General features: G+C 51.1%; 2 protein-coding genes across 6 annotated transcripts; both read right to left on the bottom strand.

Moving 5' to 3' along the window:
• Window positions 1-43,933: 43,933 nt before the first annotated feature.
• On the bottom strand, window positions 43,934-57,237 carry LRRC32 (leucine rich repeat containing 32). Of its 5 annotated transcripts, XM_068555606.1 has the most exons (4): window positions 57,101-57,237; window positions 52,326-52,416; window positions 46,067-48,016; window positions 43,934-44,271 (listed from the first exon to the last, which is right to left on the bottom strand). In XM_068555606.1, the coding sequence occupies exons 2-3, from the start codon at window positions 52,410-52,412 to the stop codon at window positions 46,112-46,114; spliced, it is 1,992 nt and encodes a 663-aa protein (XP_068411707.1). In that variant the 5' UTR covers window positions 52,413-52,416; window positions 57,101-57,237; the 3' UTR covers window positions 43,934-44,271; window positions 46,067-46,111. The 5 variants fall into 5 exon arrangements, with proteins under 5 accessions (XP_068411707.1, XP_068411702.1, XP_068411706.1 ...); XM_068555601.1 differs by having other exon boundaries at window positions 43,934-48,016; XM_068555605.1 differs by lacking the exon at window positions 57,101-57,237 and adding an exon at window positions 56,624-57,094 and having other exon boundaries at window positions 43,934-48,016.
• Window positions 57,238-73,060: 15,823 nt separating this feature from the next.
• On the bottom strand, window positions 73,061-111,497 carry LOC137772200 (guanylate cyclase 2D-like). The gene is given in 17 exon segments (XM_068556080.1): window positions 73,061-73,169; window positions 77,689-77,783; window positions 79,380-79,474; window positions 80,332-80,435; window positions 81,434-81,597; window positions 83,195-83,200; window positions 87,542-87,734; window positions 88,159-88,322; window positions 91,100-91,248; window positions 94,712-94,855; window positions 95,158-95,190; window positions 95,193-95,313; window positions 95,551-95,727; window positions 98,063-98,143; window positions 104,455-104,795; window positions 109,215-109,848; window positions 111,480-111,497. Coding segments are annotated over 17 exon segments (2,628 nt in total).
• Between the last annotated feature and the right edge of the window lie 31,268 nt (window positions 111,498-142,765).

The following is a 142,765-nucleotide window of genomic DNA, read 5'->3' as shown; positions in this document are numbered from 1 at the left end:
TTGGATGTTGGTCTCTCTGCTGTCTCTGCCCCTCTCTGAGGTCCCTCTCTCGATGCCTTTCTCTCCCCTCTGGCTCTCTATCCCTGTCACACCACCTGACTCTGTTTCCTGCTGTCACTTCCACCTCCGTCGGTCCCCGTCTGCTTTAATGCATTCCCTGTCTTGCCCTGCTCTGTCTTGGTGCCTCCCTCTGTCTCTCTCTGTCGCCTCCAGTCTCTGATTTTCTCTCTGTCTGTGTCTCACGCTCCCCCTTTTCAAGTCACCAAAGGCTCTGCTGGCTGCTCTGGGCAGTGCCACGCCCTGCAACCCAGTCTTACCCACCTCTGGTAACAGTTACCCTGGCTGGAATGGAATCCTCCAGTGCCCCAGAAAGACCTACAGGCATCACATGGGGACCGGATGGTGACAGATTCCTCAAGAAACTAACCACTTTGAGTAAGGGATCAGGAGCCCCTGGGGAGGTCACACCAGCCCAAGAGCAAAGACCCAGAGTCCTGCAGCTGCCAAACCGCTTCTTCGAGGCATAGTGGGTGGTGCCAGGCACCCAGGGCATAGACACCAGGAGCAGCCAAAGGCAGAGGAGCAGGAGCTAGCATGAGAAAGGGTGTATTTTACCATATGTAAATTATGTGTTAATTTGAGAAATGGAACAAAAAGGCAAATCAGGTCATGTCACTGCTCTGCACAAACTTGTCCAGTGGCTCCCAGCTTACTCTTTACAATGTTCCGTAAGACCCAATATCAGTGTCTTGCAAACTGTGGGCTATGACCTTTTCAGTAAGTTGGGAAATCAATTTAAGGATCGTGACCAGCATTATTTTCTTAGATGAAATAGAATAAAATAAAATATATAAGAGTACATATATATAGTAAAGGTATATTTCATGAAATGTTTACTTCAGTGGTATTTTTGTATATGTATGTTTATACTGAATTGCAATATAAAATTTATTTCTTACTGTGGGTTATAATCAACAAAAAATGAAAGACTTCTCAGCGTGCTCTGCTCCCCAGCCCCTGTTATCCACTTACTTTCTCTCATCCCTTTCTCCCTTGCTCACTCTGCTGCAGCCTCGCTGACTTTCTCGTTGTTCCTGCATCACTCCTGGCACACTCCTGCCTCAGGGCCTTTGCACTGGCTGTTCTATCTGGAACATTCCTCCCCCAGAGTCCCCATGGCTCCCTCTCACTTCTTCCAGGTCTTAAGTGTCAACTTCCAGAGAGAGGCCTTCCAGACCAGCCTGTAGTCCCCTTGCCTCATTTTATTTGCCCTCATAGCACTTATTTCCACTTACCCAGAATATTATATATTTATTTGTCTACTTCCCTCCACTGGAATGTCAGTTGCATGAAGGCAGGGACTGTGTCAGTTTTACTCTCTGTTGTACCCCAGTGCCTCGAATAGTGCTTGGCACACAGTAGACATTTACTGAATAGATTCGATTGAATAATCACCCTCCTTGCCCTGGTGGGACATAGAGTCTGGTTTAGATGGCTTCTTACAGTTCTCTTTAAATGCTGAAGCTCTTGTAAGCTGCCTTCGTTCTCTACTGAAAGGAGAGTAGGCACACCTGAGAATTCATTGGGGTTCACCAACCTGGTGAGACCTAAACATCCTCTGGACTTCTCTTTGCCTCACTGGAATCCCAGCGAGAACTGGCTCCCTCGCTAAGTTCCGGAGCAGCTCTGCTGGGATTTCCTATTGTCCTGCCAGGATCCTGGTGGTCTGCACAGAACCCCTCGGCCTGTGCCCTGCTGAAGTAAACAACGTGGAAATGCTGTGTTTGGGACGTTTCATTCCAGTTGACAAGACTTGTGGGCTGAGTGCTCCAGCTGAGACAAAACAGAGAAAACTGAAACAGATGGATGGGGAGAGGGAGGTCTCCTGGCGTGGGAGGCTGCCTTGCCACCCGCCCCATCCCACTGGCGGCAGCCGGAGAAGCCCCCTCAGGAGCCCACACCTGGCCTTGTGGCGGAGGGTGAGGAGTGGGGAGGAGAAGACCACACCTCCAGCAGCTCGAGGGTCAGAGCGAGTTCTCTCCACCAAATTGATCTGATTCCCCCAGGTGGTGAATCACAGGCTCAGAATGCTGGGAGGGCCCTAGAGACCACGTAATACAACTTCAACATTTCACAAGTGGGGAAACTGAGGGCCAGACAGAGGAGCCACACCCCTAAAATCACACAGCAAGCTGGGGCTAGAACCTGCATCTTCCAACCATCAGTCTGGGGGTTTTGAACCAGGCAGAAGTTACAGGCCAGGCAGGCTGGGGGGAGCAGGGACGGAGAGCACTGAAGCGTAACCACTGCCCCTGAGCCCATCCGAGGGCACCGGGGGAAGCTTGAGGACGCAGGTGGCACTCGAACTGACTCTTCACAGACTGGATTTCACCAGGTAACGAAGGCGTTCCTGGGGGTGGGGTTGGACTGGGTTAAGCTGGGTTTCAGGGCTGGGGACCCATGAGGAACAGTGTGGCTAGTGTCCAGGTTGGGTGTGTAGGGGTGGGGGGCGAGTGGTGGGAAGCGAGCTCAAGGCCTGTCTTGGCTGTCAGCAGTTAGCTTTATGCCAAGGGGAAGAATTAGGGGCCGAGGACTTAGCACTTGGAAGAGATCAGGGAACACAGGATTGTGCGACCTGGGTGTCCCCCACCCCCAGTTCTCCGTTCTCTCTCACCCCACTTGGCCCTGCCCTTCCTCCCCTCCCCAAGGCAGCACTGTCCCTACAGGTGGCCATCTCTCCTTGCCAAGTGCTAATGCTATTTTGGGATACGGAACCTGCCAGTTGCTTGGGGACTGGACTTGAGGCCCCACCTCCTGCAGGGATGCTGAAGGCCTGGGAAGCAGGAGCAGGGCCTGGGAAAACAGGCCATCAAAGCTGCCTTGGTAATTCCCTCCGGCCATGGAGAAGAGAGGGCTGCAGGGTCACAGCACACAGCTAAATATAGGGACACTCGGAGGTGGAAGTGGTTCCTGCCGGCTGCAGGGGGCCATCCAGTTCCTTCTCCCAGAAGCTGGGAGGAGGCCCTCGGGAACAAGGTTTATGAGACAGTTCTGGGTGCCCGGCTCAGGCACTTGGAGGACCTCAGTCTGGATCTGGTGTCAGATCTCCGTCTATGGCAGGGGTCATGGCATTGATTACCCCCAGTCTTATTTGTTAATTCCAACCTTATCTATTGGGCCCCTACTCTGGGCTAGGACTTGTGCTCAAAGCTCAGGTTCAGAAGTCCCTGCTCTTAGGAATAGGTGCTTTCCTGGGGAGACAAACTTGCAAATGGCCAACGACCTGTGGGTAAATGGCATGCGGACTGAACCTCGAACTTCATCGTCTACCCCACTAGAATGTGAGTTCCCAGAGGGAGGGATTTTTGTCTGTTTGGTTCACTGCTATATGCCCAGCAGCCCCTAGATCAGTGCCTGGCATATAGTACGTGCCCAATAAATATTTGTTGAATAACTGAATGAATGACTCTGCCCAGAGAATCAGAATTGGCTTTATGGAGGGGTGGCCTGTGGCTCTTGAACGAAGGATAGAATTTTGAGCCAGTCCACTGACGATGGGCATATCAGGCAAAAGCCTTGCAAAAAATATATGATGTACTCAGGAGCATTGGACCTAGTTCTATGTGGGAGTCAAGGTGGGAGGAAGATTGGAATAGATCCCGAGAGGCTATGAACATGGCCAAGGACCCTGTTGTGCAGCCCAGAGGTGTCCAAAATGGTGTCCACAAGGTGACCCATTCACGTAGACAGAACATTCTAGAACTTTTATTTATATTTATTTTTACCTTTAAAAAAGAAGGAAGAAAAATTTAAGCTCTGCTAACATTAACCAAATAGACTGACATTGGTGCCCTCACGTTGTCCACACCCTGTTAGGTCACATGTCCCATATCCCAAGTCTCCTGAGTAAAGTAGTGTGTGGTCCACCGTGCAGGCTTGACTGACAATGGTGCCCCACCCCCCTGTGATGCCTTCAGTTAACCTGCCACAGGATTCATCCAGGCACTTAATTTTATAAAAACAAAGTCTTTAAATCATAGAATCCTTACAGAACATCTTATTGACAAAGGCAGGGGCCATAAAAATCTTTTGTACCATACAGAAATTTGCTGGTTGTCTCAGAGCAAAGTCATTAAAAGAGTTACCGCCTTAAAGATGAGTTTTTTTTCTTTTACAAAAAAAACAGACGATCCAAATGCGCCGGCTCTTTGAGGACAAGGGTATGCTATCCAGCAGATGCTAAAACAAATAAATAGATAAGATGTTGTTTTAAGATTTAGAAAGTAACCACTTTTGGAAAGGAACTCACGCTACAGAGAGAGCACTTTGCAGACGGACATTTTGGAATGATTTTGTTGCTGAGCATCGTCTGTCTGTTGCATCTACACATTTAAAATATAATAGAATTTTATAACCTACTTTAAATCTTCTAAGTGAGGAGTTTCAGTAGGTTTTGAACTCGTCTGTCAAAAAAATTTTTTTAAATAACACCTTCTATTTAGTTTCCAACAGCAACTGATTGACATTGTTTAAACAAAATTGCAAAAAAAAAAAAAAAAAAACCCCCCTGCACAGAATTTTAAAAATCACACCTTGTGATTTGGTAAGCACAGCCAGGAATGCTCTCCTTCCACGTGCAGCTTCTGCTCTTTGTGAGGTATGTATACTTTTCAACTACAACAGGCATTAAACCAAGTGACAATATAAATGGAGTTTAGTACCAGATTCTCAGTCAATGAGTGCACCACATCATTGAACCAAGATTTTATTTAAAATAAACCACACTTATTTATTTATGTTTTTAATTGAAGTATAGTTGATTTACAATGCTGGGTTAATTTCTGCCGTACAGCAAAGTGACACAATTATGCATATATATTCTTTTTTATATTCTTTTCCATTATGGTTTATCTCAGGACATTGAACATAGTTCCCTGTGCTATACAGTAGGACCTTGTTGTCCATCCATTCTATATGTAATAGTTTGCATCTACTAACCCCAAACTCCCAGTCCATCCCCCCCACCTCCTTTCCCCCTTGGCAACCACAAGTCTGTTCTCTATGAAAAATGAACCACACTTAAGCACAATTTTTAGTAATAATATATTTAATTAGAGAAAGAAGCTTTTTTTAGACCATTAAAGAAAAAAGAAAACAAAACATAAAATGACTGGTTTACTCTTTCATTCTTTTTTCAGTTTCTATTTTTTGGTATATATTTTATAACTTATCTAATATATTCGTATGGTGGCATATGTATATAATTTACAAATAAATGCATACGTATATTGGTTAGATTGCATGAACTTTGCTTTTACTGATGGGAGGGTGAGGTTCATCTGTGGCTGTGATGGGGAAGCTAGGGAGGAATTCTGGAGGTAAAGGCTGGATCCACTGAGGCCACTTTGGGAACGTGAGGCCTGGTGTCTAGACAGGAGGTTGGACTGTGATCTAGACTGGATTCAGGAGGGAGCCTGAGCTGGGCCTGGGGCTGAAGGCAGGGCGGATGGGGAGAGGAGAATGCCTGTGGTAATAGATGAGAAGAGGGGGTGACAGAGCTCCAGAGGCACCCATGCTGCTGCCTGGTCCATGTGATGAGGTGACCATGTGGGGTCCCTGCTGGAGAAATCAGAAGACCAAAGCCCTGGGAGAGAGAGAGACTCCACTTCCTTGCTGCTCTCCCCGCAGGCTGAGCCAGCCCCAAAGGCCCAGACAGGGCTTCCTCCTGCCTTGTCCTGTACAGCCCAGCTGACCCAGGGAGGCTGCACCAGAATTGCACATGCCAGCCGTGTGTGGGGTGGCCAGAGCCCCAGGTCCCAGGCTACCAGGTCTGGAGGTCGCTCTGGCAACAGACTCTGTTGTGATGCTACACAGAACCAGGGGCCTGTTAGTCAGAGCCATGCAGGAAGGTCCCCTCTGGCCCTGAAAGGCCTGGCAGGCCGAATCTGGACACGCCTGGGAGTGGTCCAACAACCAACCATTGTCTGGCTTGGCTCTGGCTGCCAGGCCAGGGGAAGAGCAGTCGGTCAAAGGGGAGAGCTGGGTCTAGCAGGGACTGGGGTTCAAAAGTCAGTCTGTCTATTCACAATCTGTGCTCAGATAGCAGGCAAATCAGGCCCTACCCTTGGTGTGGGGGGAAGGGTCCCTGTCTTTTGAGTGAGATGGAATATCAGAGGTGTCACCAGCACAACTAGCATGCATCCTTCCAAATGCACCTCACTCCCTGGAACAGTCCCCTTGGGAGGTCACTGTGCTTATGCCAGTGGTGAGGTTGGGATGCTCACATTTCAGGACCCCTCGTGGGATGGTTTCAGAGCCACAGGGGAGAGGCAGCTCTTTTCAGACCTGGGCTGGTATATTCTAATCTAGCCTGGGATACAGTCCCCTTTTTCCTGGACCTCAGTCTCCCCATGGAACACCCTCAGACTGCCCAGGAGACCTGCCCCCATCTCACCACTCAGAGCCCGCTTCCCTCATCTGGTCCCTGCGAACCCCGACTGCATCCACACCAAGCTTGGCCCACCCCATCCGGGTCTCACTGCCGTATTACTGGCTCGCCTGCGGCACGTTGTTCCAATTCGCTGCTCCTGCTGCGGGGAAGGCAGTGTGAGACCCTGGGCCCAGCAACACCCCTCTTCGCCCCTCCCAAGGCTGGGGGAACCCACTGTGTTACTGTCCCCAGGCAGGGGTCCTTTCCCTGCTGTGCCCAACCCCGCGTCCCCACGGTGCACACACAGATGCCCTTGGGGGTACGATTGGCCTCAGTGGAGCCACTTCCCTTCCCGAGTCTCAGTTTCCTCGTCTGTGTATGAAGGGTAATGAGAGTGACCTCACAGGGAGGAGGCCTGGGCAGCCTGAGCTCCCACACTTCTGATCACATTTAAGGAATTGTTATTTTTATTATTAACGTGGGCGTCTCTTGTTGGCTTTTTGGGGCTGTTTGATGGATAATTCAGGCGTGGGTCAGACCCCACTTCCCTTGACCCTCTTGTGGGTCGAGGGCCTGCGGGGGTGGAGGGTGGGAAGCCACGCCATCCAGGAACCTGCCCCTCAACGTGCGTGTCCAGAAGCTGTGTCAAGAGCAGAGCAGACCTGAATCACTCGGCCCTCCCTGTCCCTGGGGAGCTCTGAGAATAGACCCAGGAGCCCTTCCCAGAAGCAGCCCAGAGCCCCAGTTAGAATCCTGCCTGTGCGGGTGCCTCGGAGCCAGTCACCTGAGCTCCCCACAGTATCCTCACCCCCACCTTCCCCTGGCTCTTCCCTCTGTGAATCTTACCTCCCAGTTGCAACCATCTCTGCGGACCCTGTGGTTTCCCGCTGCCCTACTCTTGGGCAAGCTGTTCCCTCTACCTGGACTACCTTCTTTCTTCTGAGCCACCGCCTCCAAGAAGTCTGCCCAGGTTCCCCCGCCTGGAAGGGATCTTTTCCTCAGCTCCTTGTAGGCGCCACTTTAAAGGCCCGGATAGGAGCTCTAACTCAGCACTGCAGCGGGAGCAGGGGCTGGGCCCTTCACACACAGCCTCTCATTTTCCTCTGCTTTACAGATGAAGAAACGGAGGCTCAGAGAGGTTGAATAACTTGCCCTGGATAACTTGCAGAGCTAGGCTCCAAAGCGGGGTGACACAGCAGCAGCTCCTGCACATGACCCTTTCCAGGCCCTGCTTGTCTTCACTAGACAAATGCACATAATGTCCTGAAGGAAACCTGAGTTTAAAAAATTAAAAATTAACTCAAATCAACTCTCCAGTTAACCAGTGACTCTCCCAGATTCATTCCTCCAAACTACTGGCATTATAAACCTCTTTTTCCGGTAGAGATATGGTTCCTAAAACTAAACATTCTCAGCGAATTCAAAGAAATGGGAGGGATCTGAGAGTCAGTTGTCTCCTCCTTATGAGCCTGGGTCCGCCTCCTCACAGGGACTCCAGGCACCTCCTTTGGGGCCCGGCTTCCCTAGCACCAAGGGCAGTAATATCAACATGCACGCTGGGCTAAGAGGTCTTTCCCTCATTTTACGCTCACAACTACCCAGCTACGTGGGTGCTGTTATCCTCATGTCCTGGGGCCGGGGGAGACTGAGGCTCAGAGAGGTTGGAGGTAACCTGGACAGATCTGCCTGGCCCTTAAGTTCACGTTGGTACCCTACCAAGGTGGGACCTCCCCTCCTTATGTTTCCCAGGACAGCCCCTCCCACTGTGGCCAGGGGTCCTCTGCCTGGGGAAGCGTTCGGTCTCTTGCCAGAGGATCTGCCTTGCGGATCCACAGAGCCTGGCTAACCCCCAGCGCCTCCTGCTCTGGTCCTGCCCCTGTGGTCATGTGGACGGTGGTGCCCCCTTTGTGTATGGAAGGAAGAGTCCAGACTTGGAGTCAAGAGCCTGGGGTTCGAATCTTTGCTCTGCCACTTTTTTGCTGCGCCATGACCTTGGATGAGTCACTCGCTTCCCTAAGCCTCTGAGGGATTGTCTTCCAGGTGAAATGAGGGCATGGAGGTGACGTGGGGAGGAGCATAGTGGGCCTCCCTGGAAGTGAACTGGGTCTGAGGTCAGGGCGGAGGGGCAGGCAGGAGCAAGTTTGGTCCAGGAGACCAGGCCATCCCAGGTCTGGGTTGGGAAGCCAAGCAGGGAGGGAAGGAAGGTATGAGAGCGAGGACGTGCTTGTCCACAACTTCAGGGCTCATTGCTCCCCTCCGTGGGTAGAAGGCAGGAAGAGCTTTCTCCCTTGGAATGTGCCCCTCCACCTCCTGCATGCCGCAAGACACAGACCTCCAGCATTTGGGCTGAATTAAGAGCGTCAGACGTCAGCTGCCTCTGAATCACAGGCTGCTTGAGCCTGGGGAGAACATGGGATCGCATCTTCACACTGTCCGGCAGGCTCTGGGGGTCCTTGGGGGTGCCCAGGAGGAGCGGGCCTCTGGGCCCTACTCTGGCTTCTCTCACAGCAGCTCCCTTAACCTGAGTTATATATTGGGTTCCTCTTATTCAAGTGAAGAGAGAGTTCTGCGTCCTCATAGAGGAAGGGAGTGAACTGCGAGAGTATCCAAGGGTCTGGCTTTTGAGTTCTGAAGTCACACAGCCAGACAGTGTGAGGGTGGGATTAGAACTGTGTCTGCCAGGTTCATTCACTCAAGCACGCATGCTTTCTTCCACTAATTAATTCAATAAGCTGGTATTGAAGCCCTTCCCTGTGTGCTCTCAGTGATGACCATGAGGGTTTTGTGGAAGCCAGAATAGACAGGATTCCTGTCCTCAAGGAGTTTAAAGTCTAAGGAGATGACACTGATTAACAAGAGCTCATACATTCAACCTTATCACCACCTGCCATGTACTTTACACATATCAACTCTCATGACAACCCTATGAGGTAAGTATATCCCCTATTTATAGATGAGGAAATTGAGGTACAGGAGGTGAAACAATATACCAAGCCACCAGGAAGTGACAGAGCTGGGAGTTAAACCTCAGCTATCTGGCTACAGAGTGTGTACTCATGACTACAACATTAAACAGATAAATACAATTTATAACCTATGGTGTTTTCTCTGTGTTTTACACACACACACACACACATATATATATACAGGGAACCTGGCTAAGCTGAGGTTGGGTGGGAAGGGGTGTCAGCAAAGGCTTCTCTGAGGAAATGATGCTTGAGTTAAGATGAAGGGTGATATTTATAGGCAATCAATTTTTGCCAGTGGTGCCATGCGAGAAAGAATAGTCTTCTTAACAAATGGTGCTGGGACAACTGGATATCTACATGCAAAAGAATGAATTTGATCCCCTACCTCACACCACACACAAAAATGAACTCAAAATTGATCAAAATCTAAAACTAAAGCTATAAAACTCTTAGAAGAAAAAATAGTTATAAATCTTTGTGACCTTGAATTAAGTAGTGATTTCTTGGATATGACACCAAAAGCATAAGCAACTAAAAGAAAATTAGAAACATTGGATATCATCAAAATAAAAAAACGTGTATGCTCCAAAGAACACCATCAAGAATAGGAAAAAATTTTACAAAGCCTATATCTGATAAGGGACTTGTATCTAGAATATATAAAGAACTATTATAACTCAATCATAAAAAGACAAATAACCCAATTAAAAAATGGGCAAAGGACCTGGATAGACATTTCTCCAAAGAAGATGTACAAATGGCCAATAAGCCCATGAAAAGCTGCTCTGATATCATGAGCCATCAGAGAAATGCAACTCAAAGCCACAATGAGATACCACTTCACACTCACTACAATGGATATAAAAATATATATATATATATATATATATATATATATATATCTTCATATACATATATGACAATAAAAAGTGTTGATGAGGATGTGGAGAAATTGGAAATTGATGGAGCCTCTGAGGAAAATAGTCTGGCAGTTCCTCAAAAGGTTAAACATAGAGTTACCACATGATCCAGCAATTCCACTCCCAGGAATATATGCAAGAGAAATGAAAACATGTCCACACAAAATTTGTACAACAGTGGTCATAGTGGTATTACTCACAATAGCTAAAAAGTGGAAACAACCCAAATGTCCCTCAACTGATGAATGTTTATATAAAATGTGGCAAAATCCATATGATGAAATATTGTTTTGCAATAAAAAGGAACGAAGTACTAATATATGCACCAACATGGAAGAATCTTGAAAACATTATGCTAAGTGAAAGAAGCCAATCTCAAAAGACCACATATTAAATGATTCCACTTATATGAAATGTCCAGAATAGAAAAAGCCATCGATACAGAAATTAGATTAGTGGCTGCAAAATTTGGGGGAGGCAGGGCAGTAATGGCTAATGAATGAGTACAGGGTTTTTTGGGGGAGTGGTGCAAATGTTCTAAAATTGATTGTGATGATAGTTACCGAAATCTGTGGATATCCTGAAAACCATTGAATTTTATACATTAAATAGGTGAATTGTATGATATATGAATTATAGCTCAATAAAACTGTTATTTAAAAAGGATAGAAGGATGAGGAGGCATTACATGGACATGGAAGGGGCTGGGGCTTGGAGTATGCCTTCTAAGCTAAGGGAAGTGCATGTGCAAAGGCCCTGTGGCTGGGAGCCTGGTATGTTTAAGAAAGCAAAGAAAACCACATGTCAGGAGCTTATAGGGCAAAGGAGGAAGAGGGGAGAGAAGAGGCTGGAGGGCCAGGCTGCCCAGGGCCTTGAGGGCTGTGGCAAGGCCTCAAGTTCTCGTGGAGGCAGAGCTAGGAGGGTCAGGCTCTCACACAGTGCAGGTGATGGCACGCGGCTCACCACGCTCAGGCTGTCCTGCTCTTGCCTCTTCCTGACCTCTCTCATCTGCCTGGGGAAACCCTGGGATAGGATGTGAGTTATGGAGGATCTTCGGGAATCATTGGGGTCAGAAGTCTCTTCAGAAGCCGGGCTTTGTGGCAGAGCCAAGATTTAATTCCCAGCTCTGCAGCTTGCTGGGTGACTCTGGGCAAGTTACTTCATCTCTCTCAAAGCCTCAGTTTCTCCGTCTGTACAGTAATGGCTCTCCCTGTTCTACCTTCCTCAAAGGGCTAAGATGGGGCTGGGGGTGGGCGTGTGATGGAGTCCAGCACTTTTAAAGAAAGCTTAAAAACCCAGACGAAGGTCATTATCTATCCACCGCCAGCTGCCTTCTTTCTGAATTCCAGGGTCTGCTGAGAGCCGGCAGGGCTGCTGCACCCTGGCTCTGGAAACGGGGCTTTACTGAGGAGCTGGCCCTAATCCTGAGATTGGAGGGAAAGCCTCAGGCCTGCAGGCTGCTCCTCCCCAGCTCCAGGGCACTCGGGGGGTCAGGGAGTGGGAGAGCTGGGAGCAGACAGTCTGTGTCCGTAGCCTAAGAGCTGACTAATTGAGGGCAGTGGGGCAGGCCTACTGGCCGGGGAGGAAGGGCTGAGCGTGGACTCCTTGGAGAGGAGCAAAATCTGGGGTCTTGACAGCTGGAATCGGTTCGCTTGCTCTTTGAACAAACACCGAGGCCTTCTGTGCAAACTTAGAGATCATTTCAGCTTAATACAGGCTCTGGATTAGAGGAGGCAGCTGAGGCCCAGAGTGGGGGGAAGCCTTACATAAAGCCGCACGGTCAACAGGCGCAGAGGAAAACAAAGAAGTCGGGAAAAGTCAGAAAGGGAAGGGGCGTGGAGGTCTTCTGGTCCAGTCCTCACACCGCACACACAGAATAGCAGCCCATAAAGCTCAAATCATCCACAATTATAGGCACAGGCCAGCCTGCAGACAGAAGGATGGGCCAAGGGACCCATACTGCCCACGAGGATTCTGTTGTCCTGACCCCTGAAGCCTCCTCTCTGGACCCTCAAGAGGAAGACGCCATGGGCATCTTCCCGAAGTCCCATTCCTTGTCTTAGTCACCCCACCCTGCACTCCCCTGTAATGGCCTTCCCCCCACTCCCCTCCCCCCCTCCCCCGGCCTCCCATTTTGATGCCTGACTTGGACCTAGCATCCCCAGGTCAGAGCTGAGCCCAGGGTCCGGCCACCAGAAAACCGTGCTTTGTGAGTCCCAAGCAGAACCTGTCACTGGGCCCCGGTTCTACTGCCCACCCTCTAGTCTCTGTCAGTGATGGACACCATCGTCCACGCAAGTGCCCAAGCCACCCAGGCCCCTGGGGTCACCTGCCTCCCCTTCCTTCTGACTAGTACTCATGTCCCAGGGCCATCCCTTCATTTCTGAAATAGAGCTTCCCTGCCCACTGCCTTTGTCTGCATCCCCAGACTTGCATTCCAGTGGCCTCCCAGACTCCCACCCATCTCTCTGCTCCAGTTCAATCTCCTCACAGTAGCCAGAGACACATTTTGGACACACAGGTCAGATCACACCCCTCCTCTCCTCAAAACCCTTCCATGGCTCCCCAGAACCCTCAGGGGAAAGCCCAAGCGCCTCAGCCTTTGGTCCAGGCCCTTCTTCGTGCTCCACTTGTTCCTGCTTCCCTCAAGAACCCCTGTGCTCTGGCCATCCCCGCACAAGACAGCCTCTGGGGCTCCCCGCTCCAGGCTTTGATCCCAACTCCGTCTGCCCATGGCTCTTTCCTTCTTTTCCTTCTGGTCTGCCTGGCAAACACCCACCCATTCTTCAAGGATCACACCTCCCAAAGATTTCCCCACAAGGTGGCCCTTACCCTGCCCTCATCCTATGCCCCCTCCCCCATTGTACCCTGTACAAACCTTGAAAGCCCCGGTGACACCAAGCATACAACCCCCTGCTCAGCCTGGGAGCCCCTCAGCCCAGGGAAAAGGGTGGAAAGTAGGCAGGGAGGGAGGAGAAAAGAAGGAATTTATTTCAGGTGCTTGCTCAATGCCTCCTCCCCCAGGAAGGCCCCCAGACGGCAGCATCTCCCTGTCGTGGCCACCCAGGTCCCTTGCTTGCATCTCTGCAGATGCAGTCACAGTTACGCTCCTTCACACAGCATCTGGAATGTCAGTGGAGCCCGAGGCCCTGGAAGGTCCTTTAGGCTACACCTCATTTTACAGGTGTTGAAAATGAGGCCCAGGGATGCAGAGCCAGGATGTAAACTCTGTCCCATCCTAATCCCAGTGCTCTCTCCTTGCTCCCACTGCCTGATGTTGGCACCTCTGGATCCCAGCAGCATGTGGTTGTGAAGGGGCCTCACCAGGACTGGAAGCCCCCAGCCACAGGCCTCAGTGCAACAGGGCAGGCGGGGGCGGGGCTGTGGGCAGGGTGAGGGGGGAAGGGGCGTGAGAGGAGGGCAGGGGGCTGAGCCTTGAGGGGCACCCACTCTGTGCTGACCCCATCCCTGTCTCTTCTCAGCTCATGGGATCAGCCAGGAGAAACTATGTTTGGAGCCCCCATACAGCCCTCAACACACTGTCCACGGGGCCAGGCTTCTGCGGCTTGAATCCCAGCTCTGGGAACTTGGACACGTGCTGGCACCTCCCTGTGCCTCGGCTTCCTCCTCTGTGAAATAGAAATATTCACAATCTTATACTATAGGGTTGTGTGGGAATTAAAAAGTTCATACACGGACATCACTCAGAACAGTGCCTGGTGCATAGTAAGTGCTCAAAAACAAGCTTATTATTGTTATTTATCCATCTTGCCCATGAGGCAGTGAAGCAGAAGGGCTGTTTTCTGGGTCCCACTTCACCTCAGCACCCATTCCTGTGCCTGGCCCACATGTCTGTGTGTGCAGGAAAGCCCGGGTGGCGTGTGAAGGCACATCAGCCTGTATACCCTGCGTCTCCCGTTATCCCGGCCGGGTGGCACCATGCTGTGCCATTGGCCAGCATGACCTTAACAGAGAGTCTTCCTTGAGGCCCCTCCAAATCTGAGTGTGACTTGAAGGGAAAAGAATACATCCCTGGTTTTGGGAGTAGAGGACCCCTCAAGCTCTGCGTGAGGCTGGGGCTCCCCTCCCCGCCTGCTCGCAGGGCTACAGGGAGGGAATGGGGGGGACGGGGAGAGGGGGAGTCCCCCTGCTCTTCTGCTTTGGTCTGCTTTGTGTCTTCCCGGGCTGGCACATCAGGCGCGTTTACATTTCCAAGTATCCCAGACTGACAGCGCTGATAAGGATGTCTCTGATCTGGGAGCCCCCGCAGGGACTTTATCTCTAGATGGGGCCAGGCTGGCCCTGGCTGGGGGAGGGAGGGTGCCCCTGGCTTTCTGAGAAGCTTCAGAGTATGATGCTCAGGTGTGGCTGAGCCCACCTGGCTCCGGTGCAGGTTACCCGACCCTCACCCTTCCATCTTCCGTGGCTGCCTGCTGTGCCTCCCACTCTCCCACCCCATTCACCCACGACAGGATCCCGCCAGGGCCCGCACAGCACCGTCCCTCTTCCTCCCATATCTCGGTCAATCTGGGAGCAAGCTGAGGGCAGTGTCTCCTGGGACCCATCCTGCCTGCACAGAGCTGGGCTTCTCACACTGACTGTCTACCAGAACTCATCACTTTCCAGGCTCCCTGGACCCACTCCTCTTCTCTCCCTTGACTAAGTCAGAGGTTGGGGCTACATCTTTGACTGCTTCCTTTCTCCCCAGCCTCACATCCCTTCATCCACCTAAGGAGCACTCACTATGTGCCCGGGCACTTTATTTCGTTAATCCCCCAGACTCCGGAGAGGCGCTATCCTGATTCCCACTGGCACAGAAAACGGAGCGTCCTAGATGGTTGGTGACCTGCTCAAGGGCACACAACTGGAAGTGACAGAGCTGGGCTTTGAGCCAGGGCTGTCCAGCTCGGCTTGGAGGGGTCAGCAGTGGGCAGAGGACAGACTCCAAGTTATGCCTGCTTGAGTGGGAGTGGGACACAGGGAGGAGCTTACCTGTGTCTGGCTGGGGTGACTCAGAGGGCTGCAGGGGAAGGAGGAGGGCTGTTCCTGTTACCTAATGCTGTGTACTCAAAACTTGGTGCTTGAAACGGTGACATTTATTTTGTTCTAAAATCTGCATTTGGGCAGGGCCCAGAGGGGATAGTTCATCTCTGCTCCACTTGGCATTACCTGGGATTGCAGTCTGGAGCTGGAATCATTTGAAGAGTCATTCATGCCTAAGTCCAGTGGTTGAAGCTGGCCATTGGTCAAGACCTTAACTGGGGCTGTTAGCGAGAGCACCTATAGTGGTCTCCCCATGTGGCTTGGGCTTCCTCACAATATGGTTGCTGGATTCCAGAGAGAGAGAGAGAGAAACACAGAGACACAGAGATGTTCAGAGAGACAGGTGGAAGCTGAACTACCTTTACAGATTTTGGCCTGGGAACTTATGTAATGTCATGTCTGCCACATTCTCTGATACAGTCACAGAGTTCTGCTTAATTTCAAGGGGAGGGACAATGGACTCCATTTCTTGATGGAGAATGGCAAGTTTTCAGTATGTGGATGTGAAAATATTCCTGAGGCCATTTTTGGAAAATAAACCCTTCACAGGGACCTTCTCTCCCGACCTCTCATCAGTAGTCTCACTTCCCAACCTGGCAAGGCACTTCCAGAGGCTCAGTGGACACTGCCCCTCTCACCCCAACTTTGGAAACATGGTCCTCGGTGGTGGGAGGGGGGAGAGACAGTGAATGGCCATTTCCTGGGCACTTTCTGCATGCCAGGTCCTACCGCAGGCACTTCCATGCCTATTACATTCCATCTGAACCATGATCCTACATAACGGGCCATGCGGCCCCCCCATTCTGTGGGTGAGGAGACTGAGGCCGAGAGAGGTGAAGACTTACCAAGGCCACAGGGAGGCATCAGCGAGGCTGGGATCTGAAGCCGGGTCTGTGTGGCTCAAAAGGTCCTGCTCTTGCCCTGCACCAGCTGTCCCCAGGTTCAAGATAAGGAAGTGGTGATAGGGTGAGGGATTAAGAACATGGGCCTTGGATCAGAGCAACTCGGGTTCTCAACGAAGCTCCCTGACCTTGGGTGGATTGCTTCATCCCTCTGAGCCTCAATTTTCATATCTGTCCAATGGGACATCTCAGACTTTAAAAAAACAAACCAACGAAATAAAATAATCTCTGTTACAAGCTTGGCACACCCTCTGGCACATCATGCGTGGTACCCAGACCACCCAGCTCTCCCTCGACTGGACCTGCTCATCTGTGGGCAGAGCTAAGCTGTCTGGGGAATAAGCCTTCTGCCATTCACCAAGGGGGAGCCCCGGGCTCCTGTTGGCTATTTTTAGGCCTGTGTGGGCAACCACAGAACCACATGTGGGGTTTACCACTGCCTGGGCAAGCCCAGAAGAACAAGAAAACACTTCTGATGACGGGGGCGGGGCATCTGAGGTCAGGATGGAGCTCAGTCCTTCCCAGCATCTCCAGGCTGACTTTGGACAAAGAGTCTCTCCAGGTCTCAGTTTCCTCATCTGTAAAAGGAGGATATCACAAGCACAATTTTGGTGCTGCTTACCGGGTGCCAAATGTGGATCTCACGTGATTCTCGCTGTGAGGGGGCCGGGGGCACAGAAGTTGCTCAGATAGAAGAGGGACAGGAGGGGAACAAGGGCTTTTCATCGCTCTGCTCCCAGCCTCCCCAAACAGCTGGAAGAAGTTCACGAGGATTAGCTGAGATTATGGATATGGGTGTGTTTTTTAAACTGTAAACTGGACTCTACACTGTAAACCAACAGGCCCAGAGACAGCCTAGGCTCAGTTCCATGGGGACCTCTCCCCAGCCTCAGCCTTCAGCCACAGCATTCCCATTTACTCATCTGTTTTCCATGGGTGGGGATCCTTGTAAGATTTTATTTTGCCTCTACTACCCAATAAAAGGCTTTGAAAGCCACTGAGGGGTGAACTGAAAACGGGAGGTGGCAGTGACACTCCCCAGGGCTCAGAGTGAGGGCTGAGGCCCCAGGTGTCCCAACCCCTATCGCCTGCCTGGCGCACAGCTGTGGCCCTGGGGGCCGCCACCCAGTTCTCAGAGGAGCCCAAGCCTCGGGCCCACGCCCCTTCTTCACTCACATGGGACCTCTGACGATGTCACTTTTCAGGTCCTGGAAGAGTCACCAGCCATGGTTAGGGCTCAGAAGCTCTGTATTTCCCAGGAGGAAAAGAAAGAGCAACAGGCTATGTTCGTGTGTGCACATACCTGCAATCGTATGTACTCCTACGCACCACACAGATCACACAAGCCCGCTTCATGCACAGATTCACCTATGCACACACATTTGTAGATCTACACACACATGTTCACACAGGCACACACAAAACACTTATTCCCACAGGCACGCATACGCACACCCATCCATATTCTTACGTTAAGATGCACCTACAGAGTATACACAAACCTTACCCAAAACACACACGCACATCTCATACGCTCATATGGATTAACAGAAACGCACAAACATGTGTTTATGCAAAAAGCACAAATATGCACAAACAGATGCATATTCACACACACCCAATCGTCATACACTTCCATGGATAGACGGGTACCTAGACTCAATATACTCACACTGTGAAAGCTTGTATACAAATGGATGCTCACACAAACACCCGCAGTCCCATACAAACCTGGGTGTGCATATACATTTCATTGACACTTATTCATACACAGTAACAATAAACTTAGGGATATGAGCATCTGTGTATACAGAGCAAAACCACACATCACAGCCGTCCACACGTGCATGTGCAAACACAAACACCTACCCTTGCACGCACACACACAAGCTCAGCAGCACTACACACCAGTGTACACACTGACTTTGGCTCCCTTGCTGCTGAGCGATTCTGCAAAGGTGCAGAGACACAAGCACCTAGTTCCACCTCACCTGAAAACCCCCAGGCCCTGGGTGTGTGGGAGGGTGAACCAGCTGCCCTCCGTGCAGGGGGCACAGTGGAAAGTATGACCCAAGTTGACCTTTGCAGAGAGCAAAAGTGAGGGTTTTTCCCACCTTGTTACCTCACTGTGTCGGGGGTGACCAGGGCCACCATCACTAATCCTCCTCCCATGAGCCCCTCAACCCTTGAGGACGTTCAGGTCCAACATCAGAACCCCATATCCTTAGTTAACTCAGCAATTAACTCACCGGCACCTGCCCCCACTCTGTGCCAGGCGCTGGGCCGGGGGTTAAGGGCAGAGAAAGCAGCTGGACCTGGGCCCTGCCTACAGGGCTCACAGTCAGGAGGTGGGGTGATGGGTGTGATCAATGGGAGGCTCAAGATCAAGTCCTCTGAAGTGTATTCACTTGACGATCGATTTGCCAAGGGATCAATCTTTCAAAAGACTGGGGCTTCCCTGGTGGCGCAGTGGTTGAGAATCTGCCTGCCGATGAAGGGGACACGGGTTCGAGCCCTGGTCTGGGAAGATCCCACATGCCGCGGAGCAACTAGGCCCGTGAGCCACAACTACTGAGCCTGCGCGTCTGGAGCCTGTGCTCCGCAACAAGAGAGGCCGCGATAGTGAGAGGCCCGCGCACCGTGATGAAGAGTGGCCCCCGCTTGCCGCAACTGGAGAAAGCCCTCGCACAGAAACGAAGACCCAATACAGCCATAAATAAATAAATAAATAATTAATTTAAAAAAAAAAAAAAACCAAAAACGACTGATTTCCTGAACATACCAATTTATGTTTGTTAATTTCAGGGTTTTTTTTTTTCAGTTTAAAAGTATACAGCAATTTTATTGAATGGATTGGAATTTGTTTTCATCTTGTCTTCATAACAGCATTTTATTTTATTTTATTTTATTTTATTTATTTTTAAACATACTTTCTAGTAAATGTTTTTATTATTTATTATTTTTTTATTTTTGGCTGCGTTGGGTCTTCATTGCTGCATGGGGGCTTTTCTCTAGTTGCAGAGAGCAGGGGCTACTCTTCGTTGCGGTGCGTGGGCTTCTCATTGCAGCGGCTTCTTTTATTGCGGAGCACGGGCTCTAGGCGCGTGGGCTTCAGTAGTTGTGGCGCGTGGGCTCAGTAGTTGTGGCACACGGGCTTAGTTGTTCTGCAGCATGTGGGATCTTCCCGGACCAGGGCTCGAACCCAATGTCTCCTGCATTGGCAGGCGGATTCTTAACCACTGCACCACCAGGGAAGCCCATATAACAACATTTTAAAGAATGTTCAGATGGTCAAAAGCTTAGGGTCAGGAGTGGTATAGCTTAATGAAAGCACTTAATATTTGTAACTGGAGAAGGACTTTCTGGGGACATCCAGTTCTGCAGCATGACAGGCTTTCTGGGACCACCTGCCAGGTGCCATGTGACCTATACCTGGATTCTCGTCTGATTTGCTCTGTGATCTTGGCCATGTCCCTACTCCTCTCTGGGCCTCTACCTCCTCACGTACAAAGAGCTCATTGTTAGGGCCCTGCTGACATTTAATGAGACCCTGGAGCTTCCTGTGACCTCCATCTCCCAGTGTGGCCGGGATTTTGGCTGTGGGCACCAGAGAGGATGCTGATTCTGCTGGGGGTGACCCCGCTCTGCTTGGAAGTCAAAGTTGTAATAGTCAACACTCACCCATGTAGTATTGGTGCCTCTGTCTGAAGTGTGACATTTCTGGGTCCTGTTTCCAGCTTCAGGCAGAGGGGCCTAGCGTGCTCGGGGTGGGGAGGTGGGGAGCACGGGCTGCAGAAGGCGGGGCCCAACTAACTTTCCTTTCCTGGTAACACGCTTGCTAACCTCATTTCCTTTTTCTGAAGGGAAATGCCATTGACATCACACAACTGGATTTTCAGCAAGGCCAGATGAGAACTCGTGATCTCTTTGCAGGCAAGAAGGATGCACGCTTGGGCTGGGTGGGTTTGGAGAACCCCTGATCTGAGGCTTCAGAGATGGAGACCCCTGGGCCAGAAAGGGGCAGAGATATGCCCTGGGGTCCACAGCCGGACAGCAGAGCTAGGGCCAGGAACCAGCCCCTGCCTCCCAGCCAGGGCTCTAGAATGAGGCAACTAACCTGCTCCCTCCACCACCCCATTTTTTAAAAATTAATTAATTTATTTATTTATTTTTGGCTGCATTGGGTCTTCGTTGCTGTGCGTGGGCTTTCTCTAGTTGCGGCGAGCGGGGGCTACTCTTCATTGCGGTGTGTGGGCTTCTCATTGCGGTGGCTTCTCTTGTTGTGGAGCACAGGCTCTAGGCACACGGGCTTCAGTAGTTGTGGCACGCGGGCTCACTAGTTGTGGCTCGTGGGCTCCAGAGCGCAGGCTCAGTAGTTGTGGCACACAGGCTTAGTTGCTCTGCAGCATGTGCGATCTTCCCAGACCAGGGCTCGAACCCGTGTCTCCTGCATTTGCAGGCGGATTCTTAACCACTGCGCCGCCAGGGAAGTCCCTCCACCACCCCATTTTAATAATGGCACGAACATCCACCAAGCTGCCCAAGCCTGCTCAAGCACCTCCTCACTGCGCTATGTAGCTCCTCCAATCTGTCCCCAGGCCACGCCCCAGCTCAGGCCTCCTGGGCTCTGTGTAGGACCCCTGTCCAGCCTCTGCTCGGGTCTCCCCACACCTATTCAGGCCTCTTCTTCCAATCTGTCCAGTTGCTTGGGTGACATGGCTAAAACACAGCCCACGATGTTACTCCCCAGCTTAAACACTCCCGGGGCTTCCTGGCCCGGCATTCAAGGCTCTCCATGACTGTCCCCATCTTCCTCTTAGCCACTCTCCTGACATGCCCCTTTGCTCCCTCAGTGCAGAGATTACTTGCCCTCCCCAGATTATGGAAGCTTCTTGCACTTGCTCATGCTCTTGCCTCTACGGGAACTCCGCCATCTACATGCACATTCCTGCTTGTTCACTCCTGAGGGAGGTGCAGCACTCCAGGATCTGCTCCCATCATTGCCTCAGAGGAGACCGATCTCCTTGGTTGATGTGTCTGAGTCCTCCTCCCTACCTCCTTAAGGGAAGCAAAGACATTTTATTGTGGAAAATTTCAAGCATGCACAAAAATAGAATAGTACAAAGAACCCTGCGTACAAGGCCACTCTTGTTTCATTTCTATCCCCCAACACCTCCCCCACTGGATTATTCGGAGCAAATCCAAAATATCAAATCACTTTATCTATAAATACTGCAGTATGTATTTCTAAGCCATAAAGGCATGATCAGAATACCATTATCATATGTCTATTTTCATAATATTTTAACATTATCATCAAATATCCAGTCATGTTTAAAATTTCCCAATTGTCTTACAAATGGTCTTTTAAAGTTGGTTTGTTCAAGATCAGGATCCAACAAGGTCCACACATTTCACTTGTTTGTTGGGTCACTTATGTCTCTTTCAATCTGTAGATTTCTCCCCCTTCTCTTATATTTCTCCTGTTTATTTGTGGAATAAACCAGATTGTTTGTCCCCTGTCGTTTTCCACATTCTGTACTTTTCCTACTACTTCCCCCATAGTGTTGTTTAACATATTCTTCAGTCCCCTGACTTTTCTATAAATTGTCAGTTAGATCTAAAGACAATTAAATTCAGATTCAAAGTTTTGGCAAGAATACTTTATAGAAGGTGTGTGTACAGTAGTCCCCCTTTATCCACAGGGGTAAGTTCCAAGACCCCCGGTGGATGCCTGAAACCTTGGATAGTACCGAACCCTAGGTACACTGTGTTTCTTCCAATGCATACATACCTATGATAAAGTTTGATTTATAAATTAGGCACAGAAACTGAATATCCAAATTGCCAGCATCACTACTCTTGAGCTTTGGGGCCATTATTAAGTTAAGTAAAGATTAGTTGGACACAAGTACTGTGATACTCGTGACAGTCGGTCTGATAACATAACACAGACGGCTGCTAAGTGACAAATGGGCTGGATGATTCACATCCCGGGCAAAATGGAGAGGGATGATGTGAGATTTCATCATGCTACTTGGAACGGTGCACAATTTAAAACTTATGAATTGTTTATTTCTGGAATTTTCCATTTAATATATTTGACAGCAGGTAACTGAAGCTGTGGAAAGTGAAACCATGCATAAGAGGAGAGACTACTGTCCTTTCCTCAAAAGGCACATAATATTTCATTGTCTGTCTTTCTGCGTTGCTAAAAGACTTTGATGGTCATCGCCTAGATCCACTATTTTGTTAGAGATTTGCAAAACAATGATATTTTAATTTTACTTTCTTCTTCATTTATTAGCTGGAATACTTCTATGAAAGAAACTTCTCTCATCAACTCTGGTTTCTCTGAGGTACAATATACTTAGGAAAGGCAGGATAAATGCTTGATGCTTTCCTCTTATTTATCAGTTTTCAGAATAATGAGTTGATGCCCTAATATTCTCTAAAGGTGACCAACTGGGTTTTGCTTGTTTTGGTTTTGGTGTTTTTTTGTATCGTTATTATATCATAGTTTTAATGTATTTGATATGTTTTAATCTGTTACAGTTATTATCCTTGTTATCACTCAAATCGTCCCAACTTTGGCCAGTGGGGATCTCTTTAATTGGCTTCTGAGTCCTTTTGAACAGATCCTAAGTAGTGTTTAGTAGCTTCCTGACTTTCTGGTATGACAAGATGTCCAGGTTTGTCTTGTACATTTTCTGCCCAGATCTGGAGTCAGCTATTTATCCAAGAAGTTCTGGTTCTTTAAGTGAGAAGTAGTATTTAGAGACCACAAATCTGGATGTTAGGGGTGTAATGCTATTTGGCTGCTCATTATGTCTAGGTTATTCCAGGGTGCAGAGCTGGGAAATACTTTTTTTCTTAAGAAAATTCACACCAAGAGTTCATATTGATATTTTAAATAAAACCTAAGACTATAAGACTTTTACTTAAATTCTTTGATTTTACATTATTGTCTCTTTTCACTAATGCTGAAAATCTTGCTTCCTACGAACATTAACATGATTACTGATTCACTGTTTCCTACTTTCTCTATATATTATAAAAATGTCAGAGTAGCAATGTCATTACTTTTACAAACAATCTGATGACTGAAAACACCTTATGATTTGTTTGCAGTTCTTTTGTCCTTAGAACATATATCCTACTAGTGATGTGCAGTCAAATCACCACATTTCTAAGTCACTTGAACTATTTCAACTGTGCATGGAGAAGCCATCAACTCAAAACACAGATTCATTAATTTCGTTTTGCTTTTGATTTGGGGGGGATTGATTTTGACTTTTGTTTTGATTTAATTTTGTTTTATTTTTGTGTAAAGCATTTATCTGGTTCCAAAGGTAATCTGCAAAATGAGGTATATTCAGAGAAGTCTAGCTTCTACCTCCACTTCCTTTACCCTATTTCCTTCCTCCTCCAGTACACAACAGTTTAAATTTTTTATTTTTTATATTTTAACTGATTTTCTTAAATTAAAGAAAATATGTGTGTTTTCCCTTCACTTTCTTTGATAAGTGATAATGCACTATATACAATTTATTCCACTTTGCTTTTTTACTTAAGATTGTACCCTGGAGATTATGTCATCACAGCATCTAGAGACCCTCTTCATTCCCTTTTCTAGCTGCAGAGCCATATACTGTGTGGCCAACTAATCTCTATTGGTGCACATCTTAGTAGTTTCTATTACAAATGGTGCTTCTTCCATCAATAGCTTTATGCATACATCTTGTCTTATTTTTGCCAGTTTATCTTTGGGATAGTTTCCTAGCAGTGCGGTTGCTAGGTCAAAGAATAAACACATATGTAATTTTTCTAGAAATTACCAAATTCCCTCCATATAGGGCTTGCACCATTTTGTATTGCTTCCACACCATGTATGAGAAAGCCTCTTTTCCCACAGTCTTGCCAACAGAGTATATTGTCAAACTTCTGAGGTTTGTCAATCTGATAAATGAGATATGGCATCTTGGCTTAGTTTTAATTGGTATTTCTCTGATTATGAACAAGGTTAAATATCTTTTCATATGTCTAGGTTCTGATTCACTTTTGGGTCCCTAGTGACATTTGTGTCCCTGGCACAGATGAGGTCCTTTGGAGAGATTCCTAGAATGAAAGAAGGAAGGAACAGGTGAACAAACACATGAAGAAAAGTCTTGAAGAGGGTGGTTGACTTGCACAAAGTCACATGTCCAATTACCACCAGAATCGGAACTGGAATTGATCTCTATTTTTCCCTTGTCTAATTTATTTTTTCTGTCTATAAAATGAATAGAAGCTTATAGTATAAGTTTTCTGACTATAAAATGAATATGAGTTTATAGTAGAAAGTTTGGAAAGCACAAGAAAGTATAACCCAAGGAAAAATTTTAATCTTTCTACCCCAAGTCAACCATTTTTAGCATTTCAGTCTACTTCCTCCCAGCCTTTATGCATTTTTTCCATTTATGATCACACTACATATATGGTTTTGTATTCTGTTCTTTTTCACTTAACACTTTTCCATGTTAGTAACAACTCTTTGCAAACATAATTTTAATGGCTGTACAATATTTCACTCTCCGAGTATATGTTAATATATTTAACCTTTCTATTATTGCTAGACTTCTAGATAGTTTCCAGATTTTTGCTATTATAAATAAATTCTTCCATGTTCATCATTTTTTTCACATTCTGAATTTTTCCCCCTTAGGATTTGATTCCTGGAAGTGGAGCTCCTAGAATCCCAACACTGAGTTCCAAGTCCAAGGCTTTTCTTGGCTGTGCTCAGAGGACAGTCTTTGCTAAGTTTTGCCCCTGTGACTTCCTATAGCCCCAGGCTAGTGTCTAGTGTCTGTGCTCTGAAGCAGGGACACACTCATACCCAAGTCAGATCAGAGGATGGGCCAGGCTGGGAGGGATGGAGCCCACTCAGGATGAGGAATCAGAATCTCCTGCCATTCGCCCTTGAGCTCCTTGCCTTCCCAGGGCTATTGACAGATAACTTTAACCAATAAGAGGAAACCGCACACTGGCAAGGTCAAGCCTGATGGAGAGTGCAGGGCAGGCAAGGTCAAGTCTGGTGGAGAGTGCAAGCAGGTAGGGACGCTGAGCAGACGTGGTCTCTGCTTTGGAAGGACTCACCATCCAGGGAGCAGACATCTGGGGTCATACCTTCCCACCCTGAGAAGGGCTCCATGATAGACTCTAATACAGCACTGTTCACTACAGAGGGATCTGGGAAAGCTGCCTGGAGGAGGCATCAATTGAGTTTAGTAGTAGGGACTATAGGTCTTACCCTGACAGATGAGGTTGGGCAGTGACCAATCCTGATGGGCCCTGTAAGCCAGGTTACAGATCCTGGATCATGTCCTATGCAGTGAAGCAGGGGGATGAGGATCAGGTCTGTGTAAAGGACGATCCCTCTGGCTGCTGTGTGGAGGGCAGAACTGTAGACGGGAACTGGACAGACAGTTAAAGTGAGACCAATACCCAGGCAAGAGACCATGAAGCCCAAATCAGAGCAGTGGCCACAGGGACAGAAAAGGAGGGCCAAGATAAGAAACGCCAGGTATATAGTCAATACTCAAAAAAGAAAACGTTATGTCAATTTATGACCTTCTTGTAGCCTATGGGAAAGAGTGCTGGACTGGGAGTCGAGGTACCTAGGTTCCAGTCGCAGAGCCCTGTGATCCAGAGCAAGTCTCTTGCCTATATCTGGGCCCCAGTTTCCATTTTTGTACACCAAGGAGGTTGTAACAGGTCATCTCCAGGGGCCCTTATGTTCTGAAAACTCTTTGATCCTAAGTCTGCAAAGTAGCCGAGGTCCCTGGAGGGGAGAGGAGGGATAAAATCAGAGGCTGACCAGAAAGAGCAGCCGGGGCTGGGGTCTTGGGGTCCAGGCTCTCTGTCTCTCCGCCCCATCAATCTCGTAGGCTTAATGTCAGTGGGGCGGCTGGGCCGAAGCCAGAGGCCAGCTGCAGGGAGGGAGGAATTGTCTCTGGCTCGAGGAAGAGAGAGGAAAGAATGCAGAGTTTCCAAAGAGCTGTGAACAAGTCATCCGCTCCGGCAGGGTGCCCAGAAGTTTCGCAACTGTCCTGGGGCCTGAATAACAGAGCGAGCCAACACGGGAGGGCGGATCATTCCCCTTCTGTGCACCAGAACCTGCACGATGACGAGGGGCACTGAAGACGCCTCTGGCTGCAGGTAAGAGAAAACCCTGCCTCCAGAGCTTCTAAATATAGCAAGGAAATGTATCAGCTCTCACGCTGCAAGCCCAGAGTGGGTGGCTCCGCTCCAGCAGCAGCTCCTGGTACCATCCGGAACACAGGGTTTTCTATTTCCCTCTTGTCCTTGGCTGGCTCCCTTTGTGGCCCCATGACAGCTGCCAGTGACAACAGAGGCTACACGTTTCTGTGTGAATGTCCCGCGGGAAAGTGCAACAGAGGACTTCTCTCCCAACCCTGAACTAAAGTCCTTTTCTTTGGTTTGAATAGGACAACTTGGGTCATGTTTCCAATCAATAACAGTTTCTCAGGGAATGGCATGTGCTGATTGGCTTAGATTAATTGAGATCTAATGTTAAACCTGGGGGTTGAGAGAATGAGCAGAATTGCGGTCCTATAAGGAAGAAATTGGGGAGTAGTTGCAGGATAGGCAACTAACACTTCTACAGGATGATACACCTCTGTTCCCCATCAGCTCATCCAATCCCCACCCAGACTGGGGGTCAGCAGGATGGGTGCCCTCTCTAGGTGACCACTGAGGTCCCTGAGACATGGAAGGTGGAGTGGCTTGCTTGGGTCACACAGTGGGTAAGTGGCAGAGCCTGAATTGAGAAAAATAAACACATAGCAAACACAGAGCAGACCTCCAGCTGCCAGCCTCGAGTCAAGCTCCTCTGGGCTTCCACAGTGCCTGCCCCCAGCGGCTCTGTCTCAGAACCCACCTTGCAGTGTGGAAACGCACCTCCCTCTCCAGCCTGAGCGTGCACACACTCGCTCACGGTGTGAGGCTTCCCAAGAGCTCAGGGATCCGAGGCCAGGGGTGTGGGTTCGAATCTTGACTTTGAGCTTCTGTGTCCTCCTCTGTGAGATGGGAGTGTGAACCCCACCTTCTCCTCTTGGCATAATTGTTGGGGGAGTGAAATGAAATGAGGAGATGATGCTTTACTAATTCTGAACCATCAGGTTTTCCATCTCCTGGTGGAAAATGGTCATTCCATGGGCCTCATCTTCACTAAAAGACATCAGGAGACAGGGAGCCAGAGGGACCACCAATGAGACACCCAGACATGGATCCATTTGGTGAAATGCATAGTTCGAATCCATCAGTTGATAGATAAGGAGATCTGTCCAGAGAGGGGCAGTAACCAGCCCAAGGTCACACAGGACTAGAACCCAGGCCCCTGGTTCCCAGCCCTGTCCTCCTGCACCAGGTCCCACAGGTCAAGTGAGGTCTGGTGCCTGGCCTGAGGTGGCGACGGCACAGCTGCAATATGGTCTGTGCCCGCCAGCACGTCCCCAGGTTTCTCGGGGGCCATTCTTCAGGGGTTCACTGAGGCGAGGCCACACTTCCCCTCTGGCGGCTTCCTGTTTTGGCCAAACAATGACTCTTGCCGGGACCTGGTGCCAGCTGGCTGCAGCTGTTGCCAAAGCGTTGACTTCTTGCATGCAGAAAGGGGAGATCCTGGTGCCCCCAGCCGGGAACCCCACACTCAGACGTGGTCTTTGGGCCCCACTGAATTCAGTAATCCCTTCATGCACTGATCACACGCACATGTGCATGTGCGTTTGCCAGGTTCCATCTGGGTATCCAGAACACAGAGGTACATCAGACGAGAGTTTAGCAATTCTGCGAACATTTACCCTCTGCCCGTGAGGAGTAAGACATTGTACGAGGTACCAGTGATGCAGATATGAATAAGGTACACCCTATAAATTTGATGACTGATGCATCTATTTGTCCTCCCAGGGCCTTGCAAGAGCTCTGAGTTGGTTGTCAGTCATTTACACGCTTGTGTGAACTAGTGCAAACAGCTCTTTCCTGACGGAATGTCTCAGGGCACATGGGGAAGGGTGTGAGTAAAAATAATAAAGATGAAATGTTTATGATGGCTTTTCTCAGTAGGTGAGAAAATCAAGATTCAGACATGCAAAGGGACTTACTTAAGGTAGGGAACGGAGCCAGGACCTTCAGCCAGGCTTTCAGAGTCCAAGCCTGGCACACCAAGATACTTCAAAGAGCATCCAATCTAATGTGGAGATTCACAGGATTGGAGATGCAGTGGGAGCGCCCAGGTGCACATGGGGTAGGGGTGCTTGTTGCTGAATAAAATCTGTGGGGGAGACTGGACAACGGGAGGGAAATATTGAGTGCTCTCTATGTGGCAGGCACCTAGCCAGTTGTCACTCTACAGATGAGGAAAATGAAGTGGTGAAAAACCTCCCTGAACATCTGGAAAGCGGCGCAGCTGGCACTTTCACCCAGGACCCACACTGTGCTGGTCGTTCTCCAAATGCCCCAGATCTGTCCTCTGTCCTGCTCTGTGTCCCGGGAGGCTGACTTCTGTGGATGCTTCACCTTTCTGTTGGGTTCGGCCAATGGGAGGCTATGGCAGGTGGCCTGGGAGGGAGGAGAGCATCTGGTTTCCCCTCCTCCTCCCTGCGTGCCCACAGTGCTGGCACCACCGGCTCTGGGAACATCACTGCCACCCAGGAGGGTAACTGCTTCCCACTGTCGCTGGTCTGGGTGCTCCCCACCCTCTGTTGGTTCCCTTAGTCTGCCCATCCTTTCAGTCATCTCTCTTCAGCGCCTCACCTTGAGTGGTGCAATTTCCTGCTGGAATCCTGGCTGGGACTGAGCTGGACCCTTCTCCCACCTTCCTGCCTTGTTCCCCATCTCCACTGCGATGCCCCCCATGGCCCCATCCACACCCACCTGAGACAGAACAGCGACAGGGCAGGGTCTGCCTCTCCCTGGGCCTCCTGCATTGTTTCTGGGCTGGTGCTGTTGTGGAAACAATGAGACAGGGGTTTCCAAGGGCTGGAACTCGGTCCCTCCATGACCCCTACCTCCTGGGACAGGCTGGAACTCCCGGGCTCTCACCTAGAAGAAGCAGAGCGTCCCGCGAGTTGGGGGTGGTGCCTGAGCCCAGGCCTGCCTGCTGCTACCCTCTGGCTGGGGGTGGGGGGACGAGGGAGGAGAAGCAGCAGAGTCCCCTCCCGCTGAGCTGCAGGACCCTTAGGGGTCACCCAAGGCGACCCCTCTTGGTTGGGCAGCAGGAACAGACCCAGAGTAGGGGACACACCGAGACCACTAGGTGGATGACACCCACGTCTGCTTCAAGCCCAACCTCTCCCCTGAGTGCCACACACAGACCTCCACATGCTCCAGAGACCTTCCTAACCCACAATCACCAACACCCAACATGTCCCCCCCAACTCCTCTCCCCATGTCCCCTCCATCAGGGAAAGGCACCAGAAGCCTGGAGTCACCCCTGACCATCTCTCTCTACCCTCAGCCCCTGTCCTTATCCGGGTTTTCCAGCGGTTCGACTTGCTAAGCTACTCTTGACCCTGTGATCTTCTCTCCAGGCCATCGCCCCTCCCCTAGTCCGGGCCTCATCATCTGTACTCAGTTATGACAATGGCCTCCCGACTTGTCTCCCTGACCCCAGTCTTGTTCCTTCCCATCCATCCTCCGCTCAGCAGCCAGAGTAGTCTTTCAGAAGTACGAACCTAAGTGTGTCTCTTCTGCACTTAAATGGAGCCCAGGGTTTTAACCTGTGTGATACACCCAGGCCTCCCTCTCCAGCTTTGCCTCTAAAGCAAAACCCTATCAATGGGCCATGCTCCATTAGCTGTTGCTGGCTTCTCCATGCATGGCCACGAGTCCATTTCAGAGGGGGCCCCTTGGAAAGAGCTCCTCCTCATTCCCACCAGCACCAGCACTGCTGTCTCAGTTTGAGTTCCTCCAAAATCAGAGTATGACTCAAGGCTCTGGTGTAAGTAGTTTATAGGGGGTGATCATGAGACGCGAGAGTAAGGGAGTGGAGGGAGTGTGACAAGGAAGGAAGAAAAACCCACACTAGGTGTGTTCTATCCGTCTGCACAGTGGGCAACGGAACTGCATTCCACCAGGACCCTGCGAAGCCTACAGAACACCTCCCAGAATCGTCCACCTGCAGGATGGGGAGCTGGAAGTTGATCCTGACACTCACCCCATCTGGGGAGGGGCCTTTAGACCTCTTGGCTGTGTCATCTGCCCAAGCAAGCTCGGGTGGTGCTGAAGAAACTGCAGCCAATGTGGAGACTCACAGCTCAAGCATGGGGTAGGACACTGGCCTTGGGAGGTGATCTTTGCCTGTAATCAGAAGTGAGCCAAGGGATGTAACAACGGCTTCTGAGGCGACTGCACAGAAACATTCTTTAATCGTTTAGTACAGGTGCCTTGTTGGCGCTCGGTGTGCAGGAGGTGCCCCGAGTTGCTGAAGAAGAGCCTGTGGTCAGAGTGCACCTGAGCAGCTCTGGAAGGAGCCTGGACTTTGCTGTCAGACTTCCTGGGTTCAAACCCCACTTAGGTTGGCACCTGCTGTGGGTCCTCTAGCAGGCCACACCACTCTTGAGCCACCGTGTTGTCAGCCATAAAATAGGGACAATAAATTCTACCATATAAGGTGTTTATGAGAATCAAACGTGTCATCAGAAATGAATGCATATGGCAGAGTCTGATGCCAAATACAACTGGTTACGTCTATTTCTTTCTTCCCTCAAGAAGATGCTGCCCTAAACTCTTACTTACTCGGCTCCCTCCACCATGAGCACCCCATCTCCTCCATGCTGTAGGTTTAGCCTATGTTAGCAGGAGCCCTAGCCTCCTATGGGCAGTGCCAACGCATCTGCAGTCCCCTCCCTCACTCCAGGGTACAGAGCAGAAGTAGCTTTTGTGGAAGCACAGAAGAGTTGGCAGTGCATGCCACACAGCAATAAAATTTTTCTAAATCCCCATGAGCTGTTTCTGTCTTTCCCCCAAATCCCCCTTCTGACCCAGCTGCCTTTATCACATGGGCAAATTTAGCTTGAGCCGACACCTCTAGTTCTATTCCTCCATGCTTATCCCTCCACTCTGGGCTCTGGCCTCCACTCACCTATTATGGGTAGAATTGTGTCCCCCCACCAAGCCAGATTCATAAGTTGAAGCCCTAACCCTCAATATGTCAGAATGTGACCTTAATTGGAAATAGGGTCGATGCAGATGTTACTTTGTTAACATGAGATTATAATGGAGTGGGATGGGCCCCTAACCCAATATGACTGGTGTCCTAATAAAGAGGGGAAATTTGGACACAGAGACACACACATAGTGAGAATTCCATGTGAAGACTGCAATTGTGCCGCTCAAGCCAAGGAACTACCAGGAAGCCAGGAGAAGGCCCTGGAACAGATCTTTCCCTAGTGCCTTCAGAGGGCACGCAGCCTTGCCAACACCTTGATCTTGAACGTCCAGCCTCCAGAACCGAGAGACAATATATTTCTGTTGTTTTAACCCACCCAGTTTGTGGTACTTTGTTCCAGCAGCCCTAGCAAACTAACACACCACCTAAAAGGGGAACTTATTTTTCTGCTACCAATATCATGTTCCTATCCTTACCTTCTTTTTTAAATTATTTAATATTTATTTATAAATAAACAATATTTTTGTCCCAACCCTTGTAATCCCTTTGTTCCTCTGTTTATGTGTCTATCTTTCTTGACTCCCTGTTGGACTGTGAGCCCCTTGGAGGCGGGGCCTGTGTCATTCTCATTGTTGTATCTTCAGGACCCGGCAAAGAGCCTGGTCCACAGGATACATTAGCAAAGTTTTCCTGGAGATTTCTTGAAAGAGGTAACTCTGATGCTTGCCCTTGAAGTGTGGCCCCTTTGGACAGGCAGAGCTACCAAAGGAAGGCATTCCGGCGAGGAGAATGGCATGAGCAAAGGCAGAGAGGCAGGAAAATGCAGGGCACGAATGAGTGAGCAGCTCACCATTGGCTGGGGGCTAGGGTGTGGGACACGGGAAGGCGCAGAGGCAGGGTGGGACCAGAGGGTGGGGAGAGGTGGGCGTCAGGGTTTCAGGGTTTGGGAATGCATTTAATTGAGAATGCAGTGGGGGTGGTGGAGAACCACAGATAAGAGAGGGAACAACAGTGGGGCTCTGGGAACGGAGCTACAGAACAGACTGAAGACAGGGAGGCCACAGCCCAGGTGAGAGATGACAAAAGCCTGAACCCTCAGGGGCCTGAGGATGAAGAGAAGATGAAAGACATTTAGGAGGAAGAAATGTGGGCCTGATGACTGATTTAGAGATATTTTCCCCTTTGAGGTGCCTACGTCCAAGCTCCTCCTCCTTCTGAAGATGCCACACTGACAATTTCCATGATGTCGGCAGTGACATATAAATCACCCTGCCCCCGGTGCCCTCTGTGACAGCTGTCAGTCTTGGGGAGGCAGCAAAGGGATGAGCAGTCCCCACCTCAGGCTGCTGAGCTTTCTGGTCCACAGTTCAAAATGTCACGGAAGCGAGTAATTTTTCACCATTTTCTTAATAGCATTTCTTTCATAGCATTTTTTTCTTATCACTCATGACTAATGTAAGTTAACTGTATAAAGAAAATCTGAACGTACAGTGGCATTAGATCTTATAAGGTGAAAATTGCATTCAATAAAAATGACCCTGGATAATTCCTTAAGTGGAAGGACCTGGGATATTAGAAATTCAAAAGACAAAGATTACTTTGTATAATGACCTTTTTACTGTGACCTCTGTTTCCCTGGAGCATCAAAGACCAAGGTCTAGTTTGAAATGGGTGAAAGGGCAGAGTTTGGAGGTGGTGGGTAGGTAGATTAAATGCTTGCTGGGTATGAGTCCATTATATGGATAAATCAAAGAAGAAAATAAAAATCACCGGAAATCCTCCTCTTACTCTTAGTTTGTGGCGAATATTCTCTTTCCAGTTTTTTTTTTTTTTTCCCCCGAATGCACATTAAAAGCTATACTCAGTAGAGTATGAAGTGCCTCTTGATGTGGTGACCTGAGAAAGACACATCACCTCTGTGGTATTCCTGCCAAAAAGGCAGAACCTGACAGAGGAAACATCAGACAAACCCAAACTGAAAACCAGTCTATAAGATTATTGGCCCAGACTCATCAAAATGTCAATGTCATGAAACACAATGAAAGACTAACTGTTTCAGACTAATGGAGATGAAAGAGACATGGCAACCAAATAGAATGCATGATCCTGGATTTCATCCTAGATCAGAGGGGAAATTGCTATAAAGGACATTATTGGGGCATTTAGTGAAATTTGAATCTGGCCTGAGGGTTAGATAGCGGTGTTATAGCAATGTTAAACTTCCTGAATTTGATAACTGTACTGTAGTTATGTAAAAGAATGTCTTTTTTCCTAGGAAAAAAATATTGAAGTAGTTGGGGTAATGATGTATGCAACTTATTCTCAAATAGTTTGGGGAAAATGTGTATATAGAGATAGAAAATGACAAAGCAAAATGTTAACAATTGCTAACAGCTGGTGAAACTGAGTGAAGGATATTTGGAAGTTCAATTCTTCTGCAAGTTTAAATATGTTTCAAAACTAAAAGGTAAAAAAAAGTCCAGTCCAATTAAAATTAAAACTTCAATCTCTGGGAAAAAATATTTGAAAAGACATATCCGACAAAAGACTATTATCCAAAATATACAAAGAACACTTAAAACTCAATAATAAGAAAACAAACTGCACAATTTATTAAATGTGCAAAATACCTGAACAGACAACTCACCAAAGAAGATATACCAACTGCATGAAAATCATATGTTATCAAGGAATTACAAGTTAAAACAACAATGAGATATCACTACAGACCTATTTGAATATCCAAAATCCAAAACGCTGACAACACCAAATGCTGGTGAGGATGTGGAGCAACAGGAACTCTCATTCATTGCTGGTGGGAATGCAAAGTGGTACAGCCACTGTGGAAGAGAGTTTGACAGTTTCTTACAAAACTGAACATACTTTTACTACATGATCCATCAATTGCACTCCTTGGTATTTACCCAAATGAGCTGAAAATTTATGTCCACACAAAAACCTGCACACAGATGTTTATAGCAGCTTTATTCATAATTGCTAAAACTTGGAAGCAACCAAGATGTCCTTCAGTAGGTGAATAAACAAATAAACTATGGTACATCCAGACAATGGAATATTATTCAGAGCTAAAGAGAAATGAGCTAGCAAATCATGAAGACAGGGAGGAAATTTAAATGCATATCAGTGAGTGAAAGAAGCCAATCTGAAATGGCTACATACTGTATGATTCCAATTATATGACATTCTGGAAAAGGCAAAACCATGGGGACAGTCAAAAGATCAGTGGTTGCCAGAGGTTGCAGGAAGAAGGGGATGAATAGGCAGAGCATGGAGGAGTTTTGGGGAAGTGAAACTGTTCTGTATGATGTTACGATGGTGGATACATGTCTTTATACATTTGTCCAAACCCACAGAATGTCCAACACCAAGAGTGAACCCTAATGTAAACTATGGACTCTGGGTGATAATGATGTGTCAGTATAGGTTCATCAGTTATAACAAATGTACCGCTGTGGTGGCGACGTCAGTGGGGAGAGGTTGTGCCTTTTGGGGGACAGGGAATATGTGAGAACTCTCTGTACTCTCTGCTCAATTTTGCTGTGAACCTAAAACTGCTCGTTAAAAAGTCTGTTAAAACAAAACAAAATTTTAGTCTCCTACTACACTCCTATTAAATGGATTAAAAAGAATGACAACAATACCAAGTTGTTAGTGAAGATGAACAGCAACTGGAACTCTTATTCATGGCTGGCGGGAAGTGAAAACTGAACAGTCGCTTTGGAAAACAGTTTGTCAGCATCTTTGGAAGTTAAACACACACTTGCCATGGGACCCAACACTCCCACTCCTGGGCATTTACCCAAGAGAAAGGAAAACTTATGCTCACACAAAAACCTGTAGGTGAATGTTTATACCAGCTTTATTTATAATTCCAGCCCCAAACTGGAAACAACTCAAATGTTCTTCAGTAGGTGAATGGTTGGACAAACTGTCATACATCCACTCAGCAGAATACTACTCAGTAATGGCAAGGAACCTTGATACTTTCAGCAACGTGGATGACTCTCAAATGGGTTGTACTAAGTGAAAGAGCCCAGACTCAAAAGGCTACACACTGTGTGGTTTCATTTATATGGAAAAAGCAAAACTACAGCAGAAAACAGATCAGGGATTGCTAGAGACTGGGGATGGAGGAAGGAGTTGATGACAGAGGGGTGCCAGGGAACTTTTTGGGCTGATGGGAATGCTTTACATTGTGACTGTGCTGGTGGTTACATAACTGTTACGAGTTTGTCAAAACTCATAGAACTGTACATTAAGGGTGAATTTACCATATGTAAATTATATCTCAATTACACAAAAAGACAAACGAACAGAATTTCTCAAAACTTCTCTCCTCCCCTACAGCTCCCAGACAGATACACTTCAGAAACATGTGATGGGAAAAGGAAGGTTTGAGGCAAACAATTTTGGGATTGTGTGGAGCCCCCTTTGTGGTCCCTGCCAGCTGGTCCCTGGGCTTGGGGCACATACCCTTGGCTGACCACCTGTCCCTGCCCCCTCCATTCCTGCTGAGGGGTTCTTCTATAGCGTCCCCTTGTCCTGGAGGGCAGACTTCTTGGGTAGGGATATTTTGGGATGACTCAGGCCCAGCTACCGTGTACTGTGTCCAGTTGGTCCCCTAAGAAACATTCCTCTCTTTTGTTGCCAAACTCTGGAAGCACAGGCTGCTCCCACAGCAGTCCCCACTCCCGGTTTGGGCTACCACCAGGGGCAGCTCCCACCGTCTTCTTATCTTCAGACTTTTCCATGTGAGAGGTGGTCTTGGGTTCTGTGTCCTCTCAGCTCCAGGGAAGCCCCGGTGGCCAGGCTTGAGCCTTGTGTGGTGAAGCACAGCACTTGGACAACTCCTTCCATGGCAAGTCTCAGTCCCTTTCCTCCTCTCCCAGGTCGGAGGGAGTCTGGAGGCAGGTGATGGGATGAGGACATCTTAATCTCTGCCCGAGTCCTGCTGGTTGTGTCTGGTGCTGCTTTTGAGGTTCTGGGGGACAGCAGCAATTCTGAGACAGGAAGGTCCCATTTAGCACACAATTACACATAACTAGTATGTTATTTTAACAAAACTGGGACCTTACACATGTTTTATAATCTGCTTTTCCACTTCACACTATGTCTTGAGCATCTTTTCATGTCAATAAACCCACCTCTACATTCATACCCTTTTAAATGACTGATCAGTATTCCCTTGTATGGATGTATTGTAATTTACTATACTGAACCCTGATTGTTGGCTGTTTTAGGTTGTTTCTAATTTTAGGTTATTATTAACAATGCTATGATTGTCTATTTACATGTAGCTGATGGTGCTTTAGCTGCAGGGTCCTCACTTGCTCAGAACCTTTCCACATGCCCAGGAGAGGAGTCTGGCAATATTATATTCATGATTTTGTCTTCTTTTTGTAAGAAGGGCCCTCTAAATTGTATGACCTTCAGGCTCCACAAAAGCTGGATGTGCCCTTGGCTGTGATAAACATCCTCACAGTTGTTTTCCTTTGGCTACGTCTAGAAATGTAACCAGAATTGCTGGGTTAAAGCAAATGCACATTTTTAAGATTCCTGGAACATATTGCCCAGTAGCTCTCCAGAAACACTGATCTAATTTACACCCCATCCCTGCCCTGGGCAAGAATACCCAAGACTGTGGTGATTTCTATGGGATTGTAGTTCCCTGTTACTGTGGCTTGGTTGTAGCTGCCATTAGCATTTTCTCCCCAAAGCAGGGGTCTTGACCTGAGATCCATGAGACACAAGGGTAGAATTCCTGGGGCTGTGAACCTGGATGAGAAAAATGTACATCTTTCTTTTCATCATTAGCCTCTAGTTGAAATGTAATAGCTCTTTCCATCATGAATGTGGGCCACAAATCCCTGAAGCATTACTAGGACCTGTGATGTTAGCAGTTCCACTACCAACAGAAATCAGAGATGTTTTCATGTCTTGTTACAGCTGTTGAAGATCTCTCAAAATATTGCTCATGCCCAACAGTGCTTCAAAATTACAGTAATTATTAGATCTGCAACTAGGTTTTGGTATTTAACATGTTAATTAAAAAACATGTATTACCCAATTACAATTATTTTTTAATATTTTGAAAACTGCATTCAGTAGGATTGATTTCCTTTGTAATCATGCATTTTTTTTTTGTTTTATGAATTAAAAAACGTTTTTCTGAAAAGGGGTCCACAGGCTCATCAGACTGCCAAAGGGTTCACGCACAGTCAAGGTCAGAACACTTCCTGTATGGGACTCTTGACTCACATGTTCTTGAAACTTGTGCATGACACAAAAGGAAAGGAATTAAACTTTCATGTCTGCTGCCTGGAGCCAGGCTCTGTGTCAGGTGCTGGGGTACAGAGCGGGCAGGATGGCCCCCTGCCCTTGAGGAGCTCATAGTCTAGGTGGGAGATGCAATTTCACAGCTCCTGCCACTCACTGCCCTGTGGGCTGGGGATTCAGGTTCTCAGATTTTCCAGGATTTTAAGAAAATCAGATGTCCATGTTTTTATATGGTCCCATATAAAACAACTCTTTCAATTTTTAAATGTTGGCACCCAATCCAGATTTTTATAAACCACTGTGTGGGCCAAATAAAGCATGTCTGAGGGCTAAATCTGGCCCACAGGTCACCAGTTTTCAACCTTTGCTCTAGGAGGAGAACAGAATTCCAGTTAGGGTGGAAAAAATTCATTCTGTGGAACAAAGCAGCAAGGATTCTGAGCCCCCATACACACATCAACACTGCTCCTGCAAACCAGAGAGACAGGGAATTGGAGCCCTGGTCTTGGGAAGAGAAAACATGTGAGAAGGAGCTCTGTGGTGGGCAATGCGGGGGGCGGGGGGGTGGAAATCCCTGCAACCTGGTTGCAGTCCAGGTGAGGAGAGGCCTGGCTGGAGGCAGATGCTACTGTGGTGAGGGCATCAAGGGAGCTATGGGAACAATGGGGTCAATTAAGTGATCGTATACCCAGAAAACCCAAGAGCCTCTGGCAGAGAAACAAAAACCAAAAACAAATGCAAAAACAAAACAAAACAAACAACAATAAAAACAAAAAAAAGGGCTTCCCTGGTGGCGCAGTGGTTGAGAATCTGCCTGCCAATGCAGGGGACACGGGTTCGAGCCCTGGTCTGGGAGGATCCCACATGCCGCAGAGCAACTAGGCCCGTGAGCCACAATCACTGAGCCTGTGCGTCTGGAGTCTGTGCTCCGCAACAAGAGAGGCCGCGATATTGAGAGGCCTGCACACTGCGATGAAGAGCAGCCCCCACTTGCCGCAACTGGAGAAAGCCCTCGCACAGAAACGAAGACCCAGCACAGCCAAAAATAAATAAATAAATAAATAATAATTAAAAAGCTCTTTGCCTTAAAAAAAAAAAAAAAAAAGGTTATCTCACAGGTTGTTTGTGGAAATATGAAACATTATTGTCCTTTTGAAAAGTAGCTTTAATAAAATTAGGTATCATCTATATCTATATCTATCTATCTATCCACTGATGTAGAATCTCACTTATAAGCAGTTATCTGACAGAAATACAACTCCCAGGGACTATGGGCATAAGAACAAGGATGATTTTGCAGCATGTTTACATTTGCAGGATAACAAAGTGAATATCCACCAATTGTGAATGGTTGAATAAATTATGGAATATTCACGTAATGGAATATTGCGTACTGTCAAAAATGAATCAGAGCTTTTTGTTTGTTTGGTAGGATTTCCTTGAAGTATTGTTGAATAAAAACAGCAAGATGCAGGAACCCATATATGGTACGATCCCATTTTTACAAAACAGTGATACATGCATAAGTTTATTTGCATATAATTTAAATGTATCTGTCAACGGTGACTTTATTATGGAGAAGACATACAGAAGGTTAGATAGGAGAATGTTAGTAAGCTACCTAGGGTGAAAGAGTATGGTTGGTGCAAGCTGACATGGGTGGCTCAGGAATGGCGGAGGGAGCCAAGCCCATCCAACCGCCCCACCCCAAATAAAGCAGGGGCCTTTGGAACTTGACTTTCTTACCCTGTAGCCTAGCCAGTCCCTCACCCCCACAATGCTTGACTCCTGGCACCCATCCCTTGGCCATCCCTCCCACCACCCCTTATGGGTGACCTTCCATATTTTTCTCCATGATTCTAGAATGGGACAGCCAAGGTACTGAGGGGAGGGGAAGGCCAGGAGGGTCCCAGGGTAGGGGGATCTTTCAATGCATGAGAATGGACCTCAGGGTCTAGAGTGCAGCTCTTGCAAATTCATGGGAGTGAGGGGAAGAGGCTAGAAGGAATATTAATTCACTCACTCATCTTAAGTCTTCCTTCAGTCTCAGCTTACGGATTCCATCCTCAGAGAGGACTTCTCTGAGTCTGCCCATTTCATCCCGTCTCCCTATTATTTTCTCTCATAATACTCATCAAAGTTTGCCATCTTGCCTTTATTCTTGTGTGTGTGTGTGCGCACGCACGCGCACGAGCATCTATTTAATGCCTATTCCCCTCCCCGCCAAATAAACAGCACCACCAGCAACACCAGAGGAGGGAGCTTGTATGTACAGCACAGCATGTCAGTTGAATTCAATAATTTCCTACTCACTTATTCTCTTTTTCATTGACTCACTCTTTTATTCATTTATTCCCATATTCATTCCAGAAACGTGCTCTTGGCCAGTGACTTTTCCCCTGATCTGAGTCTTCCACTTTCTAGGGTGGCTTTTTGGGGGGAGGTGGGAGTGGGAACATGACTGCATAATTCTGGGAATGCATCCACAACCTGGGAGAGCTGGGTGAGTCTGAAGCTCTCCAGGGAAGGAGGGAAGATTCCAAAAAGCTAGAGGGTCAGAACGGAAGGTGCTGGAGGATCAGAGAGGACAAAGTTGGGAGTGATAGTGTGAAGGATGCACAGAGGGAGACTCTTCTTTGCCCCCACCCTCACATCTTCCCACTGCCCAGCTTTTGCTCTGGCAGTCTGCTCTGCCTGGAAGAGGCTCTCCCCATCTCCACATGCTGAAATGCTACCCTTCCCTGCAGGGCCAGCCCAGATGTCCTCGAGGTCTCCTCTGACTCCTCCAGCTGGAAGGGCCGCTCCCTGCTGCAAACAAACTCCCAGAACACAAAGTCTGGACCTCCCTCGTGGCGCTGACCACTTCCTGCTTGGGCTGTGGTGTGGCCCCTCCCTCCGCCCAATAGGCAGAGGCTCTGCCTGCCTGTTCCCAGGGATCCCGCACGGCCCAGGGCCCAGCATCAAGCAGACGCTCAAGCCTAACATGTGAACAGCACTGCGTGTTTGCGGGGGGTGGGGTGGGCAGTGATTATGAACCCATTTCACGGATGGGGAAATGGAGGCACAGACTAGGGGCGTGACTTGCTCCCAAAGCAAAGCGGCAGCACAGCCTAGACTCAGCCCTGCATTTCTGGTCCCAGAGGCAGGGCTCTTTCCAGGGCAGCTTGGTGGGAGGTGGGAGTAAGGTGGGGTGGGGTGGGAGCTGGGTCCTGAGAACCAGCAGGCCAGAGAAATTTGGAGTTCGAATGGCCAAGTTCAGGGAGAGCACAGCTGGGGAGGAGCCAAGGTATTTATTATGCTTGGTCTCCAGCTCCAAACAGAGCTGATGGATGGAGCTGCTCCAGTTCCTATAAACAGCTCGGGCCTCCCTCCCCTCCACCCCTCCACGTTCTCAGCACCACAGCTCCAACTCATCCCAGTGAGAGGGGGGTGGGGGAGAGATGACCAAGGGAGGAGAAGGAGAAGAGAAGAGGGGTTGGGGGGAGAGAGGGGGATGAAGAAGAGAAGCCAGGGTTCTAGAGGCAAGAGGAACTGAGGGGAATGAGAGTGGTGAGAGAAGATTCCTGTTCCCCTGGGCAGCTCACACCCTGAGGTCCCTCTGTGTCCTCTACGTTCCTGGGGTCTGCCTGAGAAGTTTATCACCCATTCTTGGTCTGAGGGCTGATGTTAATCCCCACAAGTGTTTAGGTCCTGGAGGGCAGGGCCATCCATTCAGGAAACCTTTTCTGAACTTGCCTCTGTGTTGGCTCGGGCACAGGGGACACAGAAGGGACTCTGGGTAAGACCTCCTTCCAGGAGCTCCTGGTCTGGTGGTGGATCAGGCAGACATCCCAATGTTGTGGCCCCGGGCAGCCCAGGGCTGATGGCAGCTGGAGGAGGGAAATCAGGGCAGTCTCCCCAGAGGAGGTGATGCAGGTAAGCATTGAAAAAGGAGGAGTTTGGCAGGGGGGTCAGGGTAGGTGAGACATTTCAAGTAGAGGAGGTGGGAGAGAGCCGGAATTGGGAGGGTCAGGAAGCAGTGCTGCCTAATGGTTAAGATTGCTGGCTCCAGAGAGGAGTAGGGCAAACCTGGGTTCAAGTCTCAGCTCTGGCACTTGACAGCTGTGGGATCTTGAGTCTCAGTTTCTCTAAAGTGAGGATGATAATAATAGAAATCTCTTCAAAGAGTGTTAGAATTATATACGACCATGTACATCAAGTATTCAGCGCAGGGCCCACCCGGAAGTGCTCAATAGCTGTCAGCTCTGAATAGGAGGTGGGAGGTGGCCTGAGAGAGATGAGGATGGAGGGCCGCAGGGACCCGGACTTGCAGGGCCTGTGAGCTGCTAAACAACAGGGGCACAGAAAGCAGACTGTGGATCCTGGATCCTGGGGGATTGTGCCAGCAATCCAGGGTGAGGCAGCTGGTGGGCCAGGGATGCTGGCTTCCTCTCCTCCCACCCGGCCTGCGAGCCCGGCTCCTGCTGGGCCTGGTCCTCGTGGATTGAGTGAGCCAGGTGACCTGACACCGCAGTCTGTCTGTGACAGGGGCTGTGCAAGGGCATCCTCTCGCCCTGGAACTTGCCGGATGCTCCGATGACCTAGTTGGCAGCTGTGTCCATGTTCGGCTGAAAACAGGAATTTCTGCCTTGCTGGGGGTCTTGGTCAGGTGAGCAAACTCCCCTGTTTGCCAGGAAAAGGGGTTAGGGGCCTGGTGGGCTCCCGGCTGAGTCAGAGGTTCCCAGAGTCCTGGGTTGAGCTCAGCCCACGCTACTGCCCTCCTGCAGGCCTTCACGGAGCGCCTACTGTGTGCCAGGGCGTTGAGTCACATACCCTGTCACCCCCTAGCCCCATCCATGAACTAGGCATTTCAATTTTTCCTTTGGAGAGTGGGAGCTGGGAGCAGGAACTGGGAGGTGAGAGGTCACAGCCCAGGGAGGAAGCTGGGCTGGAGAAATCTCCAGGATGCTTGCGGATGGGGGAGGTGGAGCTGGAGCCTGTGGGAGAGGAGGTGGAGAAGAGAAGGTTGGCACCTGCAAGGGGGGTGATGTCTGGGTGTCAGGCAGCTGAGAACGGGAGGCGGGACCACATGAAGATAAGCACAAGGGGCTGCAAAGTGGGAGAGCCAGGGGGACCACTCCCTGCCCTCTAGACTCTGCCTCAGCCCGTCGCCTGACTCCCACCCCCACCCCAGGTGAGGTGGCTCTTGTCCCCTCCCCCAGAGCCCACAGCCCACACCCTCACCCTCCAACCCCCTTCTAGGAACCACGAATGCTCTTCTTCTGGCCCCTCTTGGTTCTTCCAAGTTCAACCTTGAACTGCAGCCTGGCCGCTCACTGTCAATCCTCCAGCCCCTGGGAGACCTTTAACTCTCTAGGTGGGGAGGCCTCTGGGTGTCAGGGTGTCGGGGCTGGACGCTCAGGAGGGGCTGGGGCTGGAGACAGAGATGTGGGCATTGTCAGAGCGATGGGGTGGCTAGTCAGTGAGGGTGATGACATTCCTGAGAGAAGAGTCCTGCTGAGCACCATTCTGATGGCTCGAGGAAGGTGAGCGCGTAGCGGAGCCTGAAAAGGAGTGGCCTGAGAGGAAGGCACCTAGGGTCCTAGATGTCGGGAGAGTGTGCCGAGGGGAAGGTGTGGGTGATGGGGGGATAGAGGTGAGCGGCCCCGCAGCTGAAGGGTCAGAGGCGTGGTCTGAAAAGTACACGGCTGGAGGTGGCCTGGGATGGGTTAGGATGGAGGGGAGGGAGAGGAAGCTACTTTACCTAGAAGTTTACCCATGAAGTAGGGAAAGGAAAGGGGAAAGTGGCTTAAGGGTCTCCTTACTGTTCGTAAGATGGGCAAGACTTGAGCACAGCTGAAGTCTGAGAGGAAGAAGCAAACAGAAAGGAAAGGCTGAAGGAGAGGAAAGAGAGAAAATGGAGCTGCAGAGGAGGGAAAGGCGCTCAGCGGCTCCTGCTGGAAGTCACTGTTTTCTCAGGGGTGGGTGGGGAGTGGGGTCTGCTGAGTGTGAGGGGACAGAGGTGTGGCAGGGACACGATGGGGGCTGGGGCACCCAGGTCCAGGATGGTGATGACCCAGAGCCTCAGTCTCCCACCCAGTGGTCCTCAGCCTGTCTCCCCAGGGGTTTGCCATGAGGCTTCAAAGGCTGGAAGGGAAGTAGAGGAGGGCAGGATTCAAGTGGACGCAATGATTACCCGCAGCAAGGAGGAGGCCGGCAGGCTGCACTGTTTCTCCAAAATCATTTTTTAATACATTCACGTGGGTTACACAAAGAGCTGGCCCCGAGGCCTGGGTTGTAGCCTGGGTCCTGGGGGGTGAGAGCAGCATTGTGTAGTGTTCTCAAAGATCAGGCATGTAGGGGCCCACACCTTGCCCTCCAGGCCTGAGGAAGAGTGTTTGTGTGCAGTGAGCACCTGTGGTCATGATCCCAAACAGGACTGGACCCACCGGCTGCTCCACTCGCCACCGGGGCCCCGGGCTGGGGCCAAGCCACCAGGTTCTAGCCCCGGCTCTGCCGTTGACTCCCTGAGTCCTCGACCCGCTCTGGGCCTCGGTTTTCTCATCTGTAAAATGGGGTGGAGAGAGGGGCATTTTCATCATCTCACACTTCACCGAGCACCATCGTGAGCCTGAGTGCGGGCCAAGCACAGGTAAGAGGGTGAAGACAATGACACAGGGTCCCGGGCTGATGCCAGGGCTTCCTTTCTTCCCAGACAGCCCACGATTTCATGGGTATGAGAAACAGGCGGTTATGTCTGGATGGGATTTTTCTATCCATTTTTCTAGGGCGAAAAAAAAGTCCCTGCATGATGAGGACTAGTAAGAGAGTTTGGAGCCAGCATCATCTTGTGATGTCACAGCTGAGAGAGAAGGAAACCATTCAGGTCCAACCACCAAGCCCCCCCGCACACCCCCTCAATGAGGTCTGAATCCACCTTGTTTCACAGGCTCTGCCACTGACTTGTGCAGCTCTGAGCAAGTCCCATTCTCTTCCTCAGTCTTAGCCTCCCTATCTGTGCAACAGGGAGGTTGGACTCGATGGTTTCAAAGTCCAGGCTAGGCTCAAAGGAGGGAGAGGGAAGGAGGGCACGCAAGAGCAAGAAGAGAAAAAGGAGAGCCCGCCTAGTCTGCAAATGAGGGAATAAGGGAAAATGAGGCACAGGAGGAGGAGAGGGCCTGTGGCTGCGCATCTTCTCTCTGCCCGCCTGGGAGAGAGGAGAGAGAGGAGCGGGTGGGTGTGCACAGCACAGGATGCTCCCGGGCCTTGTTCCGGCCACGTGGGGCCAGTTCCTGTCCACCTAACAGCCTGCAGCCCCTGCAGTGGCCAAGCTCAGGCTCTGGACTCAGGAGGATGTGAGTCTGGAGCTCAGTTCTGGCATTTCTTAGCTGGAGGTCCCTGGAGGGAGACTTTTGGAGCCTCTTGTAAAATGGGATAAAATACCAACCTCACAGGGTTGTCATAAAGAGGCAGATGCAGGCTTGGGTTTGTCACCACTGCCAAGTGTGGTGCAAAACAGAACCAGATACCTAAGGTTCTTACTCCTGGCTCACCAGGCAGGGTGGGACTGGGATGGAGCAGGGGGCCTGGGCAGGGAGTAGGGGGGCTAGGGCAGTATCTTGGCCGGTGTGTGCAACACGAGAGTGCCAGGTAGGGGAAAGAGCCTGCCCGGAGCAGGAAACGGAATGGTCCAGTGCTGGGCTGGAGCCCAGGGAGACCGCCTCTTAACCAGGCCCTGCTGGAGCTGCCGCAGCCCGCCTGATAGCACTGGATCCAAGCCTTACTCAAGTGCCTCCAGCTCTCTTCCGGTCACAAGCTTTTTATGTTCCAGAGAAGCTGAAAGTCACTATCAGAAGACGTGACAAAGAGTCTGCTTGGAAACATCTCAGACAAATCCTCTTGGTCTTACCCCTCTCCTACCCTGGCCCAACAGGGGCAGGACGATCCACACTCAGCCAGCTGGGGCTGCAGAGCCCTGGCTTCCACACTCCGTGTGGTCACTGCATGCTCTGCAGCCACCTCCCCACCCAGCCTGGGCGATGCTGAGGGTAGGGATGTGTCTCATTCCCTGGTGTCCCCAGTGCCCAGGGCAGGGTGTGGCACAAAACAGATGCCTGGTGAAGATGTGTTGATCCGATGGGTCAACCTTACACTCTGTCACTCCTGCAACTGCCCATCTTCCAGCTTCCACAGCTGGACCACATGTGTGCCCTGTGAAGTGGGTCACCTACTGATGCAGCAGGATACAGTGAAAGGAGCCCAGGGCTGGGACTGAGAGACCAGGGTTCTTGGATCCTGGCTCACTGGGTAATCTTGGGTCAGTCCCCACCCTTCTTCGTGCCTCTGGCTCCCCCACTGACCTGGCAGGGTCCCCCGACAGAGGCGGTCTGTAGCCCCCAGCCTCTCTAGGCTTTGTACTGTTGGTTGAACTTCTGTCGGCGGACAAAGCAGCAGGTGGCCAGCGTGGTGAGAAGGACGGCACACACCAGTGCGAAGGTGAGGATGATGATGAGGTTGACGTTCTTGAGCCCCCCCTTCTCACAGTCCTCAGGACGCACGTGACTCAGGGACACCTCCTCCTGGGAGCCGAAGCGGCAGATCAGGTCCTGGGTGGCGTCCACGTCCACACGGCCCTGGTGCAGCTGGGCCGCCAGCCAGCCGTTGCCGCAGCAGCTGAGGGGGTTCCCCTGCAGGTAGAGGCGCCGCAGGCTGGTCTCCAGGCCGCCCATGGCACTGCCCGGCAGGAGGCTGAAGCTGTTGTTCCTTAGGTCCAGCACCTCCAAGGACACAGCCTGCGTCCAGGCAGGCAGGCGGCTCAGGCGGTTCTCTGCCAGATTGAGCCGCTTGAGGCAGCTGAAGCAGGGCAGGTCCACCTGCAGGATGGCCAGCCCGTTGCCCTGCAAGGCCAGGACCTCCAGGGAGCCCTCCAGGCCCGCCAAGGCCCCTGTGGCCACATCCAGCCCAGGGTTGGCAGAGAGGTCCAGCTCGGTCAGCGGAGTGTGGAGGAAGGCACCTGCCCGGAGCGTCTCCATCTCATTGTCCGCCAGGTTCAGGACGCGGAGGGAGGAGACGCCAGAGAAGGCCACACAGCCCGCGGGTCCAGGCTCACCTGGGCCCCCGCAGGGGCTGACCCGGTTCCCCTGCAGGTTGAGCCTCTGCAGGCTGGCCAGGCCGGCGAAGGTGTACGGGGGCAGGCCCCGCAGGGCGTTGTCCTGTAGAAGCAGCGTCTGCAGAGACCCCAGGGCCCTGGCACCCAGCTCCAGGGTCTCCAGCGCATTGTGGCTCATGTCCAGGAGTAGGAGGCAAGGCAGGGAGCCCACAGGCCGGGCCTCAAAGGCCCGCAAGCAGTTCCGGCTGAGGTTCAGGAAGCGCAGGGAAGTCAGGTGCTCAAGAAAGCCCTCCGGGATGAGCTCAATCTCATTGTAGCTCAAATCCAGATTCAAGAGCTGAGAGAGGGGCTGGGTGCTGGCGTTGCGGCCGGGGTTGGAGAAGGGCAAGGCGGACCAGCCCTCGGAAGGCGCGTGAAGGCCCTCGCCGCCCTGGGGCGGCCCCGCAGGGAGGCGGATGAGGTTGTTAGACACGTTCAGGTAAATGAGCCTCGGAAGTGCGGCCAGGTCGGGGAAGTGGAGCAGTTTGTTCTCCCGCAGGTCGAGCCAGGCGAGCTGATACTGGGCCCGGGGCTCCGGGGCCGTCTGAAAGGCCTCGATACTGTTGCAGCTCAGGTCTAGGACCCGCAGCTGCTGGAGGCTGAAGTCGGAGATGCAGGTGAGGGAGTTCCTGGAGAGGTTGAGGTGTGCCAGGTGGGGCAGGGCCTCGAAGGCTCCGTCCTCGATGTCCATCAGCACGTTGCTGTGAAGGTCCAGCCGCTCGAGCGCAGGCGTGCCCCAGAAGGTGTGGCGGCCCAGGCGCGTCAGGCTATTCTCCGCCAGCGAGAGGCTGCGCAGGGTGGGTGCCTCCGCCAGCAGCCGCTCCGCCAGGCCGCTGTACAGGCTGTTGCCAGACAGGTCCAGGGACGTCAGGTGTGGCAGGGGACCCAGACCCCCAGTGCTCAGCGCCGTGCCCACCGCCAGGCGGTTGTGGGCCAGGTTGAGGTGCTCCAGGTGGGGCAGGGCCTGGAAGACCCCTGGCTGGAGGAAGCTAATCTCGTTGGCGCTCAGGTCCAGGTGAAGAAGCGCTGTGTAGAAGCCCAGGGGTGAGGTCAGAATGCTCCGCAGCTGGTTCCCAGACAGGTCGAGGACCTCGATGTCCCGCGGGAGCACCGAGGGGACCTGGAGTAGGCCAAGGCCCCGGCACAAGACTTCCTTGTCCACCTGGGGAGGGGGAGGGCAGGGAGAGCAGCGGGCATTAGTGGGTGCTGTAGGAGGGGGAACCAGACACGCGCCTCTAGGAAGTATGACTGGAGCCGCCACCAGGCCTGGCCAGGCCTCTGCTCTGTCCTCCCAGCGTGCTCGACGTCCTCCCCCCGAGCCTAATCACCCCACGTCTGCGTGACCCCTACTCTGCTCCCTGCCCCTGTCTCTGGTACCCAGTACGGCAGTGCTGGCATCAGGGAGGGACTCAAGGAAGCTTTGATTGGTAGACAGAGAGAGAGAGATGATAGACAGATAGAAGGACAAATGCACTAACAAAATACTCTATACTGACTATTATCCGATTTTAGAAGACACTAAGCCATGTATCACCTAGAGTGCCCCAGAGCCAGTGAGGAGCAGGGCCAACTGGGACCCAGGCCTCCTGGTTCCACATCCCAGTTTCCTTCCATGGACCCAGAGAGTTAAACTTACCCAGCTGATGTTCTACAAAAAACCACTTTGGGAGAAATGTTTCCAAAAGGGGAAAATGCTATTTGCACTCCTGTCTTCGGTGTTAATTTTGGTCTCTCACCCTCAGATCTCATTCGAGCCCTCACTCCACGGGGCAGAGCTCGGGTCCCAGAGCCTGCCTTCCTTGCTGACACTCACCAGATGACCTCGTTCTGCTGCTGCCCCCACCCCCATCAGTGGCTTCACTTTGCATGGTCCAGTCCCAATGGGCCCCTGGAGATGGGGTAGGGGCAGGAAAAGATGACCAGAGTCTCAACCCACATTCTTTGATGACAAGACTGATGTTGCTGTGTCACATTACCACTCTGGTTTCTTATCCAGAATGTAACTCATCCTTCCCCGGCACCCATTCAGCATTTTATATCTTATTTAGCATTTTCAGACCCCTTGTCTCACTGGATCTTCACAATAGCCTGCCCATCAAATCTGATCACCCCTCTTTAAGAAACCCAAGCTTAGAGAGGGGAAGGGAGGCCCCAGAATCATCCAGCTGGTGAGGAACAGAGCTGGCTTTTGAACCCCAGTCTCTTAACAACCAAAGACCCCACTTTTGTCCCTCCATCACATGTGCCTTCAGGGGCCAGAATTCTTTCCATGGAAACGCAATCTCCCTCTGTCTTTTCCCACACACCAGGAACCCCAGCCTTTCCCAGCGAAGGCTCTGGCTTCCATAACCACCAAGCACAGGCCCACTCCGCCCTGGCCTCTCTGTCTCCACTGACCCCTTTCCGCCAGCCAAATGCATGGCAACTGCTCAAAAACTCCACTCTGACCGTGCTGCCCTCGGCTTAAACCCCTTCTGGGCAAAGTCCAGCACCCTCAGCAGAGTTCAAGGCTGTCTGTGGCCCTGCTGACCTGTCCCCTTTCCTCCCAACCCACTCCAGCCCAGCCCGCACCTGACCACTGCCCACTGTGCCCTCCCACACCCACCTCTGGGGCCTCCTCCTTGCTGTTCCCTGTGCTGGTTATGCTCTTCCCAACCAGATCAGCATGGTGAACTCTGTGTGCTGAGCTCCAAGGTCTCCTCCACCTGGAAGCCTTCCCTGACTGCCGGGCAGGTCGGGGCCTCCTCTGAGCTCTCACAGCCCCTATGCTTCCTCTCTCATAGCTTTGGCCCCCTGAATTGTGACTGTTTGTGTGCAGACCTGCTAGACAGTAAGCTCAGGGCAAACAGGGTTTGATTGAGTGACTATGGTGGACCTGGGCCATAGAAAGCGCTCAGTACATTTTTCAGTGAATGAAAGAGTCACAGACATCATCAGCTTAGTAAAAGTCTGAGGGATTGACTGAATCACTTTTCTGAAAGGAAAAGAAAAGAGATGATGCATATATTCAGACTAGAGTCAAAGACCGTTAGAGCAAAAGGGGTCCAGCCCACCCACTTCCCAGATGGGGAGACTGAGCCTAAAGATGGCAGTGACCTGCACGAGGTCACCGCGAGTCAGTGGCTGAGCCGACAGGGCAGGAACACCAGTCTGGGTGTTCCCTGCCTGGCCCAGCTCTCAGCTTCCTCCCAAGAGCTTCAAGGTGAAGTGGGGGGAGGAACGGACTGCCCTCCATCAGGCAATGTGACTCTTCCAGCTCCGTGAAGCTTCCAACTCCACAATACTGCCCTACTCAGAGGCCCGAGGCCACCCCAGCAGTTGGGCACCCATGCAAACTGGAATCCTACCCCGGCCACCTTGCCAGACCTGCTTGGCTCCTTGCCCCTTCCTCCCTCACAACAGTCTCTGCCAGCTGGGGCCACTGGGCACAGCCTCCCTATCCGTATCCTCAGCTCCCCAAACCATCCTGATTAAAGAAGAAACAGCAAAATGAACACGAACACAGCATGTGTTGGGGGACGGGGCTTATCCCACCTGCAAGCCCACACCCCGTTTCACCCCAGAGGCAATACTCAAAGGCTCCCTGGGGCACCGGCTCCTGAGAGTTGAGCCGGGACACAAAGCTGGCCAAGTCCAGCACCTAATCCTGCTTTCTGCCCAGTGCCTAGGACCCCTGTCACAGAGGCCCAGAGGGACTGTTACAAGGCAGGGCCTCCCAGCTCTCCAGTCCAGTCTAGGAAGGAGCTTAAAGGCGTGGGCAGCTCTCAGAACCCCATTTGTCGGGTACCCACCACTCCCTGAGCTCCAAGCTGCGTGACTTATTTGGGGAGGGGTCTTGGGGGCATCAGCCTTTAATCAAGTTCAGAGCTTCCCCTCATGACCCCCTATCCACTCTCTGGTATGCCAGGACTCCACTGCCCAGCTTTTTTTTTTTTTTTTAGAGGGAAGAGGGTGCCACTCATCACCATTTTACCACCTGCACATAGAAGGGAAGCAGGGTAGGGAGAGTTACCCGGCGGTGGACAGCATGAGTTCGGGAGAGATGGGTTCGAATCTTGGCTCTGTTACCTCCTATCAGTATGACCTTGTGGGTCACATCTCTTCTCTCAGCCTTGGTTTCCTCAGCTGAAAAGAAGAGTTTTCTCTCATTAAATGAGAGAAAGCCCTTAGCGTGGAGCAGGCCCCTTGTTAGCCCTCGGCATGTGGCAATTTGTTTTTACTACTTTGAAAAGCATCATAACCGCTTTCATGGGAGTTCAGAAATTGCTTTCCTGCCTGTTACCTCATTTGCCCCAAATCCAAAGCCCACCCAGTTCCCCTCTGCCTGTTGGGTGGCCCAGACCCTTTATCTCTCTGAGTCTATTGCCCCAGGTAGATGTGGGGCTGCATTTGGTGACGTCTGAGGCCTTCTCTGCCTGTTATTCTGGGTTCTGGGAATCCCAGAAGGGCTCCAAGGAGTAAGAAGTGAGGTGGCAACAGCAGGACACTGCAAACCCCGGGGAAGGGTTGCCGGGCCCTGGCTGCCAGCTCATCCAGCCTCCAAAAGCAGCTGCCCATCTTGTGTCATGAGCTTCCCGTCCCAGGTCCAGGTGGGGCTACTGGAGGGCCTGTCCCTTCCCCAGCCCAAGCTCTGGTCTTGACTTCAATGATTGCCCAGCCTTACGAGTGGACCTAGAGGGTTCCTTTTCTCTGTACCCCACAGGGTCACAGTAACCTCAGGGCTAGTCTCCCTGACTCCTGGCAGAAACATGGAACAAAGTGAATCAAACCTGGTCACTGCCCTTGAGAAGCTCTTGGTCTGGTAGCTGAGACAGGTGTGGACCATTCACCAACTACCCCATGTACTCAATATTGAGATGGAAGGAAGCTTAGGGCTGTGGGAGCCCCAAAAGGGATCAAACAGAACCAGGTCGGCCTGGAAGGGGTCAGGGGAAGCTTCCTGGAGAAGGCAGCATTTGACCCCGGCACTAATAAGTGACAGGCATCATAGCAGAGATGTGGCAGATGGGCTCGAGTTAAGGAGCCCAGTTAGGAAAGGGGATTTGTCCCCCGAAGGGGCCTAGTACAGAAGAGCCTTTCCCAGATGCCCACTCCAAATTCCCCACACACATATACATATTCCTCATCAGCCAGCTAGACCCACTGCCCTTTGGGGGCAGCTTGAAGGGATAGAGTCCAATATTGGCCCTAGTTGAATGACCTTGGACAAGTTACCTACCTTCTCCAAGCCTCAGTTTCCAACTCTATAAAATTGGAATTATGGTACTTACCCAGCAGGATTAACAGTAAACAAGGCATTTAAACATTCTAGTAGGTGCTCATTAAATGCAAGGTTTAAAGGCATTAAATGCATTCTCCTTCCTTTTCTGACCCCTCTAGCCTCTGGCTTCTGGGGCTGGGGCAGTAGGACACCCCCGGGCAGGGGGTAGGGGGAGACAGGGAGTTCTCCCTGCCTAGGCAGAGCTTCTCACCTTCTTACAGGGCACCTTGTCTCGGTGTTGGGAGGTAGCCAGGCCCAGGGTCAGCACGGCCAGAAGCAGCAGGATCCGGTGGCTCATGGCTCTGCATAGGGCAGGAGGAAAGGGGAAGGCTGTAAGACCACAGGCTCCTTCCCACCGCCAGCCCCCACCGCTCCTTCCTGTCTGCACCTGCCCTCAGGGAACCCCAGACCGCAGCTGTAGCTGGACCAAAGGTGCTGTGAATGGGGCATCTTGTGAAGGGGATGGGAAAAAGGGCTGCAGCCCATCACAAAGGGCCTTCAGTGCCGGGCCAAGGAGCTAGGCCATTACCCTGGACAAGAGTTTTTAAGCAGTGGGTGACATGGTCAGATTTGGGTTTCAAAAGACCCTACCTGGAAGACAGCCTGGAGGAGGTGAGCAGGAGGTAGAGGAGCCCTAAGGGGTGCCCTGGCCAAGCTCAGGGCTGGGGTGGGGTGAGGTGGGGAGCTGGGGCTCTGACTCCAGTTCCACCCAGGCCACAAGCAGGTCCCCCCATCCTAGCTCTTCAAGCCCCAAACGGAATTCCTCAATCCCCCAACCCGCAGACCTTTATTTTGCCCTTTCTCTTTTGATTTTCTGGTTCTCGAGTCCCTGCCATTGTTTGAAGGCTGGGCCTGGAGCCTTGACAGGAAGCCCCGCCAGGAGGCCTGCCCTGCCCCCAGCACTGCGGGCCGTGGACTTCCCCAGGAACAGGCTGCCAGGCCCTTAACTTTCACTGAAGCCACCGCCCACGCAGTGGGACACCCAGGCATGCTGGGCCAGCCCTTCTCGCTATGAGCAGCGGGGCTGAGGTTGAGGGGGACCACAAAGCCCTCAGGAGGGTCACATCCCAGTGCTGCTAGGGGCTCATTCACTGAGAACCTGGGCCAAGTGCTAGGAATACACAGCTCAATCCATCAATTTCATTCATTCATTCATTCATTCATTCACTCACACCTTTACTGAATGCCTCCTCTTGTCTGGCTCTGTCCTGGGAACTGGGGACACAAATAAAGGCACAGAAGAGACCATAATACATACAAAACATTAACAAGGAGAGACACATAATGCCCTCCAAGAGCACTGGACCCAGTCACCCACACCAGACTCCTCCCTCTGTCTCCTCCGCTTACCTGCTGTGTGACTTTGTACAAGTCACTTCACCTCTCTGAGCCTCAGTTTCCTCTTCTGAGGCTAATGCCAACCTCAAAGTTTTGTTAAAGATCAAATGAGACATATTCTATGAAAGTGCCACTTACAGAGCCCTCATTATGCACCAGGCACTCTTCTTGACACTTTACATGTATGAACTCATTTAATCCTTCCAATAATTCAACGACTTGGTTCCATGATCACCATTATCACTGTGCATACAGGAAAACTGAGGGTCAGAGAAATTAAGCAACATGCCCAAGGTCACACAGCTAACAAGTGGCAGGCAGGAAGTCGGGCTCCTGGGTCTGTGCCCTTAACCTCTACACTATAAGGTCTCCTGCAGGTGCTCAATAAATAGGTGCTGAATTGTGACTCTGAGGGATGTTTTGGAAGAGGCATTTATAGAAACTTTATGGCTGAGTCTTGACTGTTAGAACCCGTAAGCATCCTTGCTATGAATTTTAAATGAAGGTGGGTGCTCTGAGGTCCTTTCTTGTTCAAACATGCAAAGGCCCAAGCCGTGTCTTTTAAGCCCTGTTCCCTGGGTTCCCCCGGGGCCATGGACCCCCTGCCCCGCAGATGTCCTCCTCTCACCTGCATTACAGGTTGGGTTTTCACAGGAAATTTTGTTCTGCTGTTTAAAAAGCAGAACATCACCACCCTTTTGAATGCTAGTGTACTCAGAACTGAGTGGAAACCCCTCAGAGGGGCCTTCGAGGCCCTTGGGGAGTGCGCCCTGCCCAGCCAGCTCTTTTCTCCAGCTTCATTTCTCATTGTCCCTTCTCCCACTCTGTGTTCTGGAAGCCTCGTATTTTCTTCAGTTCTCTGAGCATCTTTTCACTGCCCCAAACCTTCACTTCCTCCCCTCTCTTGTGCTGAATACCTCCTCATCCTTTGGGTCTCAGCCTAGATGTCACCTCCTCCAAGAAGCCTTCTCTGGTTCCCCAAGTCTGGGCTATATATTGGCACCGAGCACTTCATCACTCCGTGGTTCCCTCCCCTTTACCCACCAACCCCCACCACCACCATGGGAAGTGCCCCCAGGGCAGAGGGGCCTCACTCTCCTCTGGGAACCATCTTACACTGTGCAGGCTGGGGAAGGCGCTGAGAATTGACATGAGGCGCCTCGGTGACATGGTGACGCTGGTGAGAGCAGTTTTTCTCCTGGAATCTCCCTTCACCTCCCCGCCACACTCCTTCCCCCCATCAGCGGGTCCTGTCTGCTTTCCCTAAAACACAGACTCTGGATCTGCCTACCTCCATCACTGCCACAGACTGAGGCACCACCACGACCCTGGGCCTCGACCCCAGCAACACCCTGACCTCTTTTAGTCCGTCCTAAGCATGGCAGCATGAGTGATGTCTTTAAATCATGTATCAGATCATGAATCTCACTGCTTGAAAACCTCCCATAAAATCCAAGCTTATACAATCTCCCCTCTGACTCCATCTACCATGTGCTCTTCCCTCACCAAATTCTAGCTTTCTCACCATCCCTCAAACACAGCAAGTGCATTCTTGCCTCAGGGCCTTTGCCCTTGCTGCTCCCTCCACCTGGAATGCTCTTGCCCAGATCTGCACGTATTTTATTGTTTTCCTCTCATTGATCATTTCCCGATCGTTTATTTCTTATTCTATGAGAACAGGGGTCTATTAAGCGGTGCTCACTAAAAGTCTACTGAACGAACAGCAAAGTGAGGGGTAGCAGTCCACGGCAAAGGGCTGAGCGGTGAGTGCGAGGTGAGGATAAGGAAGGACCTGGATTAGTTCTGAACCTGAGAGCACTGCTGCCCAAAGGGGCACTCGTTTCCCCCTCCCCTGCCTGCCAAATTCCACTCTATCCCTGAGGTGAGCATCTGAGCCTCCAGGAGGGGCCCTCCCTGCAGCACGTGGAACTCCACCCTGCCGTCTAACAGAAAGGGGCCCCTCGGCAGTGGACACCCTTGAGCAGTGCCCCAGACACAGTGTGGAGAATTTGAGGGTTACTCGCTCTCAAGAGGGAGGATTGGGATCATTGAGACCCAGGCTCCCAACCAGCCTCTACTGCTCACCAGCCCTGCTCCCTGGGGCAAGTCCCTTAAGCTTTCAGGGTCTCAGTGTCCCATCTGTAGGGCAAGCAGCCTGCTTCCTGTTTTGCCACTGTTTGACCCCAACGGTTGTGATGACCAAGCTGAGAATGGCTGTGAAGGCACCCTAGACACATATTGTCTTTCCCAGCTGGGACAAACCCACAGGGCTGAGCAGCCCAGGCGAGGTGAGGAGTGCTGAAGAGGGAGGCCCCAGGCCAGCAGACAAGTGGCCTAGGCAAGAGGAGGCAGGAGGCATCTTAGGACACTGACTGGGGAGAGAAGTGCCAAAGAATATCTGTGTGTGTGCGTGTGTGCGTGCACACAATGCAGGGAGAGAGAGAGAGAGAGAGAGAAATGGGGTGGAGGGCAACACCTACTACCATAATAAGCCCATCCCTAGTGTTTAAGGATGTTAGATACTCTTCTAAGCACTTGACCTATATCATTTCATTTAATTCTCACAACAAGCCAGTGAAGCAGTTACTATAATTTCCATTGTACAGATGAGAACGCTGAGGCTCAGAAAGGTGAAGTGACTTACCCCATAGTTACCCAGCTCATAAGTGTTTTGGGATTTAGCCCCAGGTCTGTATGACCCAAATGCTGTGTTTTCTCCAGCAGGTGCTGAGCTGCCTGCCCCCTGTAGAGTTTGCCCATGAGGGAAACGAGGCTCAGAGAGGTGACTTACTCAGAGTCACACAGGCAGTAAATGGCAGAATCAGGATCAGAATCCAGCCTGTCTGCCTCCAAAGCAAATGTTTCCACAACACCAGGCCAAGATCTCCCTCTCTAACCCCCTCCAACCAACCCCCAACCCCAGCAGACAGGCTCACAGTGCTGGGCTCTAGGGTGCTCCTCTCCCTCCTCTCAGCCTGGATCACTGGCAGAGTGGGGTCCTGGGAGAGCTGCTATGGACGTTCCCAGCGAGCAGTGAATCACTAAGGGCAAGCCCCATTCTGGAGACATGTGCATCCCACGGGGGAATTAGACCTTAACCCAAAGGAATGTGGCTGTGATGGCGGAATTTCAGGCAGCTGAGGGTGGGGGTGGGGGTCCCTCACGTCTTACCACCCATGAAGAAGGCTGGCTGCGGAGCTCCTTGGAGGGAGGTGGGTGCCACCACCACCCCCCATCTCCGCCCCTAGAGATGGGTAGGCTATCTGGTGCGGTGGGATGGGGAGACTCACGCCCAGCCAGGGTCAGAGGGCAGTAGCAGACCAGATTCAAATCCCGAACTGCCCTTGACTAGCTGTGTGTTCCCTGCTCAAGTGCTGGCCTTTTTGCGGTTGTTTTCCCATCTGTCAAATGGGAACGCCGGCCTCGCCCTTCGCGGGAAAGATCCGCTGAGCTAGGAGCCTTGGGGACTTCTGGAGTCAACCCTGGCTCCACACGCAAAGCAGGGGGCGGTGGCGGGTGGGGACTGTTGAAGATCCGCGTCTCGATGGACTAGTCCCAGCCCAGCTCCGCGCCGGGTGCCCGAGAGGGGCGCGGGACCGCCGGTTCCCCGAGGGGGCCGGCCAGCCTCGCCCGCTGGGCGGCTCCTACCTGGCTCAGCGCGGCCGCCGCTCCTCTCCCGGGCAGCCCCGGCACATTTTGCGCAAACCTGCCCTTCCCGTCCCACCCCGCGCCAGACCCTGGGGTCACGGCCCGAGGAGGCGCACGGCCGCTCCACAGCCCCACGGGAGCCAGACCCGCGAGAGGGCGGCTCGGGCTCCAATTTAAATACCTCTCCCGCCGACCCGCCCCACCACGCCCACCCCCTAGGCCCAGCCGCGGGGTCCTAGCGCCGGGCCGGCACGCCCCCGTGTGACTCGGTTTATCCGGAACCCGCGAGGGGGTGAAGCTTTTTCTTGACACTGAAACCCGGACTGGGAAGGGGCGGGTCGAAGAGGGCGGGGATGGAGAGGGGTCGCTAAGGAAGCGCTGTGCCAGCCAGGCCGCCCCGGGCCGCCGCACGTGCAGTTCGTGGCCCCGCGGGGTCCAGGGGGGCGGGTGGCTCTAGCAGCCGCGGGTCTGCAGAGGAAATCCGGCCTGGCCCCGATTTCCCCCGCTGTCGGCGCCGCCGCAATTAGCCGGGGAAACAGGAGAGGTGACGGCGGGGCTGAACGCGGAAGGAAATGACCCTTTGCTGGCCCTGGGGTGGCCACAGAGGGGGTTCCCCACACCGCAGCCATCCCATCTGGTGAGTCCAGGCAGGTCACTTCTCCTCTCTGGATTGTGGTCTAGTGTCCAGACTCTTCCTCCTTCATCATCTCCTGGACCCTTAAGCAGCCCTGTGAAAAGGTCCCATCAAAGCCCCCAGAATTCAGGTGGAGAAACAAGCTATGGACGGGGTCATTGAGTATAGATAAAAATCACTCGTCTGGGACTAGTAAGGTCTCCATTTATAGTTAGGGAAACCGAGTCTCAGAGAGGTTAAATAGCATATCCAAAGCCACACAGAATATAAGAGACAGGGATTTCCCCCCTGTCTGTCCACAAAGCTAAGCCCTGCCCAAACTGGGTACACTTTTCCAGCACTATGTTAGTCAGGTTGTCTTGGAGTGCTGTGCAAAAAGTAGCACGGTGCTATTATTGTCTTTTACGTGGGAGGTTGAGGCGCATCTTCCCAAAACCACCTCCTCTTCTAGATGCCTTGGCCCTACCAGATCACAGCTGCCCCGCCCTGCCCTGCTGGGTGTGGACCTGAGGAAGGGGAGCCTAGGAGAGGAGGGTCACAGCTGTCCTTCAGGCCCTGGTTCCAAGGGTAGAAGAGAATTCCTCCTCCAAAATTTTTCTCTTCCGTGATGGTCACCAGCCCTGAGAGGAGTACAGCCTGTCCCATTTTACCGGTGGGAAAGTGACCACCCAAAGCTTTGTGGTAAATCAGGGTGAAGCTAGACTTAGAAGCTGGGTTCCCTGAATTCTATATAGATGGCAGCTGCATTTCCTTCCTCCCATCTGGCTTACTGTGGGGACAGGCCTGGGGAGATGGAGACAGCTCAGAGAAGACAATCTGTGATAGCTAGGAGGGCAGGGTGGGGGTGGGGCAGGGCCTAACCTAAACTCAGAGGAGGAGATCGGGGAAAGCTTTCCTAAGGAGGGACCTGAGCTGCTATGAGGGCATAGGTAGGAAAGGTCACAGGACCTGGAAAGGGTGTCCACACCTTCCTCTCCCTCCCAGCCACTGGGAACCTCAGATCTATGCTGAGGGAGGGCCCAGCTGGTCAACCCCCTCTCCCCGCCTCGCCGGCTTTAGTCCTCATCTGGTCAAATGGAACCTCAGTTTCCCCATCTGTAAAATGGGAAAGATAGTAGCTTCTTCTCGGGTTGGTGCCAAAACAAAGAATAACGGGCTTAGCCTGGGGCCTGCACCCAGTGGGTGTTAGGCAACTTCTGGCTGTCTTTCTTGTGGCAATTAATGATGCCTCTGCCACACCCTGTGGGCTTCCTTTCCCAGATCCTTGTCCAAGGGGCCAAATGTCCAGGAAGTGCTTCGCAGCAGCCCTGCAACATGGGCAGAACATGGCTGAGTTGGACTCAGACAATTCCTGGGCTCTCCCACCTGACCTGCTCCCCCCACATCCAGCGCCACCTCACCCTTCTCTGAGCTGCTGCCAGCAGAAACCGCTGGGCTGGCGCAGAGCTTTGGCTGGGGCTGGGGTAGGGCGGGGCTGGGGCTATGGCGGGCTCGGGGGAGAGCGACCTGCCTCCCACACACCCCCAAACGCTGCGGTTGTGGTTAGTCAGTTCACAGGGGTCCACTTCACTCAGTGCCTGGATGGGGCTCCCCAAGAGTTGGAGACGGATGGGCAACCAAGCGTGCCTACCCGCTGCAGATGCCTCTTGGGACTAGGGGCTGAAATCGGGAACCCCACGTGCTCAACGCCCCTTCCTTCACCTTTTCACTTCTTCAGCATTCATGTTGCTGTGGGACTTTTGGCAGTTTGCTTGATCTTTCTGACCTCAGTTTGCTGATCTGCAAAGTGAGACTAATAATAACACCTGATGTTCTGGCTTGTTGTGAAGCCCAAATTGCAGCAACGTGTGTAAATACCTGGTCGGGGGCCTGGCCTGTGGTCCTTGCCCAGGAAACATGACCTCCCTTCCCTGGCAGGTCCCGGAATCAAAACATACAGGACCTACCCTTGTGGAGCTCCCAGACCAGATGGGAGGCAGATGAGAACACAGGATGATGGAGTCCAGAAAACTCAAAGGCCAAGTCCGGGAGTCGGAGCTGGATCTGAAGCGGGAGGAGAGGTGGGAACTGAGCAGGGTTGGATTTGCCTGGCAGCCATGTGGAGGGTGGCTTTCTTTTAAAGGCCACCAAGGCCAACTTTCCACCCAATGTTGCTTAGCGCCTGCTCGCACCCCTCCAGCAATGGGGCGTTCTGGACAGCTCAGCAATGGGAAGCTCATCTTCACTGTGTTGGTGTTTTTGCGGAAACGCTTCTATACCCTCATGCATCTGTCAGTGAAGATAGGAGACACATCTTTTCCTGTGTCTTCAGGACTACCATTCCGAGATGAGAAAACGCTCCCAGGCACGAAGACAGGCTCAAGGCTCCCTGGGGGGTTTCTTAGGCCTGGCTGATAACCAAAGGTCCCAAGTAGGAGTGAGTGCCCAGGAAAGCAATGATGTGCACATCCCATCTGACCTCGGACAAGTCGCTAAACCTCTCTGAGCCTTGCTGGCCTCGTCTAACTGTAGAAATGCGGTGGGAAGGACCATAGCACCCTGGACCCCTAACTTAGTTTCTGCTGCTCTTTTTACTGAACGCCCACTGTGGGCCAATCCTTTATCTCATGTGGCAAATCAGAATAAAGATAGCCACAGACAGCCTCAGGTGTCTTTAGTCTCAATTACTGCTAGGAAACTGAGGCTCAGCGAGGTTAAGTAACTGGCCCAAGTCACACAGCTTGGGAGTCAGGAATTGATCCTGGGTCTCCAGACACGCAGACTCCCAGACCAGATCGCAGTGCAAGGATGTGGCTCTCCTCACTCCCTGCCCCTGCCCAGCACCTCTGTGGGCCCCCAGGGAGTCAGGGAGTTTCCTCATCAGCCCCTTTTGGGGCCCTGCCTTCTGTGGCAAAACCCTGGGTTCCCCAGTTCTTCTCCTGCCCACCCTCCCATGCTCCCTAGGGCAGCTAGGTTTAGACCATACCAGCTATGGGCCACCTCCCAGAGGGACAGTAGGATAGGAGAGAAAATGCTTGGTGTCAGCTGTAGGGAGTTTGTGAGCCAAAAACCAACCTGGGGTGCTTGGGAAACAAACGCTGATAAAGAGACAGGTGGTGTTTCCTTTCTTCTGAGGACTAGCTTACGTGTTTAATGGGTATAATGAGGGCTGCAGGACCGGGCATGGTGCCAGGTACTTTACTTGCACTGTCTTCTCCTCACAGCCACCCGGCAAAAGGAGGCTATTGTTCCCCCCCTTTTACAGAAGAGGGACCGAGGCTCAGGGGTCCTGTGACTTGCCCACAGTCACACAGCTGATAGGGCGGGGCACAGCAGCCCTTCCCATCGAGTCCTCAGACTCCAAGGCCCTCGTGCATGTGGCCAGCGACTGGCTTGGCTGGTTTTCTGCTCTCAGTGGGGACACGAGACACCCCCTCCCTGGGCGCTCGAAGCCATCAATGCGGGGGGAGTGGGTGCTGTGTACCCCTTGGCCGCCACACGGGAGGCTCTTGGCTCTGAGTCTGGTTAGTGAGACCTGGGGCCGAGGAGTCTGGAGGCTCCCGGAGGCCCCAAGGGAGAGGGGGGGATGTTAGGTGAGAAACTTCGAGACTGGGTGAAGAAGGCAGGGCAGGATCAGAAGCGTCTCCACAGCTTGACTGTGCTGCTCCGTGGACCATGAAACCACAGCTCTCTGCAGGCCTCAGGCTGCTGGGAACCTGAGGGTTTGTCCCTTTGAGCCACACAACTTTTTCATCTGTTTTAACCATTTGAAGCTTAAACCCCATGAATCCTTTTCTTGATGATCCAGGGTTATCAGGATGGGCCTTGGTTAGGGTCTGTGATGTCATAAATGTCACGTCCAAATGAACACATGAGCAACAGAACTGAGCCTGGGGTGAGATAGCTGCACACACACGAGTGCCCCCGAAGGCAGCGTTAATTAGAGGCGAGGCTGCTGTGGGGCGGCTTCCCCCCACAGGGGAGCTGGGCGCCCTTGGGCAAGTCATTCTCCCTTGGCGGCCTTGATTTCTCATCTGTCAAATGGGGACAGTCATTCTGCCGACTTCAAGGGGGTGTTGAGAGGATGACATTGTAGAAAGCTGAATGGAATGGGGACTGGGTCAAGATGACTGACATGGCCTTCCTCACCTGAAAGCCTGTGACTTGGCGGTAGACTGAAGGGACCTGTGGGCAGAGGGAGCACCCAGTGATGGGAGGCAGTGACCGGGAGGGGCTGAGTCCGAGGGACCGTGGCGCTGTGGGCTCAGGACCCAGGGCAGAGGTGGGTCCCAGGCCCTTCGGGGGAAGGGCTGTGACCCAGATAGGACAACCCATGGTGGGGTGCCCCTGCCTCTAGGTGTCCCCTGGAGGTCCCTTCCCACATTCCCAACCCTTCCAGACTTTGGGATCCCCACTGTGCTGAGCTCCCGCAGGCTATCGGCTCCTGTCTCCCTCCAGGTGGTCAAAGCCCCAAGGCCTGGCAGAACTTCCAGAAACTGGCTCGCCTGTACCCAGACGATTCCCACAGATAACGGTCACTTGCTGAAGTTTCAGAGGCTCCTTCTTGCCTCCTCTACTTCTACTCCCGGAAGGACAGCAGATTCTAGGCCCAGAGAGCATGAGGTCACATGTGGGTGATTCCCACCCCCCGCCCCCACCACCCTACTTTCCTTCACTTGCCTCACGTGAGGGACTCCCGGTTCACAGAGCAATCTTTTCGGAGGCCTCACCCAGTTCCTCTCAAACTTGAGAGAGTATCAGAATCCCTGAGGGCTTGTGAAGGCATATTGCCGGGCCCTACCCCCGAGAGTCTGGTTCAGTAGGTCTGAGGCGAGGCCCGGGACCTGCATCCTGAGCACCTCCCAGCGGTACTGATGCTGCCTGCCCGTCCGCAGGCGCCCTTTGAAAAGCGCTGCGCCTGCGAGGGCGTGGGGCGGCCAGGCTCCGTGGTCCTTACGTGGCGAGATGGAGGTAACCCCAGTCCCTCCCCACTGAGCTGCCGAAATGAAGGGGTGAAACATGAAGGTTATGGTTAACGGGATTATGAATCTTTCTCACCATGAGTGAAATTCTGAGACCAGTGTGAGGCCCCTGTACTTTTAAGTTGAGAAGGGGATGGGCTGGCCCAGGCAGCTTTCTAATGCGACTTTCATGTTGTAACCCATTTAATCCTACAACACTCAGTGAGGTAGATATTATTATTATTATTACCTCTATTTTACAGACGACATATGAGGAAACCCAGAGAGGTTAGGTAATTAACTCAAGTTTGCACAGCCAGTATGGCTGAGTCCAGGCAGTGGGGCTCCAACGCCTACCCACTTGATATTCTACTGTATTGTCACATGATGGAGCACTAATTAGCCGAAAGAGCAAGTAATCTAGAATTTTTTAAATTTATCATGACATCCCCTGTGTGTAGAGTAGTATTTTCCCCCCTCTTGGGTGAGGTGAGGAGGGAACTGAGGAGGACAGAAGCGAGGAGGAGAAGCAGCCCAGGTTTCAGAGAGGGACTCACCTGGGTTCCCGTCCTCACTGCGCTGCCCACTGCTGTGGGACTTTGGGCTGGTGGCCTCACCTCTCTGAACTCATTCCGTCTCTAAAGTGGAGCAAAGATGGACGGACAACTGGGGCTGTTAAGAGAGTGAGCTCCTTGGTGTCAAGTGCCTGCTGCGGTTCTTACCCGGTCCATGGCGCTCACCCAGTCTGTGGCAGTGCTTGTGATTCCTGGCCAGGCGTTGTTTGCATTTGGGGGGCAGCAGCTCTATTTTCTTCATGCTCGTTTAGTTCAGGGCAGGAGTGAAGTGGTTCAGGAAGCATCCCTTATTGGTGCTGAAGGGATGTGGGGAGAGGACCTGCCTAAAATGTAGCTGTGGCTGCCCTTCAGGAGAGGGGGCAGCATTCCTATCCTGCAAGGGGACAGGTGGAGCCCCCAGAGGTTGGGCAGAGGCCTGGCCACACTCAGCTCTCACTGGGACGGTCCTCTTCAGTACAGTTCACAGTGGTCCCTTCTTGTTCTACTCACATTGCCTTCCTCCTCATGACCACAGGGCCCTCCTAGAATTCATCAAGTACTGACCCTTGGGGGGAATCTGAGGCTTGAGGGGGGCACTAACTAGCTCAGGTCACACAGCTGGGAGATGGTGAAGTTGGGGCTGGAACTCTGCCCCTTCTGCTGTGTTGGGCTCTCACACCTCCCTCCATGACATCCCTCCTCACACACACGCTCCCCCCACAGACACAGTCACCTGCAAAAGCACACTCTCCCGCCAACACACGCAGCACACACACATACACACAGCCTTCATGTACACCGTCAAAGACAACACAGGACACACAGGGCCGCAACTCAGGAAAACAGGAAGCATGCATCCACCTCACATGTCGCACAGGCACACACATTGTCCACAAACATTTCAATCATTTCAGAGACACCCTCAAAAGTCACCTAGCCACCACACACAGACACACCGCCCCCCCCAAATTCAACTCTCGAATATCCACTATGCATGCACACACCACAAGCGTGCACACTGAACACACATGTTGTGTACACAGTGCATATATCTCCCATGCAAACGCCAGTCACAAACACTCCATACGCATTGCCCACAGACACACTTCATAACCCAAATATACAGCGAAGACTTAAAATACCCAGGCTCCCAAAAGCAGTGCACACCCACAGGACACAGTGCACAGAGAAACACACCATCTGTGTGTGTACCATCTGTGTGTGTGGACACACTCGTGGGAGCAAAGCTGTGATCTCGAATTGCTCGTGAAGCTGATTTTCTCAGAAGCAGACCACACACGAGTCGAGTGGCTCCCACTAGAGCTAATTCCCTGGGGTGTGAAAGGGAAGAAGGGGAAAGGGCACAGTTAGACTGTCGTGGCTTCCCAGGGATTCCGTGATTCATCCCTATGGGTGCTGTGGGCTCAGAATCCCAGGAACTTGGAGGCTGGGCTGGGGCTCCAGAATGCAGAGGGCTGGATCCTGTCCCCTGGGGAGTGTACGCCCTGCCCTGTCCCCAAAGCCAGCCCCTCTCTCTAGGTCTGGAAACTTAGAGATGGGTATTCAGCCTTACAGACTCCTGCCCTCTGGCCTCTTCTGGGCTGTGTGACTTCTTCCTGTTTGCCTTCCCTACCCAGCGAATAGGAGACCTGGGTTTGAGGCCTGAACCAGACCCAAAAACCAACCTCACTTCTGCCTGCATCAGGGCCCACCTGGCCTCCCGGAGGACAGGCTGTGCTTTCTGCTGGCGGTGACCACCTCTTGGGAAGGCTTCTGGGCAGCTCCTCTCCCTGCAGGTTCTCCCATCAGCATAGACATGCCCCTATTTCACAACTCCCTTCCAGACCTCCCAGGTGCCCTGCCAGCCACTGCCCACCCACCCTCTTGTCTCCTCCTGGCCAGGCCTGTCAAGGCTGTTGCCTACTCCTGTGACCTCCATTTCCCAGCCCCATCGTTCCACCCAGCTCAGCCCCGGCCTCCACGTCCGGAGCTGCTATGGACAGACACTCTTCCGTCTCCAGCTCGTTTGGTCACTTGGTCACTTGACGGCTTTCTTCGCAGATGCCTGCTCCCGTGACTCCTTGCGACACCCACTCCTGGTCCTCTTCCCACCTCTCCATCACCTCCTCCTGCATCCTTTTCTGGCCCCTCATCTTCCTCTTCCTCCTCCTGACCTTTAAATGGGTCTCCCTCCCCCTTGGCCTTGCTCATTTCTCTCTTCACCTTCCTCTCAGGAGAGCTTCCTGCCCCGGGATCTCCCTTTCCTGTTCATCCATCCAGCCATTCATCCTCCACGTGGCGGCCAGATGGAGTCTCTCTAAAACACAGATTTGACCAGGTCACTCCCCTGGTTAAAACTCTTTGATGGCCTTGGGGGTCCAAGCACATGTCACATTTCCCATTTTCCTGTCTCTTTCACTCTCACAGGGGCCAGAGTCCCTATCAAGCGGCCACATGTATCCTCCATCGTCTCCTCTCTCCTTTCCGGACCTGTCCCAACTGTGCACAGTCATCTGTCAAGCTCCCTCTCCTCGCTTCTCTCTTCTTCCCTCTGCCTCTCCCTTCCCATCTCTCTGCTCTATCTCTGTCTCTGTCTCCGTTTAGAGTTGCCAGAGGGGAGGGCTGTAGGAACTAGCTTGTGGGGCTCGATACAAAAAGAAAAGACAAAAAAGCTAAGCCCTCTGACTGAAAAGGCTCTTCATGTCCATGCCACAGAAGTCCAGAGGCCAAGAGAGGGGAGACTGTGGCCGCAGAAATGAGAAACCCACCCTCCTTTGGGCTGCCCACAAGGGGAGCCTTGAAGACATCCTGCCCAGTGCCTTAACCAGCCCTTTAAAAGGCTCCTGGATGGTCAGAGTTAATTCACTCTCCCAGTGTCTCACTCACGCTGCAGGTTCCGACCTTGACCTCTGTCCACAGCACACTCGGACGTCTGCCCCATTCGGCTCTTCCATCCACCATCCGGACACCTGACTGTTGGCCTTGGCTTCACCCGGGGCCCCAGCCGCACCTGCCTGCCCCTCCGGACCTCACCCCAGAACTCACCGCATTTCCTTTGGCTGGTCTCACCCTGCGGCTGGTGACTGAGGCTGTCACTGTGCCTGCGTCACTTTTTTCCATGCGGTATGAGGCTGTGGCTGACAAGGCAGCCAGGATGGCGTGCGTGGTGGGGTCTTTGGAGTTGAGGTCCAGTTCTACCACTGGTTTACTGGGTGACCTTGGACTGAGTCGCAGTAGCTTCATTGAAAATACAGGGAGAATGTGTCTCCCTTGCCTGATTGTAGTGAGGACTAAAATGCAGATACTCCATCCACCTCAGGTCCTTCTTTTCAGTGAAATAAAGACCCTCCCATGGGCTGCCTGCAGAGGGAGCCTTGAAGACCTCCTGCCCAGTGCCTGGAAGGCCTGAATCAGCCCTTTGAAAGGCTCCTGGGCCTTTGATCAATCCTGTAGTAGTTGCTCTTTGGGTAACTACCAATGAAGCAGGAAGCTGAGGCTGGGTGCTGGTTGACTGGGGGCAACAGGGGGTGATGGAGAAGAGGAGGGGGAAGAGGGGGTAGCTGCTGGGGAGGGACCTGGGGTGGAGAACTGAGGTTCAGAGGGGTTCATGAAGCTTGGCTGCATGATGGGTGATGACGTACTCTCTTCTCTGGCTCCCAGGAAATCTCCAGCAAACTCCAAATTTCTTATTGCTGCACTGGGAGTTTGGACCTGGTTTTAGGGCTGTATCAAGTACTGAGTGTAGGCTCAAGGCAGACACACAGGGAGAACAAAGCCTGCACCCACGGCCTAGCTTCCCCCAGACCATGCGCCTAATGACAACTCTGGAAATGGGCCAACTGGATATTCTGGTGTTCCTCAGGCTGGAAGTGTTCTGCATCTGGACACAGTGGTGACAGGCCAAGGTTACATAGTCTCCAGACCACTGGTCCCAGGTCTTGGGGGGTTATTATAACTACTAATAGGAATGCTTTTACAATAAAAATCCTCTAGGTTGAAACTGGGGGCCTGAGCAATTTGAGAGGACAAGACAGAGCTGGGCATGGGGTTGGGAAAGGCTGGGTGTCAGGGGAGATGGTTGGCAGGAGCTCCGTGACGGGCCCTGGCCATCAGCAGCGGGGGAGTGCTAAGGAGGAAAGCAACACGGCAAGGGCGGTGCTGCAGGCAGACTCGGGCCGGCTCGGGCCGGAGGGAATAGAGGCCGGAGAGCGGCACAGAGGCCGGGCTGTTGCTGAGGACGCAGATGATGGGGCCTAGACCAAGGCAGAGACCATCATGGTGGGTGGGACAGACTCGGGGATTAATTATGGGGGTGAGGGAAAGGGTCATGGGAAGGACAGGAAAAAGAGGGTGGTCACCCCTGGTTCTGGCCAGGGGACAGGGCAGAGTACAGTCAGGGTGACCTGTGGCTCATTGGGGAGATGCGTGGCAGGCAGCCGGGTGCTGAGCTGGAGCCCAGAAGGAAGGTCTAAGTCAGCAGTGGAAGAGAACTGCCAGCCTCACTCTCATCTGTGTGTGGGGACCATCGCCCCTGCCTCCCCGGAGAGGGTGTGGTAGGCTGCGTGAGCCAGCGTCCAGGAGAGCCGTGGACAAGGTTAACATCACCTCTGTGTTATTTAATGGGAAATGCAAACGGCTGGAGACTGGACAGACCCCCGACAGATGCTGACTCGGGCCAGGCCTTTCCGATGGTGACAGACGCTGAGATCTGTCGTCCGCTCACTGCCCGTCGGTCGTCAGGGAGATTCCCCAGGCAAGGCTCCCCTGTGGGGTGGGGTCCCTGCCTATCGCTCTGCTCAGCACCATCCTCCCTCCCTGGCTGGACAGCTGAGCCCAGGGAGCCTGACAGCCTGGGGAGGGGCCCGGAATCTTGGGGTTCCTGGAGGGGCTCTGGTGCTTTCGGGAACAGCTTGCCTGCCCCCTGGTGGACTTCTGAAGAGTCTCAAGGACTCAGGGAAACCTCTTGGAAAGGAACCTCGGAGATTTATTTAATCACCACGCCCACCCCACCCTCCACCCCGGGTCCATGTCCTGATGGGGAGGCTGGAGCCCCAAGCAGGAGCGGCTTCTACAAGCAAGTCCAGGGGCAGAGCCGGGACAAGAAACAGCATGGCTGGCCCTCTGGAAAGCACCGGGCTTTTCATCCCACAGCCCCAGGTGAACTCAGCGGCAGTAGTGGTGAAGGCACCATTTCCTAGGGCTGCGAGGACCACTCCCTGAGACAGTGCACACACAACATGCTGAGTACAGGCGGGGCCCTTCCCTCCTGCTCTAGTCACTTCACCTCCCCTTGTAAGAGTGTAGACTTAGCTCTAAAGTCTTTGAGCAAATCTGGATTTTCACGCAGGTGCATTTCCTTAAAGCGAGATTCACCTGCCACCACGGTGGCCTTCCCCACCTCCCCTGCCCTGTTACATTTCTTCTCCCATCGAAGTCACAGAAAGAGGGCTTCGACTCAGCCCTGCCCTCAGGAAGCCCCCAGTCTGCAGGGACAGGGCTCAGTGCCCAGGGGTCTGAGAGGGCAGAGGAGGTGCCCCTCCTGCAATACGCAGGGGTGGAAGGGAGGGTTCCAGGGAAGGCTTCCTGGAGGAAGTGACAAAGGAGCAGAGGCATGGAGGGTGAGGAGGAGTTGGCCAGAAGGAGTGGGAAGCAGAGGGGCTGGGGAAGAGCACCCAGTCTTGTGCAGGGGTTGGAGGTGAGAGCATCCATAGCAGCAGGATGGGTGGTGGGGAGGAGAGACAGGGCAGCCATGGGAGCCACGGACAGACACACTGCCCACACCTACCTGGCATGCAGGATCCCAGCTAAGCATTAGACTAAGCAAGCCTAGATGCAGATACAGCAGAGGAGAAACTAGGCAGGAGACTCAGAAGCTGGCACTCATGCAGGAGGGGAGATGGTTCATCGAAACCTTTGGGTTAACTAGTTCATTAGCTTATTCATTCATCAATTCAACCTCCCAGTGCACGCCTCTTCCTGGGCATTGGACGAAAGGAATGAACTAGATAAGGTTCCTACCGACACGTGAGGGTCAGGCAAGGCAACTACTACTTACATACAGAGGGAGGTTGAGAAAGGGTTTTTGGAGGAGGTGGCTTTTTATTTATTTTTAAATTAAAAATTTATTTATTTATTTATTTTTTGGGCTGTGTTGGGTCTTCATTGCTGCACACAGGCTTTCTCTAGTTGCAGCGAGTTGGGGCTACTCTTGGTTGCGGTGCGTGGGCTTCTCATTGCAGTGGTTTCTCTTTGTTGTGGAGCACAGGCTCTAGGCACATGGGCTTCAGTAGTTGTGGCATGCAGGCTCAGTAGTTGTGGCGCACGGGCTCAGTTGCTCTGAGGCATGTGGGATCTTCCTGGACCAGGGCTGGAACCCGTGTCCCCTGCATTGGCAGGTGGATTCTTAACCACTGAAAGGAGGTGGCTTTTTAGATGGACATTGAAGGATGTGTAGGAGTTCACCGAATGTTGAAAAAGTTGAAAAGGTCATGTAGGTAGAGAAAACAACAAGAATAAGTTGTGGCATCATGAGTGGTATGGGGAATAATAAGCAGTCTGACAAGGCCGGAGAGTTGGGAGTACAGGGGACAGATGAGGTGAAGACAGCGTGAGTAGAGCCTTGAATGCCAGGCTAAAATGTTCATTGTTTCCAAGGAGACCATCCCAAATTGTGCCTGCCTGAAGGACCCGAACCAAACAACTCCAGATCACCAGGGCCTGCGAGGACCTTCCAGGGCCCCATGGCCCCATCTGCCATATCGAGAACCCCAGCCCCCAGAGATGCCAGGAGTGTCCCATTGCTGGGAACCGACCTCAAGGGACAGGAGGATAACCCCGGGTTGGTGGGGGGAGGGTAGGGGACTTCATGGGGACCAGCTGGCACTGATTCATCATGAAAGTCATGACTTGGGGCCCTGTCTCTGAGGTTCCACACGAGCATATGCACGGAAGCCCCATGCAAATGCTAGGCCGGCTCCTCACGAGGGAAGGGCCAGCCCCGAGAGCCTCCTCAGCCTCATGAGGAAGGTTCTGTCCTCACCTCGTTCACAGAAAAAAAAACAAATTGTGTGTTGCTGAGGCCACCCCCTCTGGGGTGCCGCTGTTTCTCTGGGCTTCTATAGCACTGTGCAGCCACCTCGGATCAGGAGCTAGACGGAGACCGGCGTGGACAGGTCACTTCGCCCCTCTGAGCCTCTGTTTTCTCTTCTAGAAAGTGGGCAAAGCCCTCCTGCCCCAGTGGTGGCTGTGGTTGAGATAGTGTCGTGGGAGCTCCAGGCACAGGGCCAGGCAGCGGGCAAATGTAAAATAAACGAACCCCAAAGCCTCTGGGGGCAGAGGAAACCGGCCCAACCCCAGGAGGGGACACAATGCAAGAGCCAGACAGGCACTGGCTGTCCTCCTGGGTCCTCAACTGATGAGGGAAGGTTGGAGAGAGGTGAAGACCCCAGTGTGTGGGGTCTGTTCATATGCAGTGTGTTGGCTTTGGCGTTAGAGTTTCTCCCTGGAGCCCCCAGCTTCTGCCCTGGGGGGTCTGAGCCGAGGCCTCTGAGAACAGAGCTGCCTCAGCCCTTCTCAGCATGGGCAGCTCAGTGCCAGGGGCTACTCTCCCCTCACTACTGTTCTGGAGGGCTCAAGAGCAAGGAGACCCAGGTCAGATCCAGGCACAGCATGACATATACCCACACGCGCACAAGGTATGCACTGCGACACACACCACACACACAGACCCACATTGTGGGCACAGACACGAATATCAGAAGATCTGCCGCTGCTCCCAGACTTCGGTGCCCAGACAGACACACCTGGACACATAACATACACAGTTAAGGCAGCAGACATGCAGACACACCAATGCACACACACATCAATGCACATATACACAGAGGCACGGCACATGCACAGACATCCACAGACAAGCACACACATGCAGATGGAGTCACGTGCACGGGAACACGGTCACCTGTCTGCTCAGGGTCCTTTGAACGCTGACATCCACACAACGTACACGAAGCCACCCAGGTCTGTTTACACACGTGTGCCCTCGGTCACGGCCGCTGCACACTCTCCTCGGGGACAGCGTGCTTTCAAAGCGTTGTCTCCTTTGACCTGACAGCATCCCTATAAGGCAGGCGGGGCAGGGCGCTGGTCCCCACTGTGCAGTGAGGAGCTGAGGGCTTAGAGCGGCCCACAGACCAGTTCCTGGGAGGAAAGCAGAATGGAATCCCGGTTTGAATTCTGGTCTTGTGTCTGCCTGCTGCTGGGTCTCCACCTACCACCTGTGTGCCCGTGGATATGCACGGAGCCTCACGCCCAGGGGGACTTCATGGCCATTAGACCAAAAGCTCCTTTTACAGATGAAGAGACTGAGGCCCAGAGAGAAAATCCACAGGCCCCATGTGGGCCACACAGAGTTCATTGGAGGAACCAGGGCCACGCTTCTGGCCTCCAGGCCACAGGGGCACCGCACGTGCAGACACCATCACGCACAGAGCCGTGGGCACGTCCCACAGATGGGCATGTGTGCACCCTCCCTTCTTAGCCCTCCTGCAGGCCTGCTTGGGGCCAGTTGTGGTGTTTCCAGTCCTTTCCATTAATTTTCGCAACAACATGGGAGGTAAGGGTGACCGGTCCCATTTTGCATTTGAGGAAATTGAGGAATAAAAAGATTAAGCCCAAAGTTGTGCAGGTCGGGATGGCAGGGGCATCTCCCAAAGTGGAGTCTAACACTTTCCACCACACAGCAGCTCATGGCTCCACACACATCGCCCGCATCCCTCTCACATCTACACACACACACACACACACACACACACACACACACGGCACAGCCCCCAGCAGAGCATTCTCCCCACGACACCCACTTCAGTTTTAGTGCCAGCTCCCCCCTCCCAAGGGGTCTTTTGAAGAAGGACGAGTTTGTTTAGGGCTTAACCTGCCCCCTGGCCCCCGCCCTCTCCGCTCAGTCAAGGAAATGAATTCCACGTGTGCCTGGTCTGTCTGCTCTGAAATCAGCCTCGGGGGCTTTGGAAAGTACACTTTGATGTTGGAAGCTAGTTTAATGAGTTGGATGTGGATTTTTTTTTTTTCCTGTAAGACAGAAGTCTCATTTTCCTAAGAACCCAGGAATTATGACTCCCCTCCTGACCCCTCCCCTTAGATTCTGGGAGCCCAAGACCCGGATTCCCAACACAGTGCTCACAGATGCCCAAGAGGTTAGGCCAGCTCAGGGAGGAGAGGCGGGGAAGGAGGCAGCTTGTGCTGAACGTTCGCTGTGCGCTGAAGCCCTCTGTCAGGAACAAGCCTCATGCGGGCCCACTCCACACCCATTTTAGAGATGACAAAACAGAGGCTCTGAGAAGTGGTGTAATGTGAGCAGGTGGTCCAGTGGCACCTGGAGCCCTCGACTGCCTGGCTCCAGCTCCTGGTCCCCGTCTTGCTTCTGCCCGGGGCAGCTGTGCCACTCAGGACAAATGACCTCCTCCCTTGGGGCCTGGGCACCTCGGCTATACGATGGGGACGGTGTTCTCAATGGAAGGAATAGTGAACTCTATAACAAGCTCTCAGAGTCAGAACCATTTGTCCAGAACAAAGCGCTCTGGGAAAGGAGAGAATATTTCTATTTTTATTGTTTCTGTGTCACGAGGCAAGTTTACCTGTAGGATTCACACAGGAACGCATCAATTACTATCACTCTAGGGCACATATTAACGAGTGCCCTGTTGGCGGCCAGGGAGCTCCCAAGGGAGTTCTTTGTGGGGAGTGCAGCAGGGAGAGGGCTTGGGGGTGTCCAGGCACAGGAGCCTCTGAGCTGGACATTGCTCCGTCCCTCTCCTCAGGGCCTGGCCAAGGCCCTCCCCGAGCTCCAGGGCCCGTCTCTGCTCTGGCGGGCTTTGGCAAAGGCCACCTTGATTTCTTGGTTTATGAGGTCCTGCCAGGTGTCCCTCGGGGAAAAGGACAAACAAGAATAGTAAACCCCACCCAGAACAACAGTGGTGGGCGTTTAGAGCCCACAGCTCCTTACAAGGAGCCCCTCACGCTCCTTGGCTTCTCCTGATCCCTGCAGCAGCCCTGTGACGGACATACCACTGCCCTCAGCACTTCGAACTTCAGGGCACCGAGGCCCAGGAAGGTGAAGTGCCACTCACTCATTTGCATTTGTGGCTTTGAATCCAGAGGCCTCCCAGGAGATGGGCAGCTAGCCCCAGCTCTGTCCCCTAACGCGCTGCAGTGAGGGGCTCTGTGATACAAATCAGGATAGGGAGACTGGCCCCCAAGCCTGCATACACTTTCATTTTCTCGTCTGCTTCCCACGCGTGCCCAGAGGCGCGTAGAATGGGGTTGTCGCCTTTGCACAGAGAAGAGAGCAAGGCTGTGAGTGACAGCCTGGGCCTCACAGCAACCTGGCAGGGATACTTCTGAGCCTGGTTGTCAGGGGCAGAGCGGAGAAAAGGGGCCCCTGTGTGGAGTGTCTCTGTGACACGTGATGGGAGGCCCATCTGCGGGCACTGCTGCCTGGGTCGTGGATATACCAAAACACGAAGGGGGGCGTGGGGTTTGGTCCCCTTCCCCTGATCTCCATCAGCTTCCCCAAACATCTCCAAATATAAAGATAAATAACTTCTGCAGATATGCCAAATACAGAAAGTGAGGATAAAAGCAACTTTAGCAAACTTGACTTAAAAATCAAGCTATAGCACACAGTTCAAGTAAAAATTTGGTAATTGCCTCATAAACACAAGTCCAAGACAAGTTCCCATCCAGCTGGCCCTTCCTGCAGAGATTCTGTGTGTCTGCCTGCATGTCTGTCGGTGTTTCTGTGGGTCTATCTGTGACCTCATCTCCAAGCAAATGGAGGGGCACGTGGTAGTGTTTCCACGTTTGTATGTATCTGATGCCCATGCCAGGCGGAGTGTGTGTGTGCGAATGCAGGGGCACTTGGGTGCTCGGGCCCCTGTGCGCCCACCTGCTGGATCTGAGCCCGTGGGCCTAGGTGGGTGTGGGATTCTTCCCTGCTGCCTAGAGGCCTGGGAGGCTCCCAGGTCAGGTGGAGCTCACTGGGGCTAATCTCCGCTCTCTTCCCTCCCTGAGTCAAGAAGATGAAAATGGAAAAGAAATGAAGCTTCTGAACCATCACAGAAGCTCTGAGTAAATAATAAAATGCTTCAGCCATGGCTTTTAAAAAAAAAAAAAAAAAAAAAAAAGATGAAAATGTTGCTGGCACTTTCTAAAGTTTCGGGCCTGGAGTGGAAACGTCATCAGCTGAGAGAGCTCAGGATGACGAATGGCTGCCAGACCTGCTGGTTCCCACTCCTAGGACGGGGTGGGTTGGAGCAGTGTTGGGAGCTCACCTCCCTGGGTGCCTGCCACTGGCAGACCCGCAGGCATATCGGCCAGCCAGACTCTCCTGGGGAAAGTTCCATAAATGCATCAGCAAGAAATATCAGGGAGAACCAAGTGCTGCAGTGACACAGTGTTGGGAGATGGGATGGCGGCTGCAGCGGGGCTCCGATTAGAGTGTGTGATGAGAGTCGCCTAGTGAAGGAAGCAGCAACAGAGCTGAGACCTGCAGGATAGGGAGGGACCAGGCCAGGGGACAGCGAGAACGATGGTGCTGAGGTGGGAAGCTCGGTGTGTCTTGAGGAGCAGCAGGGAGGCCCCGAGGAGGTGACTCATAGCAGAAGGTACTGGAAAGCTGAGCCCGAGGGGCAGGCCCAGGCCGGACAGAGCGCGACCTCAGAGGCAGCATGAAAGAGTTCAGGTAGGAAGCCCCCGAGGGTGTTAAACATGGAACTCCCACGTGAATCATGTTTGTGGGTTTTTTTTTTTTTTAATTATTTATTTATTTATTTACTTACTTATTTATGGCTGTGTTGGGTCTTCGTTTCTGTGCGAGGGCTTTCTCTAGCTGCGGCAAGTGGGGGCCACTCTTCATCGCGGTGCGCGGGCCTTTCGCTATCGTGGCCTCTCTTGTTGCGGAGCACAGGCACCAGACGCGCAGGCTCAGTAATTGTGGCTCACGGGCCCATTTGCTCCGTGGCATGTGGGATCTTCCCAGACCAGGGCTCGAACCCGTGTCCCCTGCATTGGCAGGCAGATTCTCAACCACTGCACCACCAGGGAAGCCCTCGTGTTTGTGTTTTATTGAAAGATTGCTCTGGCTGCCGGGCAGAGATGGATGAGGGGAAATGGCGAGAGCCCCCGCAGCGACCAGGAGAGCGGAGGTGATGGAGAAGTCGTCAGCTTCGGGCTGTGATGGAAGCAGAGCTCCAGGACTTGCTGAGGACTCCAGAACAGCGTCCAGCTTTCTGACTGAGGGTGGCGAGGCCACCCACAGGAAGAGAACTCTGGTGGAGGCCAGGCTGCCAGATGGACCTGGTGGGTCTGAGGTCCCATGAGAGCTCCAGAAAGAACTATTGAGGGGGTCTGGGACCGAGGCCCAGAAGGGGTGTCATCAGCATCAGGATAGGAAGGGATGCCCCGGGGAGGAGCCCTGTGCAGCCCCAGCAAGGAAGAGTTGGGGAGAGGAGAAGAGCTGCTGGGGAACCCAGCGGGGAGGAGTCGGAGACGGGGAAGCAAAGCCAGGGCGCCGAGGAGACCTTGGAGAAACTTTCTAGGAAGAGGGAGGCCGGGGAAATGTTACCATGCAATCAGGCTGGTAACTAAAACTGCCCACGGAGCTGGTGACATGGGTGGAGGGCACCGGTGACCTCACAGAGCCTTCTGGGTGAGTGGTGGTGGAAGTCAGGCTGCGAGGGCCGGCAGGAGAGGAAGATGAGGAAGTGAAGTCAGCGTCAGCAGACAGGCCTTCTGAGAAGCCTGGCTGCCCGTGGAGGCAGAAGTGGGGTGGAGGCCCGACGGCTGTGAGGTCAGAGGACGGCAGCTGGAGAAGAGGACCCAGAGGGACTGAACAGGGTGAGGGGTCCACAGATGCTCCCCTGGGGGTGGGTAAGCTGGGGCTGCTGTGGCCCACGGGAAGGCCAGGGAGGTCAGGGACCTGCCCCACGTCACACAGCCAGTCCCGGCAAACCGTCTGCAAAGTTGAAGGACCCAGGGCTGCCTGGGGGCCTTTCTGTGAACACAAGCTGGTTTTGCACCCAGGAATCTGGAGTGTCCTTATAAAAAGGGTGCATCTGTGTGTGTGCTGCACCCTGAGGGCTTCTCCATACGCCCATCCATCCCCCTCCTCCTCCCTACCTCGCCGGACCCCAGTGTGTGTCAGGGAGGGCACTCAGGGATGAAGATGAACAGGGCACTGCCTGCCCCCAGGCACTGCTCTGCCTGGGTTCCCTGGGGTCCTGAGGCCTGGGGGCAGCCTGATAGCTGGGGGGCAGGGATGCTCTAACGGCCCTCAGCTCCTGTCCATATCAATCCTTCCACTTGGAAGACGTGCAGCCTAGGCTGCTTTAGTGCTGGTCTTTTCCCAGGAAGCCCATGTGTGCCCCACACGTTTCTGGTCTTTGAGAGATGGGAGGGGGCCATCCTGGAACTGCTGCGAGGAGTCAGTTGGAAGTTCTAATGAAGGAAAGACCCTGGGCAGGAAGCTCTGATGTGGTTGTGCTGTGGGCCCCTGACGGGGCTCTGTCCATCCCCAGGCCAGCCGCCCACTGGTGGAATGAGCCCGTGGGCCCCTGTGGGCCCCTGGGCCGCCTCATTTCTAGGAAACTAATTCTCAGCTATGGGCAGCACCTGCGCCCTGTGGCCCTCTGTGGACCGCCTGGTGCTCGAGTGGAAGAGAGTGAGGCACAGCACGTTGCAGTAAAATGTTCTTGCTTCCCCTGCTCCCCCATTTCACCTGTGTTGCCCTCAGCAAGGGACATGGGGTCGCAAAGGACAGAGGACAAAGGAAAGAGCCCAACTGCAGGGCAGGCACCACCAGCTCTGAGAATCTGCTTCTTTTGGCCCCTAAAATATGAGGGCTTTTGATCTGTAAATTCCTCGTCTGCGGAAATAGTCTGCAGTCAAATGCTCTACCACTGAGCTATACCCCCTGCGGAAATAGTCTGAATGGTGACAAATGCCCAGTGACATTTATCAACGTATCACCTGTAATGGGCTCAGAATGGGAAGATTCTACATGCTGAGTGACAAGAGGGAGGTTGAGCTAATGACGGCCGCCACATGTTGCAATCCTGATGCTGTAACTACAAGTGTGAGTGAAGTGCTCTGAATGATACCCAGGGCGCTCAGGACGTTGAGCGGAGAGCACAGACCAGAATGAGAAGTTATGGAGGCAGCATGATCTCATCCACGACATAGACATCAGAAACAGGCTGGCAGGAACCGTGCTAAAGTGCTAACAGTGGCTGTCTCTCAGGAGTGGAAAGATGGTGATTATTTAATCATTAAAGAATTCTGTATTTTCCAAGTTTTCCCCGCTAGGCAGGTAATACCTTTATAATCAGAAAAATAACAAGTATCAAATTTCAAACAACAGAGGCCAAGCTTTGGGGGAAATTCCACTTACTCACCCGGGGTTTGATGTCCAGAGGTGTAGGGAGGGGTCTGGGGAACCCCGCCTTCCCCACCAGCCAGTAGGTCTCCTTGAAGCCCTTCCCCTGGAAGAGAGAAGAAAAGAGTTGAACAAACCTTCTCAAGCAGAGAGCCAGGGCAGAGGCAGGATTCCCACAGCTGGGAGGAAAGCAGCTTAGAGCCTGGAGGCAGATTGTCTGGGTCCAAATCCTGGCTCTGTCACTTCTAGCTGTGTGACTTTGGCCAACTTACTTCACCTCTCTGTGCCTCAGTTTCCTGAATACCTCATAGAGTTGTGAGGATTAAATGAATTAATATTTATCCGTTAGAGAAATAAATAAATAATGAATCATGAGTTCTATAACCAGCAGTCATGGAATGCTGAGATCCCAGGATTCTGCGATTTGTGATTCTCCCAAACCGTTGAAGGATACAGTGGTCTCCCCTGGGATGGGGGTGCAGCTAGCTGGGGGGTCAGGATGGGCTGTCCTAGAAGTTTCACACGCCACCTGGACCAGGGATGGGTATTGCCCCTTGGATCCCTCAGGTCAGCCCAAAGAACCTGAGGTTGGCATACTTCCCTCCCCACTCCCACTCTGCATCCCCTTCTGTCATCAGAATCCTCTGTTCCTTAGGACATCTAGTGCCTACTCCCCCAAACAAGACACACCTGCCCTTACTCCACTCACCCATAACCTCAGCCTCCAAAGCAAAGGATTTCGCTTATGCTGGCCCTCACAGGCTGTGAGACTTTGGACAAGTTACTGCTCCTCTCTGAGCTGCTGCTCTGACATTTCACCGTTTAATGAAGTGGGTCCCGTGGAGCCCCCACGGGAGTCCCCCAATTTCTGGGGCCCAGTCGCAACCCTGGGCCTTTAAATGCCCCAGCTGCTCCAGTCACTCCAGTAGGCCTGGCTCTAGCTGAGGAATTGGGGAAATGAAAGGGGGTGGGGTAGGAAGAAAAGTCATTCACAGGATGGTACCATTACCTTACTGAACGTTAACATTAAAAAAAGAATGCAGAGGTGACAGACCAATTTCTGCCTTTGAGGGCTGATGGGCGGGTACAACCCAACATCACACTGACAACATCAGAGGGCCAGCTGTGGGACTGGTGGGTGCACAGAGAAGGCATGACAGTTATTTCTGGGAGAAAGGAAGAAGAGGGATATTCCTGGGTCAGGGCAGGCTTCAGTGAGAGCTAAGGTCTATGCTAGGGTTCTGAAGGATGAGCAGGAGCCCAACAGTGCTATGGAGAAGGCACAGGCTTTGGAGCCACCAGACCTAGGAGTCAGCTTGTGACTTTGGATAAATCTCTTTGCCTCTCTAATTTAATTTCCTCAAATGTAAAATGGGGACATGGATCCTCCTTTCATTATTTCTGTGGTAATAAATATGTTACTATCTGTGGTGCATCAGCGTGCTGCCCAGGTAGGTCATCAAGAGAAGTAACTTCTCTGCCCCGGCCCTTCTCCTTTATGAGGAGCCAAATGAGGGAGGGGCTCCCTGGAAGAAATGTTTCCTGAGAATTTGGGGAGTGAGGAGGACATAAAAGGTGATCAGCTCCCAGGCCGGCATTTCCTTTAGCTATATCAGTCAGATGAGACTCTCTCCTGCTGCCCGCAGAAACTGGACCTCTGGAGACTGATTTCCCATCAATCCCAGGAAAGAAAGTCTCTCACCTTTAGCTCAGTCTGGCCTCTGATATCAATTTTGTAGCCTTCATCCAGGCTGAGCAGTGTCTGGGCGGTGCTTACGCAGACATGAATTCTGTATGCTGAGAAGAAAGGTAGTAGTCAAGTTACCACCTGGTGACAGCATACCTAGTGTTCGGTAAAATCATTAAGAGCCTGTAACAGCCCCAGTTCCAGCCAGTCAGGCACACAATTCTGATTCATGCAATACCTTTTGCCTGGCCCTCTTGTCCCCCTAGTAGATTGCTGGGCACTAAAGTGGAGGTCTCAAGGGAAAGGAAACTACATGGATTGATTGTGAAGGAGAACTCAAGATGAAGTCAGAACCTTAGGAACATAATCTCTACTTGTAGGAAAGTCTTTGAAGGCTGAGTCAGTGCAGATAAACGGTTATTTTTCTTTTAAGGGCAGGGCTCCCCTCTAGGGCCATACATCTGATTAAGCAGGATATGTACTGAGAGACATTAGGGAGCACACAACATGTGCAGCCAGGAGCAGAGGCTCAATTTTTTCAGTTGCTCTAGCCAGGCCATCAGAGAGGCTCCTGCTGCCAGCAAGGGTCTAAAGCGGCATATTTTTTTTTAATTGAAAGGTGTCTCCTCATTGGAAAGATGGGGAAACCAAGACCTAGAGGAAGAGCATTTTGCTCAAGGACACTAAGCACACCGGACCCAGTCAGGGTGAGGACCCAGGTTTCCTGCCTCTGGAGTCATTGTTTTCCCTGCTAATTCTCTCATGAGATCATCACAAAAGCCCTGTGCAAAGTTAAAAGAACCAGTGACATACATCATCTCCTTCTAGTTGTTTTCCTGATAACTAGGGTACGCTGCCACCAGGCGGTGATTTGGTTACTAAGCACTGTTTCAAACAGCCAGGCTGCAGGGGTCATTGAGAGAGTCCTTCCCTGGGCTTCCCTAGGATAGAAATATGAGACACTCATGTAGCCCTGTAGACTCCATCCGGGATGCGGTGTTAACTGTGTCCCCAAAGAGGCAGTACTGCGGCATGGTGAGACCCACAACCCCCGCCATGCAGGGCCCTGAAACTCAGATGTGCCCAGTGAGCTCCAGCAGGTCCTGGACCCAAGAGAAGTCTCTACAACACTCTTGTCCCCCCCCCCAGTTCCCCCCAAACTGCTGTCCCCACCCCACATCTTGGGCTCCAGCGGGGGGGTTAGGATGAAGCTGTATGGAATCTCCAAGAACACCCAGAGAGGAGATGACATCTATGCCAGGCTCTGGACTGGGGGTAGGGGGGCACAGATAAATTGGAGCCAGGCTCTGCTCTTAGGGTGCTCCCAGCCTGGTGGGGAGAGATGTATAAACGCTAATCAATGTTGTGAAGAGGGAAGCACCAGGGCTGTGCCAGCCCAGAAAGAAGACTCTGACCCAGCCCAGAGGACTTCCTGGAGGAGGCAGTACCTAAACTGTGTCTTGAAGGATGAGAGAATGAGTCGGCAGGGAACAGCAGGTGCAAAGGCACAGAGGCAGAGAGCCCACATGCCTGTGGGAAACTGCAAGTGGCTGGGTATAGACAGAGTACCAAGTGGAAAGTGGTGGGAGATGTGGCTGGAGAGATTAGCAAGGGCCTTGGAGGCTATGAGGGGGGTGGGGAGTTTGGACTTTATCCCGCAGGTGAAGTTATGGAGGGAGGAAGGGGTGAGGGCACGAGAAGGATATTCTACAGTAGAGACCCTGAGGTCTCTCCTAGTCCCCTCCCAGCAAATATTTAGTTGTTTGCATGACCACAGAAGGTCTCTGTCCTGCCTCTTCCATCAGACTATCAGCTCCCCAGCATGGACTTAGATGACCTTGACAGATGCTGAGATTAAAAAAACATATATGTGTGAATCTGAGCATCACAGATTCTTTGATTTATGACATCTTAGAACCTTAAAATAATAGAAGAAAAAAAGAATTGTAAAAATTTTCCATTATGGATTTTTAGAATCTCAGGATTCCAGAAGCACGCCATTGGGGTTGCCCCAGCCAGCGCCCCAGGCAGGGTTGGGAGACTCCCGCAGCCCCAAGTCCACATCTGACTGCGGGCCAACCCTGATGCGAATGGGCACAGTGGGCGCATGCCTCATCCGGAAGTTGCCCACAGAGCTGAGGATGTCCAAGGCCATGTTGGTGATCTCAGCTGCATGCTGGCTCCTGTTGCGCCGGGGCAGCCCCGCTGCCACCATTTAGGCATCCCCAATGGCCTCCACCAAGAAGTCACAGCCTTCATGGTCCAGGACAAGAACCCCCTCCTTGGACTGACCCACATCCCACACAAGGCCACCTCTCCGGAGCCCCTGACCCAGCCCTCAAGTCTCTGGCGAACAGTGCCATCTTTCCCAGGCCTCCCATCCCAGCCGCTCTGGCAATGATTAGACCTGCACATTTCAGATCACCTTTGTCTGAATTGCAGGTCTCACCTCTGACCCCAGACCATGAGCTCCTTGGCAGCAGCCCTGGGTGCCCCATCTGCACAATGCCGCAGCAGCAGATCAGGGCTTCATCTGGAGAGGAGTGCGTGTATATTGGATATATAGCCTATTTCCCAAACCCTTGGCCTTCCAAGGTGTACTAAAAAGAATGTAGTGTTTGAAATCCGAGAGATGTGGATACAAACCCCGGCTCTGCCATTTACCTTGGTCAGGCCACTTCGCCTGTGCAAGCCTCAGTTCCTCTTATATGAAATGCACATTAAAGATAAAGATTTAAGAGCCAGTTTTGTCATAGATGCTCAATAAACAGCGACTTCTCTCGTTACCATCATCATCATCATCATCATCACCATCATCATCCATCACCATCACCATCACCATCACGATCATCATCATCTTCTCCTGGGCTAATGCTTTTGGAGATGATAGACTCCCAGAGTCTCAGACTTAGGAGGGACTTTAAAGGCCACGCACTTGCCTCCCCGTGGCTGTCTGGTCCTACTCACGTCTCCTTCCTGAGGTGGCTGCTTCTCCCTCGGGGCAACTCTGATTTACAAAAGTTGAGTTGAATGGTAACCTGCCTTTCACCTGCTGGTTCCAGCTCTACCTCCTGAACTCAAGCCACAGTTCTTTCCTATTCTGAAGCTCATTCTCTATTCTGAAGGCCCTGTTTCAGGTGCTGGGGACACAGATGTATACCGTGGCCATCTCCCCTGCCACAGGCCAGGCCAGCCAAGGCCACTCCTACAGCAGGCACATGCAGGCATCCCTCGGACCTGTGGATCAGAGCTTTCCCTCTGGCCAGGCATAGCCACTCTCCCTCAGCACCTGGTAGACAGTAATAATAATGACGATGCTTCTCGTGCCCACAAGGGGTGCTATAATTCAATAAATTTCTTTCGCACACCATTATCTGTGGACTGTGCCCTACTACCTATGTCCCCCAGCTCTTTCCCTCACCCGGAATATCCCTGCCCCAATACCGGGAAGTGATCTGCCCTAATCATACCACATTCTGCTCATATACTTAAATTTGCTCCCTACAGCAAAAGGCTTAAAATTCACTCCCCAGGGAGCTAGCAATCAGGGACTCCCATGATTTGCAGAATTTCCTGACTTATTCCTAACACTTGCTCCTGGTTCCCCACGTTTCAGCCAAACGGGAAACTTCCTGCTTTCCACAGAGACACTCAGCACTTGCTCACCTCCGGGCCCTGATGGTCTAGTCGCTCTGCCTAAAATGGTCTCCCCGAGTCCCTATCTGTTGAGATCCAAGCCCTCCATCAGCCCAGTTTTCACTGCATCGAGTCCATTAAATCTCCCTGGTCACCAGCTGGGGAAAAGATGTTTCCTTCCTCAGGGCTGTGACCTCCATCTCCCTCCCTCCCCATCATCTGCACTTACTGTGGGCTGGCCTGCATGTGGCTGGGTCAGGGGCAGGGCTGCCCCCCACTGTGTATATTTCCACACAGGAGAGAGACCTCCCACCCCATGCCCCCGGGAAAAATATGAGCAAGCTCTGGCTTTCGCTCTGCCCACACCCTTCTTCCCCACAGGAGGACAAACACATTATCTGATTGGCAAGATTGGAAAAAGGACTAAGTAAGTGCTCCCTTATTACTCATATAACCAGACACTATTCCAAACCCTTTACAAGAATTAGATCTTCACAAGAATTCTGTGAGGTAGGTACTATCACTATTGCCATTTTGCAGACGGAAACTGGGCCAGAGAGGTTAAGTCACTCGCCGACTTCACACAGCACAGATTTGAACTTGTTCAGTCTAGCTCCAGAGCCCATATGCTTTGCTGCCTCTTGATGTACATGGCTTGGGCTCTTTCTTTCTCTCTGCTGGGGAGAATCTGCCTGCTATGTGGGGTTTCCCTCTGTTCCTGCCCTGCACATGGTCAGCACGTGGGTCTGGGCCAGGTCCTGCCTCCGAGACATAGCCTGGGAGATCTACTGCTTGCTAGCCTCTCTTCCAGCCCACCAGGTGTGCAGCTGCAATTCAGGAAGAGACACCAGCTCTGGGGACCCAGCACTGCCTCAGATGGGTGACCCAAGGTCCAAACTGGGGAGGAGGAGCAGTAGAAAGCCCCAAGGTGGCCACACATCCAGACCACATTCTCCAAGCGGCTAAGCTGACCTCTAACCCTCCACCTGCCTGCCACCTAAGCTGGAAGGGAGAGTTTGGTGTAATTAATAACCACCCTTACAACCCCAGCAGCAGAAAGATGACCAGGCACAGGCCCTGCCCTTTAGGAGCCCAGACTCACAAAGATGATCACTCAGAGACTCCTGTCGTAAGGGGCACTCAGCTACAAACGAGGGCTGCGCAGCTCCTTGAGCACAGGTGTGGTCCTTTTGCAGCTGGGAGAACACAGCCAGAGGAGAGGTGGGTGCAAAGGTTTCCATACTAACAAACACAGAGGTGAATTCTAACTCCACCACTGGCTTGCTGTGTGACCTTGGGCGAGTCACCCACCTCTCTGAGCCTGTATCCTCATCTGTACAGTAGGGACAATAATGCATCCCTCTGAGGGGCATTTCGAGGGTTAAATGAGATATCCTGTGACAATCCGTAGGCCAGGCCAGTCCTCTGTAGACATTAACTGGTACATCTATATCCCCCCGCAATTCTGTGCTTTCGGGGGGAGGCCTCAGCGCCTGCACAAGCTGGCGCTCATCATCGTGTTGGTATGAACGACAGCACTTCCTCTCACACTGCTTAATCTGCAGAACCACCCTAGGCCATAGGTACTTTCACCTCTGTTTTACAAGTGGAAACTTGAGGCTCAGAGAGGTGAAGTGATGTGCCCAGGGTGGCTCAGCAGTATGGCCGGGGCCAGGCCCACCCGCCGGGCGGAGCGGCTGAGGTAAACCCTCTCCTCCCCCGCAGCCCACTCGAGCCCTGCTCCAGAGTTATGTCCATGAAAGTGCTCACTCAGCGCGTGCTGGGAGGGAATCACAGACCCCTGTGGAACCAGGAAATGATCGCCTGGCTGCCTCCCAGCCCAGACCGGATTAAAGAGCAGTAACCAGATCCTGCTGGGATGGAGGGGAAACCAAGGCGGCTGCGTGAGCGATGAGAGATGCGCTTGCACATGGGGAGGACCCGGCCTCCTGTTTCCCCACATCTGGATGGGTGTGCAGGCCTTGTTTTATTTCATTTCACTCTGCCAGAAAGATGCAGACCTCTTGGCCAGAGTTCAGAGCAGATCAGAAAGCGTGATTCGGAGCTGGGAGGGACACATGTGTGAGAAAAGATTAGCAGGGGAGGAAGAGACAAGGTCAGGGGTGACTCAGGGCACATCAAAGCTGCAGGGCTCAGCAAGACGAGATGAGGAATCTTTTCCTGGGGCCCATGGTAGCTCTGGAGGCAAGAGGGAAACTCAGCCAGCATGACAGAGAATTCCTCAGACCACGGGCTGGGGCAGGAACGTGGGGTCCTGAACGGGGAATGGGAAGGAAGATGTGTGCTAGGAATGCCAGTGGCTCAGGTTTCCGCGGGTCAGTGTGGGGCAGTGGACAGAGCTGGGCGGTGGTGGTGGACATGGCACTTTCCTGTCCTGGCCCTGTCACCTACCAGCTGTGTGACCTCAGGCAAGGCACTTCCCTCTCTGGGCCTCAGTGAGCTCCTCATTTAGTCAGCACCTGTTTCCTGAGGACCTACCATGTACTGGACATTGCCAAGCACTGGGGACAGAGTCGTTTAGGTTGGAACCAACAGGTCCAGGGGTAGTTATGAGAGCATCACACAGGAGCTCCTAACCATGTCTGGGAGGGCAGGGAAGCTAACCTGAGACCAGGAGGGAGCAGAAGGGGAGAGAGAGCAGGGTTCCGGGAGGAGGGAACAGCATGTGCAAAGGCCTTGTGTTTAGAGAGAGAGCAAAGCATGTGTGAGGAATACAGAGGACTGCAGGGGCAGAGTGTGGAGATGCAGTGGGAGGGAGGTGGTGACAGCTCCTGGAGGGCCTTAGGGGCCGCTACGAACCTGTGGCTTTATCCTGAGGCTGTCCATGTCCCGGGATGGTGAGCCCTGATGAAGTGGGGCTACAGGACCAGAATGCCCAAGTTCAAGTCTCAGCTTCATATCCTGCTGGGACTATGTAATTAGACAAGCTGCTTAACCACCTGTTTCTTCATCTGTAAATTAGGGGTGCTATTATCTACCTCATACGTTGTTATGATGATCAAATGGGTTAATACATATAAGGCATCTAGACTGTGTACCAGTGTCTGGTATACAGTAAGCACTCAATAAGCACTGGCGATTACTGTTGTCGGGACACTGTGTGTAATGCTACCAGCAGACTTCCTGGCACCTCAAAGCGTTGGTTCTCTCCTCTGAAACTTCCTGCCCATGTATCCTTTCCATCCTGGCTTCAGCCCAGGGCCTGGCCCTCCCCAGTCCCGGCTTTCCTGGAGGGCGGTGGCAGGAAGGGGGCTGGCACGTCACAAACGAAGGCTAAGGCCAGGGGAGCCAGAGTATGGCTGTTTCCTGGCGCTTCCTCCCCACCTCATCCACTGTGTCTGAGGCTGACCTAGGACCCCCCAGCAACTGGATCAGAATAGGGGAAGGGGTGGGGTGGGAAGGTCCCCAAAGCAGGCGTAGAGGGCAGAAAGCTATTCACTTTCACAGGCTCACAGTTTACACAGCACTTCTACCAGGGGGAGAGTATCTGCCCATCATCTGTGAACCCCTGGAACTGAAGTCATTATTCCTGTTTTATAGATAAGGAAACAGAGGTCCAGACTGGGGAAGCCAAAGTGACACAGAAGCCGGTGGTCAGGGTGGGACTCAAACCCAGGATCGAGAGGTGCACAGGGACTAGATTGTGAAGGATCTTGACGGCTCTGCCAAGCCCCTGCTGCCCACTCCAGCGTCTCCCACCCACCACTCACTCCCACTGCTGGCCCACTTCATGTCTAGCCATCACAACCCATTCAGCATCCCTCCCAATTACTAGGTCCACCCTCTCAAGCCTCAAGCTTTAGCACTTTATTCCCCCATTGCTTGCCTGGAGCAACCACACCCAGGCTGGACAATGCTAGGAAGACAACACCTCCTCCAGGAAGCCTTCCTTGCTCTTTACACATCTACTCCTAGCTGGATTGGGGGCCCTCTCAGCCTCCAGCACTGAGAGTTCCCCGAGGGCAGGCACAGAAGCTGACTCACCTGTCGGCCCTTGCCTGGCACAGGCTGAATATCTTTCCCCACCTCTTAAATCTGGGCTGGCCTTTTGACTTGCTTTGACCAATAGAATATGTCAGAAACGGCAATGTGCCTGATCCCAGCTTAGATCTCAAGAGGCTTCTGGGCTTCTGCCTTCTCTCTCAGAACTTTGCCACACCATGTAAACCACACCAACTCACCTGCTAGAGGGTGAGATACCATGTGGACCAGAACCGAGTTATCTCAACAAAGGCTCCAGAGTCCAGCCAAGATCAGCAGAGTTTCCTCTCACCCACAACTGACCACAGATGTATGAGTGAGACCAGCTGAGTCCAGGGACATTTCCAGCTGGACCTACAGGCTTGTGAGCAATAATAAATGCTTATCATTTTACACCACTGGGTTTGGGGGGATATTTGTTACACAACAATAGCTTACTGATTTAAAAAATGCATAAATAAATGACTGGAAGTAAATGTATGATGCAAACACAACATAGAGGAGGGAGAGATGGAATGCCTGCCTCTTGGTCCTCTCACCTTATACACATCATGGTTGCCCAGAACAGCATCAAACAGTGTGTAGAGGTCATTGAGCAAGCCCACCACCTCAATGGGCTCACTCAGGGCTGAGATGGTGGTAAAGCCTACAGTGTCACTGAAGTATATGGTAACCCGGTCAAAGTACTCTGGCTCCACAGTCGCCCCCATTTTCAGAGCTTCAGCCACAGACCTGAAGGGATGGGAAGGGCCAGAGTCACAAGGTGGGAGGACCCTCTTTCCACAGTTGGAAGTGAGAGAGGGATATTTGGGGGAAAATCCTGGGTTGGGTGTCAGGGGATCTGGGATAGCTCTGTTGGTGTGCTGGCTCCCCTCCAGCAAATACCTGCGCCTCTCTGGACATTATTTCCTCTGAGGTCAGATGGGGGACCCTGTGCCTTGTCCTTGCTCCCTAGGGAAAGAGGCAGCAGAAGTTCAACACTCATGTGCCCCCAGCAGTGCCTAATACACGTAAGCGTTTTATTAAAATATGTTGGATAAATAAACAATGAATGAATTGAATGAATTCATGGAACCCAGATTTACTGAGCACCTACTATGTCCCAGGTCCCATGCTCAGAGCCACTGAGGCTAGAGGCACAATCAAGTCCACTCACGGCAGGAGCATCTGAGAGAGCAACCTTTCTATCTTCTGTCTCTCCAACCCCAGCTCCTCAGTCCACTCCTGGATCAGGTCCTCCAGGTTCTGGGAATACTTCTCCAGCATCCGCAGCACAGAGTCAGCAACACTGGTCTTCTTGCCTTGGTTGATGCTTTTGAACTGAAAATGGAATGAAAATCCCAATTTGTCCACGAAGGTCAGCACACTCGGCCCTCAGGTTGAGAATCTGGGCCACAGGAATGAACCAGACATAGTCCCTGCCTGGAAGAGCCAGATGGTGGGGAGCAGATATGTAATAGACCAGGGGTGGCAACTCTGACAAGCAAAAGCACAGATGGCTGGGAGGAAAAATGGGTTGGTTCTCTATGAGGTGAACAGGCAGGGAGAGGACTTTGCACAGGAAAGTTTGCCCAGCATTGCATCACCATTAACAAACACACTGGTTCTCACAAAAACACTGTGGAATAGGCATTCTTTGTTCTCAAAGATAAGTGGATGGATGGATGAAGAGATGGGTAAATAGATAAAAGCAATGTATGTAGATTATTTACGTATATAATCTATTTCTACCTCTTTATTTCTCTCCTTTTTCAAAAAATTGTTTACAAGATAAAAGAATAAATATGTACGGGCGCTGGGACCAAAGGAGAGTAAAGGTTAAAAAAAAAAAAGTTAATCCAGGAGTGAGGTCTATATGCAAAATGCATGCTAGAATTTGGTCACAATTTTGGATATGAGCTTCCTAGCAACAAAGCAAAGAGGGAAATAGAGATTACATAACTATGGAGTCCATGAGACAATGGAGTATTAAACTAGTTGCTCAAAAGGAACACAACTACTGCTGGTGCTGAGCAGAGAGAAGTACCTCTCTTAGGTCCTCATAAGAGGACATTCACATGTTGTTATAAATTGTACCTTCAACAACCTTATAGGAAATATGGCACCCCGTTTCCTAGGGAGACTTCCTAGAACCTTCCCCAGTGTGGTTTGCACGTTCCCAAAGTGCAGTCAGTAGGAGAAGCAAATTAATGATGGTCAAAGTGGAGGGGTTCATTCCTGTCTAAATCCAGCATCTCGACCTTTGTGTGTGTATAGGTGTGCATATCCAACCTTCATTAATACTGCTTCTCTCAGGCAAATGTCTGTAAGGTAGGGAGTAGCAGCAGCCCCTGAAGAGCACCTATTTTGTATTGCTCATCAAAAGCAGAGGCATAAGCTTTAGAGGTCAGTTGCCATGAGTGTGACAGCTGCTGACCTTGAGACAGCAATATGGACAAGAAGCTGACTGTAAGGTCATCTCTGCAAGGAAGGCCCCCATTTTATAAAGTAAGAAATAAACGATCTGAGAAATATAACTTATTATAGGACAATGTAATGGTGGAACAGAGTTTCAAACTGAGGTCTATTATATATTAATATTATCACCAGCCACCCCTCTGAATTATTTTATCATTTGGAATGTGTTTTCCATTGTTTCCCTTGCATTGCCCAGCAACAAAATCATAGGATCTACAAATAACAATCATTTTCTTCTTCCTTTACAACGTTCATTTTCTTGCTTAATTGCATTGGCTGGTACTCCCAGAACAATGTTATATGAATAGAGCCCAAGTCTTTTGACTTCAAGGTCAGTGCCCTTTCTCCTCATTCTCTCCTCAGAAAATTGCTTTTTTTTTTTTTTTTTGGCTTGGTTATTTCACTTGATGGTCACACCAACATGTCAAGTTAGACCAGAGTTAGTCTTTCTAGGCATCACCTAAGGAGATCTGAGGCTCAACAGTGCAATCAGTTTGGCCAAGATCAAGCAGTAGGTAAGTGGGAGCATAGATCTGAATGCAGGCCTTCTGACCCTTAGCCTCCCCACAATGTGATGTAATTCTCACCTTCTGCATGTGACGCATATCATGTGCCTGTCTCTGCCTTCTCTGCCACTGAGCCTTAGGCAGGCTCACCCCTCACTCAGGGCAAGAGCTTTCTCCCCCACCTCGCTAGCTATGGCAATCTCTGACCCCTGGAAAGATTCTAGGCTGGTGTTATAAGAACTGGTTGCTCGTCCTAGCTCTGCAACCCACCCTCACAGTGGCCACTGAGAGCTCACTCACTCTGAGTCCAGATTTCCCATAGGACACCTGTGTGCTTCTCCTGTCTTCCTGCCTCTCTCTCCCTCATCACCTGTCTGCAAGCCCTTCTCGCTCACTGAACCTCTCCTTGGCAACGTTCCACTGCGGCTTGGGAGTGGAGGGCAGGAACGGGAGGCACAAAGATGTCACCTCAGGCTTGATGGGTTGCTCTGTGGGAGCCATTAGCCAGCTCAGTCAGGCCCGCACACGCCACCACCGCCCTGCAAACTCGTACAGGCTTGCCTCCCCCCTCCCAGTGCAGTCCCCGAGGCAGGCCTGGGGGGCCCCAGTCCCCCTCACATCTCCCATCCCCTGATGCGGGGAACCAGCGCTGCCTACACAGCCACAAATGGCCCCTCTGCTCTGGTGCCAGGAGGCCCGGCACAGGGTTGGGTCCCCAGCATCAGCACTGCACAGACAAACCTGGGTTTGGGTTCCAGCCCCACCTTTCACTCCCTCACTTACCTTTGGCAAGTCCCCTCACCTCACTGTGCCTGGGTTTCTCTCTTGTAGAGCCCAGATAACAGCAATGCTTCCTTGGAGAGCTATCATTAGGGTTAAATGAAGTAAGCACAGCACTTAGCACGGGTCTTGGTGCTCAGGAAGGCAAATGTCCCTGAACCCAGAGTTCTGAGAAAGCTTTCCTCAGATGGTGGACCTCGGGCCTCACCCTCAGCAATGACGATGCTGGCCAATTGCCCCCTTTCTGCACAGTGGTTCCAGGCCCCGGGGAGAGTGCGGGGCCCCCACTGGGGAAGGTGAGGTGCACTGATCAGCCGTGTCTTGTGAGCAGCCAGCTCCTCTGGGGACACTGACCTGGGTACAGATCTGGTCCAGGTTGGGTCTGTCCTCCGAAGCCTCCTCCCAGCACTGCTCCATCAGCTGGATGCACTCAGGTGGCCCGTGGTCAGGAGACACCAGTGGCCGGCACAGGGGAGGGGGAGACACCACCTTCCTGATGATTTCTGCAACAAGCACGGGCCGGGCAGTGGGGCTGAGGTCCCCAGGAGGGCTGGTGGGAAGGGGTGGGCCTGGGATCCTGAGAGGGAGGGCAGGGTGGGCCCGTGGGGTGCAGACATCAGGCCCCGAGGGTATTCCTCAGCCCCTTGATCTGTGCCCCGGGACGTGCTGGCCAGAGCACCAGGATCGCTGTTTGCCTGGGTCCTCCCCAGAGTGTGGCCGGGGAAGGGGTCTCAGCCTGGGAGACGGGTGAACAGGGTTTGAATTCTGGATCCGCCACCACCTCTCTATGAGATGGTGAACAAGACAGCAATCTCTCTGAGCCCCGGTCTCCCCGTCTGTGAAATGAGCTTAATAAACTGCCTTCTTAAGAGGGGTGCTGAGGGAGGGGATGACAGATGCTAGATCTCGGGGTACTAGGTTCACTCCAAGCCCTGAACCCTGCACAACTTGTTACTGCTCTGTCACCAGCAATGACCACGAATGTGCTCGAGACCTGCGCAGTGCAGCTCTTTCTACCAGCCCTGCCACCTGGAGGCTGTCTGGTACCAACTCTCCACAAGTGTGAAGCAAGACTCTCTGCTTATCATTATCACCATCATGATGACTATTTTCCCAGGACCACCCCTGCTGTGGATCTTCCTGTCCCCGCTCCACATGATGAAGACCACAGACTAAGTCGAGATCAGATAGATCAACAATCCAGCTCCATCTCTGCCACTTGCCATCACTCTGTGCCTCGGTTTCCCCACCTAACAACCAATGGAAATAACCCCACCTCGGGAAGCTGTAGTGGGGCCTGTGGGAGCTGAGAGAGTCACGGGAGCACCGGGAGGAGGTGAGGCAGGGTACCAGGCTCAGGCTCTCAGCAGCACAGGAGAGGACTTCGAGATTATCCACTTATATTCTGTACAAGTTATGCCATCTCTCTGAGCCTCAGTTTCCTCACCTATCAAAAGGGCATAATAATAGTACAGACCACACAGGGCTGTTAGAGGTATAGCAGGTTAATCTCTGAGGAGGGCTGTGATCTTCCTCAGAGACGGTGAGGAGGTGGGTCCCTTGGAACCAGTGAGGAGAAGCTTCTTTCTGGATTTCCCTTGGCTGGCCTCCGTGTTGGGGGCAGCCCATGATTCACTGTCCCATTTTACAGACAGGGAAACTGAGGTTCCAGGGTGGTGAACTAGGTCACCCACAGCCACAGGGTCAGTAACAAGCAGACGCCGGAACTGAGCATGATCGCCTCCCAGCCTGCACGATTTTCTCTGCCCAGAGGTTCCCGGTCTGCAGGCGTCAGACCCTGAGGGCCTCTGAGTAAAGGGTCTGGGAAGCTGTATGTGCTTGCAAAGGAGTGTGTGCAGATGGAACCAATAATATCTCACACACACACACACACACACACACACACACACACACACACACGCCCAGCTCTTTTTCAAAAGTATTGGGATGGTGTTGTGATGTGTAAAATACAGATCCATTTCAAAGTGTTGCTGATTTCAGAGCAGATTTTTTTCTTTGGGCATTTCCTCAGTCAGCGGATATTAAAAGTCAAATAGTAGCATGCGAGGCTCCAAACTTTTTTGTCATTAAAGTGGAGTCGTCACAGGCAAGCATGTTGGGAACCCCTGGCCCAGGCCAGGCCGGGTCTCGTGTTCCCTCCCCATGCCAGGCCCGCTGTCCACACCCAATGCATCACTGTGATGGATCAGCCCTGCTGGCCGCTGACCGGGTAGGCTGCACAAGCAGCTCCGTGGAGAAGTTGCTCTGTGGATGACTCCAGGAGAGTTTAGGGCAAGAGCACTGAGCTCACCCAAATCCTAGACCCATGGCTTCCCGCTAGGGCGTCCCTTCCCCTCTCTGAGCCTCACTTCATTCATCTCCGAAAAGAGTGCACTAGCCCACCTCACAGGGTTGTCCAATGGAATAACGCATGTGAAAGTGCTTTGGAAACCACAAGTATCCCCGCCCAACCACGACAGGGATCTTAAAAAGATGCTATTTCGAAGAGCAAGGAGGTCTGCTTCCAACTGGGAGAGTCAGAAGAGAACATGGGATTCCCCACTAGCACACCCCTAAAACCGCCCAGGGCCCACCGTATGCCAGGCACTTTGTCTAAGGCATTTCACTGAATCCTCACAAATACTCTGGGAGGCAGGCATCATGGTCCCCATTTTACAGATGAGAAAACTGAGGCTCAGAGCCTGAAAGAGATTTACTCAGAGTCACAAGGTGAACTGGTGTGGAGCTGGTCTCAAGTTCGTGTCCCCCAAAGACTATGCTCTCGACATTTTCCCACCTGACACCAGGAAAACTGCAGCCAGGGAGTAGCAGGTCCAGGACTGACAGCCCAATCCAGGGGTGACCCTGGGGTTCCAGACCTCGTCCCTAAAGCATGAGAAGCCCCGGTCTGAAGGGCCCTGCATGGTGGCATGGCTGACAGACCCATCTGGCTGGTCCCCCCTCTCAGCAGGCAGATGTTGCCGGGGGTGGCGGAGCAGTTGAGGAGAGTTGAGCAAACGGCATGACCAAGCCCCTTCCCTTCCCACTCTTCCACCCCATAAACCTGGGGCCTGGAATGCTCATTATTCATGGAGCAATGCTCTGTGGAGAAAAGAAGCGAGGCCAGGCCTCCCCGTGAGTTAAAGATTATCCATCTGGGGTGGGAGGGGTGGTGGGTTCTGCTCCATCCCTGCCTGTACTGCAGGCCGAGATGCAGGGTATCTGTGAGACAGGTCCCTGGAACGGGGCAGAGGCAGCAGGGGGACAATTAGAAGAGCAGCCTAGAGTCCAGGGAGCCCTGACAGTGAACACAGAAGGGGAGGAAATATCTCTGAAGTTGGGCCCTGGCACTGGGGTCAGAAGAGAAAATGCCTAAGACCAGGTGATGATGAGGAAGGTGTGAGTGATTACACCCAAAAGCAGGGGGACAAAGATGCTCTTCAAGGAGCCCCATTCAGGCAGCGGACCAAGCCCCCAAATACTCAGCCGACTGGTGACATCAGGCATGGACCAGATGTCTGACACATTTTTAAATCTGATCCCCACTATAAAGATGGGAAAACTGAGGCTCAGAGAGGGTAAGTGATTTGTGTAAGGTCACGTAGTAAGTAAGTGATCCAGGGGGAGAACTGAGGTCTACATAGACTCAAAGTCCGTGCTGGGCAGCCCGGTGGTTAGGGCATGAGCACCTCTGGACACGGCAATGACATTGGGAGAGGAAGGAAGGGGTTGGGCTTATACCCAGAAACAACGTCTTTAGCCCTGGAGCTGGTCAGCTGCCATTTTGGCAGAGTTGCTGAAGGCTGCCTGGCTTAAGTCAAAGAAACCCAGTTCTTGCTGTCAAACCAGGCATGTGTGTCTGTGTGGTTATTTTCAGGCCCCAATTTCCTGATGCTCACAGAGCTCCTCAACTACGTGGGGTCTCCGCCCGGGACAGGCCAAGGAAGGAGGCGGAGGATACTGTGCCTTCCGCTGAGAGCCCTGGGGAGCCATAGGGCGGGCCCCAAGTCAGCACCCCCTGCAGGATGATGCTGAAGGTGTCTCCTCTGAGGGTGCCCCGCCCGGGTTCCCCGGGCCCCCGCAGCAGCTCCGGAGCCGTCCACAGCAGCTCTGCAATCACAGGATGAGGCCACACAGCCGTCACCCGCTGACCACCCAAGCTGGGCGGCACTTCACACATGTGGTGTCGTCGTCCTGTCCCTACAGCCCCGGAGGAGGGAGGTGCTTCTGTCCTCCCCCATTCACAGGTAAGGGCCCCGAGGCTCAGCGGGGAAAAGCCATCATCTCAAGGTCACACCACAGGAAGTACCGGAGCACCGGACATCTCCCCCTCTCCCCTTGCCTCACAAGCACCCAGTGTAAACAGAGGCCTCAGAACCTACTGGCAGCCTCCTGCCCACCCCTGAGCTGACCTTCCGGGGCTGGCCGGGGCGGGGAGCCCGCTGAGCGTCCAGGAGCTCTGCATAACCATGGTCAGTGACCCGCAGCACAAAGCGTCCAGCCACAACACAGTTTCGGGACTTGAGGCGGCCATGAGGGAAATGCCGATGGTGCAGATACCACACCCCCTGCAGTGGAATAATGGGGGCCCCTGAGGCCTGTGGTGAATGAGAAGGACCCCTGCTTCTCTCAGAATTCCCACGGACCCCAGGAAACCTTCCTACCTCCCTCACCCTTTGCCACACTGCCAGATTTTTCTCAGTTAGACAAAGTAGAAAGAGCCCAGGCCTAGGAAATCTGAGCATCTCTTGTCTCCCTTCCCTCCCCATTGCCTCCACAGCTCCAGGTTTGAGAAGGGTTCTCACACGGCTCATATCCAGCACCAGGAAGGCCTTGAAAGTCCAGTCCAGCCGCAGATCCTCATTCCGCAGCAGGTCCTCCAGGCTGCCCCGGGCACAGTGCTCCAACACAAGAGCACTGACCCCAGGGGCCACAAAGAAGTCCAGGAAGGTGGCAATGTTCTCATGCCGCAGCTCCCGCATCTGCCAGGGCAATGGTCACCTTAGCAGCCCCCAGGGGACTCTCAAAGTGTGGACATCTGACCCCCAGTACTTAGCACCCAGCACACAGCTGAACACAGAGAGGCATCAGAAATGTTGGATGGATGTGATGGGTGGATGGATGGATGGATGGATGGATGGATGGATAAAGGATGAGTGGATGGATGAATGATGAATGGATGGCTGGGTAAATAGATGGGTGGATGGATGAATGAATGAGCCAGCGAAATGAGTGTGTGGAAGCATCACGGGTGAATAAGTGAATAGGCTGTAGCCAACTCCACAGAATAGGGATCTAGGACTATTCTCAACCTAAGTGACATCATGGACCTAGAAACTTTGTAAGTTCTCTCCCCAAGACTCAGAGACTGATGAGCAGAAGAGCAGAAGAGGTCAGGCACAAGCAGTCCAGCAGGTCAGAGAGCTCGAATCCAGCCAACAAGGCTAGCATTTGCCCGAGCAGGAAAGATGAAACCATTGTCTGGCATGGCCTTCCTCGCTAAAACAGTTCAGGGGTCAACTAAGTGGAGGAAACCTGAATACTCTTCCCACTCCTTAGAGATTTGCATGCTTATTAGCATACGCGGTGAGGTAAGAATGGCCTCAAATCCTTTGACACTCCTGCTGTCAAGAGCTTGGGCCTCTGACCCCTCCCCTTGAATCTGAGCAGGCTCTGTGACACTGTGACCAATAGAACACGGTGGAAGTGATCTTGCGTGTTTTGGGTCCAGGTCTTAGGAGACTGACGGCTTCCATTTCCTGTTTGTTGGCGCCCTCTCAGTTGGAGGCCTGAATGCTCATAAGAAGTCACTCTACCCTGAGTCACCACACTGGCGAGACCACGGGGAGAGGCCCTGAGACTACCCACAGTGGGAAGGCATGTCATGATGAGTCCTCTCTTCCAACCACCCAGCCAAGGCCCCAAGCATGCAAGTGAAGCCATCTGAGGCCTTCTAGACCGGGGGTCAGCAAACTTTCCTGTTAAAGTCCAGATGGTAAATATTTTCGGCTTTGTAGGCCTTGCAATCTCTGTCACAAATACTTCTGCCATTGCAGTGTGAAAGCAGCCATAGAGAGTTACATAAACGAACCCATTGGCCCAATGCTGAGAGAAGCCCCGGGGTAGACCCACGCAGGCAGTGCCCAGGCCCAAGCATGGCTGTGTTCCAATCAAATTTTTTTCTACAAAAACAGGCAGTAGACTTGGTTTGACCTGAGAGCCAAGCACTGACAGCCCATTTACAAGCCGAAAAACCACTGAGTGACCCCCAATACAGGTCAAGTGGAACTGAAGAACTGCTTGGCTGAGCCCTGCTCAAATTTCCTACCCACAAAATTGTAAGACATTATAAAATGGTTGATGTTTAAAGTCACTACATTTTGGGATAAGTTGTTACACAGTCATAGATAACCAGAACAGCATATTAAACGTTCTGAGAAGTCCTGTGTCTAAGCCAAGAAACTTCCAAACTCATTTGCCCACAGATAGAACCTTTTCTTTTAAGAAACATCTACACATATTGATTGCAAGATTCCCACTGGGAAATGCCTAACCTAAACCTCCAGACACTGAATCTCTCCGAAGCTGATTTCAGATGGTGGTGGTGTTGGAAATAATAATAAAATCCACAATTTTCCAAAGGCACTCTACCTGCCAGAGACAGTTCTAGGTCATTTCATCTGTTCTCTCCAATCCTCATAATTCCCCTGGGGTGGATTTCATCAGCTCCATTTTACAGGAAAGCTAAGTGTCCTATGGAGGCAGGATTCCATCTCAGATCTTCCTGACTCAAATCTTATGCTCTGTCCTCCATCCCACAGTGCTCCTCAGGATGGTGACCATCTCGGGGGTGAAGGGGCTTATGTGAGTAGTGACGATAGGTGACTGGAAGCTCTCCGAGGAAAGGAATCCTGTCTCTTTTCTCCACTGCTGTGTCCCCAGAGCCCAGAGCATAGGCGGTGCTCAAAAAGTAGTGGACAAATGAATGGATGTGTAGAGGGATGGAGGATACAGTTGAGGTCCTTCAGTGGTGCTGATTGTACCATGTGATGATAGTGATGAAGAGGATTGTGCCCCTGGTAGTCGTGGTGATGATCATACTGGGGTGGTGATGTGACGCTGGGGATGCTGGTGTGTGATGCTGACAGTGATGGGGTATATCTGTGATGACAATGGGGCAGTGATCATGATGATAGGAAGCACTTCCTTTTTTGAGGCTAGAAGCTTCTGCATTGAGTAGAGACCAATCCAGACCGGTAAGGGTCTCCTGACAGCACCCCGTCCGCAGCCCACCCTCCACGCCCTCTGCAGCTCTACATTTCTCAGGAGGCTGAGGCAGCTCGGCCGCAGCTCAGGGGCTGTGCCAGCTTCAAACTTCTTCAGCCACACCCACTCTCCCTGTTTAAGAAAAGACAACAAGAGTTCACCCGCTGCTGGTCCTCAACTCGGGCAAACCCTCAGCCTCTCTCAGCCTCAGCTTCTTCCCCATAAATGTGCTCTTTCTGTGTGTTTCAAGCCAGGAAGAGCCCGGCCAGCGGAAACTAGTCAGACTTTGTCTCCTTTGGTTGACAGACCTGAGTTCTAGTCCTCACTCTACCATTTCTAGCTCTGCGACCTCAGACAAGGGACTTCAGTTTTCTGAACTTCATGTCCCAATTCTGTAAAGCGAGGATGACACCCACACCCACATGGAGAGGGCTAACGAGATAGTGGATAGAAAGTGCGTTAGCTCCCAAGGCCGAGGTCGGCTTCACTCTGCAGGCCTCGGGCACCTATGACACCCCAAACCCAGCGAAGTGAGGGGGTCTCTGTGACCCAGGAACCCTAGGGGAGGAGAGAGGGGAGGGTGAGAGAGGCGGGGGCCTTGGGCAGGGGCTCTGTCCTCGCCCAGGGCTTTCTGTAACCTTAGCCTTCTCTCCCCTCGTCACTGATGGATTTCTGCCTCAGCCTCGCCCACAGCTCATTCAGAGGAGCAGACAAAACATGCTTTGTACATCATTAAAGCCTCCTTTCAGCAGAAGAGAAAAATGATGGGATTCCCCAAGGGAGAAGGTGGAAAAGAAGGAGCAAGAGCCTCATGCTGCTTCCCCTAGAAATAATTAGCCCGGTTCATCAACCGTGGGGCGCGGAAGAGGAGAGTCAGAGCCTCAGTCAGTTGTTGAATTTGAGAACCCAGCCCCTGAGAAATCACAGTGTCCTCAGCAACTTTAAAATCTTGCTGGTCTCACCTCTGACCTTCCAGCTTCCCTGTCAGCTGGTGGCCCAGCCTCTGTCCAGAGGCTATCCTGGGCTGGGTGCTGCCCCACACTCAGGGCCTCAGGGACCCAGGATCTCACTGTCCCTTGCCAAAGCAAGCAGGAGGGTGACCTAGGTTGGCCCATTGCTGAGAGAAGCCCCGGGGTAGACCCACGCAGGCAGTGCCCAGGCCCAAGTAGCAAGATGCTGAATAAATACTGTGGATCCCTGTCAATGATTATCCTACTTCTTGCACACTCTCCACGATGGGCCACTCACTACCTCTTTTGGTAGCCAATTTCAGTGTCATTCACTTTGACTGTTAGAAGGGCCCTCCGTACACTGAATCTAAACCTCTCCAGCCCTCATATCAGGATTGGGTACGAAAAGGCTGCTCAGGACCGCTGGGCAAGGTGGAGAGGGCTACTTTGCTTGGGCAACCCCAGTTTCAGCCTGGGCTGGCAAGGTGGTGAAATGCCAGGCCCTATTCTGGAGAGAGGACATTGACCTCCACTGCCACAGAAGTTGGGGGGAGAGGCATACCTTCTTCCTTCTTTGCCTCCCTCCCTTCCTTTCTTTTGCTGAAGTATAAGCACTGTCTGTCTGCCCGCTGATGAATCTCCCCCAGTTTGAGTTAAGTCCAGGTAATAATAATAGTACTGAATAGCTTGTAGTACTCACTATACTATTGTACACTGTATTGCACTAAACACCTATGCTAAGGATGTCACGTATTTCAATTCAGTTATTCTGTACAATGACCTCTAGAAGTAGGTACAGTCATGACCATGATTTTGTGGAAGAGAAAGCAGAGAGATAGGCAACTGTCTGTGAGTGGCAGAGCCTAGGTTCAAACCCAAGCAGCCTTGCTCAGGCATCTGGGCTCCCAACCACCGCCCACCCTGCCCCTCACCCAGGCTCCTAGAAAGGAAGCTTGACTTGCGATCTGGAGGAGGTGAGGGAAGAAGCATAGACAGGAAAGCAGTCCAGGCCTAGGGAGCCGCAAGCACAAAGGTTCTGAAGCAGGAGTGTGCCTGGTGTATTCAACGGGAGGGCAGAACCACATGTGAGGAAGACGGAGGGCAGGGAGCTGAGGGCAGAGAGGGCTCTGGCTGGACTCCGGGCAAGGGGGGGCATCTGCAGGCCCTGAGCAGGGGAGAGCCAGATCTGACTGTGTTTTCCGAGGATCCTCCAACCTGCCACGGTGAGGTCCAGGACAAGAGCAGAAGCAGGGAGGCCTGCGGGGAGGCCGCTGCAGTAACCTAGCGAGAGACGACGGGGGCCTGGACCAGGGAGGAGACAGGGGAGTGGTGAGCAGGGCTCTGCTTCTGGGCCAGTTCTAAAGATGGAGCCCCAGGGTGCTGCTGACAGGCTGGGTGTGGGGTGTGAGGAGACGAGGGTGCCTGGGCCTCGGGGAGGATGGGGTTGCCATTACCTGCAGTGGGGAAGACGATGGGAGGAGGCCGGGGGGCAGATCGGGAATTCAATTTCAGACAAAGTCAAGTTGGAGATGCCAATTGGGCACCCAAGTAAGAGAGGCCACTGAGGGGTGGCGGGAGCCTGAATGAAACATCGTCCCAACCCTCATGGAGCTAATATTCTCGAAGACCAGCCCCAGGCTCCACTCTCTGGGGGATTCTGTCTGGTGGCAGAGGCGGGAACAGCAGAGATAACACCACACAATGTGGTAAAGCCGTGATGGAGGCAGCCAGGGGCCGCTGGAGCCCAGAGATCTCTACAAGCACCTCCTCCATCAGCCCTGGCTCGCAGAATTTACCCTCTGACAGGTATTCATTCATTCATTCAACAAATCCATCAGCAATCGTTTCTGGAACATCCACTGTGTGCTGAGCTCAGTGCCGAGAATTGAAGATGCAACGGCAGATGAGAGTCACAGTCACTGCCAGCCAGCACTGTGATGGAGCTCACGGTGTACTGGGGGGTCAGGGGTGAGGGCCAGTGCTCTAAGCCAGTGCAGGGACGATGGTTCATTCATTCCTCCTTCCCTAGGGCTGAGCACATTGCCTGGTGCCTAGGAAGTCCTCAATCAATACTTGTGGAAGAAAAGAGAGGCAAAGAAACCGTTGGGTGAAGGCTTCTTCTTATGAGCTCCCATTAGTCTGGGGACAGATGGCACTGGTCCTCCCCAGCGCAGGACACACACCCTGTGAAGTCGCTCACCCAGAGGCTATGGGGAGCACAGAGGTGGGCTCCCAGCCCTGACTACAGAGTTGTTCTGCAAGGAAAGGAAGGATTTAGCCAGGCAAAGTGGGAGCACTCGAGGAAGAGGAAAACACACATGCACAGGGAGGCCAGAAAGGGTGGCGTGTGTTTGGGGAAAGGAGAAGAGAAGCAGTGTTGGGAGATGGAGCTAACAGAGCAGCAGAGCCGAGGTCACGGGGTGGGGTGGCTGCTGAAGGTCTGGGGCGGGCAGGGACATAAGCGAGCCTGGCCAGACCTGAATCTACCCACCGACGGTGGTAACTGTAACTAGGTGTGCACTAGGAAGTGTGGGTGCACTTGCGTATACATGTAGATGTGTGCTCATCTCTATCTACCTATGTGCTTGCATGTCAGTGCAATTCCATCAGGGATGAAAATCCAGGTAGATGAATGTCAGAAATCAGAACATGTGGGCCTCACAGCTCACACTCCCCAGTGGTCATGAGGTAAAGGGAATCCTGCACTTGGAGTCGAAGACTGGAGGCCTCCCTGTGTGACCCTGGGCAAGTCACCTAACCTTTCTGAGCTTCAGCTGTCCACTGGGGCCCACAGAGGACAGTGTCCTTGTCACAAGGCTGCGGTGCAGTTTAGGAGAGCTGAGACATGGGAACGTGCTCTGTAAATGCTTTAGCTCTGCTAGGCTGAGGCGAGGCCTTGCTAGCCTTCCCTGGAGCTTCACAACCTCTGGGTCAGTCTTCTCAATGGCGGGTCAAGTCTTTTCCTTGCTCCTTCTCCTGCTCCTCACGTGACTGTCCACATGGAGAGCCTTAATGAATGAATGATGGATGGATGGACAGATAGATGGATGGATGGGTGGATGGATGGATGGATAGATGAATTACCTCTCATGCCAGCAGCTGGAGTCACGTACCGGAGGGGTTCCTCCTGGAAAGTGTATGGCCCTGCTCAGGGGCTGCACTTGCCATGTGCTTGTGTCCAGGATGTGAGTGGGGACCAGCTGGCTTCCCCGACCATCTGTGTCCAAAATGACATACTGAGCCAGCCTCCTGCCCTTCTCGTCTGTCTAGATCCTCTGGCTAAAGCCAGCCACATCCAGAGACCCTGTGTGGTCCCCTAAGTGGGTCCCTGAGAGTCCTGCCCTGTGGCTCTCAGAGCTGTTCAGGGCATGGGCCAGCAGGAAAACAGCATCATAGGTGGTTCCAAAGAGTGGGGACACCTGTGGAAGAGAAGGTCCCTCAACCCCATAACCCCATGGCATAGGCTCCCAGACATTTCTGGGTCCTGGCCCTCCTGCCAGCAGCAATTGTTTGAATTATTATCCCCTTTCCCCATTCCCCAATGCAGTGCTTTCTTTAGTCCCACCATTACTTCAGTCCCCACTCAGAAGCCTCACCATCTCCACCATCATGGCGGCCACCACCACTCACAGACATCTCAGACTTACCTAATATGCCCAAAACTGAACTCCTGATTCTACCGCACCAAACTCCACTCCTCCCAGGTTTTAAGAAATGGAACTACCACCTGCCCAGTTTCTCAAGCCTAGGCTTGATTCCCAACTTCTCTTTTACCATTTTTTTTTAAACATTTTTTTTTAATTAATTAATTTATTTATTTATTTTTGGCTGTGTTGGGTCTCCGTTTTTGTGCGAGGGCTTTCTCCAGTTGTGGCAAGCGGGGGCCACTCTTCATCGCGGTGCGCGGGCCTCTCACTATTGCGGCCTCTCTTGTTGCGGAGCACAGGCTCCAGATGCGCAGGCTCAGTAGTTGTGGCCCACGGGCCTAGTTGCTCCGCGGCATGTGGGATCTTCCCAGACCAGGGCTCGAACCCGTGTCCCCTGCATTAGCAGGCAGACTCTCAACCAATGCACCACCAGGGAAGCCCCCAACTTCTCTATTTCTCTCTTCCAGTTCATCATCAAATCTTTTTGGTTTTATACCAGAATTTGTTCCCAATCTAACTGACCTTTCGCCACATCTACTACTGTCACTTGGGTCCCAGCCCCCATCACTGCTCACCTGAACCACACAGGAGCCTCCTAAGGGCCTTATTGCTTCATCTGGTCCTCTTCAGACCATTCCCCCAAAAGCAACCAAACCATGTTTTTAAAAGACATAAATCTTTTCTTACTTAAACCTCGCTGATGGTTTTCCATTTCATCTGTAAGATCAGACTCCTTACCTGGCTGACAAAGCCTCACGTGATCAGGCCCCAAGCTCATCTCAGATCCCTTTCCCCATCACTCATGATGGTCCTGCCGTTCCACACTCCCTTTCCTCCTGTTCCTCTGGCCATTGATGCTCACTCTGCCTCGGGGCCTTTGCACTTGCTCTTTCCCCTGCTTGGTGGCTCTTCATCCAGATCTTCGCCTGGCCGCCTCCTTATCATTCAGAGCTCAGTTCAAGTGCCACCTCCTCCATTCTCTGCCTATCCTGTCTCTTGTTGCCCACTACTCCATCCCAGCCACTCTCTGTCACTTTATCCTGTTTTATTTTCTTGGCGACACAATCACTATTTGAATTTGGTTATTGGGTTGCTTGGTTATTGTCTGTCTTGCCCTAACAGAATGGAAGCTTCTTGAAGACCAAGTCTGTCTTACCCATCACCACGTCCCTGATGCCTCGAACAGTGCCACATGAGAGGGACTCAACCCACATTTGTCAGATGAATGACTGATTGAATGACCCTCCATCGTCATCCACATCCCTGTCACCACCTCCAGACACTATGGTCTTCTTATCACCAAGAAGCAGACATCCCAGGAGAGACTCAGGCAGCTGAGTCCTATAAGCCAAAACTGAGCCGGCAGCCACATCCCGGACACCCACACTCTTCAGATCCACAGCAGTGACTTCAGAAAACCTTCCTGCTCTACCACACTTCCATTGCTCTCTCTTTCTCATCTTCACAATGTGCTAGAGAGATGTGGAGAAAGGAGAGGAAGAATGTGTGCAACAGGAAGAGCAGCTGCGCCGGAGATGAGAATTAGAGGAACTGAGTCAGAGACAGAGAAATGGAGGCAGGAGAGACACAAGAGAAGAACTGACAAAGTGGCCAAGACAGTGAGAGACATGAGAAAGAAGTGAGATGGACAGACAGACAGATAGACACACACACACATCTATAAGAGATAGAAAGAGACAGACAGACAGTACACCCAGGGACTGGGCAGAGAGACACTTTGTCCAATTAGGGACAGGTCATGTACCCACAGCAGAGGCAGGACGGCTGTCCAGGGGGTGACTGGCCGAGGCCAGGAAGGCCCAGAGTGGGCGAGGGGCGTGCACACCTGTCCGTGGCCCCGCGCCCCGGGCCCCGCGAAGGTCTGCACCGACCTCCCTGCTCCGGCTCCAGGTGGGCAGCCGCCTCTCTGCGGCCCCGGCAGCTTCGCAGTCCTTGCGTCTGAGGCCGGACTCCAGGCTGACAGCACGGCACCGCAGGCCTCCTGCAGGTGCCTGCCGTCGCCCGGGGCCAGGTAGGAGCGGTTGCAGTAGGGCAAGGTGAAGAGCAGCGTGTCGTAGGGCAGGAAGGCCAGCCTCCCGTCTGCCAGGCCCTGGGCCCCTGCCCGGCTCAGCAGGGCGGGCTGCTCAGAGCCGCCCAGGAGCGCCAAGCGCATGCACAGCACCGCGACTGGGGGAGAGGCGGCAGCTCACCTTCCATGCCTTCCCCAAAGCCCAGAACTTTGTGGCCCTGGAGAGCAGCTCAGGTCCCCTCCTCCCCCTCTGCTGCCCCTCCCCAGGCCCCTCCCCTCACCCTCAGTCTGGAGAAAGGTGGAATTTCCCCTTTATCTGCTCCCCCTGACAAATCTGGGTTTGACCTGGTGAAAAAAAAATCCCCTCAGCTGAGGATACATTTGTATTAATATGTCCCTTCCAACCTTCCCGCTGAATAATTCTGACCAATTTCCACCCTCCCTCTGCCCCACTGGCTTGGACAATTGCTAATATTTATTGACAGCATGCTGTGTGTTGTCCTAAAGTATTTTAACAAACATTTAGTCATTCAGTTAACAGCAGTACGAAAAAGTATGCTCACCATTAGCTCTACTTTCAGATGAGGAAACCAAGGCACAGAGCGGTTAAGGAGTTGCCCCAGGATACATAGCCGTCAGGGACGTAGAGCCAGCATCGGAACCCGGGCAGGCTGGCTCCCAGCTTGTAATCTTTTTATTTTTTAACATTTTAAAAAAATTTTAGACAATTCATATATCATAAAATCCACCTTTTAAAAACTGTATAACTCAGTAGTTTTATATACAAGGTTATGAAACCACCATCACTATTTAATTCTAGAACATTTCCATCACCCCCAAAAGAAATCCTGTACCCAATACGTGTCACACCCTATTTCTCTCTCCTCCTAACCCCAGTCAACCACTAATCTACTTTCTGTCTCTATGGATATGCCTCTCCTGGACATTTCATATAAATGGATTGTACAATATGCAGCCTTTTATGTCCGGCTACTTTCACCTGCCATGTTTTCCAGGCTCATCCATATATAGTAGCCTGTATCAGTAGTCCACTCATTTTTATGGTTGCACAATATTCCACTGTACAAACATTTTGTTTATCCATTTATCATTGGCTTGCAATCTCAACTGTGGCTCTGGGTGGCATCCACCAGGTCTAAGCAGACATGAATGCATTCCCCTTTGCCTTCGTAGAAGAAACCAGCCCATGATAATAAGGCAGCTGATTTCATCCCCAGGCACCCAGGACAGAAGAGAATCCTGCCCAAGGTAAGGGTCCCACGCATCTGCCCAAGGTAAAAGTCTTCTGCATCTTGGGTCCCTGACCAGGGCTGCAACCCCAGTCAAAAAAGGGTCACCACTTGTTTTGGCTGGGGCCCAGGTTCCTACTGCAATCTCTTTCTCCAGAAAATCCAGGAATATGGAGCCATCAAGGAAGCCCAAGGGTTTCCTTGCTGAGGAGGAATTCCTATCCAGGAATAGGGGGCCTGAGGACTCCTGGTCATGTAGAAGCCAGAACCAGGAGCCCCAGACTCTGCTGACCCCTGGGGGGGCCAGGCTATATGGGCCATGGGCGGGAGCCACCCCTCCCTGCCCCCAAAATAGTGGGGAGGGCCCTCAGAGAAAGACCCACCAGGACTGAGTGGACACAGAACCGGGGCTATCTTGGTCCCATCTCCTCTGCCTGGCTTCTGTTCCAGCTTCTGCCAAAATGCTCCTTTCTCTTTCAAGGAGTCAGAGGCACTGGTCTCCATTTGGCCACAAGGGGGAGCTAACCCACACAACGGGAGCAGTTAGAAGATAAAAGCCCACATTGATTAAAAGCAGTGCTCACTGTGTGCAGGGCACTGTTTCAAGCCCTTTACCTGCAATACGGTAAGTCCCCTACATACCAACCTTCAAGTTGCGAACTTTCAAAGATGGGAACATGCGTTCCATCTACCTCAGGCATGAGTAAAATTGCAGCTTGCCCTCCATCTCCTATTGCCGAGGATCCCTCAGCTCTACCATCTCCCACCTCCTCTCCCTCCTCCAGTCAGTAACTCTTCTTGCTTGTTCACTCGATGCCAGCCCCTGTGTGCCAGCTGTTATAGTGTAAACTGTACTTTTCAAGGCACTGTACTGTAAGATTAAAAATATTTTCTTTATTTTTTGTGTTTGTTTTTAATGTATTATTTGTGTGAAAAGTATTATAGGGCTTCCCTGGTGGCGCAGTGGTTGAGCGTCAGCTTGCCAATGCAGGGGACGCTGGTTCGAGCCCTGCTCTGGGAAGATCCCACATGCCGCGGAGCAACTGGATCCGTGAGCCACAACTGTTGAGCTCTGCGCGTCTGGAGCCTGTGCTCCGCAACAACAGAGGCCGCGATGGAGAGAGGCCCGCGCACCGCGATGAAGAGCGGCCCCCGCTTGCCGCAACTAGAAGAAAGCCCTTGCACAGAAACGAAGACCCAACACAGCTAAAAATAAATAAATAATAAAAATAAAGGAATTCCTTTAAAAAAAAAAGTATTATAAACCTATTATAGTACAGTACTACATGGCCGATTGTGTTAATTGGGTATCTAGGCTAACTTCATTGGACTTACAAACAAATTGGACTTATGAACGCGCTCTCAGAACAGAACTCATTCATATGTAGGGGACTTACTGTAGTCCATCTCATCTTCACAACCCCATGAAGTTGGGGCTTTCATTAACCTCATGTCATTGACGAAGAAACTATAGCACAGAGAGGTTAAGTGACTTGCCTGAGGTCACACAGCTGGTAGGAAATGGGGCCAGGAGTGGGATCTTGGTGATCTGATCCCAGAGAATGTGCCCCTAACCACTCTGCCTTCTGGCTTCTGAAAGCCAGCACCATGGCCAGAACTCAACCCCCTGCAAGAGGGGTGGAGCAGGCGTCTGGTGAGGTTTCCCTCCCACTGCCACACAGAAGTGAAGTGTTCATTCTCCTAGCCCCGCTAACATGCTACCTCCATTCCTTTGCTCTAGCTGACCCCTGTGCCTGCAATGCCTTCCCCTCATTTCCATCTGCCATCACTTCTCATTTTCAGACTCTGCCCTGATGTCGCCTCCTCGGCAAAGCCCTGCCCACACCCACACCCATGCAGATCAGCTCCCCCAGCCTCTGGGCTCCTCGGTTCCCCATATCCACATCTGTCTCCCGCCAGCCTAAAGCTCCTCCCTGCTGGAGCCCAGCCAGTTCCTCTCTGTGTCCCCAGAGCTCAGCCAGCGTCAGGCACAGAGCAGAGCTCAGTGCCCGTGGTTGAATGAAGCGTGTACAAAACACTCGACCCTGTGAAGTGGGTCTCATTATCCCCATTTCCCCTGCTGGCAAACTGGACTCAGAGAAGTGAGGCGCCCGTCCTGAGGGGCGGCGGGCACACCTGGGCCAGGCCTCACCCTCCGCTCGGCTCTAACTCACTACAGGCCACATGAGCTCAGAGGCTGCCCGCCCCAGCCTTCCTCACTGGTACCAGCCTCAATTCCCTCAAAGACAGAGCACAGCGGTTGGTCTCACTGGTTCTCAAACTGTTGCCAGTGCCGCAGTAAGAAACACATTTTACCTTGGTGTGCTAGCGAAGCTGAGTATATAAAAGGAGTACACACGCAAAACTGGAAGTTTCACAGAATGATACCTTCCTAGCTGTCTGCCCTCCACGCTCACATTCACCATTTTTATTCTATCCTACTCAGTTCCATTCTTCTCTCTCTCTTTCTAGTCCAGCCTCTTCCTTTCTTTTTTTTTTTTTTTTTTTTGCAATGCTAGTCTTGATTCACTAAATTGATTTCTTGACCTAAAAGGGCCATGACCCACAGTTTGAAAAAGCTTCAGTCCAGATGAACGCTAAGGTCCCTTCTGTCTTCCAGGTGCTACCTCTTTTCTACACCCCAACCCACCATGACCCTCCCTGCCTAACTAATTCCTTAAAGACAGGCCAAGTGCCACCTCCTCCAAGAAGCCTCCTCAGATCCCCCAAGGCCTGGACCGATGCCTGCTCTTGTTCTCCTGGCCTCCACTCCCTGGGGTGACCTTGACCTCTCTGTCATAACCTGCTTATACACCTGTCTCTCCATCACTTGGTCATCCACTAGAGATCAACCACTCTGTCTATCCTGTTCACCAGACAACCCAGCATCCAGCACAGCAGGGGCTTAATAAATGCAGGAAGCATTCCATCAATCAACAAATCCATGAAGGATCTGACTCTAACTTCAAGAAACTAAGAATGGCTCTAACAGCTGTTCTGGGACTCAGGTCCTGCTACACTCTCCTTTTCTTCACTCTACCAGGCAAGAACCAAGAAAGCCCTTGGCTCCCACTTCACAATTAACACATGCATCAGAGCTCAAAATCCAGCTGTATTGCTTGCCAGCTGTGTGACTTGGGCATGCTACTTACCTTCTCTGAGCTGCAAAATGCAGACCTCAGCAGAACTAGCTCACAGGGCTGCTGTGGGGTTAAATGTGGGTCTGTTGTCAAGTGCTCAGCCCAGTGTCTGATATAAGAAAACTCCCCATCAGCAGCCATATGAAGTCCCGGCTGCCCAAAGGAGGAAACACCCACATACACTTACTTTTCAGACCATCCACGTTGCAGAGCTGCTTCAGGACCTCTGTGGTCCCCTGCTCCCTGGGTCCCAGAGAGGTCACCAGCCCCACAGGCAGCCCGTATGCCCTGAGAGTCATGGCCACCTGCCGGGCAGTAGCCAACCAGATGTCCTGGTGGGAGGACACAATGGCCACGTGAGCCCAGCCAAAGTGTCTCATGACGGACAGCAGCACGTGGGCAGCCGAAGGCAAGGTGGGCACCAGCACACCTCCTCCCTCTGGAACCCCACACACCCAGGAGAAGAGGGTCTTTCCCCAGCCTTGGGCCAGCAGGGCTGCTGCTGGGCAGTAACCAGGATTGACAGGGCCCACAAAAACAGCTACGGTGTTCTTGTGGGCCAGGAATGTGGCCAGGGCACTAGAGGTGTCACAGCCCGTGGGAAGAACCACGGAAGTCAGCTGTGAGCCCAGTGCCAGTGAGGAATCCTGGTTGGCTTGGTTCACAGCCAGCTGGGCAGCCACACTGGGGAGGGCCTGAGCAAAGATGGGGTCACAGTCCCAGGGACCCAGCACCCCCAGGGTGAAGGTCCAGCCAGCCACAGGAGAGTGCCCCAAAGCAGCACAGAGAGAAGTGGCAGGAAAGGGGCTATCCTTGGATGGCTGAGAGTAGACCCTCACGGGCCCTGGCAGGGTTGGCAGGCCTTCCTATGCAGCAGCTTCTGGGACCGCCCTTCAGGCTACAAGCCCTCCTGCAGTCCTTGGAAAGAGGGATAAAGACAAGGTTTGCTTTCTAGCATTTTCTGCCTGTGCTTCCTGCATGATTTTGAGGCAGACACCCCTCCTGCCCCCAGAACCTCAGTCTCCTCATTGGTAAAATGAGGGATTTGGACCCATGATATCAGAAGACCCCCAGCTCTGGGGGCCTAACCTCCTCCGCAGGACTGGTTCACAGCCCCGAGATACCCACGCACGGTCCTGGGCTGGAGCTCAGTGGCTCGGCGTGGGCTCCAGAGTGAGAGCTGGCCAGACCCGGCTCACTGCTTCCCATCCTTGTGGCTCTAGACCAATCTCTGAAGTTTCTGAGCTTCATTTTTCTCTTCTGTAAAATGTGGATAATGAAACCTACTTTATGGAGTTATCATGATGATTAAATGACACGATGTGAAGCACTTAGCAGTCCCTGGTGCACATATGTTCAACAAATCTTACCTCTTTCAACCCACTATTATTATTTCTTCCTTCACTCATCTTCCAGAGTGGGCCAAGTTCTCCCTCTGAGCCTCCTCTGCTTCTGACCCTCAAGTCCAGCACCATTCACAGCATTTAAATCTGCCAGACTCTGTGGGCCCCAAAGCACAAGCAGCGCCTGGGTAGGGGTAGCTCCCCTGTTCTGTGCTTGCGGCTCAAGGGTTTACAGTGTTTGTGCACAGCCCCATCTCCGATCCCCCTCACGGCCCTGTTCAAACAAAGGTCCTTCTATCTCCACTGTACAGATGAGGAAACTACAGGAAACTGAATGGAGCTGGCAGAGACAGGATTTGGACAAATCTGTTCAGCTCATGTCCCACCCCACACGGGGCCTCCTTGACATTTGGACTGGGGCATCCCCACTCCATCTTACAGTTGCAAGACCCTCATGCCCATCCTGCAACTCCTGCCTGGCCTCTGCCTGCACCCCTGCGTTTGCTCATGCCTCACCCACAGGACTCATCCATCTTCCAACCACACTATTTATGCAGCCAACAGCCTTCCACTGGGGGCACCCCAGGAAGGCAGAAGATCCAAACTCACCCTTAAGAAACTGCCAAGCTGGTAGAGAGGCAAGTCCCAGCCAAGAGAAGAGCGGATCCCGAGTGCGGGCAGTAGCAGGACCAGTGGTGAGGCTCTGAGGGCCCCGGGAGGAGGGCTCACGGACGGTTTCCCAGAGTCTGAACCACCTACACTTGGAGTGTAGATCAGGAGAGTAAGAGGATGCCCTCCCAATGCCAACTGCAATGGTCTGTGCAGAGTAGCTCCTAGAAATTATGTTCAGTGCAGAGGAATGAGAAGGGCCTTGGCATCACACAGAGGAATAAATCCTGATTTTATCACTTACTAGCCCCTGACCTTGGGCAAGACATTTAACTTCTCTGAACCTCAGTTTCCTCATCTGTAAAATGGAGATGACAATAGCTACCTGGCAGAGCTGTGGTGGAGACTAAAATGTGTAGCGTGTTTACAGTGGGGATAGTCGTTGTGGTGAGTAGGGAACTAACTAGGCACTTATTAACCAGAATAGTTATGAACATCACCGTCACCGTCATCACCATCTTTGCGTCTTTGAGGAGAGGCAGGTGTACTGTGGTGTAAAGAAAGCTGGACAGAGAGGTGGAGGCCTGAGCTTCAGCCCCAGTCCTGCCCCTGCCCCATTCAAGGCCTCAGCCTCCCCATCTGTAGAAGAAGCAGGGCTGGCCAGACCTGAGCCCTTCCAACCTGTGATGTTATGTTTCTCCCAGCTCAGAGGCCAGGGTCTTGGGGAGGGCTGCTCTTCGACCAGTCTCTGAGGGACCCTCTGTACACTCCCTCCTCTTCTGCTGTGATACTCTAAGTGGTCTCCTAACATCCCACCCCAAGGGATGAACCCCTCAGAGCAGCTGGGTTTGTTCTGGGCTCACAAAGAGCTAATCATTTCTGGTTGGGAACATAGGCATATACGGCTGATATTAATGACAGACACCTCTCCCCTCAATCTGTACTTCGCAAAGCACCTGTGATCCACACCTGTGCCTGGTGCTCCTGGAGACCCTGAGGAGAGACCTCTTATCCTCTTTTTCAGAGGAAGAAACTGACTCTGGGCAGGGCAGGGACTTGTCTGGGGTCTCACCAAAAGTTAGGGCTGAGTTGGTCCTGAGCCTGGCTTCCCACCTCCCAGCCAAAGACAAAAATCACCTCTTTTATTGAGCACCTAGAACATCAGAGCTGAAGGATCCTGGAGATCTAAGCATCTGAGCCAACTCCTCTGTGTACAGATGGGGAAACGGGTACAGAAAGGGGTGCGGACTTCCCTCCATCCCACAAAGCAGCAAGAGGTTCCCCTGGTCCCTCAGTCCTGCTGGCCATGCTCAGTGTCGCAGGAATTCTGCGGCCAATGGCCTGCAAGGGGTCACAGAAGGCTCAGGCCCTTAGCGAGGGCAGCCTCTGGCCAGGGCAGGAGCCACCTTTAGCCCCGCCTCCACCTCTGACTTGTGAGACAGTGTTCACACCCTTTTCGGTGCCATCTGTACAGGGAGGGCTTAGTTTATATGTTTAGGGTCTCCAAAGATCCTTCATCTCCAATATTCTACCTGTCAACAAAAATTAGGAAACAGGTGATCTTTGTCTCTGCAGCTGGCCACGTCCCCTCTCCTAACCCTTCCCCCAGGAGTGTGTAAGCTGCAAGTGCTCCCACCTCTGGCACAAGGGGTTCAGGTGCCACCCTCCTAGGGAGGGACCGTTTGTAGCTTTAGACTCAAGTGGACGGACACTGAGGACCAGCTACAGATAGCTTGGCTCATGGAGCCAAGTTCATGAAGCTAGTCAACTCCATACTACCATAACGCAAAAAGATGAAGACGCCTTTAGTTACATTAACAAACAAATGACCCAAATATTCCAGGGAAGGAGGATGGGGGACTCCTGTCAGAGCCAGGGCCCCTTCAAGCCCTGTATCCAAGGGTCACTCTCCTGTGCCCCAACCTGGTCCTTCTTGCCTCCTTCAGGGCAAGCTCCCCAAAGACCCACCTGCCACGCTGTGCTGTTGGAGCTGATTGACCGCCTCTCGGCAGATCCTGAGGTTCCTGCATGAGCGTCCTCGGATGTCAGACTCTCCAAGGGAGCTCTGTCCTGGGGAGCCCCCGTTCCCACCACAGCCCGCACAGTCCCACAGTCACCACTCCGGCTGCCTGCCAGCTTCCCAAGACTCCTGCTGAGGGAGGGCCTCGTATATGGCCCGTTCCCTCCTGTCCTCCATAGGGGCCTGAAGAAACCGTTTGGAAAATTCCAGCTGTTCAGACCCTAGGGCTCTGGGGAGCCAAGCACAGAAGAGAAGGAGGGAATGAAGGAGAGAGGAACTGAGGGAAGGAGGCAGGGAGGGAAGGAGGATGTCTTCAGCACTACGGACAGCTCCACACCTGGCTGGGACTCCCAGGAGGAAAAAAGAATGGGCGAGCACTGAAGAAACCAGCATTACTGAGCGTCCACTACGTGCCAAGCCCTGTGCTGGGCACTATTTATACAACCCACTGAGAAAGGTACTGTCATTATTATTCCCACGTTATACATGAGGAAAGTACAGCTCAAAGAGGTTAGGTAATTTGACAAAGGGCACAGAGCTAGTAAGTGGCAGGGCTTCTGCTCATCACACCACATTGATTCTTTGGGAATTATAACAGCGGTTTTTCTATCTTCTCTTTTGATGTGGACCCTTATGTGGAGATAGACGCCAGAACCCAGTGGATTTTCAGCCCTTCCTCTGCCACCTGCTCTCTCCTACTAAGGTGAAATTAACCTTTACTAAGTACACGAAGTTTGTACTATGTGCTAGGGATTGTACATACCCTATACAACCTCTCTGGGCTGTACATAGTGAATGCTCAATAATGCTGGTTTCTTTAGTGCTCGCCCATTCTTTTTTCCTCCTGGAGTCCCAGAAACCATTGTTTCTGATGGTTAAGTGCTGCCATCTACCTGGCTTCCCATTATTCACACTGAGATCAAGGAGCTTCCATTACAACACCCCCCATGGCCATCTCTGGCCTACAAAGGACAACTACCATAGAGTTCCTCAAGGATGGGGAGGTCTCCCACCCCCATGAATGCATTCCTTAATGCTTGGGTGAAAGGAGTGTCCTCCAGCTTCTCCTAGGGTTGCGAGCAGGTTGCATATAATAGATCCACCCCAACGTGCCCACTCTCCTGAGCCTTCAGACTTTCCTACACAGTGTTCCAAGGAAGTTCTGGAATTTCAACATTGTTCAGTAAGGCCATCACTGTGTCCAAGCTTCAATTAATCAGATTATTATATCCAAGACATGTGAACAACCTAAATGTCCAATGACAGATGAATGGATAAAGAAGATGTTGTACCTATATACAATGGAATATTACTCAGCCATAAAAAGGAATGAAATTGGGCCATTTGTAGAGATGTGGATGGACCTAGAGTCTGTCATACAGAGTGAAGTAAGCCAGAAAGAGAAAAACAAATATCGTATATTAACACATATATGTGGAATCTAGAAAAATGGTACAGATGAACCTATTTCCAGGGCAGGAATAGAGACGCAGATGTAGAGAATGGACATGTGGACACAGAAGGGGAAGGGGAGGGTGGGACGATTTGGGAGATTAAGATTGACATATATACACTACCATGCGTAAAATAGCTAGCAGGAACATGCTATAAAGCACAGGATGCTCAGCTCCGTGCTCTGTGACGACCTAGATGAGGGGATGGGGGGGAGTGGGAGGGAGGTCCAAGAGGCAGTGGATATAGGTATACATATAGCTGATTCACTTCATTGTACAGCAGAAACTAACACAACATTGTAAAGCAATTATACTCCAGTAAAAAATAAATTAAAAAAAAAAACCACTCCTGGGTGATCAAGTCAAAATATTAAATTCCACATCCTAGGCTAGGGCACCCATGTCAGTGAATTTGGCACAATCAATTCTTATAATTCTTCCCCTTGGTCTAACACCCTCGGAATCCACTCCCACAGGCTCCTGCTTATACAGATTGACAGAGTCTTATAAGTATTTCACTGTCTAGACTATCTTCTCACAGTGCAGGGGTTTTTTGGTTTTTGTTTTTGTCTTTGTTTTTGTTTTCGTCAAATTTAAGATTTATTAGATGTAGCAAGACCACGTGGGAGTAATAAACTTACTATCTGCCAAGTTTACCTTTTTGATTACATATTAGTTCCTTGGTCAACTTCTGAGTATCTGAGGTTACTAATTTGCACTTCTCCTCCAGGCTATGCTGGGGCTGAGTGCTGGTCCTGGGCTTGGAGGCAATGAGGACGATGAGGGCGTTCTGAGGAGCACAGGTATCAGCTTATAGAATTACTGCTCCCCGTCGACCACTGAAAGGTTTTTATGCAGATAAGGAAGTGCACTTAGGTAGGGAGGGGCTGCTTCCACTGATGAAGGGGATTTAGGGGAATTTGCAGATCAGAATTCTCAGCCCCATCCATTTCTCCCCAGATGTCTCCACCCCAAGTCCTGGGGTCCCAGTCCTTTCCTATTAGCACTCCTCCTTCAATATAAGAGACCTGGGGTGGAGGTGTTGCAACTCTGCAACCTTTACCGTCAGACCCTGGGTTTGGTCCTCGGTTATACCCTCCTTGCACCCACAGACATGAGGGACTCCTTCAAGCTCTCATGGAAACCTTCTGTTGTTCACACACGTTCTCAATTTTATGGTCATAATTTTCTATTTATTTTCTATATATATATATATATGATCTCTTGGGCTGTAGGAAGAAGCCATGTTCCTCTACTGTCTGGTTTTTTTTTTAACTTCATAAATGCCCATGATCTTGGAAGATGGTTTTTTTTTTAATAAATTTATTTTTGGCTGTGTTGGGTCTTCATTGCTGCACACAGGCTTTCTCTAGTTGCGGAGAAGAGCAGGGGCGACTCTTCCTTGCAGTGCGCGGGCTTCTCATTGCAGTGGCTTCTCTTGTTGCGGAGCACGGGCTCTAGGTGCACGGGCTTCGGTAGTTGTGGCACGCGGGCTCAGTAGTTGTGGCTCTCGGGCTCTAGAGCGTGGGCTCAGTAGTTGCAGCGTGTGGGCTTAGTTGATTCGCAGCTTGTGGGAATCTTCCTGGACCGGGGCTCGAACCCGTGTCCCCTGCATTGGCAGGTGGATTCTTAACCACTGCACCACCAGGGAAGTCCCTCCACTGTCTTTATAACCAGTATTGTTGCCACAGGGCAAAGTGCCACAGCCACTTGATATGCCAAAGTCTGGCCTTCCAACCTGCACTGCATCCCATGCTACTACCCATGATCATTTGAGTAACTGTGTTACTACCAGACGTCATGAATTACTTGCATCCTAGTTCCCCCAGCAGGAGATTATCCCCATGTTGCTCAAATACAGGACCAATCCAATTCCAGAATCCTATTTGGAGAATCTAGTTCCTAAGGCCACTCTTGGCACTAGACAGAGTCCTAGCAGGAAACTGAGGGCAGACTCAAATTAGGGTAATTCTAGAAGGGCTTGTTTACAAAGGCCTATTATAAAGGTGGGAGCAGGGGTTTCTAAAGAATATTGCAGTAACTTGAGACTAATGGTAGCAGAACTATTGCCTCTCCGGGTCCAAAGGGATGAGGGGAAGGAGTTTTCTGGAGCCCGGAAGACAGTTGGCTGCCTCGAAAGGTGAAAGGACACATCCAGACTATGATGTCCCCACAGGGAAGAATCAAGGGAAGTAGAAACCCAATCCCATGTCTCTTACCCTTGCTGCTAGGGCTTCTCATTGGCCCAAACTAACCAGAATCCAGGATCTCTCCAGGGGTTCTAGAGTCCACTCCATCTGTCCCCCAGAAAAATGGAAGTCCTTAGCTGATGAAGGAGCCTTAAGTGGCCTCAGGGACACCTCTCAGACAGGACAAGAACTCTGTGTATCTCCACCCACACTTGCTCATATCCACTGGTTACTGGCCACTCACTATTCCCTGGGCCACTGCCCTGCTGTGAGCCAGTCAGCTGTTAATGCTTCTGCCCTGTTGCGTTGAGAAACCTGTGTCCTCTGACCTCTACATCCTGGTCCTTGTTCTATACTCTCTGCCAGCAGGGCAAGCCTGTACCCTCTGGCTGTCATCAGCCCCAGACGGTCAAGAGGCATCATCAAACACAAAGGACCAGTAAATACCATCCATAGAGCCTTTGCAACAGCCAAGATAGTCACGATAGTCATAATAGCAAACACATTATGTTTAGGACCATTATAGGTGTTTCCCATGTAATGATTCATTTCATCATCACACTCCTATGAGATAGGACAGGCCTTCCCTGTCTTGTTCATTTCTGGGGACTTAAGACCCTGCCTGGCACTTATTAGATATACAATAAGTCTGTGCTGAATTTACTGTCTCCATTTTGCTGCTGCAGATCACAAAGCTCTTGAGGGGAAGAGCTGGGATTTAGAACCAGGAAGTCGAGCTCCAGAGCCCATGACCTCAACCCCAGTATGTGCTGCTTTTATTTTTTTAACATAATGCCAAGCTTTCCCTCATTTTTTCTTTTCCCAGGAAAGCATCTCCAAATCCTTTCACGTTCCTCACATAGGTAATAACATGACATGACATAAATGGCACTAAGGTGGCGCTGTGGTATATTCTCACCTCATTTAAGCCTCATTATAACCTTCACAGCGCAAGGCTTGAAGGGGCAAGCACCTGTTCAGTCCTATTCATTGCTGTAGCCCCAAAGCCGAGCCTGGCACAGAGCATATGCACATTAAATATCAATTGGGCGAGTTAACTTTACAGATGAGGGACTGAGGTTCCTAAAGCTTAATAAACTTTCCCGAGGTGGCAGAATTAGTAAGTGACAGAGCCCTGATTTGTAACCTGTCTTTGTCCCCAAAACTGTTTCTACTGCACTGTGCTGCCTGGCCTCTCTGGGTCTCGCTTTCCTCGCCAGTTAAATGGAGATTTTAACGGCCCTTAGGGTTGCTGTGGGGACAAAGGGTACAATGAGGTGGAGGCACTCTGCAAACAGGAAAGGGGGACACAGATGCAGGGCTACCTTCTTTCCCTCTCTGTGTCGCTGAGCCCTGGTGCAGAACAGGAGCCCCAGAGAATGAGGGCGGTGCCTCCAGACAACAGTGAAACTGAGATGGATGGAAGATGGGTGGATGGATGGATGGATGGATGAAAAAAAATGCTCTTTTGAAAAAGATGTTGTTGTACCAGGGTGGACGCTGGCTGGTCTTTTAGCCTTTATCCAGCAGAGGGCACCAAGGCTCCAATAATTAGCCTAGACTAGAGTTTCCTGGTAGGAAAAAGCCTCCTCCAGGAGGGCACTGTAGCCAGCCCTGGTCCTGGTCTGTAGCTTTCTGGCAACTCTGGCAGGTGAAAGGATAGATACACAGAAAACCAGGTCAGAGACCACGCGGCACGGGGTGAGACGTAAAGAGCACAGGCTTAGAGACAGACCCTCACACCTGCCTCCAGTAACAGCGGCCTCAGGGAGAACACTTCACACACCAGAGCCCTGTTTCCCTTTGTAAAATGGGGAAATAAGTGTACCTTTTAGGTTTGTCGTGAGGATTAAATGAGATACACTAGAGAGCACTCAGTATGCCGGACGCCCTCAACAATTACAAGTGAGGTATTCATGGTTCAGAGTGGTGGTTTGACTCACCCGAGGCCACCAAGCAAGGACAAGATGGGAAGTAAAGATGGTCTCCAAGGATCCTGACGAGATTTCCAAGTGAATAGAGAAAATTCTGTTAGGATCAAAGTGGTTTGGGGCAATGGAGACAGTTCCAGGTGAGTGTGGAAATTTTAGGGGTGGAAACTGCTCTGAGGCTGAGGAAGGTTCTTGGAGACAAAGGCTGAGTTAAGTGAACTCATCCTGCCACCTGGGGTGGATACCAAATAACCACTTAACAGCCCGCACAGGAGCTCCAGGTACACTTCTGTAAAGTGGGAAATTAACATTTTAATGTGGAACTCGACTTGCATCTCCTCAGGAGGCTGGGTGTAAATTTGCCATCTGTTTCAGAAGGCTGAGTTTTTCCCTAGGCATTTATTTTGTGTGTTGTTGTCACTCGTGATCCCTGCCAGGGATTTATCGCAAGGACCAGGCCTGGCTTGAATTGCCTTGGAATGAGCTTGTCGACTAGCAGCAACCTGCAGAAAGCCAAGACCTTCAAAAAATGAACAGAAAACCAACGTCGTGTTTCACTGGAGCAAGTGGAGAGTCCTGCCCCGAACACAAAAGAGCGAGCAGGCTTTGGATCATAAGCTGGTCCCCTGGCCCTGATCCTGAGGAGGAATATGGTCCACACTGCAGCGCCCCTGTTTTAGCAAGTGGCTTGTAGAGAGCAGGGCTTCCCTGAGACTGGGAGAGGACCCAAAGGAAAAGTGGCGGTGCTCTATTTGCCCTTTTCCTCCTCATAAGCCAGCGCCTAAAACCTGCCAAGGTGCTGCAGGCCAGTGTAGACTTGAGTGGGACCGTACCCACCCCGGTCTAAACTTGCTTCTGCAGCCCCCAAAGCTGCTCACCATGGTGAGTGACAGGCTCTGCCACCTGAGGGTCTGCCTCTTCCACCAGCAGCATGTGACCTCACTCCCTGTCCTGGCTTGAGCAGGATCTTTGCCTTCATTCTTCATAAAGCTCCTCCCATCCATGAGTCCAGCTTGTTGCGATTCACCCCGTCATCCGACTTCAACCTTTTCTGAGCCCTTATTCTACGCCAGCTCTGTCTTTGGTACCAAGGAGACTGGGTTTCTAAGCCAAGGCCCCTGCTGTAACCTAGTGGGAAAGGCAGAGGATTGCCACCTAGTGGAGGGTGTGTTATAGGGAAGAACAAATCTGACTCCATATTAGATCTGTTTCTTTTACTTTAACCTTTGTATTCTACTGCTTTTGCTTCAAGTTAAGAGTGTTGCCAATAGCCTGAAATGTACAGGATAACCCATTCTCAAGGCTCTGACCTTTAAAGGTATAACACTTTCCCATTCATACAGAGATTAAAAAATAATATTTGTCTTCTTGGAGGTTTACAGGAACAACAGGTGACCTGACCTGTATGGACAGCTGCAAGAACAAAGGATTCTGACATCAAGAAGTTTTTAAGAACCAACCACGCCCCTCCCTCACCTTGCCTTTAAAAATGCTTTGCTGAAACCCTTCAGGGAGTTCAGGGTTTGGGGGGCATGGCCGGCCCCTTTCTCCTTGCATGGCCCTGCAATAAACATTTCCCTGCTCCAAACTCTGACGTTTAGGTCTGTTTGGCCTCACTGTGCTTCGGGTACATAAACTTGCGTTTGTTCAGTAACAAGTGGAGGCACAAAAGGAGGTGGAAGCAACCCTCTTTGGCATGGATCCTGTGGTCTGGTGAATCTCAGCCCCTCCCCTCCTCATGCATGTGCTGGACCCCAATCTCCAGCAAAATGATTGAGCAGGACAGAGGCAACAGAGGGCAAGCTGGCAGAGACGTGTCAACTGACAAGGAGCCAGCAGCAAATAGTAAGAAGTAGATGGGAGAATCCAGAAAACCGTGAGCAGCAGCCTGATGAGAAAGTGAGCCACACTTGTCAGGGGGGCCCGTGGCAGCGCCCTGGAGGGCATGAGGCTAAGAGTTTGCAGCCTCAAGTTCTGTCCAATTCTTCTCTGTGGCCCCAGGACCCCAGAAAGCTCTGGCCCAGCACGGTTCTGCAGAGCTAGCCACGTTCTGAGAGCAGGGCTGAATGCGTGAGGTGACACCAGGGCGTGGAGACCTGGGACACCCACGCTGGCTCCATGTCGAGGGCCCTGGCAGTGAGTCGGGGCGGGAGGCAGCTCCTCCCTGTCCTGCCAGACCACCAGCTAGCACCTCCAAACAGGCAGATTGCCACTTCCCACTCTGACATCTGAGGCCACCCTTTGGGGCCATCTTGTTTCCTTTAAGATTGCACTACTTGTGGGACTTCCCTGGAGGTCCAGTGGTTAAGACCCCGAGCTTCCACTGCAGGGGGTGTGGGTTTGATCCCTGGTTGGGGAACTAAGATCCCGCATGCTGCGTGGTAGCGTGCCCCACCCCCGCAAAAAAAAGATTGTGCTACTTGTGATGTGCCCCCCAACCTCACTGCCATGTTCCCTCACCTCCAAAATGCAGACCCTAAGCCTCTGTCAGATATCTGGCTATAACATGGCACCTACTGGGATATCAGATCTGACAGCTTTTTTTGCTGTTGTGCCTTTTCTAAGACTAGAACCAGCTGCCAATGGTCTGCTTGGGCAGGATCTCTCAGCTTCTCCTCCCACTGTCAAATTTTCATCGTTGGATTGTCACAGTGGGTACAGGACACTATAGGCAGGTCAGACTTGTGCTGGGCTGAAAATGCCTCTGAACTGGCCTGTGATCTTGGGAGCCTGTCTCCTCACCTGCCTAATGGGGGACAATTGTGCCTGCCTCCTGGGGTTGCTGTGAGGTTTGTGTGGGGTGGCAAGTGCGCCTGGCATGGGTTGGGAGGTGCGCAGCAAATGTCTGTTAGGGGTTCTGGAAAGCATGGGGCCAGGCAGCAAAGTGCAGAACCTGTGGGTTTTATAGGACGGAAACCAGATCCTAACCCATGGATGGGTCAGAATTCTCTCTCCTTACTGAGCCTTGATCTGTGTCTACATGGGGAACGTTCCAAGGGCTGAAAGCTTGCAATTAAGGCCATAGTAGACTCCAAAGAGAGGAACACTCTTTAGGCAAAACTGAATGCCAGCTCAATGAGAGAAGACTGCCAATGCTCATGCCCCAGCTGTGTGTGTGTGCGTGTCCGCGCGCGCATACACGCATGCAAACATGGGATGCGATTGCTTGTACAGCTGACGCCTGCTCTCCAGGTTTGGGCTGTGGCAGGACGTGACACTCCATGTGAGTGCTGCGTCTGACTTTTGGAGCCTTCTTTCAGACAGAGGCAGCCAACTGGGCCCAACATGCTTTCTGGAGCCAGCCTCACAGCTGCTGTTTCCATTACAGGGAGGAGCCTAGCTCTGGTAGGGGCCGCGTGGCATCAGCTCCCAGATCCCAGCCCCAGGTCAGGGCATGACTGGGAAAGGGGACTCTGGGCAGGGATAGAGAGGGGGTGTGGACCCAGAAACACTGGTCCAGGAATAGGTTGAGAAAGCAATGTTGGTCAGGGAGTTAAATGGAGCAGTGATCAAGTAGTGATGGGGTAAGAAGGAGAAACAGTTCAGAACACAGGTGTCATAGATGGGGAAGAGGTAGAAAGCCAGGGAAAAGGGCAGAGAGGGAAAAGAGTCCATAGAATCAGAAGCAATAGAAACAGAGGAAGGGAGAGAGGGAGAAAGAGATTCAAGAAAGAAAAATTAAGATAGGAAGTAGATGTTCAGAGAGGGAAATAAAATCATAGAAAGAGGAAAGAGAGAAACTCCAAGAGAATCAGAGGCAGACAGGGAAATAGTGTATGATAAATAGACAAGGAGCAAAAAGAGAGGTGGCAAATAAAAGGGAGTATGCCAGAGACGGGAGGAGGCGAGGGCAGAGCCTGGAGGGACCTTAAGACCTACCACATTCAACCCTCACCCCTATTTTCCAGATGAGAAAACTGAGGCCCAGCAAATCGGTGGCAGAATCAGCCTCAGAATACAGGTGACAAAGCTAGTGAAAAGGGAAAGAAACCTGGAGAAGAGATGAGAGTCCAGCAGAAAGCCCCAAATGTTTGAGGATCAAGAACAGAAGGGGTGGAGGACTTCCCTGGTGGTCCAGTGGTAAAGAATCCGCCTTCCAATGCAGGGGACGCGGGTTTGATCCCTGGTCAGGGAATTCAGATCCCACATGCCATGGGGCAACTAAGCCCCACGCGCCACAACAACTTAGCTCACACGCCTCAACGAGAGAGGCTGCGTCCGCAAACTACAGAGCCCATGCAACCTGGAGCCCACGCGCCACAGCTAGAGAGAGAAAGGCTGCACGCCGCAACTAGAGAAGAGAAAGCCTGCGTGCCACAGCTAGAGAGAAGCCTGTGTGCCGCAACAAAGATCCCACATGCCGCAACTAAGACCCGACGCAACCAAAAATAAATAAATTAATTAATTTTAAAAAAAACAAGGAAGAGGTGGGATGGGGAGAGGGCCTGGGGTCTGGCCCACAGGCTGGGCTGCTGTGATGGGGAGACCCTGGGCACCCAGAGCAGGGAACACCTGGCCTCTCCCTAAGTTGGGGGGCTGGCACTGGCCCACAGACCTGAGGACCTCCTGCCTGTCCAGGTCCCAGCTGCAGACAGAGAAACTGGGGGTGTGGTATGGGCTGAACCAATACTAACGCAGTGATTTCCACTTCCACACATTCTTATCTAGTCCAGTGATTTGGCTCCTCAGACCTCTTCAAATTAAACCAGTAAATCAGAAGGAAGCACCCTGGAGGTGGGCACACTGGCAGGCCTAAGAAATGTCAGCTGACAACCAAGAAGGAGATGGAATAATCGTGAACAACAGATACCAGAAGTCAGTGTTTCTCAATCTGGGACCAAGCAGAGCAGGGCACCAGAATCGTTAACAGTGAGGCTGCTTAACAATGATTCATAGTTATCAAGATTGTGTAACCACCCTAGTGAACGCTGCTTACTAAGGTACAGAAGCATAATACGCATTTTAGAGAAAGGGTCTCAAATCAGGAGTCCAGCAATGTATTCTGAGGGTACAAGAATTCTTTGAGAATTTTTAACCATGTGTTTTCCTTATTTGACATTATTTTTAAAATTCTCTTCCCAGTTATGGGAGCAAATGATTTCCTTTGCAGTGACAATTCAAAGTTAAAAGAGATTTTCATAGAATAAGATTTGAATTTCTTGGTCAGCGTTAAGGACTGACCATTGAGCGGTCAGTTCAACAAATGTTGACCTTTACTTCCCCTTTGCCAAGTCCTGGGCCCATATGGGAGTTGGCCTGGCACAGGGTATCAGAGCACAGAAAGGGTTAGGAAGTTACCCACATGAAGGGGGGGGGCAGTGCCTATGATGGCAGACTGGTTATATATGATCAAATAAGTAAATATATTCAGCATAATGGAAGCCAGTTTTCTCACTGTTAGGGGAGGGAGTTACAAATATGGAAAGAGAGAAAAATAGAATTTTCTGTGTGATGTTGGAGTGGAATTGGAGGTAGTGGGATGAACACGTGGTTTTCCAGATAGATATGCTTTCTAGCTCTTTCCACTGAGAGGAGCTGGAGTAGTAACATTCCAATAGCAATGAGCTCCCTTAACACTTAGATCTTAGCTTCTAAAAGGAACCGGGGATCCTTGTTTCTGGGCTTATTCCAAGCCTGGAACAGGAAAGGAAAAAGATGAGCCTGGAAAAGCTCATGGAAAGTAAGGAAGTGCTCAAAGAATGACTGGGATATATCAAAAAGACACAGAAGTTGCTGGTCAAATCTGGAATACTCTGTGTGTCAAAATAAATAATAAGAATAACAGACTATAACTCATTGAATAAGAAACCAGAAGTCCAAACTGTCAGGGAGGGAGGGAAAGAAGGAGGAGAGAGGGAGACTTTGATGTAGAATGGGTTACTGATACAGTTTCAGAATACTTCCCCACAGAATACTTATTCATCACAAATGGAAAAGAAATAATTTTCTGCAGTAATTTTCCTGTGGAGAAGCTTGGCAAGAACCATCAGAGTGATCAAAGTGAACATCACCAGTAATGGAGCAAATGAAATCATGTGCCACCTGATGGGAGGCACTGAGCAGAACACAACATCACTTCTGTGATGTTCCTGCTCAAGGTTCTAATCATGAGGTAGCATCAGACAAACCAAAGTTGAAGGGCATCCTACAGAATAACTGGCCTGTAATCTTCAAAAGCATCAAGATCATGAAAGTCAAGGAAGGGCTGAGGAGCCATTCAAGTCTGAAGGAGACTAAGAGGCACAGCACAACACAAGATTTTGAACTGGATCCTTTGGCTTTAAAGGACATTATTGGGACAATTAGAGAAACATGAATCGGGTGTAAGGAGTAGATCATAGTAATGCATACATGTTCGTTTCCTGATTTTGATGTTCCTATTGTGGTTATGCAGGAAAATGTCCTCGTTTGGGGGAAACACTAAAATATTCTTTCAGGGAAAATATAAATTAGGGCACTCGCAACTTTTCTGTAAATGTGAAACTGTTAAAAAGTGTTTTTGATCTTCCCACAAGAAAACTCCCAAGTAAAGTTTTTCATCTGAACAATGCCAAACCTTCAAGGAATGAATAACCCCGAATTCATAAACACTTCCATACGAAAATCAAAGTAGGTGTGATAAAGAAAAATTGTAAGCTTATAGAATATATGAACATGTACGTAAAAAATCCCAAATAAAACTGCAAGCTAAGTCTAGGGCACCAGAGTCCAAGAGCCTTTCTTGAGAGTCAGCTGGCTGGCCCTCTGCCCCTGCCTGGCGGGTCCTCCACTCCTTGTGTTGCAGGAGCGCCATCTTGGATCCTGAGGGCCGCCCCCTTGAGAGGTGACCCAGCCTGGGCCATTGAGGGACTTCCTGCAGCAGGTTGCCAAACTACCCCTGAATTGCCTACTTTGGATTGGTATATGAGAAAGACATGAACTCCTCTAATGTTTAAGATGCTATTATTTGGGGATTTCTGTCATTCACAGTCAAATCTTTTTTTTTAATGTTTATTTATTATTTATTTATTATTTTTGGCTGTGTTAGGTCTTCGTTTCTGTGCGAGGGCTTTCTCTAGTTGCGGCAAGTGGAGGCCACTCTTCATCGCGATGTGCGGGCCTCTCACTATCGCAGCCTCTCTTGTTGCGGAGCACAGGCTCCAGACGCGCAGGCTCAGTAGTTGTGGCTCACGGGCCCAGTTGCTCCGCGGCATGTGGGATCTTCCCAGACCAGGGCTTGAACCCGTGTCCCCTGCATTGGCAGGCATAGTCTCAACCGCTGCGCCACCAGGGAAGCCCCAAATCTTATCTTAACTGATATTGATCAATAGCAGATTCAAGGAGAAAAGCCATATTTTCATCTAGTAGGTTTTCAAGAGAAGGATTCAGTGAAATTCAATGTTCATAATTTTAAAAAGGACTCTTGGGCTTCCCTGGTGGCGCAGTGGTTGAGAGTCTGCCTGCCAGTGCAGGGCACACGGGTTCGAGCCCTGGTCTGGGAGGATCCCACGTGCCGCCGAGCGGCTGGGCCCGTGAGCCACAATTGCTGAGCTTGCGCGTCTGGAGCCTGTGCTCTGCAACAAGAGAGGCCCGCGCACCGCAATAAAGAGTGGCCCCCGCTTGCCGCAACTAGAGAAAGCCCTCGCACAGAAACGAAGACCCAACACAGCCATAAATAAATAAATAAATAAATAAATAAATAATGTTAACTGTTTAAAAAAAAAAAATAAGCCAGTGCTTATATTATAAAAAAAAAAAAGAACCCTTGGCAAACTTGGAACAGACAAAAACCTCCTAAACCTCATAAAGAATACCTACACAACTCCCACAAACAAACATTATAGTCAACAGTGAGTTGTTTTTTTAAAAATCCTCTTTAAAATTAGGAACAGGACAAGGATACCTGCTGTCACAAATTCTATCCAATTCGGTTCTGGAGCCCCTAGTCAAGGCAATACAGTAAAGAGAAGAAATGAGAAGTACAAAGATATGAAAGGAAAAACAAAACTCTCATTGTTTACAGATGATATTGTCTACGTGGAATCTACAAACAATCCTGAAACAAATCATTAAAATAATAGCGTTTAGGAAGTGGGTGAATATAAGATAAATACATTAATAGCAGCTGCATTTTTATATACTGGCAACATAAAATTCAAAAATGTAATTTTTTTTCTTTGGCCCCGCGGCATGCGGCATCTTAGTTGCTGCATTCCCCACCAAGGATCGAACCCGTGACCCCGGCAGTGGAAGCGTGGAGTCCTAACCACTGGACCTCCAGGGAACTCCCAAAAATGTAAGTTTTTTAAAAGATGCATTTACAATAGAAACAAAAATTTAAGTGTACCTTGAAATAAATTTAACAGAAGACATGCAAGCTCTTTTGCGAAGAAATATTTTATTGAAAACATTTTATTGAAAAACATTAAAGACCTTTAAAAATAGGGGATATTTAAGATTCACGGATAAAAAATCATCAATTATTGGTGTCAATTATCTCCAAATTGATGTATAGATTCCATATCATTCCAATCAAAATTCCAGCAGATCTTTTGGAGAATTTTGCAAGTCAATTTTAACATGTTTTTTTAAAAATAGACAAGCAAAAAAGCCAAGATACTCTCCCAAAAGAAAAATCAGGTGAGTGGCCTGCCCTAGCAGCTATTGAGACTTATCATAAAACCATAGAAATTAAGAAAGTGTGGGTGTTGACATAGGTGGTAAACAACTGGAGCAATGAAACAGAATAGAGACCCTAGAAATAGGTCCTTGCATATGTGGAAACTTGATCTATGACAGCTGTATTGCAGATGAAGAAAGGACTGTTCACTGAATGGCGCTAATACTTCTCGTTAACTTTTGGCAAAAAATGAAGTGTGATCTGCACCTCATACCAGACACAAAAATCAATTCCAGATGCATTAAGAGCCTAAATTTGAGAGCCAACTTTTCTGTTAATTTTTGGAGAACATATAGAACATATACATTGCTTTATGAACTTAAGATAGGGGACTTTTTTAAATAAGACATTAAAAATGCAAACATAAAAAAAAATATGCAAACATAAATGCAAAAGTGCAATAAATTTTATTGCTATAGAGTTTAGAACTTATGGTCATCAAAAGATACCATAAAAAGGGGCTTCCCTGGTGGCGCAGTGGTTGAGAATCTGTCTGCCAATGCAGGCGACACAGGTTCGAGCCCTGGTCTGGGAAGATCCCACATGCCGCGGAGCAACTAGGCCCGTGAGCCACAACTACTGAGCCTGCACGTCTGGAGCCTGTGCTCCGCAACAAGAGAGGCCACGATAGTGAGAGGCCCGCGCACCGCGATGAAGAGTGGTCCCCGCTTGCCGCAACTAGAGAAAGCCCTTGCACAGAAACGAAGACCCAACACAGCCATAAATAAATAAATAAAGGAGTTCCTTTAAAAAAAATAAAATAAAATAAAAAAGATACCATAAAGAAAGTGAAAACATGATCTGCAAAATGGGTGTGGCAAATTTTATTTTCCGAAGATGGCTGCAACAATATCTCTCATCTCACATGCTCTTTTAGAACCTTGCCCCTCCCCATCAAGAAGCAGAATCTACGTCCTCTGCCCTTGGACCTGGCAGGCGCTTGTTGGCGCTTGCCTTGACCAATAGGGTACAATCAAAGTGATGATATGTGACTTCCAGGTCTAGGTCATAAAAATGCCATACATGTTAACCTCCATCCCCTGCTTCTGGCCTCCTACTTTGCACTTTGCAGGTGACACATTGCTGCTTTCTGGTTCAGACCCTCGCCTTCACCACATCTGATATGCTAATATTTGCCTGGCCTTGGTTTCTCCAGCTGTCTCAGCAAGACCCTCCCCCAGCACCACCTGGCCTAGGCCTTACTTGGGGCATATACTTTCACAGTCTGCAACTTGAGAGGTGGAGAGAAACACAGAAAACAGAAAACGGAAGTCAAAGGCATATCCAACTTCCATTTGTACTGAGGAATGGGGGAGAGAGGGATGGTCTGGAGTAAGTGCACATGAGAACACTCAGAGTGGGGGGCCCTGTCCCCACCACTGCCTGGTACTGTCCTCCAGAGTCATGCCCAGTAAGGGTGGAATAGGTTGGGACTTAGAGAGTTCAGTTCTTGCTCTGCCCCTGATGTGCTGTGTGACTCTGGACATGTCAGTTTGCCTCTCTGGGCCTCAGCTTCCTTAACACCAAGGTTCCTCTGTTTGTTGTTTTCATACGTATAATAACTAGCAGGGGGCCTGATATATGGAGTAGATGCTCTATAAATGGAGTTGAAGGCATGGTCTCTTGCCCTGCCCCCCGCATATTTCCTACCTAGCAAACTTCTGCTCATTCATCAAGACCCATCTCGTGTATCACGCCTGCAGGACGTCTCCCCTGTGACTCATAAAGCTACCTGGGGCTCTCCGTGCTTCTCTCCCTCACAATATGGAACTCTGCCTCCTATCTCAGCTACCCATGACTGTGAGCCCTCTGAGAGCAGAAATCATGTCTGAACCACCTCTGCATCCAGAAGCCAGCCCCGGGCCTGGCACAAAGCAGGCACCAGGAAATGGCTGCTGAACTGATTATTTAATCAGCACATAAGGAAATTTGTTCCTTTAAGATGACCCAGGGCTTCCCTGGTGGCGCCGTGGTTAAGAATCCACCTGCCAATGCAGGGGACATGGGTTCGCGCCCTGGCCCGGGAAGATCCCACATGCCGTGGAGCAACTAAGCCCCGTGAGCCACAACTACTGAGCCTGCGCTCTAGATCCCACGAGCCACAGCTACTGAGCCTGCGTTGCGCAACTACTGAAGCCCGTGCGCCTAGAGCCCGTGCTCCGCAACAAGAGAAAACACCACAATGAGAAGCCCGCGCACCGCAACAAAGAGTAGCCCCGACTCACCGCAACTAGAGAAAGCCCGCGCGCAGCAACGAAGACCCAACACAACCAAAAATAAATAAATAAATAAATAAATAAATAAATAAATATATATATATATATATATATATATATTTTTTTTTTTTTTTTTTTTTTTTAAAGATGACCTAGAGGGGTCCGTTCTGGCTGACGGCCACTCAGCATGCATTACTGGCCAGACTGGGAAGTGAGCCCCCAGGCTTCTTTGAGATTCCTGTGAGTGAGGCCAGTCACCAGACTGTTGGGGAAAGTCCTCGGCTTCCAGACAGCTGTTTTCTCAGCTGATCTCATGATACACATGAGCAGCGGTCCCCAACCTTTTTGGCACCAGGGATCGGTTTCATGGAAGACAATTTTTCCATGGACGGGGGAGGGGTGGTGATGGTTCAGGTGGTAATGCGAGCGATGGGGAGTGCTGGGGAACGACAGATGAAGCTTCGCTCTCTTGCCTGCTGCTCACCTCCTGCTGTGCGGCCCGGTTCCTAACAGGCTGCGGACCGGTCCAGGCCCAGGGGTTGGGGACCCCTGCACGTGAGTGTCTCACGTATTCTTTTATTTTCCAATATTGGCAATATTCCAGTAGTGCTATACTTTTTTCTAGTAAGATCTATAGACATATATGAGGATATTAATTTTCATCAATGCCGATTTAAATGCATATTCATACCTTTCATGCCTTAGTCAAACGGCACAGGGTAAACTCTCAATTATCTGCATGTGGATTGTCCATGACTCCCAGGTGGCTTTCCTGGGCCTCCTGGGCCACCTTCCCCTTCTTGTCTGATGCTAAGGACTCAACCTTTCCAATTTAACCTGAACCAAAAGAAATCTGATGTCCTGAGGCTTGCTCACACACCTCTGGCCTGTTCCAGTCCAGTCTGGCCCAGTTCAGCTGAACTTGAACTGAACTCAGACACGAGGCAGCCCATGAACCAAGCTGTAGCCCCTCAACAAGCCCCACTGTGGGAGCCAGTCTGTCCCTGCACCCCTCTACCTGCTTCCTCATTTTCATACAGTTCAGCCTAGGACTCAGTGTTCCAGAAAGACCCTTGGGGCTGCAGAGTGGAGACGGGCAGGAGAAGGACAGACTGAGGCAGGAGACCAGTGTCTCAGTTGCTATGATGCCTGGCCCTGGATCCCTTGGTCCACCCCCAAATTCTAGGGTGGCCACAGGAAACAGTTCCCATACCTGCTGACAGCTTCCCACCCCAAGCAACATCCTCTGTTTTCTGCCCAGGGAAGAGAAGGCTTTCCCAGGAAACTGCTCTGCCCTACGGACACCTCCGGGGCCCCAGGGAGACTGAGCTTTATTGTTTTTTCTCCTCGCTTTCCCCACTGCCTGATTTACTCTTAGGATCACCCTCCAAAACCTGTGTGCATCCAAGTTCTTTTATCAGGATCTGCTTTTGAGGGAACCCAAAAGAATACGCCCCGGGAGGAGGCTGGTGCAACCGTGCGGGGAAGCGGTGATAAGGGCCTAACTAAGGAGAGGGGTTGTAAGGATGCAGAGAACTCGTTGATCCCAGAGAAGTTTTAAAGATAGAATGGATGGGACCTGGCAACTAATTAGATATAGGGGACAGGGTGGGAAAAAGGGAAGAGGCAGGAGTGACTCCCAAGTTTCTAATTCAGGCATCCCCTTTACTGTGATAAGAAACGATGAAGAAGTAAATTTGGCAAAGAAAGATTTGAATGGATTACAATTTCAAATTTTATATATATTATAGTTAATCCTCATACCAACCTTGTAAGATATTCATAAATATATTGATTTCCCATAATGTCAAAAAGAAAAAAGGGATTTAAAGTGGCTTATAAGATTTTATAAAAATACAAGGTGATGGATCTATAGCATTGAATATCAATCAATGGAATGTTAAAGGCAGTTGTTAAAATGATGATGTAGAATATTTAATGCCTTGGAAAGATGTTTACAGCATTTTATTAAGTTAAAAAATCAGCCCACAAGAATATTTATAGATGAATGCTAACTGTGGGAGTATGTAAGTGCTTGGGTACATATAGTGGATTTCAACTGCAGACCACTCAGATGTACCAAAAAAGTGGTAACTTTATTTTTTGGCTAAATTTATTTCTATTATGAACCCCCATTCTGTGAGGTGGAAACTTAATCTCAGACATTTCTGGGTCCTCCACCCAAACAAAACACCCCCTCCTTTTCCCTGTTCCTACAGGTAGGTCCTCAAGTGTCATCTGTCCACAGTGGTGTCCCCCTGAGACATCCCAACAGCCTGCCCAAGCCCTGGCTGTCAGTCCTCACTGAGCACTTCCTTATTCCCAACTATGTGACCCTTCAGTTCCAGGCAGCTTTCTTAGCTACTGCAGGGCCCCTGTGGTGGGCAGAAAAATGTCCCTCCCCGCCCCCCAAGACATATTCACTTTCTAATCCAGAACCTGTGACTATTACCCAATATGGCAAAATATGCATATTGCTTATAGGGCAAAATATGTGATTAAGATAAAAATCTTTAAAAAAAAAATCTGGTCCCATAGTTTCAAAGAGGAGGAAACTGAGGTCCAAAGAAATGAGTTCCCTTACCCCAGATCACCCCTAAGGGCTCCTGATTTTTCCTCTTCCCTTCTTCTCATCAGAATAAAATATAATGGGGCAGGATAATATAGAAAAGTGCTACCAGTGGATACAATGAATTCATTTATAATGTCATCATTAACTGAGCACCTATATACCCAATGCCCTGCTAAGCCCTAAGGGTGGAGGACCTCTGCCCTCACTGATCTTAGATGCTAGTGGAAAGAAGTATCTTCCATCACCTTTTAAAAATTGGTCTCCTGTATCCAGAAACTCTAAATATGCATCTCCAACCCATCAGAGGCCAATAAAATGTTCTATTTCTTTTATTCTGCACATATTTTACGCATTAATTGGGTGCCTCAACCCAGGCAGAGATAAACTGAAAGAAAGGCAGTGAGTGACTCTTGAACCCTGCCTCGTTCAGCTCCTCTTTGGTTCCTTACCTAGGCAGACATGGAGAGACGAGGTACACGGATACACACATGGATGGAGAGGATAGAGAGCAGAAGACTGAGATGTTTATTTTAGTCTCACCTAAGAAATTTTAAAAAATTATTTATGGGTTTATATTATAATTTATTGATGATTTTGATGATTTGCTTAGTCTAAATTGTTATATGTATTTGTTTATAATTTTCATCTTACGTATTTTTGAAATTGTGTTTATTTTATCTTATTTATAAGGTAAGTTTTTTATTGAGATAATTGACATATATGTTTCAGGTATAAAACATAATGATTCGATATTTGTATTGATATATATTGCAAAATGATTATCACAATAAGTCTAGTTCGCATCCATCACCACATGTAGTTACAAAATTTTTTTTTCTTGTAATGAGAACTTTTAAGATCTACTCTCTTAGCAACTTTAAAATATGCACTACAGTATTATTAACTATAGTCACCATGCTGTACATTACAACCCCAGGACTTATTTATTTCGTAACTGGAAGGTTTTTTTGTTTTGTTTTGGCTGCGTGGGGTCTTCATTGCTGTGTGTGGGCTTTCTCTGGTTGCGGCGAGGGGGGGCTACTCTTTGTTGCGGTGCGCAGGCTTCTCATTGCAGTGGCTTCTCTTGTTGTGGAGCACGGGCTCTAGGAGCACGGGCTTCAGTAGTTGTGGCACGCAGGCTCAGTAGTTGTGGCGCACGGACTTAGTTGCTCCGCGGCATGTGGGATCTTCCCGGACCAGGGATCGAACCCATGTCCCCTGCATTGGCAGGTGGATTCTTAACCACTGCGCCACCAGGGAAGCCCATAACTGGAAGTTTTTACCTTTTGATCTCCTTCACCCATTTCTCCAATGCCCCCCACTACCCTCCCCGCTGGCAATCATTAAACTGTTCTCTGTATCTATGAGATCTATTTGGGGGATTTTTTATTTGTTTTAGGTTCCACATATATGTGAGAACATACAGTATTTGTCTTTCTCTGTTTGACTTATCTCACTTAGCATAATGCCCTCAAGGTCCATCCATGTTGTTGGTTTGACAAGATTTCATTCTTTTTTATGTTTGAATAATATTCCATTATATATATATCACATTTTTTTTTATCCATTCATCCACTGATGGACACTTAGTTGTTCCCATGTGTTGGTTATTGTGAACAATGCTGCAATGAACATGGAGGTGCAGATATCCTTTCAAGTTAGTGTTTTCATTTTCTTTAGATAATACCCAGAAGTAGAATTGCTGGATCATATGGTAGTTCTATTTTTAATTTTTTGAGGAAGTTTCATACTGTTTTCCATAGTGGCTGCACCAGCTTACATTCCCACCAGCAATGCACAAATGTTCCCTTTTCTCCACATCCTCGCCAACACTTGTTATTTCTTGTCTTTTTGATAATAGCCATTCTAACAGATGTGAGGTGATATCTCATTGTGGTTTTGATTTACATTTCCCTGATGATTAGTGATATTGAGCACATTTTCATATACCTGTTGGCCATCTGTATGTCTTCCCGGGAAAAATGTCTATTCAGATCCTCTGCCCATTTTTAAATACGATTGTTTGGGGTTTTTTTCTGAGTTGTATGAGTCATTTAATATGTTTTGAATATTAACCCCTTATCAGATATACGATGCCTTTTTCATTTTGTTGGTAGTTTCCTTTGCCATGCAGAAGCTTTTAGTTTGATTTAGTTTCACTTGTTTATTTTTGCTTTTGTTTAAGATAAGGATCTTGAGAGAAGGAGTTTATCCTGGATTATCCAGATGGGTCTTAAGAGCAATCACGTGTATCCTTATGAGAGAGAAGCAGAGGGAGATTAGACACCCACAACAGAAAGGTGCAGCCACAAGCTAACAAAGGTTAAAAGCCACTAGCTGCTGAAAGAGGCAAAGAGCAGATTCTCCCCTAGAGCCTCCAGAGGGAATGGGGCCCTGCCAGCACCTTGATTTCAGCCCAGTGAGACTTATTTTGGACTTCTGGCCCCCAGAACTGTAAGAGAATCAATTTCTGTTGCTTTAAGCCAGCAAGTGTGTTGGCAATTTGTTACAGGAGCCACAGGAAGCTGATGCAGCTACACACCAGGTGCACTGTGATTGTACTTCTTGTGTGTGAGCCACAGGAACCCAGATGCTAGCTCTCCAGCACGCACCGCGACCTCCAGGGGCCCAGGACCTCCCTCCACCCCTGCCCAGCCTCTCCAGGGCCATGGAACATTCCACGAGGCTCTATGGGCCCAGCTGCTTGGACTTCTTCAGTCATCTCTGCTCTGCTATCCAGAATCTCAGAAGGCTGCAAGAAAGTCAAGTGCCCGGACCTCTCAGGCTGTGCTGAGAGAGGGGACACAAAGTGGTGGGGTTGGGGAGGGAGATGACGTAGGACCCCTTCTTAACACCCGCAGTTCCTCGCCTTCCCTCCAACTCTCCCCCTCTGCTCTCCATTAGAATACTCCCTGTCTGGCCTGGAATCTGGGTTGCTTGACTCCATCAATTCTTCCAAATGTGACGCTTATACTCAAACCTCAAAAGCCAAATACTTGCTTCCTTTATTATCTGCATTCCACTGTGGCATGAAGGTTTGATCCCCTCGCAGCCTGGGCAAGGGTATGGAATTAAAGGAACTATGGAGGAGGGAAAAATAAACATTTACTAGCTCAATTACATATATATATACATATATATAAAATTTATATTAAAATATATTTATATATTTTATATGAAATATGTATTTAAAATATATTTTAAAATATATAAGTATTATATATTATATATGAAATATATAAAAAATATATATATTAAAATATATTTTTTTATATGTAATCCAAAAGAAATACTACCAAAAAAGATTAAAAGTGATTATCTTTGGGTCACATATATTTTCTTCCTGGTGCTTTACATGTCCATTTCCCAAAATATCTAACATTAACATGTATTATTTTTGTAATTGAGGAAAAACTGTTATTCTAAAGAACTTATTTAAAGGGCATAACATTTAAAAAACTTTTAAAGTAGGCATGGGAAGAACCAAGCACAGGAATAAAGCTTCAAGCACCTAAAGATGGATGAGTTTGCTCTGGGAGGGACACAGGTTTTGCTTTCGGCTTCCCAGCAGCCAGTGAGCATGAGAAGCTCGGCCACAGTGCTCATGAGATTGAAACAGACCAACTGCTCAGAAGGACTGCTATTCTTAGGCCTAAAAGCAGACAGGCATTTCTGCCAAGATCTGTTAGACACATACTCTTCATCTGCTTTTATACAGAGAGGAAACTGAAACTGAGTGGTAAAATAAATGTCTGGCCCAGTGATGCAACTACAAAGAGGCGGAGCTGGTATTTGAACCCATAAATTAACTCTGCAGAGTGAGCCTTCTAAAACATGAGTCATAGGAGAAGGTGGTCAAAAAGTACAAATTTCCATCTAGAGGATAAACAAGTCCTGGTGATGTAATGTTACAGCATGGTGACTATAGTTAATAATACTGTATTGGGGCTTCCCTGGTGGCGCAGTGGTTAAGAATACGCCTGCCAATGCAGGGGACACGGGTTCGAGCCCTGGTCCAGGAAGATCCCACATGCTGCGGAACAACTAAGCCCGTGCGCCACAACTACTGAGCCTGCGCTCTAGAGGCCGCGAGCCACAACTACTGAGCCCACGCACCACAACGACTGAAGCCTGCGCACCTAGAGCCCGTGCTCCACAACAAGAGAAGCCATCGTGATGAGAAGCCCACACACGGCGTCGAAGAGTAGCCCCTGCTCGCCACAACTAGAGAAAGCCCGCGTGCAACAACAAAGACCCAATGCAGCCAAAAATAAATAAATAAAATTTAAAATAATAATAATAATACTGTATTGCATATTTGAAAGTTGCTGAGAGAGTAAATCTTAAAAGATCTCATCACAAGAAAAAGAATTTTTGAGACTATGTATGGTGATGAATGTTAACTAAACTTACTGTGATACTTTGCAGTGTATACATATATCAAATCATTATTTTGTACACTTAAAACTAATACAATGTTATATGTCAATTATATCTCAATAAAATAAATCAAATCAAGTCAATTACATCATTCCTAGGCTCAAAACCTCTAAGGGTTCCTTAATTCATTCAGGGCAAAAAATCAAAGTCCTTACAATGATCTCTTAAGGCCTGGTAAACAGGCCCAGTAACTGCCCTGCCCTCATGCTCCTGTTCCCCTTCTTCACCCCAACTAGCCAGGTAGGCCCCGCCTTAGGGCCTTTGCCCAGACTGTTCCCCTGGCCAGGAACACACCCCCCATAGATTCATCTGTACGGCCAACTCCCTCACCTCCTTCAATCCTTGGTTCAAAGGTCCTCTTCTAGGTGCCCTATACCAACCACCCTGTTTAAAATTGTAACCCACTCCCCTCCTCGCACCCCACACGCCCCCTTGCACTGCTCTGTTTTTATCCATAGTGCTTGTCACCTCCTAACGCTCACTATGCTTGCTGTTTGTCATCTGCTCCCTCTGCTAGAAGGCAAGCTCCACAAGGACAGGATTTGCGGCTTTTGTTCACTGATGTTACTTAGCGCAGTTTGCAGAACCTGCCACGCTCTAGATCCTCACTACTTGTTGATGCTCAGAGAATGCCCCCCACGTTGCCCGGCACATAGTAAGTGCTCAGAGAGTGTAGCTCTATCTTGGGATGGTCAGGGGCAGGGCCACTTCCTAGGCATGTATTGCATTGGGTCAGGTCCTGCACTGAGCACTGGGGATGGGGATAAGCCTGTCCTCAAGCACTTCCCATTCTGATGGGGAACACATGCCAATAACATAAGGGGGATAGCAAGACAAATGCTTTAAGGTGTCAAGATAAGGTGGAATTCATGTGTCAAAAATCACCCCGGACACTTTCATATGGGTTTTCTCACTAAATGCTCATAAGACCTACAGCTAGGTATGAACAGCCCTACTTTACACCCAAGTAAACTGAGGCTCTGTGTGTCAGGTAATCTGCCCAAAGTCAGGTTAGTGAGTGAGTCATTTGGACTCAGGGAGATCTTGGGGGGTTGCAGCAGAGCTGGCAATTGAAGGGTGAGCAGGATAATAACAGAAAGAGAAGGCTGGACTGCACATCCCAAGTGGCAAGGACAGCAAGATGTGGTGGCCTGGGGTGTGTTCAAGGGCAGCCAGAATCAGGTAGGGGCTGCTCTGTCTGGCTTGCCACTCTGGCCCATGCTCAGGTTGGGAAGGGGCCCAGGGACCCACCGGGGGATAGGATGTGCCAGGCTTCCTACCAAGATGGGGTGAAGCCTGTAGTCATGGAAACAGCCTTACCCTTGGCCTCAGCCCTCATGAGCAGGACTGGCTCCCTGACCCTGGCCCCCTTGGGTCTGCTTTACGCTTGCAGCTTCCCTGGGTTTGGAGCTCTGGCTCCTCAGCAGCCACCCTGGCCACTTGGTCAAGAGCCTGTAGAAACAACTTCCAGGCCCCTCCACTCAATCTGCTGTGAGCCTGAGGACCACTGAAAAGCAAGCCAGACCCTTTGCCCGTGCTCCTCAGCAGTTTAGGCTTAAATAGAGCAACTGGCCGCGTATATAAGGATAAAGATGGATCCTTCTATATTGAATTTTTTTTCTTTTAATTCTTGTGCTAAGATTATTATAATTTATATAAGAGCTAAGATTTATTGACCACTAACTATGCACTTTTACATTCTTTATTTAATTTCATTCTTGTAAAAACCTTACAAGATAGGAATTACCTCTCCCTTTTATTGAGGACCCTCGATTTATGCAAAGCCACTACTGATCAGTGACTGAGACTCAATCATTCATCCCCTCATCTTTTCATTTATTTACTCTTCATCCCTTTTTGAGCAGCCGCCCCACCCTGCTCCCACCCCATGCCAGTCTGAGAAAGTACCGGTGGCCTGTGACTCAGGTCTGACTCTTTATGAGGCATTCAGATTCCATCTCAAGTAACATTTATTGTGAGCCTTCAGTGTTGAGTGTACTATCCATGGCTTAACATTTAATTCTCACAGCAGTGCACCAGAAGGGAATCTGCTGTCCCATTTTACAAGAAAGAAAACAGAGGCTCAGAAAAGGGAAGTGATTTGTGTCAGACTAGCCCGCTGGTGAGGGGCAGAGCCCAGGATCCAACAGGGGAGAATCTTACATATTCAATTCCCACCTCAGGTTTCACATTCCAGCCTCACATTTGTTCTCGGGTTCTTACATCCCTCTAGCTGGGTCCTGCGGTCTAATTCCTCTCAATTGAAACAGCCCTGAGATCTAATAGCCCAGCTCCCAGCAGGCTCTGCAGGAGGAAACTAGCAGAGGAAAGCAGTCTCTGCAGGCTCACACAGGGTTGGGGTGAGGTACCTCCAGGCTGGAAAAGGCCCAGGCAGCCCTGGCCATGGGTCATGGTCTCTCCCGTCTCCCCCTCAGGAAGGCCGTGCTAGGACGCTGTGAGTCCAACATGCTCCCCTGACTGTGCTGGGGTGCCTGCCTGACAGAGGGACAGCGTGGGAATTCAGGCTGGCCAGGGCTTTGGGAAAAACCGAGACCACCCCTCAGCCGGGTTAAGGAGGCTAAGGCCTGTGGAAGGGAAGGGGGCCTCTAGGATGGGAAAGGGGTCCTGAGAGAGGAAACGGGAGAGAAGAACACAGAAAAAACAAGGAGAGAGGTACAGAGAGGGAAACACAGATGCAAAGAGCAAGTAGAGGGAGAAAGGCAGAGGGAGGAAGAAGACAAAGCCAGAGGCAGAGAAACCGAAAAACAGCCACACAGAGAGAAAGGAGAGAGGGACATGGCGATAGAGGCGAGAATGGCATACAGAGAAAGAGAGAAGGGAAGAAGGATTCCTCCCACCCCCTGGCTGTGGAGGCAGGGAGAGGCCTTGGGCAGCTCCTCAGCTGGGGCTCAGCCTGCTGGACTCCAGGAAAGAGGCAGGGACGGCCCCCATCCGGAAGCAGTCAGGGTCCCTCCAGGAGGAGGGCGTGGGGAGGGAGTCAGACATGAGCCACGTCTGGAAAGAGGAAGCAGCAGAATTTTGCAAAGGCTGAGCTGGCAGTGGGCAGGGAGGTTGCACAGACCGGGTTCTCTGGTCTGGGATTTCTCAGCGGGCAGAGAGGACAGAGGTCCCGCCCCATCCGTCCCGTCCCGTCTGTCTTGGGCTCTGCAGGAGGACTGGGTGGGAATCTCAGAGAGAAGCCCACCCCCCGCCTCTTTGCAGGTGGAAAACAGAGGCACCAGGTGGGAAAATGTGTAGCCCAAGGTCACAGGGTTTCCAGGTCTTCTATGAAGGCAGCACCTCTCCCTCATTCATTCATTTAGTCCCTCATTTATTCAACAAGCATTAACCTAGCACCTGCCACGCGCTAAGAAGCACCGTGCTAGGTCCTAGGGGTACGTTGATGGTTAGCACAGGCCTCTGCTCCCCAGAGCTCACAGTCTGACAACACGGTGCGCTAAGTGCTGTGGTAAAGGGAGACTCTGGGGTGTGGAAGCCGGTGGGGGCGTCCAAGGGCAGCTCCCTAAGGGGGGCTATCAGGGCAAATTGAGAGGTGAGTAGGAGCCATCCAGGAGGAGAGGGGAGGGAGAGCGTGCCAGGCAGAAGAAACTGAGCAAAAAAAAGTACAGATGCATCAAGGTCACAAAATTCAGCTCACTCTGCACTTTCACAAGGAAGCTATAATTATTTTGTTTGTTACTAATCTGACTTTCCTCCCTAACCACTCCTGCCTCGGTCAGCAGGAAAAAATTGCATAATGTCGTCTAACGTGGTTTCAATCTCGGTCTGATCTGATCATTTAATCAGTCTCTTTTGGTAATATTCGGTCTGCCTTGTATGAAAACGTTCCATTCCTCAGGTAGCTTCCACCCGCACCTGCCTCTCAGCTATGTGTGTGTAAAGGGGACCTTAACGTGAGCAACCAGGCAAGTACAGGATTACCTGGGAGAGGCAGATGCTGTCAGTACCCCCCCGCTTCTCCAGGGCGACGCTGGGTTCCTCAAGGGAGGTCTCTAGCCAGGGCCACGCCCCCACTGGTGTAGCTGGCTCATCTGGCTCCACCTTGGCTTGCGGTGCCCATAGAATCACAGCCTCTGCCTTGTTCCCCATCTACCCCCTGCCCAGTCCTCTACCCTCCCGGGCCTCTTAGCTCACTGGCTCTTAATTTAGTCTCCTGGTCACTTGGAATTCAGGACAGCCCAGGGAAGCACATGCTCAGGCCTCCTTCTCTTGGACCACACTGTAAGTCCAAGTTTACAGGGTGGCATGCCCCTGTTGCTGCATGGTATTGCATAGAATGAATGCAGCATCTCCTTCTCTTGTACATTTTCCTCCAATTTTTCGCTGTTATTAACAATCCTGTAATAAATAGCTTTGTGCCGTCCTCTTTGGGCACATGTGCTGCTGTTTCTCTGGGGTAGATTCCAAGAGGTGAGTCGCTGGGTCAACTACACCAAGATAGTGCATTTTATAGTCTGATGGAGTCTGTCAGTCTGTCAGTTGGGCTCCAGAAAGGCTACACCAGCTTACATTGCCAGCAACTCTCATCAACGTTGGATATCATCAACATTTTTCAAAATTTGTCAACCTTATAGGTGAAAACTAATTTCCAGATCAATGTTCATTTTGAACTGGGGGAGATTGCCACTGCAGGTGGAGAGGGAGATGTGGGAGGAGTCAGAGAAGGGAAGGTGGACAGCATGTAGAGTGGGAAGGGCTTGGACCTGTCTCTGGACACAGTCACGGCAGGGGAGCCTTGAGAAGGAGGAGCCCTCAGAAGCGACTGAGAAGGCAGAGCCTAGAGAAGAAGGAAGAAGCAGCTAGGGGAGGTGAGCCAATCATTGGCATCAAGTGGGTGTCTGAAGAAGAAGGGCGTGTCTAGAGCACCCAAGACACTAAGAGGGCCAGCCGGTCAAGACCAAGTGAGAGGTGTCCACTGAATTTGACAAGGAGTTTGCGGGGGACTTGGTGGAGAGCATGGTCAGTGGCGTGGTGTGTGCGCTAGACTGCACCAGGACGAAGCAGGAAAAAGATAAGGGACAGCGAAGCATGCAGCACTGCATCTGTAAGCACGAGACTGGTCCTATTGAAGTTCACCCGCCTGGAGGCTGGGCCCCACCTCCTGCGAGAAGCAGATGCAATCCTGCTTCTCCCTCTGTCCTCCCCTCTCCCCAGCACCCTCCCAATCCCCAGGTTCAGTAGGAGCCGTCCTACTGCTCCAACTAATAAGGTCTCTCATGGCCAGCGTTGTGGAGGAGGGGTATGGAGTACAACGTGATGATTTGAGATGAAAAATCTGACGGGCCAGGCAATTCTCCCAACAATTCCACTGTTTGTCTGAAGCTTAAAGGTTATTAGAGGGTGTAGAAGAGGGAATAGTTTCATGGGGAAAGAACGAGAACAAAGAATTCCCCATGTGTTCTTCCTGACATAGAGTAACTTTGGTCACTGCCCTCTCTTCCCTGGGGACATCCTCCCCTTCACTCTCCCCAGATGTGGCACCCTCATGCCAACCCTAGGGGACCTCCATCCCAACACCAGTGATGACAGTCACAGATGAGTATTGGTCAGGCCTAAATTCTTCCCTCACAGTATCTCTTTTAACCCTCACAACAACCTGATGAAGAAAGTACAGGGTATCATTACCCCCATTTTACAGGTGAGAAAACTGAGACTCAGGGAAGTGAAATGACCAGCCCAAGATTACCCAGCCAGGAGGTTGCAGACACTGACTCCAAAGCCTCTGTGTGCTTCTAACTCCCACCTAGTCAGGCCCCCCTAAACCAGGCCCTTCAAATCTTGAGGTCATGTTGACCACCTGCTCTATCCTTGGGGAAAGCCCAGGCCTGCCCCTTTCCCCTCCACTTCCCCAGGTAGAAGTTCTGTTGTGCTTTAGGGAACAACGGGGCCAACATGATTGGGCGGAGATTTTTACTGGCTGTGAGACCTTGGGCAAGTCATTCCCCCTCTCAGGGCAATTGTTTTCTCCTCCATAAAGTGGGGATAATAATCTAACCTGCTAGCATGATGGCGAAGAGGAACTGAGTTGTACATGAAGGACCAAGTGACTTGTCTCATCCCAGAGAGTTCTGTTCGTTCTTTCCTCCAGTTTCCATTACCTGGACCTCCCCTAACCGTTTCCTGCCAGAGGCCTGGTCCTCTGCATGGAACTACCCAGTGATGGTCTTTCTGTGAGGTCTGAGCAAGGGCTCATGTTTGCTTTGGGTGACCCAGAATATCTCCCTGGTCCCTGATATTAGCCTCCCCCTAACCTTTCAGCCTAAGGGGCCCCTTGCCCCAAGATG

This window comes from Eschrichtius robustus, chromosome 11 (genome assembly GCF_028021215.1).
Source record: "Eschrichtius robustus isolate mEscRob2 chromosome 11, mEscRob2.pri, whole genome shotgun sequence".
Classification (NCBI taxonomy): Eukaryota; Metazoa; Chordata; class Mammalia; order Artiodactyla; family Eschrichtiidae; genus Eschrichtius; species Eschrichtius robustus.
Note: the sequence above shows the minus strand (reverse complement) of the source record. Positions and strands in the feature narration are given on the sequence as shown.

Excerpts from the sequence above, each read along its gene's own strand:
- LRRC32 (XM_068555601.1), bottom strand. The coding sequence starts at position 52,412 with ATGAGCCACCGGATCCTGCTGCTTCTGGCCGTGCTGACCCTGGGCCTG. Across the intron at positions 48,017-52,325 it reads ACAAGGTGCCCTGTAAGAAG|GTGGACAAGGAAGTCTTGTG; the intron begins GTGAGAAGCTCT and ends CCCCCTCCCCAG.